Here is a 144,179-nt window from a genome sequence, read left to right as displayed (position 1 = left end):
CTTGCTTTATTGAGCTGTATTCACACATAGAATAATAGAGAAAGAAGGGACCTTGGAGATCTTCTAGACCAACCCACTGATTGAGCAGGAGACCCTATGTGACTTGAGACAGGTGGCTGTCCAGTCTCTACTTAAAAGCCTCCAGTGATAAAACACCCACAGCTTCTGAAGGCCGCTTCTGTTCCACTGATTAATTGTTCTGACCGTCATGAAGTTTCTCCTTAGCGCTAGGTTGCTTCTCTCCTTGGTTAGTTTCCACCCGTGGCTTCTTGTCTTGCTTTCTGGTGTTTTGGAAAGCCCCTCAAATACTGGAATGGGGCTATCATGTCACCCCTAGTCCTTATTTTCATTGAGCAAGGCATCCCCAAGTCCTGCAACTGTTCTAGCCTCCAGCCCTTCATTTTTCTTTGCTTAATACTCTTTGCTTCTTCTGCTCAGCGTTTCAAATAGGCAGAAATGGAGATAATCATCGGGTCCACTTTCAAATTGCTTTTGAGGAATCGTGAGTGGAAAGGCTGTGTGGGCCTGGAACCAACCCACAGCAATACATATTTAGCCTTCCAAAATGGGGAGAAGTGGTAAGAATCATCCAGTAATAATTAGCACTCAGCTGAAGGTTTGGAGTCGCAAGTTCAGGAAGGAAATATTGCAACCAATAACTGTTTTTGTTTAAGGAGCCTTTTCTGCCAACTGCTTTGTTTTTCTGAATGAAAACATATAGTTATGCGGTCTGCAGTCAGCAGGCGGTTTTACCATAATGGCAATGATATAAACAATACCGATACTCAAGCCCAAGACTGAGGAGCAGCACTTCCTTTGTGCTGGGGGTGTCATCTGTTCTGCTTTAGAGGAAAAAGGACCCTCCTTCGGATGAGCTGTCAGTGGATAGTTTGATATTCCTAGGACTCTCTTTCCTCTAGTAAATCCTGGAGGGGAGAATATGAAATAGCCCATCAACAATTAGCCACAGCTGGATTCCAGATGGGGAATCCACAGACACCACCACCTCCACTGCAATGGGATGTAGTGCATTAATGTCAGGGTGGCCATTCATGCAGCTGCCTCCGTAAAGATGCATTTAGCTTAGGCCCAGTTAATGGAAAGTCCAGCCATTCCTTGTGTTGGTTGCCTGTTCTGGACTTAAGCTCACCTGGCATTATGCAAAGAAACCCAGCTAAATGATACAGAGTAACAGAGTAACAGATTTGGAAGGCACCTTGGAGGTCTTCTAGTCTAACCCTCTGCTCAGTTAGGAAACCCTATTTCAGTTCAAACGGTCATCCAATCTCTTCTTGAAAACCTCCAGTGATGGAGCATCCACAACTTCTGGAGGGAAACTGTTCCACTGGTTAATTGTTCTCACCATCTGGAAATTCCTCCTTACTTCTGGGTTGTTTCTCTCCTTGATGAGTTTCCATCCGTTGCTTCTTGTCCTGCCTTCTGGGGCTTTGGAGAATAGCTTGACTCCCTCTCTTCTTTGGGGCAATTCCTGAGATATTGGAAGGCTGCTTATCATGTCACCCCTAGTCCCTTTTTTCATAAGACTAAGCATGCCCAGTTCCTGCAATATATAATTATAATTATCTGGAAACCAAAACCGGATGCAGGATTCCAAGTGTGCAGTGGGCTCTGCTTGATCTTAGAGAAACTGAAGACAGCCTGAACAAGGTGATATTTGGATAGCAAACAACCAGAACTGCTGAAATTGTAGGATAGACGGAGCAATTAAAAGAAGCTAACCCAAGAAAATAACAAGCCATCATTGCCGTAGCCTTGATGGGCATGTCTGGTGAAGTCACCCAAAGTCAAGGATAACTAAGGAGAGAGTTAACATGTTTATGTAAATAAACGCCGCGCAGTCACTTCTCTATAGACATGCTGAGCAAAGGGTAGAATTTTTCCCAGACTGTAGGAGAAAAAGCATCGCCCCTTCAGGGGCCGAAATAGATGATAGTTTATACGGGAGCAGAAATTATCACTGAGCTATGGGTCCACCCTGGCATCTCGGGATCTGGGGGTCAGGAATCCTGTTTACTACACCACTGTTTCTGTAAAAGAGTCAGGTTTAACCCCAATTTGGGAGGAGTAAGAATCATCCCATAGTGATTAGCATGAAGGTTTGGAATGATAAGTTCACAGTCAATACTTTTTGTTTCAATTTTCTCTAAAGTGAAAAGGGAACTTTTATGTTTGAGTGCTAAACTTATCCCCCGTTTCCTTTCTCTTCCTTAAAAAAGGAATCAACATCTATTGGATTGTCTCCTATTTCTTTTCTTCCTCTTCCCAATTCAAAGATTATTGAACCCAAAGGATTTTCAACCTGACATCTGAACACAGTTTCCTTCTCCTCTTGGAAACTCTTGCCAAACTGTAGCCTGAGGAGCCGAGAGCATTATGGAGTTGCGTGATGAACATCCACGTGAGGAAATATGATAAACAGGCAACAATTAATTGTCAGGGCAATGCCCTTTTTAATACTGATGAAGTTCAAATAAAATAAAATAACACAGACAAATTCTTTCTGTCTTTTAAATAAGGAACCAGGAATAAATCAGCCACATTGTGACCAGCTGTTGATATATAAATTGGTCTGGATTCAAAGCGTTGTCTGGATTCCAAACATTGTTTGGGATAGGAGCACCTGATATGGTATTAGTGAACCTAATAGCCAAATATTGCAATGCCAACTCTGGTGTAAGCGCCATAAATTTCACTGGAGCTCCGTCCTATTGTAGAGTTGCAATGGACATAGTGATGTATCGAATCTGGTACTCAGGGCAAATTTAAAATAATGGGACAGGGATGGTTTAACTTGCTAATATTTATTTTATTTTATTTTTATTTATTTAAAAGATTTATGTGGCCACCCATCTTAAGCAACCCTGGGTGGCTTAAAACAAACTCAAATACGGTGTTATAGTTACTAGAAATAGGATTGGACTGCCATTGGGTGCCCTCCTTGCTAGATTATTATTTTACTGCCACCAGCAAAACTTTTCTACTTAAAAATTCTGTCTGTATCTAAGATAATAAGAGAAGGAAGCTGCAGGATGTCCCATAGACTTAGAGAATACAGAAAGCCAAGAATGAATAGCTTTCTATTCACATAATTCACAGGTGTCCAACTCAATTCCATCACGTGACACATCCAGGGGTGGGATTCAAAATCCCAGCAACCAGTTTGCTGCCCAGTTGCTGGGTGGGCGTAGCCATAGTGGGTGGGGCCTACCGGTACTTCCAGAAGGGCCGGCTTTTGCCTTCCCCAGAGTCCGGAGGCTTCCCTCAGGCCTCTGGGAGGGTGAAAACAGTCTTCCCGGGGCTCTGGGGGACCCTCGGGAAGCCAGAAACAGGCCCATTTCATGACTTCCAGTACTTCTGATAGGGCCGCTTCCCCCCTCCCACAGCCTCCGCGCAGATCCTGCACTTACCAGCATCGAAAATGGGCCACGTGGAGACTCTGGGGAGGGGAGGGGAGGGGAGGGGTGGGGCCAGCCAGTTGGTTCAAATACTGTTTTGGTGAACCAGATGCAAATTTAACATCTGGTTCTCCCGAACCGGTCTGAACCAATAGAATCCCAGCCCTGGAGGTACTGTGACATATTGCAACGTTTTTGTCTTTGTGGAGCCGGAATAGGCATGGCCTGTGCATGACGCACCTGGCCTGTGGGCTGCCAGTCTCTAAGTCCTGTAATACAAGCATACACAACGTAAAAAAATATACCTAACAGACTCCCCAGATATGGGAGTGCATTCCCATATCTGTCCTTCCATCTAAAGCTCCCCATTCCTTCTCCTTCTGGAATCAGGGCTGGAGGAGATCCATTTCCAAGCTAGCTTCTGCTAATCCTTCAGCAGATTAACAGAGTTGGAAGGGGCCTTGTAGGTCACTTAGTCCAAACCCCCACCCAAGCAGGAGACCCTACACCATTTCTGACAAATGGCAGTCCAATCTCTTCTTGAAGGCTTCAGGAAGTGAGGAGGCTCCAGTGATGCCTTTGATTGGCAGTTCTATCACCCAATCCTCACAATTGCATCATTCTGCATCTTGCTCACCTCTTCTATAAGCAATTCCCTTGTGACATTGTCCTCTACATATTTGTTGTGTAGGCAACTAAATGGAGAGAGAGGAGAAAGAGAGAGATGGTTGGATAGACAGGCACAGACATCCAGATAGATAAATAGACAGACAGACAGACAGAGACATACAGACAGACAGAGACAGACAGACAGACAGACAGATAGATGTTACAGTACAGATATCTATCTATCCATGTATCTCTTCAACTTTTCTGGGCATCTTTGGCGAATAATGTTTCCTGTGTCTTCGAAAGGAGGAGCCTGGCCAGTTGGCTCCCCACGGAGACCTTCTCTTGACTGCCTCTCAAAAAAAAGAAAGGGTTGAGATGAATATCAGGCAGCCCTGGATGAAGCTCTTGGCCAGAGGTTCCGAAATGCTTCTCAGGTTCCCCCAGGCCCCCTCGTCTGTCATATAATATGGTTGACTTTTTCTCAGCGCTCCAGTTTGGGCAGCCCAGATGGTATGTTTGGAAGGCACCATGAGTTTATGAAAACATGAAGGGGAAAAGGCTGTTGGCTTCACAAGTCTTTGGATATGTTTTTCCAATTGCTCAGGTTAAAGATAAAGAACAGGCATGCAAGCAAGATTCACTTGAGTGACTAATTTGGGGCTATGCAAAATATCCTACTTAACTTTATTCATTTGTGGCAAGAGCAGAAAAGCAGGTTTGAAGCAAGGTCATTTTCATGAACTAAAATGGGGAAGAGAAAGTTAAAAGTCAAATTTTTGATCCTAGCATTCGTTTTAATGCTGCTGATTTTAGTTTTGATTTAATTGCATTAATTTTTACAGTTCTATCTTACATTTGGTGGGTTTTTTAAAAAGTATTGTAAGTGGCTTTAAGTGTTTATACAAAGAGAGAGATGTGATGGCTGCTTAGTAAGAAAAACAAATGTATACACATCATCACTTTTCAACAGAATTCTATGTATTTGTAGGAACAAAAGGAAAGAAAAAAATAAAAAGGAAAGGAAAGGAAAGGAAAGGAAAGGAAAGGAAAGGAAGGAAGGAAGGAAGGAAGGAAGGAAGGAAGGAAGGAAGGAAGGAAGAAAGAAAGAAAGAAAGAAAGAAAGAAAGAAAGAAAGAAAGAAAGAAAGAAAGAAAGAGAAAGGAAAGAAAAGGGAAAGAAAGAGAAAGGAAAGAAAGAAAAAGGAAAGAAAGAAAGACAAAGAAAGGAAAGAAAAAGGAAAGAAAGAAAAAGGAAAGAAAGGTAAGAAAGAGAAAGAAAGAGAGAGAAAGAAAGGAATGAAAGAAAAAGGAAAGAAAGGTAAGAAAGAGAAAGAAAGAGAGAGAAAGAAAGGAATGAAAGAAAAAGGAAAGAAAGAGAAAGAGAGAGAGAGAAACAGACAGGAAAGAAAGAGAAAGGAAAGAAAGAAAGACAAAGAAAGGAAAGAAAAAGAAAAGAAAGAGAAAGGAAAGGAAAGAAAGAAAGAAAGAAAGAGAAAGAGAAAGAAAGGAAAGGAAAGAAAAAGGAAAGAAAGAAAAAGAAAGAAAGAAGAAAGAGAAGAGAAAGAGACAGAAAGGAATGAAAGAAAAGGAAAGAAAGAGAAGAGAAAGAGAAAGGAAAGAAAGAAAAAGGAAAGAAAGAAAAAGGAAAGAAAGAGAAAGGAAAGAAAGAAAAAGGAAAGAAAGGAAGAAAGAGGAGAAAAGAAAGGAAAGAAAGAGAAAGAAAGAAAGAGAGAAGAAAGGAATGGAAAGAAAAAGGAAAGAAACAGAAAGAGAGAGAGAAACAGACAGGAAAGAAAGAGACAGGAAAGAAAGAGAAAGGAAAGAAAGAAAGAGAAAGGAAAGAAAGAAAAAGGAAAGAAAGGAAAGAAAGAGAGAGAGAGAAAGAGACAGGAAAGAAAGAGAAAGGAAAGAAAGAAAGAGAAAGGAAAGAAAGAAAAAGGAAAGAAAAAGGAAAGGAAAGAAAAAGGAAAGAAAGAGAAAGAAAGAGAGAGAAAGAGACAGGAAAGAAAGAGAAAGGAAAGAAAGAGAAAGGAAAGAAAAAGGAAAGAAAGGAAAGAAAGAGAAAGAAAGAGGGTGAAAGAAAGGAATGAAAGAAAAAGGAAAGAAAGAGAAAGAAAGAGAGAGAAAGAGACAGGAAAGAAAGAGAAAGAGACAGGAAAGAAAGAGACAGGAAAGAAAGAAGGAGAAAGGAAAGAAAGAAAGAGAAAGGAAAGAAAGAAAGAGAAAGGAAAGAAAGAAGGAGAAAAGAAAGAAAGCTCCTGAGGTTTGGGCTGTAAGCAAATAAAAACAATCTTCTTCCTTTCCCTTTTATTTTTTCCACCTCTTTAAATCCATTCAAAAACAATGAAAACTTTGAATTTAAAGCAGGGATTTCATTTCTAGGACATTGTCAGAACGGCTGAGATAACCTTAGACGTTTGTCACTAAAGTTGTGGTTTTAATCATGTACTTATGCATTTTATACAATCTGAAGCTCCTAGCCACCTTCTTTGTTGTTTACATTAGATTTGCATACCTTTACGGCACTGAAGGGCTTCTAATCTTAACTTCCATATCATCAAGACACAATAAACTCTATTTTCACTGTATCAGCTAAGAGGAATTCTGGAGATCGGTCCCAAATTGGCTCAGGTTAGTAAGAAACCTGTCAAACGGTGCCTGTAGCATTAAGGCTGAGAAAGCATAGCTCTCTTGTCTGAAAATGCCTTCAGTCAGTCAGGCTTTGAAATAATATTTATTTCTTTGGGTTATCTGAAAAACATTTGGATTTGGTTCTTTTCGTACGTTTTTATTGGTACGGTGGCATTAATGATAGCATTATGGATAGGTCTGGAATTGAAGCTGGGTTGAGAAAAGAGATTACTTTTCAAGGGGAAGAAATGAGCCGCAGAACCTCGTGGTTACTTATCCTGCAATGCAGTCCCTGGGTTAGTGAGGCTTTGCTGGATCACCTAAATGGGATCCTAATTAAGAGCAGGGGGCCCCCTGGGGAGAATCTTTGGGCACAAATCACCCTTAGACTTATATACCGCTTCACAGGGCTTTCCAGCTCTCTCCAAGCAGTTTACAAAGTCAGCCTCTTGCCCCCAACAACCTGAGTCCTCATTTTACCCACCTTGGAAGGATGGAAGGCTGAGTCAACCTTGAGCCTGGTGGGATTTGAAATTGCAGGCAGCCGGCAATCAGCAGAAGGAGCCTGCAGTACTTGCGCTCTAACCACTGAACCACAGTGGCTCAAATGCAAGATTTATATTGCTGAGCACAGTTTGGTGCATTCCCGTCTTCAAGGTGAATGTTTGAGTTGATCTATTTGGACTTTTGAGAAAATGCTCTCTCCAGCATGAAAATGAGCACAACCCCTTAGATCCAGATCTCTTAAACCAGGCGTAAGTCCCTCCCAGGAGGTTATTGGCCATTTCCTGAGGATAACGGAGCAATTGGTAGCTGCTCCCTTGTGGGCGGAGGATCCGGTGTAGGACTTCCCCTGCTGAGCCCCTTGCATGAAAAGAACAGACTCTGGGGTGTGTTTTGCAAGGGGGGGGGGGGTTTCCAACACTGGGAAGAGGAAGAGTTGGCTCAAACGGTTTTAAGGCCCTCTGTCTTAGACGAAGGTCGCACCAGTTATATCAATGGATGCTCTTAATGTCAATCACATCGTATGGACAATAGGAGGAAAATAAACGATATTTGCTAGAGCAAGCAAGTAAGAGTAAAGACTTCCGTAAGCGAAGCCCGGTTCTTGGTGAGGTCATAGATGCCTCCATGAAGGCAGCAACAATGGGTTTTCTTTCATTGTTTACTTTTCAACCAAGCCTACAACTTTTTGGGTGATCAATCAAAGGTGTGGTGAGAGTTAGTAACCTCTCCCAAAACAGTCTGACCAGAGAGTTTCTATTTGCCTTCCTGGCCATCCGAGAAGTTGGCTTTCCCTGGATTGTCCTCCCTTTTCCCGCTTCCAGAAGGGTTGGAGCAGACCTGGGCCTCCTGGATAGTCCCTCTTTAATTTGGGAGGTTCTGTCTGCACCCAGCATGACTTATGGAGGCTCAGAAGTGGCCTGGCTTTGTTTCACAATGTTTGCCTGCCTCGATTAGGGCTCCCTGGTTCTTTTGTGTGTGTTGTGTGGCGTTTCTCATCTGGTTGACAGAAGGACAGTTCCCTCTGCAAGGGACAGGGCATCGCTCCCCATGGGTTTTGCTGTTGCTGCTGTTGCTTGGAGTGGTTTGTTAATTAGGACCATTCTGTATCATCTGAAGAGAAGCAGAGGGCTTCCTTCCCGATTCCACCCCCAAAAGCTTTCCAAGCCAGCAGTCAGGGTGGCACAGCAGAACCACACACTGAGGTTCAGCCTGAAGAAGACCCACAACTTCAGCCAGTCAGCGTCTCTTGCTTCCCAAGGAGCCGAGTGGGAAAGAGGCAATTTGGCCGGCTGCTTCCAGGCTCCTGCGGGAGAAAATAAAACCCTGGAGGCATCTGGCAGTTTGCTGTGACTCCCTTGGAGGTGAAGGCGAGGGTTTGCTCTCCCCCTCTCCCCTGAAAGGCCGAGAGGCGGCTTCCACCCGGCTCCAACGTTCCAAGAACCCAGCCAGGAAAAGCAGGGAGACCCCTCCCCTCCCCTCCCCCCTCCCCCGGGACGGAGCTCCTTCTGCCTGCAAGCCTTGGATCACTGGGTGGGTCCCTCACACCCAAAGCTCCTCTGTGCGACTAGAAGGTCAGGATGCCAGCTAGAAGCGGAGCAAGGAGGACCCCTCTCCCCCTCCGTCAGCCTCTCGGAGGCAGCCAAAGGCTTCACATCCTGCCTGTACAGGTTTTAATTTTGAAAAGGCAAAAGACATTGAGAGAAGAAGGGAAGGGGAGAGGAGGGGAGAGGACAGGAGAAAAGAAACTAAATGGAAGGGAGGGAGGATCCAAAGAAGTATATTTCTCTTTCATGCTCGCCATGTGTGCATCCACATCTAGGCCTTATTGAGTACATAAATGAGAAGGTAAAAAGATCCTGGTTGTGGGATTTGGAAGTCTGGGCCGGCTCTGTGAGACCTTTGACTGCTGTCCAATGGCAGCTGCCCCCTTGGCTCTGGGCCTTCGCCTGCGGCCACCCCGGAACTCCTGCCAACTTCAAATTGCCGACATGGGAGTTTCCTCGTTTTAGAGCAACTGCCCAGAACCTGAGAGAAATTCTGCTCCCAAGATCTGAACTTTCCTCTCGACTGGGGTGCAAAACAAAGAAACAAAGACTATTTTTTTTCAATTATGAAACAGAAACACATAAAAACAGGCTCATGCTGGCTCTGCACATTCTGTATGGAGAAAGAACGAAGTGTGGAGGAAGAACTTTTGGATTGGGAAAAGTTATGGATTTTCTGGGCTTACGCTTGAGGCGCCGCCGGTGGTAGCTGTGAACTCTGCAGGGGTTCAGCTCCACCCGAGGGGGAAATGTAAAAAAAACAACCTTTTTTTAATGGTTATATTTCAAAAGGGGGAGGGGGTGTCACCTCTCCTCCTTGCCTTTGCTCTGTGACAGTTTACAGCAATGACCTCCTCGGGTTCTTGAAAAAAGAAAATACAATGGCTACCAACCTGCCTTCAATCAAGGATCCGTATCCTGCACGAGTTAAAAAGAGGGCTGGGAAAATATCCACAGACTGACCCCTCACTTCCTGGACACAAACTGTTTCAACTCCTTCCCTCAAAACCACATTATAGAGCCCTTCACACCAGAACAACTAGACACAAGGACAGTTTTTCCAACAACGCCACCACTCTGCTAAACAACTCATTCCCTCAACACTGTTCAACTATTTACAAAGTCTGCACTACTATTACTGATAATCTTCTCACCACTCCTTATCACCCATCCCCTCCCACTTGTGATTGTGGGATTGTAACTTTGTCGCTTGTATCCTTACGATTTATATGGACTGTTTCCTAGTATGATTCGATGGCTTATTGTAGCCTATGACTATCATTAAGTGTTGTACCTGATGATTCTTGACTCTTGATGAAGGTCTCTTTTCTTTTATGGACACTGAGAGCATTTGCTCCAAGACAAATTCCGTGGGTGTCCAATCACACTTGGCCAATAGAAGAATTCCCTTCCCTTCCCTTCCCTTCTCTTCTATTTTATATTCTCTTCTATTCTAGACACCACGAAAAGAATAACGCAGGGCTGGAAGTGCTCCAGAGAGGATGTCCTTGGGCTTTCGGGGATCCTGCCACGATTCCTGGCTGGGTTTGATGGGCTTGGAGTTGTGCAGTTTTCAACACAATCAGCTGCAGGCCCCGAGGCAGAGGCTCCACGGAGTTTCTGCAGATCAGCCAGGATGCTTTCAGCCGCCCACATCGACCCAAACCTTTGGGGTGACTTCGTTGCCATGAGTGGAGGAAACAGCCGATACCCTGTCAGAGCCGCTTGCCAGGAAGGAATAATTTAAGAATAATGTAACAGATGGTTTGCTCCAGTAAGTCAAGCAACAACAGAACAAAATGAAGCTTCATGAGTGAATGGATAGATAAGGCCCCCATTCCCTCCAAAATCTTCTTATAAAAAGTCCCCTAATTTAGTTCAGACTCAGAGTTCTAACCGAATGTTCTAAAGACCTGAAAACCAAACTTTTAAAGCTCTTTTTAAGCAATTTTTTTAAAAAAAAGTTTAAAAGTTTGGTTTCAAAGTGGTTTTAAGGGACCATCAAAGTCAGTCTCAACTCTTGATGGCTTTGAGGAGAAATTTGGTTTTCTTGATGATCTGCTATGGAAGCACTAAACACAGCCGCTTAAGTGAATAATTAAAACTCAGAGCAAGAGAGTAGAAGGTATTGAGAGTTTTGCAGTGATAATTCAGCGCCAGAAAAATAAACACAGATGGCTGAGGCTTCATTTAACGTCTTTATAAACATAACAAGATTTTACAAACCAGTTGTAGATTTCTCCAACATGGAGCAAACTAAGACAGAAACATGTTGCAAGTTCAGAGCAGAGGTCCAATTTTCAGCAAATATAAGCTAGTTTCTCTTTTGCCTTAGTTCAGCAGGCAAGCAAGAGAATTGAAGCAGTTTCATCTTCAACAGAGGGACTCCAGTTGCAGAGCCTAACATAGAGCCACACCTAGGCTACTTTTACTTTCAGTTTCCAGCCTAGGCTAATTCTGGTTTCAGTTTCCAAACTGTCCTCATTGGCTGATTTAGTTGCTGTGCCGATTCATTGGCGACCCTGTGGCCGTGCTCTATATTCCAGTTCCTGAATATACTCTGACAGAAGGGTGAATAAAAATTAACGAAAGAAATATAAATACACCCCTCTCTTTGGACAGCTGATAGGGAATGGCTCCTATGAATACCCGCTATCAAGTGTGGGGTTTAAGTACCCTGTGAATTGGAACCACTATGGGTTTCGGTTTTCTCCAACAGTCTTTACAAAACTTGACAACATAAGGTGAACTCAGTTGCCCATGCACGCCACACATGCTCCAAACTTTTACAACGACTCTGTTCATGATTCAGAGTGAATTTCCTAAAACAGGCATACTATAGGAGCACTATATGTAACTTGTAAATGACTATTAAATCTAAATTCTGGGCTTGGCAAAATCAAGGGACAAGACAGGTTTCCCTTTTAGGGAAATAAATTCTGGGAAATGTTTTGTGGAGTATTGGTGCCCCTTGAATTACAATCTCAGAGAGGGGAGAATCCCTACAACTTTGAGTAAATGTTCTTCATGTTAAAAACCATTTTGAGCAGTTGAGTACTGTTCACGAGTATTCAGAAAAATGTAGAGTTGGGGATTTTCCGGGAACAGATGAAAGTGGGATCAGAACTAATATATCAAGAGCAATCCCACTCTTCACATTCAGTCTTTGTCATCATGTAAAGGCAGCACCCTTGGCAGTATTAATGGAGACCTTAATAAAATAACCACTTTAGACTGACAACCAATATTTCTTTGCTGAAATGCTATGTCTTGCCATGAATTAGAAGCAAGCGGCTTCAGCATTTCTCCTGGGCAGTCTTAGTTGCAGGTATCCTTACAGGACTACAGAGATATCATTTCTTTCCTCCGTGTGATCAAAATTCATTTGAACAGGTTGAAATATTAGGTTATCTACAATTCTGGAAGGGAGGGAACAGAACTTTTTAATTCTCTGGAACACGTCACATAAATGCAAACATACAAGATGGATTCAAATAGCCAAAACCTTCCAGCCAGCAAGAGTCTGCCTGTCGATTGGTCCGTCTGTTGCCTCCACTTTCAGACTTCGTTATCCAACTATGACTTGAATGAAGACCCAGTAAATCTCAATTTTCTAATCTGCCTCTCTATTTAATTAACGCCAACCACAGAGCTCTGGCAGAAGCACCCTCGTGTTTTTCAAAAGCTCTTCCCATGTAATATCTGATAGAAAAGTAAGAACAATTGGCCTGTTTGTTAGAAGCCTTCGCTCACTTTGATCCAAGAACTTCTCACTGCCAACTCCTCCTCCCCCCCCGCCCCCCGAAGCCTTTGCCATCCTGGGAGAAACACAGCATTGTGTAAGTTGGAGAAAATGCCAGTTTGGCAAAGGGCAGCTTTTAATCATTAGTCCAGTGCGTGTAAGCTTCTGGAAACATGTCCTTCGTTGCCATTTTGGAAGTCAAGATTCTGATTGGAAAGAAAGCTGCTGGTTTTATCCTAGAAGGAGACTTTTATTAACCTGACATCAAACAGAACACCCATGCAAGGAACATGGTTTAGCCTCACTCACCCCAGGAAAGACAAGAAAATCCAGGCTCTCTTCTCAGCCCTCCCGGCCACCACAAACTCCCCTGGCTGTTCTTCCTCCTGAAAATTGTGGGAAGGGGAGCCACAAAGGGAGAGAAGAATTCAGCAGAATCATGTGTACAAAGTTAGCATACAAAGATGGCTTGGAAATGGAGCCACCTGAGTTATGAGAAGGGGAATCCCCAGGGAGAGGGTCCTCCGGGCAATTGGGCACTTGGCAGTTGCAATAGGCTAAATTCTTGGGCTGTCATTTTCCTCCTTTATTTTTCCAGGTTTTTCTAGCTCCGTAAGGCCCGGATTGCTTCTGCTATCAGAACGGTGGACCAGAAAGGACCAAAGCTATAAACGCAGGACCCATGTGTGTGTGTGTCTGTGTGTGTCTGTGTCTGTGTCTGTGTCTGTGTCTATGTCTATATCTATATCTATACAGTATATCTATCTATCTATCTATCTATCTATCTATCTATCTATCTATCCATCCATATCTATCTCTATCTATCCATCTCTATGTATCATCTATCTCTATCTACCCATATCTATCTATCTATCTATCTATCTATCTATCTATCTATCTATCTATCTATCTATCTATCTATCTACACATACACACACACACACACACTCATACACACAAAATTGTGGTTTGTTGGATCACGATTCATTTCTGTGTCAAAACTATGTTCTTTGTTATCTGGCGGAGCTCAGCATTTCTTCTTCTCTCTGTGACTGCAATTACCATGCACCAGAAGGTTAATTTGACTCCTGTTTGGTCATGAAGAAAACGTAATTCTGTAGCTCCCAAGGCTAAAAAGGAGTCAGTTTGAATGGAATCTCAGAATGTTGTGTTTACTGGTAAATACAAGAGATAAGGAAAGTCTCGGGAAAAAGAAGACGGAGAAATGTGGCGTTTTGTTTCCTTTCTCCGGAAGGCAGCTTAGCTGAACCAGCTGCAAAAGGCAACAAAACATAGAAAATAGGACATTTGGAGGGGATTCCTGCAAAGGTGAATAAATTATGGCTTTTTAACCTGCTACTAGGATTGTATTCTTAAACCAGAAACAGAAAAGAATTATAAAATCATAGAGGATTTTATAAAGCAAAGAACTTAGGGTTCATCATGATAAAGGAGTTTTCTTATTATGCACTGAATCTTAAATTAGAGAAAAAAATGTAGTTTCTTTATGATCCAGAAGAAGACCATGGCTCACATCTTCTGAGACTTTGTTAAAGAGAACAACAACAACAACCAACAACAACAACAACATGAGTTAGAAGTTAGCAGCGATCAGGCGGGAGTCATTCTTAGAATAGGGAAGACCCAAATTGTTTCAAAAAACCCCTCCCTAGCCAAAGGGAGACCAGGTTTTCTCTGGGGCATTCAACTGTTCTTCCTATGAAGACGTTTTCTCTCTCATTCAGATGATATCTGGGTTATGGTAACCTAAACCAGGATAAGAGGGTGCAATTCTTCACTGTCACAGCGGTTCAAGTATTTGAGGAATGCCATCGGTTCAGCCTGTCTTTTATTAGCTAAACATTTCCGTCTCTTTCAACCTGCCTTGATAAGACGTGAATTCTAGTTCCTGGTCATTCTCATTTCCCTTCATTTGACTTGTTGCCAGTTTGTCTAAATTCTTCTTAAAGCATGGAGCTCATGACTGGAACCAGCAGTTGAGTTGTATCCCATATTCTGATTGGAAACTGCATTTAATTTCCTCTCCTCTCCTCTCATTTCCTCTCCTCTCTTTCCTTTCCTTTCCTGTCCTTTCCTTTCCCTCTTTTTCTCCTTTCCTTTTCTCCTTCCCCTTCCCTCATTCTTTCTAATCTTTTACAAAACCAGTTTTAATGGTTCTCACAGCAGCAGCAGCAGCAGCATTTTATAGAATTTGCAGCAATATTTCTATTTTTAACTTAAGGCATGGATTTAATTCGGAATGCATATACTCAAGCCAAGAAATTGTCTCGCTTCCATTATACAGATGCTTAATGAATTTCTCGAGTTTTCAACCCTGATCTTAATGAATGAGGCAGGGATTAGTTGGCCAAGGAAGGAAGTGGACCAGGGTCACCCAAAGGCTACCTAATAATCTGAGAACCCATGAAGTTTTGGAGATGCTAGTTTGCAGGACAATGGAGGGCGGTTTTTGCAATCTGACTCTCAACATAAGAGGAAAATGATCCACCTGCCAGCTCCCCAATACTAGTCAGCTTATTCTGAGTAAACTGGAATAAAAAAATAAAATGTGCTTTGCCAAGTTTATTAGCAGTCAACAGACTGAAAATTTATTCATTTTATATTGCACAGCAGCAGGTGCAGCTCAAGCACGCACACAGCTCCATGCAGAACAAAAACCCAGGCCTCTTACCACCCTCCTCTGAGACTATAAATTAAAGGCTGAGCACATTCTTCGCATGTTGAAAGTCCAATATTTTATGCAGAAGATATTCTGCCTCCCCTTAGAGCATGAAATATGGCTAAGTAAAATGAGCAATGCTTTCATTGCTTGCATTAGCGCACAAAGTTGCAGGTGGTTTGGGAACTCTGATATTTGAAAGGATGCTTCTTTCTGCCTTGTCCTGACCTGATCCAAGGGGTTTTACAAAGGGTTTGTATGCTCTTTTCTTGCTATACTGTAAAGTCTGAGTATGTGTTATGCTTGATCGAGGCCTTGATGAGCAAGACAGAACTGATTTTGATTTCTCTGAAGAAGACCCAAGCCCACTCCACTTCTGACTTGTTTTCTGGAGTTTGGGTGTGTCACTCAGAGCAACAGCTCTGGGGGAAAGTGGATGAAAAGAAAAGAGAAGAGGGATATGATATTCAATCATCAACAAGTCTGCCTTAAAACTAGAATGAATTTTGCCATAGGACCAAAGTTGGCTTTTTAATGCCACTGACCTATTGTGGACCTTCAGCCTTTCTACGTTTGTTTTCTTTTTGTTAGCATTTATTAGTTAGCTTGTCAAGTAATTCATTTACTATTTCAAAAAATACCACCCCACACAATCTTTACACATCAGCCACAACTCAAGGAACAACCTTAGGTGCACCACAGTTGGGAAGAGTTCATGGTGTTATCTCTGAACACATTTCATTTTTGCATATAAAGGCCTTATCTTCTTTGTCTGGAATTCTGCACAACACCTTATTAAAGCATCAAACATCACACTAAGGTTTCAAATCAAATCTTTGGCTACAAAACTGGTTTTAATTTAATGTAACTATTTACCACGTTACATTCGCTGGAATCCATCTTCTCTTCAATATCTAACCTATCACAAAGTTCATTCTTTGTCTTTTTCTTCCTTTGTTACTGGAAAATATTTTGGATGTTGGGGTTTAACCCAGGGATGGGATCCGACCCGTATAACTACCGGTTTTGTCACTCTGTGTTGCGCACAAGTGCAATTTACGACCTGCTGAGCTACCCGGGTTACTTTCACAGGGGAAGGGTGGATGGATGGACCGATTTCCAACATTTCGTATGTTGCACTTCACGATGCATTTTGATGTTGTTGTTGCAAAGCCCAGGACTACCTTGCACAAGATTCAAGGGTTGTGTGAAGTCCGGCCCAGAGCTCTGCTCTAACCAGCACTTCAATCCACCTGTACCTCACTCTTTCCAAATTCACAAGGATCCAACTACCCAAAGAGGTTCAGAGAACTGAGCCAGCTGCGGGATTCTTTCCCATTTTTCTTCTATAGCCGACCAGCTGCCCAATACATCTCTATCAAACACACTCAACTGTGCTTTGATACCCCTCAGATGTTTCGTCTACATGGGGTTTGGTTTTCATTTGCTCTGGAGCTAGGAAGCATGAGGGTTCTTTGGGAAACGTTCGCTCCTCTTAGTGACAGGCTTCTAAATTCTCTGAAATGGCTGCCAAACCTGAGCCAAGCAGTCCACATTCCTCGTAATTGCTGCTTTTAGGCAACCCTGCAACAACCGTAGTGAGGATGTGTGTGCCTGGGGCAACTGGCAATTGCCCCAAATGTGTGTAGGTGTGTGCAGGCTCACACCTGTGGTTTCAGGAAAGCAAGGCTGCCAAAATGCAGCAACAGGAAGACCCATCCTCAAAATTTCACCCCAAGTGCCAGGGCTGAGAGGGGGAGATGGTTGCATCCCAGGCCTAATGAAGATATGGATTTCCTTGGCAATAGCATAGGATATTTTATTTGGCTGGCTTAAAAAAAACAACAACTTTTCCTTGCCTCAGTCTCCCATGACAGTCTCTCTTAGCATCCAGTCCAAAATCCTGACCTAAAGTGAGACAAGGTACATTAGTATCCATTCAAACACTCCAAAACAGATTACTTTTGCATTGTTCTTGTTGGTATTTCTACAAAAAAAGCATGTATTCCAACCTTCAGAGTCCTTCGGGGTAATAATCATGTACAATGTAAAACAGAAAAGGCGCACAAACAAAACCTATATGGGGGAATAGCTTAATAGAAAACAGGGAAGAGGTTTATGCTTAAGGCTCTGCGTTTGGATCACTAGACTAAGTTAGTAAAATATAGCAATAGCTCTTAGACTCATATACTTCACAGGGCTTACAGCCCTGTCTGAGTGCTTTACGGCATCAGCCGCTTGCCCCCAACGACCTGGGTCTTCATTTTACTGACCTCGGAAGGAGGGAAGGCTGAGTCAACCTTGAGAAGGTCAAAATCGGACTGCTGGCAATTGGCAGAATTAGCCCGCAATCCCGCATTCTAACCACTGCCCCACCAGGAAGGAGAAGGAGAAAGGGAATAACAGAGGCATTTCCCTCTGATCCAGTGTGCCTGGGGGGCCACAGATATAAGCTGCAGTGTTGTCCCGCAGAAAGAAAACTACAAACCATCTGGATACTTTCCAAACCCTTTCATTGGTTTTTTTTCTTCTTCTTGATAGGCTGCGTTGTTTGTTTGTTCTGAAAGCTGGACCATAAAAGGTCATCGGGGGAACAGGGAGCTTCTAATGTGCAAGCAGAATATATGGAATAGCCCAATAACAGAATTGGAAGGGACCTTGGAGATCAATTAGTCCAACCCGCAGGAAACCCTACACCACTCCAGACACGTGGCTGTCCAGGCTCTTCTTAAAAGCCTCCAGTGATGGAGCAGCCACAACTTCTGGAGGGAATCCGTTCCACTGGTGAATTGTCCTCACTGTCAGAAAGTTTCTCCTTAGTTCCGGTTGCTTCTCTCCTTGATGAGTTTCCATCCGTTGCTTCTTCTCCTGACTTCCTTTGCTTTGGAAACAAGTGGACTATATAGAACTAGCCTGACAACTATAAAGATATTATTTTCTTATCTGGCTTGAAGTTGGACAACCAAGAGTTTGGGTTATCTAATTTTTGCATCTGCAACACGATTTACTAGATTTTTCAGACCTTCCAAATGTAAGTGCCCAAAGGGACAGAAACTTCAAAATTTGTTGAGTTTCGAAGATTGGTCCAAAAGCGGATGTAACTATGACAAGGAGTTGGTGACGGCCAGATAAAGGAAGGAAGAAGCAAAAACACTGCGTGATATCTGAACAGTTAAGACTCGCGTTCCAAAATGTTTCCAGGTGTTGAATACTGCTGAATGCACGGACAATTGCAAACCACCTCACAGCTCTTCTGAAGACACTTCAGTAGCCTTTTTCAACCTGTCTATTCATCATATTTATTGTTCTCTCATTCTACATTCTTCAGTCTTATCAAGCAGAATAGTTTTTAAAGTCCATCTTCAGCCCATACATACAAGTATATGAACTTTTGTTTGTTGATAATCCCCTCAGCTGAGCTGTCAGCCTTCATAGGGTCCATAACTGATTGACTTGTTCTTCTTGCAGTCCGTAACTGTTTCCACATCCATAATTTAAAGGCATCTATTCTCTTTTGTCTATAATATGAGAGAGAGAGAGAGAAGGAGAATTATGGAGTGAAGGGATACTGATACTATTTGGTTTGCAAAGTCAGCAACCAGATGGTTCCTGTGTGGGACCTCTTCTGATCCATTGTTCAGCTAACCATCTCAACATCTCTCTCTTGGGAGGTAGGGCTGGAATCACGTGTCTTTATTCTTCCTGGCCACTCACCACGCCAAGCCACGAGGTGGATGGGTTTTAGCTTTCATCAGTTGGGCTGCAGGGCTACTTGGCTAAAGCTAAATAACCTTCGGGCCTTAAGACACAATGGCCTTTGTTACCTTTCCAGAAAGTCCTCGTTTGCAAGTAACACTATCCCTCGTGTTTTTCTAAACAGCCAGGCTGTAAATCGACAGGCCTGTCAGCTCTGCTTGGCAAGGAACAGCCATTTTATTGCCTGGAGTTTGCCAAAACACAGAGAAATCAATATAATTTTGCTTAGATAAGTGACATTACACTATATCTAATAAAAGAACCAAAGGCTATCTGACATTCTGTTACAATGAGCAGAGCTGTGTGTTCACTTAAAAAATAAGAGAGAGAGAGAGAGAGAGAGAGAATTCACGATGGGGTGTTCAGATAGTTTTCAGTGGAGAGAATATTCTGCAACCAGATTGCCAGAATGTATGGTCTTAACAAACTTTACATTTATCCAGGATAACTTTCTTTAATCAGTTTGGTGGGAACCCATGTTGGTCACGTGGAAGGAGATATGTGCCAGCTCTTTAATTCTATAGAAGCCAGAATTATTCTTTTTATAAACAGTTATATAGACCGGGATACAGTGTGGAGATAGATGGGAGTGCATGATTCCACTGTTTGCATTTCAAATAAAAGAAAGGAAAAGTGAAGGATAACACAGTCACTGGCCTTTCTGGAAAACTCGGCTATATTGCTCCATGGCAATATAGAATCTAACCATAGCTACCACTATAACCAAAGGAACTCAAGTCCTCTTCCCCAGGCAATGTCATCTCGAACATAAGCAAACACGGCCTTTAAATTTTCCTGAGAAGCTCGCCACAGCTGAAGAGGCACCCAGACAATTCTTCCTTTATGGGAGAACATTTGCAGCTCAGGGTTGACACCAGGGCTCCTGGGTGCTCTCTGAGCTTGGTGGTTTTCTTGCAGACATTTCACGACCCAACTAGGGAATGTCATCAGTGCTAGCTCTCCTTTCCCTTGACTTGGGTCTCCACAAGAACTCACAAAGATGACAAGTCGAGTATTGAGATTTGTCCTTGCCAAAAGCAAACTGGTGTGGAATTCTAAAGTAAACATGGGATAAGACTAATGGCGTCCTATTACCTACATTCTCTATGGGATCAAACAAGCTGCAATTCAATCCTCAGTTTTGTTTCTTTAATAGTGCCAGAAGCATCACAATTAAAATTAGGCATACTGTAGGAATCAGTAATTAGGTCCTGACCTTAGGCAAAGGCCGGGTGATTTCTTTTTATGTTCACAGTGAAAGAAAATATTTGCATTGTTTTTTTTCTTAAGACATGTAAATAGTTGCTCTTGTCAGGACTTTGTGAGCAGTTACAGGATGTAGTCAAAAAAAATCAAGCTGGCAGCTGCAATTTAGAATAGAAGAACAGTTGGAGGGGACCTTGGAGGTCTGCTAGTCCAACCCCCTGCTTAGGCAGGCAACCCTCTACCACTTCAGGCAAAGGGTTAGCCAATCTCTTCTTAAAAAACTTCCACTGTTGGAGCATGGGCCGAGGGGGTGCAGTGGTCAGAGTGCAGGACTGCAGGGCTCCTTCTGCTGGCTGCTGGCTGCCTGAAATTGGGCAGTTTAAATCCCACCAGGCTCAAGGTTGACTCAGCCTTCCGTCCTTCCAAGGTGGGTCAAATGAGGACCCAGATTGTTAGGGTCAAGAGGCTGACTCTGTAAACTGCTTAGAGAGGGCTGTGAACTAAGCCCTGTGAAGTGGTATCTAAGTCTAAGTGCGAAGTGCTATTTACAACTTCTGGAGGCAAGTTGTTCCTGCAATCATGTAGGTGAAGCCCCATGTGGAAATTCGGTCCATCGTGGTGGCCACCATCTTGACTTTTCCCACCTCTCTCTGTGAGAAGCCACAGTCCAGTTGAGGACATCATCTGGTGGGCCTCAGGAGCCTTTCTCCATGACAGCATGGGGGCACCTGAAAGGGCCCTTCCTGAAGAATGGGGGCTGTTCACCCCTTCTGGCGTCCTTCCCTGGGCAAGAGCTTATGGCTGCCTAATCTTTTCAGTGCAGGTGCATCCAAAGTGGGGTGTGGAGGAGCTCATCTCCCTCTCCAGCTGATCAATGGGAAAGAAGTTGAGACCCAGGCCTGGCTATAACAAAAGGTAGCAACAATCAGACTCAAGCTGTGACCGGATATTCCTTGTTCCCTAGAACATGAACGTGGGAAAGGGCGCTCAAATCCTCAGCTTTAGTTTTAGGGATGGAATCTTCTTCCAACTTCTTCTCTCCAGCTTCAGAATTAGAATTGGTTCATGATGGAATATGGTCCTTAGGAAGACCTGACTTCTCTGTGGATCAGGCCTGGGGCTGCCTTGCAGACAAAAGCCCAGGATTTCTTAAAAGGTCGTTCAAATCAAATGAAGGTAAATACAGGAATTCTCCCTGGAATTAATTAACCTCTTTCCCAATTTTGAAACACACAGCCATGCCAGGAAAATAACATCCAGCACGTAGAGACAATACTTGAGTAGTCCAAAGGACTTGGAATAGACCAAGCACCCTTAACAGAGGGATAGGTTGAACAAAGGAGGCTCTGCAACACACAGGTTTTCCAGCAATATCTGCTCTGCCTGTCAAACCGAAACACAGCTGGCTCATCTCGTCCCATGACACACAACGAGCAGCTATACTGAGTTTGAATCAGTATCCAAAGCTTCAGCTTGCCATCAGTGTAGGATGCCAATGGATAGTTTAACAGGAATGTAGATGCTTTCCATGAAGCCGAACCCAATAAATTGTGCGTTTCTAAACTAGATTGCAAAAGACTGAAAGGCAGCCAAACATTCGCTTGGATTCTGGACATGTTGCTCAAGTAAATCTCATTAAAGTGAGCATACAGCTAAAAATTGCCTTGTGCTACAAAAAAGCAATTAAAAAAAAAAATAACAGAGTTGGCAGGGACCTTGGAGGTCTTCTAGTCCAACCCTCTGCTCTGGCAGGAAACCCTGCACCACTTCAGACAAATGGTTGTCCAACCTCTTCTTTAAAATCTTCCAGTGTTGGAGCATTCGCAACTTCTGGAGGCAAATTGTTCCACTAGTTAATTATCCTTGCCACCAAGAAATGTTGTCTTAGTTCTAGGTTGGTTCTCTCCTTGATAAGTTTCCATCTATTGCTTCTTGTTCTGCCTTCAGGGGCTTTGGAGAATAAGTTGGCCCCTTCCTCTTTTTATGGCATCCTCTTATATATCAGGACAGTACCATATTGTCTGCCCCCCAGTCCTTCTCTTCACTAGAGCAGCCAGGCCCAGTTCCTGTAACCATTCTTCCTATGTTTTAGCCCCCAGGCCCCTAATCATCTCCGCCGCTCTTCTCTGCCCTCTTCCTAATGTCTCAGCCTTTTTTGCTTTGCATTAGAAGGTGTCTCTGTGTAAGTGGCACCTACGAAGCTTGTTCCCAAGACACCCTGATTAACCATAGAGGATCTGAGCGACTCAGTGGGCAAAACATTCTGCTGTACAGAATGAGGCATTTGAAGTTACATCGCAGGTCTGTTTGCAAATTGTGACCCTTCCAATGCCTAAAGAGAAAAGGTTGCCCTTCCAATCCAGTAAAAGGTAGCAGCAAAATGTCCCCGGCTCTTCCTGGGGAGAAGCCCCACTGAAGTCAATGCTTCTCTGAAGATGCTCCCCCGCCCCCCAAACACGGTGAATGCAACTCCTTAACTGTGGTTGCCAAAAGGCAAAATCACTTCTGTAGGAGTGAATTACACCCCCCTTTCTCCCAATCTTACCCAACACCTTGGCCTGAGTAACTCTGGAGTGAGAGCTCCCCAAAACTGAATGGGATATTCCCGGGATAGTAGACACACCATTCTATATGCAGTCAGGGTGTCCAGCATGCATTGAATTTAGTAGACAATCTTTTGTGTGGCTCTTTTCTACATCTTTTCACATCTTGTGAGACAGGTTATTTAAACTAGAATGATTGATCTATTTTTTAAAACATGTAGCAATTGAGGGCAGTTTAAAAATTTCCAGTAGATATAAGCTGACTCTGCTATTTTAGGAAAGTTTGTTATTCTCAGCCTCATCCTTAGACCAATAAACCATGCCTGCCACTTTCTGTTTTCAAACCAACCTTTTAAAATGCCTGGCCTGCTCCTTCCTAACTCAATGAGAATTTTTTTTTCCACATAGTGAAGTTGTGGAGCACAAGAAGACAGAACAATTGGTATAAAACCCAATGTGAATGAATATACATAAGTCTGTGGCACAATCTCATATTTCACTTTTTTTTTACTTAGTCTACACTGACTGAAAGGCATCAAAAATTTCTAAATCAATTAATTCTTCAATGCACTTTTAAAAAATCGCAGGTTTTTGCCATTGTTTAATAACCAGATACACAGTAGTGAGAAGGAGGGAAGGAAGGAAGGAAGGAAGGAAGGAAGGAAGGAAGGAAGGAAGGAAGGAAGGAAGGAAGGAAGGAAGATTCAAGGGAGTAGAATAAACATTTAAGAGTTTCTCAACTGCTCTGAGAATCTGAAATTGGAATGCAGATTCTTTTGCTAAGAATATGATACAAACAGCTCTTGACTTGCAATCATGTCTTTAGCAACCATTCAAACTTACGACTGGTCCTCACACTTGCAACTGTGGCAGTATCCCCACAGTCACGGGATCAAAATCCTGGCAGCTGGCAACTGGCCGGGATTCGATCAGTTCCGGTCCAGCATCCCAGGGTCACAGGTGTTCCATGTGCAGCCCAGCTGGCTTCCGATGAGCAAACTGAAGAGCAGAAAGCGGTTTCATTTAAAGACTGCATGATTCACTTAACAACTGCAGTGATCCGTGTAACAAAAAGGTCCATAAAATGAAGCTCGACTCACTTAACAACAGAAATTCTGGTTCTAACTGGGCTGGTAAGTTGCCTGCCTGTGTAACGAGTGCAGCGTTTCAGGTGGATGCGTCCTCATTTCTCGGACATTGAGAAGTGAGCAGGAAATGGATCCCTGGGGGAGACATAAACTGTGAGTCAAGATGGGAGGCTCACCTGTCGATATAAATAGAAAAGGAAACTGCTGAAAAATTAGGAATTACAGAGACGGTTATTACTAATCATAAATAAGGTGACAAAGTGTATTTGGAAGTCACAACAAGCTTTTCACTCTGTTTCCTCCAGTTTCTTAGGTGTTTGTCTGACTTAGCAATGGCTTCATATTTTTAATAACACAGCTGTTCTTTTTTGTTTTTTTAAAAAAGTTCTGCTTTATGACCGAAGAAAAACAATTTGTGTCTCCCTGCAGCCATTTCCTGTGCCCGAAGTTTGTAATCGTTACTTTTCAACACTCTGCGGGAATCGCTCTATATTTATGTTGTGTCGAACATCAACATTTGGATGACGGTAGTGAAGTTTTCTCCCTTCTATTGAAGAGCTCCAGGAGCCAAGCTGTTCCCTTCCTTTTTTCCTTTCTTCCCCTCTTTCTGGTATTGTTTTCCCGATCAAAATGTCTCTCCTTCCATTGGGCTTTTCCTCCACAAGGAAAATAGAAGCAGACGGGAGGCAGGTTGGATGGATGGAAAGAATGGCAGAGGGCACGAAGATGAGATTGTCCGTCTGTTTCTCCTGCAGGTCCCACCCCATTAACCATCTCCTCTCGCGCAGCATCACATGAAATGAGAAACACCACGAACCAGGTAGACCAGCCCTGAATCAAAGGTGCCCATGGGTCATTATCCAACCATCCCTGAGAACATATATCTAGCTGTGTGGGTATGTGTGCCTTTCTCCAAAGCAAATTTGAGCATTGCCTTCTCAAATTCTTCTCTCGCTTAAATTAATATCCAGTGCAAGGAAGCATTTATGCCCTTCTGTGAATCTTTCTTTCTCAAAATCTCTTTCGCTTACCCTTGACCACTCCTTGACTTCGTTGCCTCTTCTCTTCCAAGCCCCCAATGTTGGCTAGGTTAGAAAAACCAAAGCCAACCTGGTTGGTGTGAGTGCAGTGGTTAATGTCAGGCTTTCCTCCAGCAGGAAATTTTGACTCCTATTTCAGGAATTGACTTGGCAGGAGGCTCACAGATACAGCTTGGCTAGATTAGATGTTTTATGGGGTAAATAATAAATATACTGTCTGCTGAAGCACACAGAAGTCAAGGCCCAGGCTCTATATGTTCCATATGTTCCAGACTTTAACTCATCAGCGTCTTCCTCCTACCTTTCTAAGACGATGGACCTCCGCTGCTGGGTTCAAGAACTCGGGAGGTGTGGGAAGGAGCTGCACCTGAGATTTGATGATGATGTGAGGCTTAGTTCAAGAGCAACACAGATGAATCTTGCCAGAATTCAGCTCTTTATTTCTCACACACAATAGACAGAATCTTGCCAGGTTAAACCCTTCCTACTCTTACCTACTCTGATGGGGAATCCCCGGGAGATTCTAGGGAGTGGCTCTCCAAAAACTCGCTTCCTCTGGCCTCCTCTCTAGCTCTGGGCTGGGCTGGCCTCTTGTCTCGTCCACCTTTCTGGAACTTATCCCTTCTTCCTGGGAAACTATGGCTTCCCCGTAGCCAATCACCCTGGCACCCAATCCTCACCGATAGCTCCTTCTAACAATTGCCAGCTTCACTCTTAACAATGCAGAGGTTGAGTAAGCTGGAGAACCCAAAATTGCCTTGTGCCGGCTGGGGAATTCTGGGAATTGAAGTCCTCACATCTTAAAGTTGTCAAGGTTAAGAAACCTGGATTAAATGGTTTCACTTCCTACCTAAAATTGTATAAGCTACTATTCAGTGTTATGGCTCATTGAAAGAAGAAGAAAAGGAAAACAGCCAGCCACCAGAGGGCATTTTTTCCCAAGGATTTATTAGAATTACCTGGATTAATTTTAGCATCCACCATGTTTTGGGGTTTATTTTATTTTACTTGGCAATAATGAAGATAAAACTGGATCGGAAGGTTGAGAAATTCTCCCTTCTAGAGCCTGTCAGATTCTGGCAGCGTGGTTTGGATTTGGGGGAATCTTCCATTCTCTGCCATCTCACCACTTAAGACAGAAATTGTTCTGCAGATATCAAACCTTCCTTCAAAACTTTGGAGATGGTTTCCTAAAGCTCAAAAGAATGGAAACCGGCGCTTGAAGTTGAACAGAGGAACTTAGTTATTTTTCTAAAATGGACTTGCCCATTTCCTTAAAAAAACAAACCAAAATGGAGCAAGCAAACAAACATCCAATACAAATCCAGGGTACTCCAAAATCCCCCTTCCCTCCCCAGCCCACTTACCTGCTTTCCAGGCCAACCAAAGGAGACCCAGACGACCAGCTGGGACTCGATGGGAGGCAGAGATTAGAGGGGGCTGGCGGGGCCAGTCAGAGGCGGGATTGGCCGGTTCTCCAAACTGCTCAACATTTCCGCTTCCGGTTCTCCAGAACCGGCCAGAACCGGCTGAATCCCACCTCTGGAGTCAACCTATTTCACAAAGCCCCTGAGGGCAGGACAAGAAGCAACAGGTGGAAACTAATCAAGGAGAGAAGCAACCTGGAACTAAGGAGGAATTTCCTGACATTTACATCAATTAACCAGTGGAACTGCTTGCCACCCGAAGTCAGCCTCCCCCCCGCCCCCCACAATATTCTGGGTCCTCCTTTTACCCACCTCGGAAGGACAGAAGTCCGAGTCAACCTTGAGCCTGGTGAGAGTTGAACTGCCAGATTGCAGGCAGCCGGCAGTCAGCAGAAGTAGCCTGCAGTACAGCACTCTAACCACTGCACCACCGTGGCTCTTAAGAAGAGATTGGAAATGGCTTGGGGTTTCCTGCCTGAGAGGGGGTTGGACTAGAAGACCTCCAAGGTCCCGTCCAACTCCTCTTCTGTAGGCCATATACTTAAAATGAGGACTAATAGATTGAGAAACAGTTTCTTTTCTAAGGCAGTAATGGTCTTGAATCAAACAGGGCATTTGTGGTTTAGTCCTATTATTATTATTACTATAATTATTTTAATTTTTAAAACTCTGTAGTGTGATGGTGATGTGGTGTTTGGGGCACTCTGCTGGAGTAGCTTTCAAATTTCATTGTATTCCTGGAATGCAATGACAATAAAGGTTTTCTATGCTAGTCTAATCTGGATCTTGATTCAAGAACTCTGATCTAGAAATGAAGGTGGGAAGCGCAGTGCAAAACCCGTGGAAGGCCAGGCAGGAGCCAAGCGGAGCCTAGAACAATGATATGCTAGCAATCAAAGGTGCTTCAGGTCTGTTACACCTGGGCAGATCCTGTGGAGTAGCTGGGTAGTTCAGGGTGTTTCAGAAAGAAGATTTCTGGTTGGATTAACATGTTCAACCATCTTATTCGGAAGACAATGCCCAAAAGGGATCCTGTGTGAATCGGTTGCCGAAATCTGGACTCCCCCGTTGACTTGAAGGCAGCTGCTGCTTGGCCCTTGGCCCAGTCCCCATTGCAGCCAAGGTCGGCTTCATGGCTGTGCAACCCGGCCTAACAGTAAGAACGTTTGATTGATGGCCTCGTGCTTCTTTGCCAGAACCTTGTTGGTAGCTGGAAGGAACTTTTTTGCAGCTGCACAACGTGCCCAGACACACAACTCCCTTCCAGATGTGGCGTTTGTGGGACTCTGAGTGACACAAACCTCATCCACGGGAAGAATGTCATGGTCTCTGTGGCATGAAGTCTTCCACCCAGGCAAAGCTTAGCCAGCAAAGGATAAATCTCGAAGGGTCGACTGAGAAGGGATAATGTGGACCATATTTGCAAGCTTCCTTCCCGCAGCATCTTCCCTCCCGAAATCCAGATTGTCTTCAGCTTGGCCTCCAAAGACAAGAGGCCATTGTGTAGCCCCTGCACGAACGGCTGCTGCTAATCGTTGCGGCCTGATTCGCCACATAATTAGCTGCTCTTGCCAAGCAGTTCTCCCATGTGAGAAATGAGCCCGGTTCCCAACACCTCTTTAATCAGAAATAAAGTGGATTTGCATGTGGGAGAAAGTGTAATTCCGCCTTCTCCATGGATACAGAAGAAACACAGAGGCAAGGAATTGGACCCCCCAAGAAAAAGGAGTCCTCATTTCCCCTTCCACTTGCAAAGATTTTTTTTTCTTTTAAAAGAGAGAGCCTTGGTGGTGTGTGTGTGTGTGTGTGTAATGAGGGGTTGAATGAACGATAGGAAGGAATTCAGAAATTTCCTATTGGTGAGAGAGATCAATCTATGGAAGAGCTGGACTCCAGAAGCTGTGGGTGCTCCAACACTGGAGGCTTTAAGGACAGCCATTTGTCTGTCATGGCCTAGGGTCTCCCACTTGGGCCTAGGGTTGGACTAGAGGACCTCCCAGGTCCCTTCCATCTCTGTCATTGTATCTTCCAAATCTGAAGTTGAGCTCGGTGCAACTGACCCAGGTACTTGGGCCTCCAGCCTGCCTGGCCGTTCTCAACCGGCATCTTCAGGCCAAGAGCAGCCGCAGCCTCCCTGCGAATGAGGGGAACTCCCCAGCAGCCCCTCGGGGCCTTTGGAGTCACAGGGGGCCATGTCCCCTCTTCAGGGGGGCACCAGAAGGAGACTTTGTGGATGGCCCAGAGAGGCGGGTCCGCCTGGGCAGGCAGGAAATGTGGCCCTGGGGCCGAAGGCCCGTTTGCTGGCCTTGGGGAACCAGCCCTAGTGACTCACTGTAGCTGCCTTAACAACAAGGACGGGCTTCTCTCTTTCTCTCTCTCTTTTCCTCCCTCTTTCTTTCTTTCCTTCTTTTTCTCTCTCCTTTCCCTTTCTCTGTCTCTCTCCTCCCTCCCTCCCTTTCATTCTTTCCTTCTTTCTCTCTCTCCTTTCCCTTTCTCCTCTCTCTCCCTCTCCTTTTCTCTCTCCTTTCCCTTTCTCTCTCCTTCTCTCTCTCCCTGTCTTTCCTCTCTCTCTCCTTTCCCTTTCACCTCTCCCTCCCTTCCTCCTTCTCTCTCTTGCCTTTCCCTCTTCTCTCTGTGTCCTTCCTTCCCTCTCTCCTTCTTTCTTTCTTTCTCTCCCCTTCCCTCCCTCCCTCCCTCCCTCTCTCTCTTTGTAGGACCCCTCCCATCCCCCGTCTGAAGGCCTCAGGGGACCTGTGTGAATTGAGAGGATCTTCTCTTGGCACCTGTTCATCTGGAACGGCCCTATGATGGGATGGGGAGAGAAGAAGCGGGAAGGTTTCCTACTGGCCGCCTCCCCTGAGCTCTGCCTCCTGGCCCTTCCCTTCTGCACGGGGACTCGGCTCACCCCTCCTCCTCCTCCTCCTCCCACCGCCGCTCCCAAAGGGCCCGGCGGGATGGTTGCAGGGCTGATTCGCCTCCACCCTGTGATGGATGGGGACCAAGCCAATCCCCTGCCCCAGTTCCCCCCAGCTCCCCAGGGCAGAGGAAGTCTCTTCTCCCTCCACGTTTCATCCTTTCCACTGCAGGCAGTCCTTGACTTTCAACCATTCACACAGTGACCCCTTTCAAGTTACAACGATTCTGAGAAGAGTGACTTATGACCGGTTTTCACACCGTTGCAGCCTCCCCATGGCCACATGAAAAGAAAAATAGGTGCTTTGCAACCGGCTTGATTTTATGACGGTTTCCCTGTCTCAGGTGAGGACCTTCCCAGCTGCTTCCCACGTGCAAAGTCCGTGCGGGAGGCCAGATTGGCTTAACAGCCACAAATCGTGGTTTCCCCGCTGGGGTCGCATTCCTGCAACCTCCAGAGCAGCTACGCCCCTCCCCCCACCGTGTCCTTGGCACAAAGCGCCCCCTGGTGCCCGGCCACCTCTCACTCTCCGTAGGCCCCTTGGCGGCCCCTGCTGCCTCTTTCCCCTGGGCGTAAGGATGGGGCTGCAGGTGAACACCTGCCCTTTGGAAAACTCCCCTTCCCCAGAGCGACGCAGAATTCCCGGCCTCTCCGAGAAACCCTCCCTGCCAATCCCTTCCTTCTTCTTCCAAGTCAAGATTGGCAACCTGGCTTTTCTACAGTTACACCTGCTTGGACATTTTGTGCCTCAGCTTCGCAGTTGCCGGGAGCCTCGCCTGCAACGGACTTAGATCTGGCTGCATTGATAATAAGCAAAAAAGGCGAGGCAGGACCTGTGCTGGGAAGAAGATGAGCTTGGCTGGAGGGACCTCCCATAGCGCCACAAAGATCCTGGCGGGGGGACCACGCGGCCAAGTCGGCACCTTCAGGGCTCCTGGCACCTCTCTCCCAGCTCCCAGTCCTCCCTCCCAGTTGCTGTCGAGGCCGCAGCCGAGGGAGGATGATCCGTTCTGCCTCCAGGCTCTCCTGGATCTTCCTGCAGCCCAGAAAGAGGAGGAGGAGGAGGAAGAGGAAGGCGGAGGCAGATAGGAGGCGCCCCAAGGAACACGCCTGCTCTCCGTTTCCTTTCCAGATCACGAGGGATCCAGGATCAGGGGCAGGGAGAAGCAGCCCCTCCCCCCTCTTCCCCTGGAAAATCCCCCCTGGCATCAAGGTGGACTAAACCGCCTTGTAGTCTGACCCTGTAGCCTCCTTCTGTTCTTGAGTGTGAGGGCCTGGTTCATCATGGCGCCGCTGCTTCCTTGGCAGGTTCTTCACGCGTGGTTGGCCATGGTCTAGGGAGCTAGGACTGAGGGGGGGGGGGCTTCCCAAAGTCACCTGCCAGGACTGGGACTCACCTGTCTCCCGGTTTCTTCCCAGCACCTTTAATCACCATCCCAGCCTGGGTTCTCTCTTAGCCCTTGACTAGCTCTGTACCCGTCCTGTGCTAGGAAACTACGTGGTCGGGCTTAGTTTTGGGGGAGGAAAATAAGGGGGGAAAAATTCTGCCTCCGCCTACCAGCATCCATCGGTATTCACCTGGCTAGCGTCCTGTCAGTGTGTGAGAGAGTCGGCTGTTTGGAAACTGAAAGAGTATTTGCTGTGTGAGCAAGAAGGAGACAGCAAGGAGCCTGGGCATGGCTTAGCTCAACTGTTCTGTACTAAAGCTCTTGGTGCACTGAAACTGCAACTCCTCTGCTTGTGTTTTGCCTTTGGAAGAGATTTCTTATCAGGTGGGGAGGGGGAGTCGAACTCCTGAGCATCAGAGCATGTTAATAATAATAATGGAAATACTCTAAATGCTCTGATGGTCATTAGAAAAACCCTTTCTTAGTGAGCCCCTAGAAGCCAAGAGGCTTCTACGGGACAAATGTCAAGTTTGTAGGCTTTGCGGTTCTGGAGATTTTGTGATGCTGCATGAGGGGTATTTCGCTTTTATAGAGAGAGAAGATTATAAAGCGAGTTAATTTCCTTCCTATTATTTCATTAGACCAAACAAAGGGGCAGAGAATGAGTTCCTCTCTGCCTTTTTCTCTCTATCTTTTTTCCTCTTCCCCCACTCTGCTCTCTCTGTCTCTCTCTCCCTTCATTTCCATCGCTTGTAAATCTTCTTCTGGGTTTCTAAGGTAGGGGGGAAAAACCTAATTCGAAAGGTGCCAAACCAAGTGAATCAGCAGCCCACCGGTGCAAATCAAACATGGAGCATGCCTTCCAGAGCTTGTCATAATTCGTTTTGCCTCCTTCATGCACGGAAAGCCCACAACTCCTGATGTTTAGATAAATTACAAATACAGGAGGGAGTGAAGCCCAGGCAAACCTTTGCCTCCTTCATGAGTGCGACCAATTTCACGTTAGTAATCCTGGGCCGTTCCCAGACCGGGTGACTTAAGATTCCAACTCCTGGATGTACTTATTTACTTAACTGTATTTGTAGCCCTGGATGGCGCACCGCAGAATTGGAAGCTGCAAAGCAAAGTTTATTTTATTCATTCGTTCCATTTCTGTAGCCGCCCAACTCAACCAAGTGACTCTTTTTAATAATAAAAGCGACCAATAGTCTCTTTTGTGCAGAGATGGACAGCATATAAGTGTAATAAATGAGAGAATCCCTGGAAAGGAAAATACTCGTAATAGTCCTGCTCCCACTCTGGTGCACCAGGGCTGAAGGCTCCATTGGAGTCCAAGAGGTTGCAGAATCCTAGGATGGGGTGAGTACTGTGAAGGCTACCACAGGGGAGCTCTGGTCTGGGAGGCCCTGGGGATTCCTGGCCAGGGCAGGGAGTTGGAAGAAAAGTCCTCCAAGGCCTCCAGCCTCCTCCTTCATCCCAACCCAGAGAAAAAGGGGAGGAGGGGGAATCCTCTGTCTGGGGCATTTGCAGGAGAGCCTTCCTAGGGAACACAGGGTCCCTTCCATCTCTATTTATTTATTTATTTATTTATTTTTGTCAGTTGCTTACAAGATAATAGATATAAGTAAAAACATAGTTATGAGTACATGGATACATATAAGAAAAAAATATATATAAAAGAAACAATAGGACAGGGACGGTGGGCACGTTGGTGCGCTTATGCACGCCCCCTACAGACCTCTTAGAAAGGGGTGAGGTCAATAGTAGACAGTCTAAGGTTAAAGTTTGGGGGGTTTGGGGAAGAAGCCACAGAGTCGGGTAGAGTATTCCAGACATTGACCCCTCTGTTGCTGAAGTCGTATTTCCTGCAATCAAGTTTGGTGTGGTTAACCTTGAGTTTGTATCTATTGTTTGCTCTTGTGTTGTTATGGTTGAAGCCGAAGTATTCGTTGACAGGTAGGACATTGCAATGTATGATTTTATAAAGTACTAAACTTAGATCAGACTGAAGATGGCGTAATTCAAGGTTTCCTAGGTCTAGAATTTCAAGTCTGGTGGCATAAGGTATTTTGCAACGAGTAGAGGAGTGGAGAACTCTTCTTGTGAAATCTGTCTGGACTTTCTCAACTGTGTTAATATCAGATACATGGTATCGGTTCCAGACTGATGAGCTGCATTTGAGTATTGGTCTAGCAAATGTTTTGCATGCTCTAGTTAGTAGTGCCATATTACCAGAGACGAGCACCCAGTCTAGGCCTCTTGGTCATATTCTACAGGGGCTTGTCCCCCACCCCAACCATTGCACCAGACTAACTGAGCCCACTGGCACACTGAAGATGCGTTAAGGTCCAATGCCCATTCTTTGCATGATGGGAGTTGTAGTCCAACCTCTTAGGAAGGCTCCCAGTTGACCCCACCCAAGTGCCCGTGGGCTTTCAAGCGGTGCCTTGTGACCGAGCCCCCCCCCCTCCTTCTGGCAGGGCCCGGAACCTGCCTGCTGCTCGGTGCCTGCACCCTCCTTTCCTCCAAGGGGGCAGCAGCAGCGCCTAGGAAGGCTGGGCTGGAGGGAGTAACGGGGGACCGGCAGGTGGGTCACGGGTGGGCCCAGGGGAGACGGCGGGGCCCCGGAGCTCAGCGCCTCCGCCTCCTCGCGAGGAATCCGCCCCCAGCCCCCCAGGAGCGGCGGCGGCGGCGGCGGCGGCTCCCCCGGGGCGGCAGAGCGGAGGCTTCCCGGGAGCAGCGGCGGCGGAGACCCTCCCTCCGGCCCCACCTTTGCCACGCGGGGGGGGGCTCCACTCTCCCTCCGGGGCTTCTCCGCAGAAGCTCCGACCCAGGCAGCCCGCCCGCCCGCCCGGAGACCCCGCCAGGTACCGGCCCCGCTCCCCACCGGACGCCGTCGGTGCTACCGCCGGGCAGGACTTGCCAGCAGCCTCCCGGCCACGCGGGGCTGCGCCGGGGCGGGCCGGGGGCGGCCGCCGCGCGGGGAACTTTCCCCAACTCCCAGACCCGCCCCGGCTCGGCAGACTCGGCGGCGGAGGAGCCGCCCGCCCCGCCCGGACGGCCTCGGTCCGCCCCCGGCCGCCGCCAGGAGCCGCCGCCGCCGCCGCCGCCCAGAGGGAGATGCGCTCGGTTGCCCGAGGACGCGCGCGGCCCGACCCTCGCCCGCTGGAAGGTGCGCCGGGCTGCGCGCCGGTCTCGGGGGCTCCGCTTCCAGCTCCGCTCCCGCCGGCCGAAGGCGAGTCGGGTAAGCGGGCCGTGGGGATGCGCGGACTGGTCTCGCTTGCGGGGAAATGCCCGCCGCTTCGGCCCGAAGCGCGGGGAGGCTTGGGGGGCTCTGGCGCGCCCGGGAGCGCCGCTGTCTTGCCAAGGGGACACAGCCACGCGGGATCGGGGGGGGGGGGCGGCCCTCTCCGGGGAAACTGAGGCAGCGCCAAGACCGTGGGAATAACGGGGGAGAGAAAATCGACCGAGGAGCGGCTGGTCTCCGCTTTGCACGCCTTTTGCCCTTCTGGTTCGGCTCCTGCGCCTGGGTCTGGGGCGACTCTGGCTGGACCGGCAAAGAGGAGGAGGAGGAGGAGGAGGAGGAAGAAGAAGAAGAAGAAGAAGAAGAAGAAGAAGAAGAAGAAGAAGAAGAATCACCTCCTTGGGTGGATCACCTTCCAAACGGGGAGTGGGCGAGTGCAGCCCAGAGCCCACCTTCTGCCCACGGAAACCTGCCTCCCTGGGCTTCTTCCCATCCAGCCAAAGCCTCTCAGCAGCAGGTTCATGTCCTGCTGGGTGAATCCCCTGATCCGTTTCCTTAAGAGCCGGCCCCTCCAAATGGGCCGAGGTTTCCTTCTGGGCTTGCAGCCACTCACTCAGGCCTGCCCTGTGCCAGGGCTGCCCTCTGGGGTGATGCCAGAGGGTCTCCTTACGGGATTGGGCTGATGGGTGAGGGCTGGAGCCCTCCTCCTTTAGTGTTGAGGAGGATACCTGGTCCTCTCCTCCACAGTGACATCACCGTGTAGAGTCCCACTAAATAGGGAGATGGGAACCTTCACATCTGAAGTCAAGCTAAACTTCTCCTTATCTGCATCAGCGTTACTGACCGGAGGGTTTTTCCTGCTCTTTTGGCACCAGCTCCAGGGGACCCACCAGGGCGGGCTCAAATAGCTGGGAAGACCTTCCAATGCCACTGGGGGGGGGAGGTCCTGATTCTCACCCACCAGGGCTAAGTGGGTTGGGCAGGTGCGATCAGCTCAGGTGGAGTGACCGGAGAGCAGTTCCCTCCATCTCACACCTAGCTGGGTGGCAGCCTCAGCCAACTCTACCTGAAGACCAGGAAGGACGAAAGGGGGTTAAGGTTTGGGTGGGCACCGTTGGGAAGAAGGAAAGGGATCTTTGAGGAAGGGGAGGGGCACAAAGCAGCTCCATGCGGAAGATACTAAGAGATGGGGGCAATTTTTTAAAAAAACGTTGTGTAAAGTCATGGGATTTATTTCCGAATGAAGGGAAATTGCTCCAGTCTGGGAAGCTGGATCCCGAAGCCCATTTACTAGTGGGATGAGAAAACTGGGGTGGGACAGAAATACGGAGGGAGCGCTAAGGTTTTTAAAAGCTGTTTTGGTAATATTTCTTTTCAAGTGATGCTCGTTCAAGATTACCGGTGGAATACAAAGGCTGTCGCAAAGATTATGAAGGAAAGGATAACTTGGCTACACCAAAGTTTCCCCCATCTGAGCTCTTATGCCTTTGTGAGATGGACGGACCCCTTTCTCTTCCCGGAAGTCACGTTTCCCCGTCCATTTTATCCTCTGAACAAACTTGTCAGGAAGAGGAAGAGGGAGAAATCCTCCTTGGGCCAAAGCCACCCAGACAGATCCCACCAGAGAGATCTTGGAGTTGGTCTGCTCCATGCTGGTCTTGCCCTCTTACCGCTAGGCCACACTGCCTCTCACTGGAGAGCTGGACAGGAATTGGGCCCGTTGTATCTGGGGAAGGCCCAGGCTGGGAAGACTATTGCAATTCACCACCCACCTTTCCAGCCTTGATTTTCTTCTTCACCTTATAATATTGCAACGTGCGATATGACATTATTGTGCGCCCCTTTCTCAGGAAAGGAAAAGGGGGGCAGCCTCCCTACCTGCCCTTCCAAAGGGGCGTTCAGTGGAGGGCAGAAAGAGAAACGGGGCCCTCAAGCCAGGGAGGCCACTCATGGTGAGGTCGAAGCCCCGTCTTGTGCGGCTTGAACCGGGCAGAGCCTGGATCCCACCATGGCCGCCTCCGCCTGGCTCGCTGGCCCGTCTTCTCTGGAGGCGCCTGGTGTGGCACAGGAGATGCGGCTGAGGAAGCGAAGGCGTCAGAGGTACGTGGAGCCCTTCGCCTTTAAGCGAGACATCCAAAGGGCGCGGCATCTTTGCTTGGACGGTGCCGTCTTGGCTCCACTTGGCAATTCTCAGCGGTTGGCATCTGAAGGGCTCTTGAAGCCACGTGCAGAAGGGAGGATTTAGGCGGATTCATGAAGGCAGGGCTCCCCAAACCGGGCCACTTTAAGACTACGCTGGCTGGAGGATTCTGGGAGTTGAAGTCCACAAGTCTTAATGTGGCCAAGTTTGGGGAGCCCTGCAATTAGGGCGACGAAGGTTGCATCAGGGCCAGGAGCCTCCACTGCAAAAGTCCCCCTTTTCCCCTGCATTTACGCCACCTGCTTAACCTAGAAATTGCAGCTCCTGAATCGGCTACATGTCATTAGCAGCGGCCTTTAGTTATGCTGCCCCTCGCCTGGTTTTCTTTTCCTTTTGAATATGTGTGTCTCACGTGGGTTGCGCAAGCCCGGCCTCCCCAGCTGGCCGGTTTGTGGTTCAGTGTGTGATGTGTAAAACAACATCCTGGAAGCCAGCAGGGCAAAATCCTTCCAAGAGTTGGATGTGGTGCAGAGCAGAGCTTTATATTAGATTACAATTCCAGGGGAGGGGGAGGGGTTCTGGGATCCTCCTGTCAGATAACATCAGATAATCAGAGTTGGAAGGGACCTTGTAGGTCATCTAGTCCACCCCCACCCCCACTGTCATCAGGCTGAGGGGTCTTTGGTGCCTTTAATTGGTCAGTTTTTAGCACATCTTTCTTTCTTCAAGAGGTGGACAGGCAACTGCCTGGTTGAAGCAGCAAATGTTCTCCCGAGTTTGTTTTTCTTGCTGGTCTCAGTAGCTCTTTGATAACAATAATAAGCCAACCTTGAGTTCTGGCTTCATGCAGGGACAGAGATCAGCCCTGATTTGCATGGAGAGAAATTACGACAGTCTGCCCAGCCATCACATATGGCAGCAAAAAAACCCTTTTTAAATACTGTTTGCAGTTCTCTGATTAAAAGAATCTGAATGTAGAGCTAAACTTACTATGCAGCAGGTACAATGTGGGGGAATTTATGTTTGAAAGTGTCTCTGCCAGGAAAATGTAGGCTAATCAACCAGGAATATGCATCACAGACATTTCCCCTACTTAACATAAAATTCAGAATGACACTCCCCCGCTCCCAAAAAAAATATGAAGCATTTCCTGGGAGGCCAATCTGCTCTGTGTTTGCGTTCCAGCTTTTCAGGTATTAATCCAACATTTGAAAGTGATCTTAAACTTGTAAACCTCCGTCCAACCTCATTTTATCCTGATTTTGCCTGTTCTGTTACATTGCCAGAAGATTACCTCTCTTTCATTTAAATTTTCTGGGCACTCTTGATAAATGTTATTTGCATTATTTGTTGAACAATCAAGATGAATTTATTTCCCTAAAAGTGGCAACATTCTTCAACATTATGTGTAAGCTTTGCCTGAAGATGATTGCCAATAGCTCTTGTTGTTAGGAGATAGTTTTATGTAGTTTGTTTAATTGAACGGACTTTTATTTTATCAACAAAGTTTCTGTCTATTTGTCCTATCTGCTTTGCACTGCAACTTTAATCTGCAGCCTACGTCTGAAGTTAATTGTTCCCGATTAAGGATGCTTTAGAAAGAAAGGGTAACTCATTGCTAGCTACTTAAAACTTTTGCACTCTGCATTTATGTTCCTATTTTGTTCTCTCTCACTCTCTCTCCGCCGGCCCTCCATTTAACCATCTCTGCCGATCTATCATCTATCCATCTACTGTAAATTATATGGATTAAACTCTCTGTGTGCACAAAATGTTGTGATTTCTTCCTCCCCTAGTTTTAGCAAAAATCTTGGACAAACTTCTGTCCTTCCATTATTTTTGTTTTGGTTGGAGATGATTGAAGAATTTTGATCCTTACAAATGACCTGCTTGCATCTCTTCGGACTCATATCCAGATTTGAACGCAACCATCTTCTGATTTCTCTGCTTTTCTGTCTGTCACAATCGAGTTTATTTATAATTGAAAGGTTTCTGGGGGCATGTTAAACCTCACTTTTTAAGACAAAGTACCCGTGGATTTGAAGCACAGAATGTAAAACTATAAACTGGTATTGGAGAAACATGCAAAAAGTTACACGGATAAAAGATTTCTACTAATAAAGGAATGTTTAAGGTCAACTAAACTTTAATCTAATTTGGGTTTAGGGAGAAATCCATTAATATATTTTTTTTCCTCATTCTAGTCTCCTGGTTTGTGTGTGTGTGTGTGTGTGTGTGTGTGACTGCACGTACCTTTTACATTCACTCTAAATTTCTGTGCAGGTAACATTTGGCAGCACCTTTTATCGCTATTGTTCAGGCATAAGCAGGGAAACAGAGATCGTACCGTGAAACCAGAGTTTGCTCTCTCATCTAGGTTTACAGCTCTCTACAGTATGAAAGTTGGGAAGTCCCTGTTCCCAGAACCTGGTTTAGCTTGACAGCGCTCATGTTTTGTTCCAGTCTGACCAGTTGGGTGGTTCGGGTAGATTTAGGGGGATTTAGTTGTGAAATCAAGACAGGTGTGGCCTTTCTTTTACTTTGCCTACCTGGATGCCCCTTTTTGCCTGGTCTGGCAAGAGGGTTGAAGAAGAGAAACACGGGGTCGGTGGGAAGGGACGTTGGTGCTCTTGTCCCAACCCTGCATGGATCCTCAGGACCACCTAAGACAAATGGACATCTCACCTTTGCTGGAACACCCACCCACCCTGATGGAGCACCCATGACTTCAAAGGGACAGGCTCTTCCACTGCTCAGTGAGATGTTTCTCAGCCTTGATCACGGTAAGATGAGTGGCCTTCAACTGCTAAAGCAAAGCTGGCTGGGGAATTCTGGGAGATGAAGTCCACATATCTTAAAATAGTCAAGGGTGAGAACCACTGGTGAGTGGCTCTCGGAGAGAGGAAAAGTTGAACTCGGATCTCCCTCTGTAACTGCTTCTTCCCACTGCTTCCTGTCCCGGCCTCTGGACCGTTATGGAGAAGGAACCCACCCCATCTTCCATGTGGCAGCTCTTCCACCTCCAAAGACTTCTACCGGGGCTCCCCTCAGCCCCTTCTTCTTTAGGCAAAGCATGGCTGGTGCCTTTAGTCATTCTTCACAGGACTTGGCCTCCAGAGGTCTGGCCATCCTTGTCATTCAAAGCAGCAACCTTTCTTCACTCTCGGTGCATCTTCTGTTTCCAAAAATGGATCCACCTCCTTTCAATTCCCAATCTTCCCTCCACCCGCCTGCCATTCTGGATGACATTTTGGTATTTCTGGACCCAGAACTGTGCAGTAATTGAGCCACACAATTCTGCTTTTTAGTGCTGCTGCTCTAGAAATTTTTCCTTCATGGATTTGACGCTTTCCACCTGCATGAAGTCTTTCTTTGCATCAATGAGCGTGCTGAGCAAAGCACATTTTGCTACTCTGAAAAACGTTCAGCGCCTCTTCGTCAAAATGCATCTCTTCACATGCACTAAGGGTGCATCCTCAAATAAGCTCCCTGGCTGTGGGTGTTTGGCAGGTAAATCCCCCTTCAAGAAATCTGCGTTTCAGCTGCCGAATTCCACAGCTGAAGAAGCATCGTTTCTGTCCAGATGCAAGCCTGCATTTCTAGGGTTTAAAATCACAAGCAGTGGAACGGTTTCCAAGTCTCTTGGTAAATACAGGCACATGACTTCAGGAAGCAGCTGTTTTGCCAAAACTGACCAGGATTTTAGAAGATTTATTTATCATTTGCTGAGGGTGGAGGCGAATGGAGGGGTTGTGATTTATTCCAAAGAGGGGGAATTGTTGGATTTCCCTGGATATTTTAAGCCCACTTGTCTGTTTTCGTTTTAGACTCTGCAAACTGTGTATTGATTGCATCAAGGGAAGAAAAGGGAAGGGAAGGAAAAAAGGGGGGAGGGGGCTGTAGCTGGAAGGACATAGGCAGTATGGTTTCACTCTGTCCCTGAGTAACATTCCTCAGCTATTACCACAAACTCGTGCTGATAAATGTACATAAATGAATGGAGAAGAGGCCACTCTGTGGAATGGAAAGGTTTCATGCTTTTCCCTCGTTTACCCTCCCACATATCTTGCTTTTCGTTTGGATCCATCGACGGCGGATGGCAAGAGGAGGCAGCGGGGGGAAAAAAGCAACATCGAATTCGGAGGAGCGGATTTCAGGGAATCTCGCTGGGTTTCCTGGTGCTGCAGAGCTGCAGGGAAATTGGTTGGTCGCTGCTCTTCCGTTGCTTTTAGCTTCCAGTCCGCAGCCCTGGCCTTCTCCGTTGGCCTTCCATGCAAGCCAGGAATAAGCTCTTATCCCCCTGAACCTTTTCAGGACCAGCCTGAGCCCACTGGGGGCTGCTGCCACCTGCCGTAAGGAGCCCACAGCAACTCTGGAGGGAGTGAAGCAATAGGGCGTATTCCCTTGAAACGGAGCTCAAATCCCTGGTGAATTCAGGACTTGTGGCTTTCTTCGAAACATTTTCTCCCTGTTCCCCAATGTGGCCTACACCATTGGGATTTCCTCTTGGTCTCCCATCCGAGGGTGTGCCAGCCAAGCCTTCTTTAGCTTGCTGAGGTCATCCCAGCTCAGGTTGGCCACCTTCTGTGGAGTAATCTGCTCCTTTGAAAGGCAGGGGTGGGGTGGAAGCTGAGACTTTATCCGCTTGAAAGCAAGCTGTGTTTTTGCGATGACACATTCGCACGTGGGAAGCGTGGCTGGTCTTGCCAAGAAGAGAACGTTCTTCCTTTTCCTCATGTCACGTGTTCTCTACAATGGGACCGGTCCGAATTCTGGTTGCATCTGATGGGATCGCTCGTGAGCTTGCCAAACTCGTCCGCTTGTTTTAATTCAGGGTCAGGTTTTCTTTAAGCACTCTGATAAGACTTTTAATTTTAGTTTTCCTGGCTTGTCTGGGTTGATTTTCAGTCCTTCTTGGTCGCCCCTTTCCCCAAATGCAAAGAATTTGAATTCAGGACATTTTCTTTGCTAAGCAAACAAGAGAGAACCGAGCTCTAGGTTAGAGGGACGCATTGGGAAGAGGATGATGATGGATGGTGAGGATGTCCTAAGCAGGTGTCTTTCTCATCTGGACTAGGAGACTATACTAAGAGCGAAACTTGTTGGATCTGTTTGGATTCAGTTTGATTTCTCTCCAAAACTACCCCAAGAAAATCAGAACCATTCATGTCTCTGTGAGCGGACTTTCATCTCCCAGATAATAGCACATGGGAGAGAAGGAATGAAGGACCAGGAAAAGGGAGGAAAGCAGAAAAGAAAAGCTGCCAGAATAATCAGCTGCAATGCTGCCTGTGGCTTTGAGAGGGAACAAGGCATGGTCTGTGGGAGTTTTTTGGCATGTGAACAATGAACAATGAAAATAGCTTTGTTAACACTCTTCCTAGGATTAATATGCCTGTTTTATGTTATCCCCCATCCGTTCTGCCAGGAAAGGTTCACAAAACCTTTGCTGAAATCTTTATCTGCCAGGGCCTCCTGTTGCTTAGAGGCTGTCATCATTACTGCTCTTGTGACTATTGTAATAAAGTGAAATAAAGAATAATAAAGGTTCCCCTGGAAACCCAAAGGAGGTTGCTGAAAAGTTAATTCCAAACAGAACAGCGTTATTGTCTGCTCACATTGATAAAATTTAAACAGCCATCCTAAATTTACCTCTTGCAAATTGGAATATATATGTGTGTGTTTGTGTGTGTGTGTGTGTGTGTGTGTACGTTGCCTCACTTTTGAACAATTTTCATGCACGTTTCCCAGAGTTGATTGCAGAACAGTTTGCTCATTTATGGAGGACTTCTAATGTAGAACTTGGTGTTCAGTTTGGGATGAACTGAATTTTCAGCAATTTTACAGCATATTCGTACAAATCCTCACCATGAGTCATAATTAGGCATGTAACACGTACCTTCAAATGAATTTGAGTGTATTGCATTTTTAAAATAATAATAATGTGCTGTGTGAAAAAGATAAACTTCTTAAGTTGAGGTTGTTGTTTTTTTTAACTGATTTAATTTATGTGGTTTTCCATCTTGTATAAGCAACTCTGGGTGGCTCTTGCAATTCAAAACATCAATATGATAGTATATACATACATACATACATACATACATACGTACGTACGTACGTACGTATGTATGTATATATGTATACATTTAAATAGGAGTTTGATTCTTGATGGTTGCATCCATGCAGTTATCCCAGCCATACTCTGCTATTGTCTTCTAATGGGAGTGTTGTTGTTTTTTGGGGTTTTTTGCTCATTTGTTTCCTTTCCTAGTCAGTAGCCTTAAAATCCCCAGGTGGTTCCCTAATGCAATACCAACCTGGACTGGCAGTGCTTAATTTCTAAGGTGTGCAAAACTTTGTGAGGTCTGACAGTGCTGACCTTCCACCCCTCCCCCCCCTTCAAATCCCAGTTCAGTTTCACTGGAAAAGTTCTGTGGTGGGAACTGGCAGTTCTGGCTGGATTGGAAAAGGGCCCCGCTGCACGAGAAGGTCAGGATGTCTCACTTGCAGGTTTGATGTCTCCTGGAAGGACACCAGGCCCTTTGGGCGAAGCTGGAACAGCTTGTTCTCAGGTTGGGATGGTTTGACCACAAAATGTTTGGCACCACTTCAGCATGGCTCGAATCTGACCTCCCCACACGGCCGGCCAGAGAGACACGCCTGAAAGAAGAGCAAAGAATGGAGGCAACCCGGAGGTGACGGTGGCGCTCAGGACAACTCAAGAGCGGCTGTGTGTAGTTTCTGGGCAAGATCTGTGGAATTTGTCCATATTTTGATCTTGCATTTTATATTTTGAATTGTATGCCACATAGTAATGTCTTATTTTAATTGTGATGCTCCTGACACAAATAAACGGCTAATCCCCATCTCCATTATGGCACGTCCTTCATGATAATCCTAGAACGCTTTCTGGAGAACTGTTTTTCTCAAGCCTTTACGGGCAATTAGTGTAGAGACTCTTTGGATGGCATATATATTAAATCAGTAAATAAACTCGGGACTTGCATCAGTTTGACCTTCGGAGGGACTAGACCTGCACCTGTTTTTCTAAATTGTGCCTCGGTCGCTTTTTTTGTAATGATAGGCCAGCTTACAACCCCATCAGGAAGCAACAATTTGCTGACTGTGGAAGCCCACTCGCTCTGCTTCACAAGCTTAACCTAGTTAACGGAGCTTGGGGAGTTGCTTTTCAGGTGGCTTTGTTAAGATGGCTAGACTAGATGGGAAGTTTCATTATATGGAAGGAAGGAAGGAAGGAAGGAAGGAAGGAAGGAAGGAAGGAAGGAAGGAAGGAAAGGAAAGGAAAGGAAAGGAAAGGAAAGGAAAGGAAAGGAAAGGAAAGGAAAGGAAAGGAGTTGTGAATACATAATATTTACAATTATAAATATTAAAAAGGATGAGGATTTAACATGATAAATCATGATGAAGGCTGGGATGAATAAGCAACAGATGTGGGAAAAGATCAGAGAGGAAGGAAAGATTAATAACCCATTTCAAAATATGCTCAATCTTGGAACTCAGGTTTTGCTGCTGGAGAACAGGAATCCTGGATCGGTACAGAAGAGATTGAGGGTTGATCATTTGGCAAAACCTTTCTGAATTCCATTAGATTGTCAGGATGAAGAAGCCTTAGGGATAAAATCTTTAAACTTCGATCCATATTTTCTGAGATTTGGGGGTTTTTTTTCCCCTCTTGGTGGGGGATTGTACATTTGTGTGCTTTTGTGTTTTCGAAGTATTTTGACCAAGATCTTGGCTCAGGAGACAAAAAAATAATGAAAAAAAAATGGTTTTAAACTGCGTATTCCTATGCGATGGATTCATACACAATGGCCCCTCTCTCTGCTCCCTCTGCGCTTAAGAATGCAGATTATGAAGATCTGGGTGGAATTGTGGGTGGAGACATCTGAAAGCAATCTGGAAATAGGCAGATTCTTTAAAACCAGGATTTGGGGGGCCAAGAGGGATTCAGAAAGGCAGGCTGGCCAGCCCTCAATCGGTTCCCCTGCATGCATTGGAAAGATTTAAATCTTTTCCACGCTTCTGTTACCCTTCACTTTATTTAGCGCTACCGTTTCTGTGCTGCGTAAAATCCTGTTTGCTCTTTTATTTGTTCCCGTGTATTTTGCAGCCCTCGTGCCCCGGCCTCGCTCCTTCCCCTTCCCACCTGAAGGCCAGGCCAGATGACAGGTTGCCTGCATTCAGGAGAATCCAGTGTAGCATTTTTCCCTGTAGGATCTAAGGAAGGAGGGGAATTGGCTGGTTTTCTGCTATGCACATAGATCATAGGGTGATTGGATCGGATCTTGGAAAATCTGAGTTTCCATGTCCCTGCAGAGACTTGGAAGAAAAAGCAGAAGACCATAAAGCAGATTATTTATTGCAAAAACCCAGTTTTTACCAACCTCTTTGATAATTTTGTAAGTTCTTTAATGCTTTGTTTCTTTTGTACAACAAGCAAAGCATATCAGGATGTAAAAACTGGGCATTTACTATCTACTCATGGGGTACAGTACGTACCTGCTACTGGGATAGTTACTGTGCAGTTCTAGATGTTCTGAAGGAATAGGAATAGAAGGAGGGACATGAGTTGGGGAAAAAAATTTTTCTTAATGATGGATTGCTCCATTGTTCTGACAGGATCCCTCTCTCAAAGGGTGGGAGAGCAGTTCCGCTCTCTGATGCCTCCATCTTTGCAACTTTCCTTTTGTACTTTGACCTTGACTCCTTCCCTTGCTTGGTTTCTGCTCCTTAGTAACGTTAGCAAGACAGCAAAGCCAATGGATTCCATGAAGGACACCAGGATTTTTTAAAAATGTTGCTGTTGACAAGATTAAAAAGGGCGGAAATTTATGTGCATGGCCCAGTTTTCTCCATATCTGGGAGGTCCATGAGCACAGCAGCTGCACGGACTGGATCCTTTTGAAAATAGGGGTAGAGTGAAGAAGGCTTCATCCTAAGAAGGCAGAAGACCAAGGATGACCTGTGAGAAAATCCCCTCTTGAAGTTCTCCCTAGGGGTCATTTGGTTCTTCCAAAGGAATGGAAGGTAATTGGCCCAACCTGCTAACAGTCTGTGATGGATCTCTTTCTCGAATAAATTGTTGGATAATGGAAATAATGTTTCTTTGTTATTTTTAGTATTTTTGCCCTGCAAACTATTTTTATGGGGAACATGCTGTCTTGGTTATGGTGGTAATCCCCAAACCGTCTTCTAAAACCTCTAATTTCCCCAATATGTTTTTATACTCACTCTTCTGCTTATCCTACCATATAGAATTGACATATGTTTGAGCAAAGTTTCTATCTTGTTCCTTCCCGCCTTCCTTTCCTTCCTTCCTTCCTTCCTCCCTTCCTCCCTCCCTCCCTCCCTCCCTCCTTCCTTCCTTCCTTCCTTCCTTCCTTCCTTCCTTCCTTCTCTCCCTCCCTCCTTGTAGCACCTATATAAATCATTCTTCTTTCAAATAATGAATATTTTTTATCATAACTAAGTTTTTGGAGAACACAAGTGAATCAACTTTATAGCATGAAAATGTTTTTAGGCTACTTAGAAGGGTGCATCAAGTAACTGCAAACTTATCATTTAACTATCTGAAACAGCATGTTGTCCATTTCTTACAAGCCAGGGATAAAGGTCTAATGATTGTGAGAGCCTGAATTTGCTAAAGATTTTCTCTTTGTGATGCTAAAGAAGGCATTTCCAGTAAAAATTGTGAAATCCAATCGTTGCTAAATTGGGGCTGGCATTGAATGTTACAAATTTGCTAAAGACATAGCATTGGGTAGTTTTGTGCTGTTGAGTTTGTGTTTGTTATTGGTTTGTTGAGAAGTATGCACATTTTAAAACAGCTTTTATCATAATATTTCAGAACTAAATGTACCATGAAATCAATGATCCCCTTTAAGATTATCGAAACAAAGCCTAACCAACCCAAAAAGTCCTACAAAGAGATGAAATGTCATCCTTTCCTTCTTCTGCATGAGGTAGTAATAATTGGTGGAAAGTTGACTTATTGGCCTTTCACACTTCTGGAGTCTTGTAAGAGCCCAAGTGTAGATTTGGCCATTCAGATCAATTTCACTTAGTAGCAGATTGGAGGCCAGCGCAGCTTCTGCAGACCATGGACAATGTGTTTCTAATAAGTTGCCACAAAGAAGAGGAAAGCAAACATTAGAGTCCTAATTGCAAAGCCTTCAAGATTTGGTTCTCCCCCCAAGGCTTTGGGGCCAGGAGGTTAATCAAGCTCTGACGGATGGCCTTGTTTACTGTAAGCTGGAATTACTGTTGGAAACCTCGGACATTTATTGTTTGGCTTGTTTTAATTATTTAAAAGTTGTATCCTATCCAGGAACACTGCTGTGAAATGAGAGGCAATGTATAGACATGGATATGGACATAACTGTTATGGAAGTTGGAGCTTATTAGCAATTGAATCGTTGTGCCTGGGCTATCTCTGTTCAGGAATGACTTTAACTCAAGGAACCAGTCAGAGCATGAACAACACAACGCTTGCCATGGGAACTGTTTGGGTCTCCACTGAGGTTCCTAGAGGTTAAGAAGACCTCTAGGCCATGCACCTTCCCCTTCAGAGGGACTACCTCTAACTGATATGGATACCTCTTCTTTATATTAACCTGGTATAAAAATATTACTCTGTATAAATTGCATGGAGTTTACAAAGTTAGTGGAAATCTCTTGAATATTATTAGTGCTGATTTGAACAATCAACTTTGAACTATTGTGGATAGCTCTTATTTATAATAATCTGGAATAAATGGATTATTCTAGTTGCTTGGTGTTTAAAAAATTAGTGTGAATCTCCTGCATGTGAACTCAGCATCACCAATACAACGGGGATCATTTGGGGGGCTTCTTGCTGTCTGTTTGTATTCATGCCAGATTCAGTTTGTTCAAAGTGTAGATTGAGCAAAAATACTTGTGTCATTGATTCGCTCCAGCTGGGCTCAAGACCAGCACTGTATTATTAAGAAGTGCCAAGATTGTGTAGACTTATTACCTGTGTTGGCCATGCTTATAAACAACTTTGCCATTTGTCTTACGCTTCACTAATCTATTTAAGCCGTGCTCTCAAAATTCCAAGTTTGGAGATATATATATAAAGAGTTTGAAATGGCTATTGTTTACATGGCAATAAACCCAAATTTGCCATTAAGTGTTTGTTTGAAAGGAAGGAAAGCGACACCTGTTTTTCTCGTGGTTTTTCCGTATGTCACCAGACTTGAAACTCTAGACCTAGAAAACCTAGAACTGTGCCACCTTCGGTCCAATCTAAATATAGTATATAAAATCATACCTTGCAATGTCCTACCTGCCAATGAATACTTCAGCTTCAACCATAACAATACAAGAGCAAACAATAGATATAAACTCAAGGTTAATCGCACCAAACTCGATTGCAGGAAATATGACTTCAGCAACAGAGGGGTCAATGTCTGGAATACTCTACCTGACTCTGTGGTTTCTTCCCCAAACCCCCAAAACGTTAACCTTAGACTGTCTACTATTGACCTCACCCCTTTCCTAAGAGGCCTGTAGGGGGCGTGCATAAGCGCACCAATCGTGCCTACCGTCCCTGTCCTATTGTTTCTTTTACTTTTTCTTATATGTATTCACGTATTCATAACTATGTTTTTACTTACACCTATCATCTTGTAAGCAATTGACAAACCAAATAAAAGAAAATAAAAAGTTCTGGAAAGTTACAATATAGACAAAACAGTTCCACCATTCCATTGTATGCATTCAAGAGGCGTCCCCTCTTTTCAAAGCGTCCAGTGAAAATCATTCTGTACATATGCTGAACATAACTTTTGTTGCATGGATTGAGTGTTCCAGTTTACCCAGACGGGGTCTTCAGTACCTAATGTAGAAATCTCACCCGCGGAACCAAATAGCACCATGGGGTTCCCGGGTGACATCTTTGTTGTCGAGGTGAAGTCTGCAGCTGTGGAAACACACAGGTTTCGTTAACACCATTTTCAGATACCGTCACTGAATTGCAAGGGGTTGTTCTTCTCAGCCATGAAAGATAAACTGGGTGCCAAGATATTCTAGGCTGCCCTGGAAGCAAATGTGAGGATGTCATTTTAAAATGGAGTTGGTAAAAGGACCATCAGGATAAGCATCAAATTGTGACAGCCGAGGAATTCTTAGCAATTGTTCACTTTGGGGTAGAATTTGAGAATTCTGCAGCCCTTGTTGAAAAGGCTTCCTAGGGAGGTTTCACAAACTTGAGTTTGGTTGAAGGATGGATAAAGGAGAATATTTGTAGCTCAAGGTTGACATGAGGGGTCCTTGGTGCTCTCTGAGCTCGGACGTTTTCTTGCAGACATTTCATGACCCAAAGTAGGTAACATCATCAGTGCTAGTAAGGAGTATGGACTTTGCCATCAGTTTGTATTCTGGTGATTTGCCCCTGTCAGTTTTGGTGGAGATTGTCTCAGAGATTATTTGTGTGGGCTGTTTACCGATGGCTCTTTGACAGCTCCTTGATTGGCGTATTGCTTACTTGATTGTTGGTCTGAAGTGGACCTTGGAGTTACTCTATGCTGATTGGTGATGGGAGAGAGGCTGGAGTCTTTTTGTTCTCTTTTGGGCTGGTCTCTTTTCCATAGTCTATGGATGTTGTTTATGTTTATGTTGTCTCAAAAGTAGCCCAAATCTTGCAGGATTTTTACATTGTGAATCTGATGATGTTTGGCCTTTATTGTATGAAGAGCTGATCAAAAGGTTTTAAGAAAAATCTTTCTAGAGTGGGAGCCATCATGCAGCCATGTCTGCCATTGAAAAGCTGGCCAACTCATGCCCTGAATGAAGCTTCTGTTTCCCACAAACATAATCCTTCTGGTCTACAGCCCAGATGTGTTGGGTTTTATACCTTGTGACTGAGCTCTCTGTTTTGCTCAGTTTGCTCGTTTCTGGAAAGACAGAGATGAACACCGAAGATGGCCCAAATATTTTGAAAATGATAGTTGTTTATGGTCAGTTGGGTTGGCTGGTGGTTGAGACAACTGATTGACTGAAGCACAAGTGAGATTTTCACCCACCCCAGAAGCCCCATTTGCAAAGATGCTTCAGCTACTTCTGTGATCTTTGGGAAACTTCCTGAAGTGGATTGTGACAAGCTCCACCTGGAGCACATGTGGTCCATGCCAAAGACTCTTTCCAGGCAGGTGGATCGATCCCGCTTTAAGTTAAACACACATTTTCCATTTGACATGACCAGAGGAATTCTGAAGGGAGACATGATTTTATTGGCAAACATTCATGCCATTTAATGCGCTACGAGGGGAGATTTGTTTTATATTAAGGCTATCAGCCAAATTGCACGCATTTTTACTGTGAACTCTGCCTAATAGAAGAAATCTTAATTCCTCTTTGCATTGTCCAGATGTTCAAACGTTACCTAGATAGTTTCCTTGGGAGTAGCTAGGCCAAGTTAGTAAGGCTCGAGCTAGCTGGAATTGGGGTGGAAATCCCTTTCTGAGAAGTCTGCTTAAATAGATCCACATTTTTGACTGAAATAGGAAGAAGATGCAAAGAGACTCGGTATATTAGTGCATCTTAAATGTATGTATGGGAATAATTAAAGTACGGAGAGTTGTTCAAGTTGAACACTTGAACAAAGATATTTCCTGTTAAGCAAGAAGTATCTGTACATTGAAGTCCACTTGGATCATTTGCAGAGAAGTTAATATTCTAATACCCTCAGAGGTAAATGCTATTAAGTTCAGTTTGACTTATTCCCGGGTGCCTAGAATTGCAGGTGCTTATGAGAAGAAGACAGCGTGCCCGATACGTGGAAAATATTCTAAGAATACATTTGGTGAAATATAATACAGTGAATAATTACTCTGTTATAGGAGGAGCAGTTTTTAGAAAAAGGCAGAAAGCAGTCATAGTGTTGTTAAGTAATGTTGATACTATTGGTTTTTTTTCTTTTTTTAAAATTTTAAGTACAATTTATTGTTGAGTGCAATTTTCTGCTTGGCATTTTTAAAATTATCCCAAGCCTCCTTGAGTGTTTATACAAACAGAAGATTGAGGTATAATGAGAGCCAGTCAGAATATAATATGTACGTACTGCTACTCTAGTCACCTCTGATCCTTAAACTGGTGCCTGCTGGATATGCTGGACTCCAAATCCATGGTTCCCAGATGCTGGTTACAAATTATGGGGTTCACAGTCCAACACCTCTGGAGAGTATCAAGTGAAGAATGGTTGTGTCAGCTCCTTATCATTTGGGGAGAGATAAGCCAGATAATAATAAATACACTTTTCAACGAATGCTTATTGTTTTCATTGTTCATTGTTGTCAGTGCTCCTTTATTTATATTTGCCTTTTCCAAAATGCATGCAGGATAATGATTAAGGGCACAGTTTAATTCAGTCTTGACTTCCCACTTAAATTGGAAACCAAGAAATCTTGACCACCTGCTTCTGTGTTTGTTAAAAGAGAAAGTGCAGCCAGTCAGGAAGCGAGGGGGGGTTTCCTTCTCTTGGACTCTCCATCCCAGGATATCAACAAATGATCAGAAAAGTCCCTTTGGGCCTTGAGCTCCGGTGGGCAACAGATGGAAGAGGACAGCTGGGCAGAAGGTGCTGGTTTTAAGCAATGCTTCTCACTGTTGTTTGAGATTTTGTGCCCTCACCAGTTCTTGAAGCTGTGAAGTTGCAGCCGATGTCATTCTTTGCATATTTTGGAGCAAGAGTGAGGAAGCAGGGAAAGGAATCTGTATGCAGAAGAGGAGGAAGCATTCCGGCGATGGGTTGAAATTTGAGAGAGAAAGCTTCTGTTTTGATATGATGACTAGGGTTTTATCAGAGTTTGTTTTGGAAGAGGTCCAAGATGGACGCTTAACAACAGCAAAGGGTTTTCCCATGCAGCCAAATCGGAGGTAGCAATTTTTATGGCTGTTGTTGTTGTTGATGTTGTTGGTTTTTTTTTTTACAGATTTTCCAGGCAGGTGGAATCTGCGAAAGCCATTAGAGCTGCACTCCTGTATTCAGAGCTTTGGAAGTCAGCCCCACGCAACTCAGCCTTTACAAGCAGGCCTGCCAGATGTTAAGTAGCTTTGCAGTGGGATTATTCTCATCTGCACTGCAATACACAGCCCTAATGGTTGTTTATACCGGTGACAATAGCAATAGTAGCATTCTGTACTATCTTGTTAGCTTGTGATTTATATCCAGTCTTCCTCTTTTACTTTTAAAGAATTCACTGTTTTGTCCTGTAGTTCTGTTTGTTCAGGATTTGACTGAAATAAACTTGGAGCTGAACTGAAGAGCATTAATCACCAATATTGTTCAATATAACTTTTCACTGACTGGGGCAAATTGTGTAATTGTTTGCTCCCTTTTCCCAGTATGAATAATATAGTTGGTCTGGTTTGGATAAATAACTCAGATTTTCTTTATGTCGAATTATATCTTACTTTCTAGAGAAGAAAAGTTATTATTTCTGACTTTCTGATGGGAAGTCTCTTAGTAGAAGTGGTCAGTTTATTTCCTTTGCCTTTTTCATATTTGGTGGTCTTCGCAGTGCTGATAATTTTTCCATTCCATTTTGTTGGACATTATTTCCCCTAAATCCGAGAAAGCCTTTCTTTAGCAGGCTATGTTTTCAGAGTTGAACATTACAGAATCCCCCTCCAAACAAGTAATATTATCAAGTACACTTATTTTGGTTTTTTGCCAGAATGAGTCAGGGAGGATTAACCATGATTAGGTCAGTTATTTGGATTACTGGCAAAAGTATTTGTATCTTCAAGCATGCTGTGTGATAGTGATATTTGATGGTAGAAGAGGGAAGGGAGGAGAAAGGAGAGGAGTGAAGAAAGGAAAGGACAGGAAAGGAAAGGGGAAAGGAAGAAGGGAAGGAAAGGGAAAGGAAAGGAAAGGAAAGGAAGAAAGGAAGGGAGAGGAAAGGAAGAGTGAAGAGGAGGAAAGGAAAGGGAAGGAAAGGAAAGGAAAGGAAGAAAGGGAGAGGAAAGGAAGAGTGAAGAGGAGGAAAGGAAAGGAAAGGAAAGGAAAGGAAAGGAAAGGAGAAAGAAATAAGCTTTTTAAATTAGATATCTGAAGTATGTTTCTATTTCTTCTGGCTACTTTTATCAGAATTTATTGGGTTTGACACTGGAACAATTCTAAAGAATTGTGAGCATTATTCCCTTTTTAATCAAATCGTTTTACAAAATAGGGAGGGACAGTTGTCTATCTGTGATTGATCAATTGTTGGAAGGAAAGTCACCAACAAAAAATGAGTTCAACAGAGATCCAACATTATTGTTGAATAATCTCTGCTGGCTTCTTGATAAAAACCACAGTAATATGAAACCTATTCCATGGACATGGCGTTGCCAGTCTGTCTTTGGAATCGTGCGCTTTTTCTGTATAAATTCCAAACTGAACAAAGTTATGACAGCTGTTCTGCTGAAGGTTGTCAGATTCTTGTATCTATCATACTGGTAGTGTTACCCCAAACACCCCCAAATGTTTCTGATAAGGAAGACACTTCAGAAGGATACAAAAAACCTCCTTTCTTCTTCAGATGAGTTCAGTCTGTAACTGAACCATCCAAACATGGGTTTTTTTTATTTTACACTCTGCATTAAACAAACTCACAGGGAACATTAATTTGTTTTCTAGAAAATTTGAAGAGAAAGCCAGGCTAGTAGGAAGCTTTGTATCTATGAGATTCTTTATGTATATTATTCTAAGTACTTCATCCTGCATATAAGGGGCACTGGGACACTGATGAAGTTACCTAGTTGGGCCGTGAAACATCTGCAGGAAGCAACCACTCTCAGAGAGAACCAAGGAACTGACAGTCCTCCTCCTCCTCTTCCTCCTGCCCCCCCACAAAAACACTCTGCAACCCCCCCTCCCTTCTAGCACTGATGATGATGAAACTTCTTCAAGAAAACCACCAAGCTCAGAGAGCACCAAGGACCCCTCATTTCTACAAATATTCTCCTTTATCTCTAAAAGATACTGCCACATTCCCCAGCTATGATGCCTCCCCAGAAGTTGAGCTTCTTGGAAACCTACAAAAAGTGTGCAGAGGGTTTATAGATTGCATTGAATTTAATGGGATATGAAGGTTTAACACTGCAAGTGATAAGGAATATGAGAAGAATAAAAGAACAGCTCTGGAACAGAATAAAGTTGGTTTGAAATCAGTTTGTAGGCAGCAGGGTCTATGAAAATGGCTACCATTGGGATAGAAAAAAAATGGGATTTTTTTTAAATCACAAGACTTCAAAGGAAATTTGGGGGATGTTCCTCAAGACTGAATATTTCCTACATTGATCATTAGTCAATAAGTGATGGTTCCAGGTTTGATTCCAGTTAGAATTCATGCACTTTTGAGAGTATGACGTTTGTAGCAGAGGGAAGGCTATACGTGCGAGTATTTTGAGATATGACAGGGAAGGAAAGAAGAAGAAGAAAACCGGTGTGTGTTTCTGACCTTCTGTGCAGAGGGATTTCCTGGACAGGCCATGGGAAGAGAGGATGAAGATTTTTCCAGAGTGCAAGAGAGCGAGAGGCGTAACTCCGTCCTCCTGATGCCATCATAAATAAAAGCTGGACAGTAACAGTGCTTCCCTGCACCAGCCTAAATTCCTGGAGGCCCTCTTTTAAAAACTTTTAAAGTTTAAAGGCATGATAAATGGGAGCCTAGAAGTGAAAGGTTAAAAAAATAATCAGTTTATCACATCTCAAACCACAGAAAGATTGGCCTGCGCCAGTTTCCTTCTTGATTCGCTTTGGACCCGGTGGCTTTGTCCAAATCGCCTCAAATGATGGGCTCCATCTTGAGCAGTTGTCACCTGGGTTGATGAAACGTGGAGATGAAAGGTCAGCCGAAGGGCCTTCGTTGGCAGGGGGCCACCTGCCAGTTGAGCTGTGTTTGAAGACCTGTCACCACATCCTGAGGTTGCGAGGACTCATTAGGTGGAATGATAGTCCTCAACAGGGTTTTAGCCTTGGGGTGACCTTTCCGCACAATGAAACAAAACTGGAGACGTGGGGAAATCTTTGGAGGCTTTCTGAAGGGGTGCTTGTGGCTGTCAGTTATATTCCTCCCCCTTTCCCTAATTGGTATCTCTTCTGCCAATATTACAATTATCATTATTTCTCCTTTTTTGGATACCTAATCCAATTTTATTGATCATTAAAAGGTAAGGAGATTGGACCAGGCTAGTACCTGGATGGTAGGCTATAGGCAAGAATAGGAACTAAACAAGAACAACAAAACAAAACAGAATAGCAGAGTTGGAAGGGACCTTGGAGGTCTTCTACTCCACCCCCCTGTCCAAGCAGGAAACCCTCGGCCATTCCAGACAAATGGATGTCCAGTCTCTTCTTAAAAGCCTCCAGGGATGGAGCAGCCACAACCTCTGGAGGCAACTTCTGTTCCACTGATTAATTTTTATCACTGTCAGGAAATTTCTCCTTGGTTCTAGGTTGCTCCTCTCCTCAATTTGTTTCCAGAAGGTATCGGCACACAATTTATCTGTTCTTAAAATGTGGAAGCATCCGCAGAAAATTAAAATGGCCGCTGGCTTAATTGGCCTTAAAAGACAACTAAATTCTTCAAAATTGGTCTATCGGTGGTGGCATCTCTTCTGGCTACATCGTTTTGGCTTGGGAAGCAGCATGCCACCAGTTACATTTCCAACAGAGAGAAGAGGTTTCGTGAGGATTATTCCTACCTTGCTACTCGGAGTAGAGTACATAGGCCCTTGGCTTGTTATAGTCCTGTTTTTCTTGAATTTCAGTAACGTATGCTCTACTGCCATAAGTGGCTTCCCAGTTCTACTGGGATTTATGCCTGCTATGCTTCCTTGCCTATGTAAGTTGAGTTTTAATTGATCTAGCAGAGCAGAGCGGTTCCCCTCCATATTGGGGTGATCGATGGGAGACAGATAAAGCAATAGGGATGTCTTACATTTCAGGTCTTTCCTGTTTCTCTTTTTCTCCTGTTGTCAGCTCAGACAAATATTTTCTTACGTTTCTATGAGGCTTCAGAGAAAAGAAAGACCAAAGAAAGCTACATATATTCCGTTGGAGCTGATTCGCTTCTGATTCAGTGTATTTGCGTGTGCAGGTGAAGGGTTGCATTTCTCAAATTTCCCATCTGTAAAAAGCACCGACAGAAAGGAAACAAGACTGTCCCAGAGGATAGAAAGCCAACTTTATTTTCCATTTCACTTTTTATTCTGCTTGGGACCCTTTGATTTTGTTTCATATCTAACAATGCCACAATCGCTCCAGCTGCATGAAACTATTTCGGGATTCTGGGGTGTTGCTTGGCGAGATGGAATTCAGAGTGCGAACGTGTGATCGAAAAAGCCAGAGAGTGCGAAGGCAATCCGTTTAAATATCCTTTGATCAGCGTAGCTTTTGGATCCCAGTTATGGAAAGTGGGAAGTGAAATGCCACATACTTATTTATTCCTGGAAGGAGATCTTCGGAGTTCTTTGGTGCTTGGAGAGGCTTAAATCTTCAAGGCTGGGCTGTCGATAATTTGATTGTTTCCCCTCCCAAAAAGTCCAATTGTGCCACAATATTCTCTTCAGTCAAGGGTTTTTATTTTTGAAAAACACACACAAAATCCACACGAATCATTTCTTTTACTGCCAACATTTTTAACCCTCTATTTGTCCTGCACCGTTATTGAGGAATGCCAGGACTGTGGACACTGAAGGATTACGTCGTTTAAGTTCAAGCAGTTGGAAAAGTATGAACCCAGGTTTTTTGCAGTAAAGTGTGAACAAAAGAATCGGATAACAGAGTAACGGAACTGGAAGGGACCCCGGAGGTCTTCTAGTCTCACCCCCTGCTCAAGCAGGAGGCCGTATGCCCTTTCAGACAAATGGCTGCCCAGCCTCTCCTTGAAAACCTCCAGTGACGGAGCACCCAGAGTTTTTTCTTCCTTTCAAGCCCTAAGAAAAAAGAGAGGAGAAGGAGGGAAAAGAGCCGGGCATTTGCCTGAAGCAAAGAGGGCCGGTATGGGAACTAGAACCCCCTCCTCTCGGGGCAAAGAGGGTCCTTGAAAGAGGGGCCGGGACGAGGAAGGCTTAAAAGCCAAGTTGGTCCCGTCTTTTTAAAAAGGACAGGCATGCAAAGGCCTCAATGATGACTTCAAAGCCCGAAGGCCTGGTGGCTCTCTCGCTCTCTTCCACGTGGCTGGCCCTTGTCTTTGTGAGACTTGGCCGTGCGGTTGTGTGTCTTCCCCGGGGAGTTTCCTCGTGCGAAGGACATTTAGCATCTCCGCAGCCTTAGCCAGGAACAAGTTTCCCCCAAGAACGTGTCAGATAACAGCCCCTTCCACCCAAGGAGAGTCTGAAGATAAGGGGAAATGTTTGCTCGCAGAAGAGGAGCATTCTGCCTCGCTCCCTGCAGGAGCCTGGAAGGCAGGGACCCATTTCCCTATGGCCCCTCGCCAAGTCAGGACAAAAACAAAGTTATCACGGGAGGAATTTGGCCCAGGTTCCAGAAAAACACAGATGGGCCTAAGAGGTTCTTCCCAATACTTGCAGAGATATTGAGGCTTATTTGCTGGGTGTTTATTAATAACCTGAACAAAAACTCTGTGGAAGAAAACTGGTTTAATATTGCGTTTCTCTTCCAACGTTGTTGTTGTTTTCTCTTCACAGAGGTTTTTTTTTGGGGGGGTACTTTCTGTAATATCGCAACCTAACGTGCATGCAGTTTCTCCAAGCTGACCTTGACAAAAGAGGGATTACGGGTTCTTCTCGCTTGGTGACTACAATTGGGACAGGCAACTTGGTCTTTAAGCGAAGCAGTCACCAAGTGAAGCTACGACTGTGCTCGTGATCTCACTTCAGCTTTCTTTTGCTCTGCAGTTCCGCAAAGGTTGTATATGCGAGGATGAAATTACTCTTTCATCACCATTGTAACTGCACATGGCCACTAAATAAGGCATTCACTAAATGAGGAAACCTATACTGTGATCTTCCACGAAGAGGCCATCAGTCAAGATGCACAGTATGTGGATATTTGTCAATCGCCTTCCCTGGTTAAAATCCCAGGCAAAAACATGGAAAGGATTTACTGATAGGCTTCCATACTTGGCCGAGAGAGAATGGCTCTGTTTGATTTCTGTTTGTTCCAAGGAACAAATCTTGGCTCATGCACCTCATGCATGATATTAAGAAACAGAGCCTACTGGTACATTCCAGATTTGAATAGGTCTGCGGCCGCATGAGGTATGAAACGCTTGCCAAATGTACGGAGTCTACCCTCCAAATTCAAAGAGTAATTTCCCCATTTCCTTGAAATAGGAGCATTTATTTCCGGAGATTCACATGCATATCTACAGGTAATGAAGCAATCAACCTTGCTACAAAGTGGCTGTGGATTAGGCTGTTTATTTTTGAGATGTTGCTAGAGGAAATGTGCTTTGCCACCCAGTGGATCCTGTTGATGAGAAACAAAATGGTGGGTCCTTGGTGCTCTCTGAGCTTGGTTGTCGTCTTGCAGACATTTCATTGCACTCTTTTTAACTCTACTCCCTCCTGTCACTGAAGATGTTACCTAGTTGGGTCAAGAAACGTCTGCAAGGAAGCAACCAAGCTCAGAGAGTACCAAGGACCCCTCATATCAACCCTGAGCTACAAAGATTCTCTTCTATTGGAACAATTTGCCAAAATAAAAATAAGGACCCACATTTATTAGATTATTCAATAATATTTATTCATTATTCATTACCTCTCCTTGTGTCATTTCTGCTAGCTATATTAGCTTTCCCAAGTCGCCTCTACCAGAATGGATGCATTGCTAACTGGGAATTCTTGAAATGGAATCCAAACTGGGAGGACACCAGTTTAAGAAGACAGCATTAATTCTATTAATTCCATCATTAATTCGAGTGGAGTCTATCATTTAAAAAGCCTCTATATACCTCTGTAATGAGCATGTTTTATCTTTTTCCTCCTGCACTAAAACAACCAGATTATTGAAACTATAATCAGAAACTTTCCCCAACCGTTCTAATTGCTTTTGCTGTCTCATTTCCAGAATTGCAGTCTTCTGTTTGGAAGATGGTAGCCAAGCCAAAATTAATAAGAAAAAATGGCCAAATAACACCTGAACTTTCTATCCATTGTGAAATGATTATGTTGCACTGCTATTGAATCAATTACCACAAATAATAACAGCCACAAGGGAGCTGAATGCGACCATCAGTGATTACCACAGAACATAATATATGGAACCTGAGAATCCTGCAGAAAAATAAATAGAGCATCTTTGAAGATAAGTTTGATTAATGGAAAGGGCAAGTCTAACATGGAAATAAGATGTCATTTTATATCTAGATCTCTTAAAACCAGTTTAGGCTTAGAGTATGAGCTAGTTTCTTCAAAATGAAGCCATAGAGAGGGTCCAAATCTAATGGAATCTCAGCATCCTCTTTCCCACTCCAACAGTAATTCTCCCAATTGAGTTTGGAAATGTTCTCCATGAGCACAGAGGCATTCTATAGTGCTCTTAATTCGTGTAAAAACGTGGCTGAACAAACCAATTATGGAAGATTGGAGAACGTCCCCAATTCCTGATTTTTGGGACCAGATGCCAAGAAGGAGGAATAAAAAGGGGGCATTAGCTTTTGTAATCAATCAGTTTGTGTGAGCATTGTATGTCAAGACACCATGGAACAAAGTCAACTTCTGGGTTTTTCATAGCCTCGCTTCCTGTAGCTTCCAATCTAGGTGATTTTGAGAAAATACAGGATTTCAACGCTGAAAAATTGCCTGTTTTGTGTTGTGAGCAACGTTGAAGTCTAGCTGGCTTCGGCATGTAAGATAAGGGACCAATTTCCCTGCAGTCCCTCCTATAATGGAACGGTTCGTTGTTGGCTTATCAGTGACTAAAATCTACTGGATTTGGGGGAATTGTACAGAACTTTTAATACATTAAAAAAATGCCAGCCAGGCTGGCGGGCATTTTCTCATCAACATTGTCTAGTAGAAGGAATTTCTTGAAGGGGGAAAGTTTGAAAATCTCTGTTTGGGTAGTTTCTCTATTTTCCAAACTTTTCATGTTTGGATTTTGCAACTGTGGTGAATGTTGATTCATATAACATGTCACAGTTCGAAAACTTTGAAATAAACAATTTTCCATTTGACATAATGTAACTTATTCGTGAATAAAGTATACCAGCTTCCAATATTGGTTTCTTTCCACCGTTTTATATGAATATTTGGAAATCAAAGCGCATTAAAACTGACTTATATAGAAGGCACTAACCTACAAATGAAATGCACTCTGTAGATTTACCTGCTTCTACACGTTGCTTGGCTTGCATTACTTTGAAGTTGTCAAAGTATTTAATTTTCTGTCAACTTTATTTAAAAGTTTTGCTTGGATAGAAGTTCTGTGGTGATATTTTACGGTGATTTAGTTGTACATTATTTACACTAACAAAACATTCGGTTCATTTGCTTGGAAGGTAGCTGCATTTTGAAAACGACATTCTTTGAATTCTGTGTGCTACTTTGACATGATTCCTTCCTTTCGGTCACCCTTTTTCCAGATCTAGATTTAGAAGTTATTATAACCGGCTGTAATTGCAAATTGCATTAGAAAAAAAGATCTATTCGATTCAGATAAACAAAAGACCCAGGAAACGTGGAGTGCCAGTTTACTGTAAATCTGCGATCTGAAACAGGCATATTAAGGTGGAGGGTTTATATCTGAGTCATGCAGGATGTCTGGCTACTGTTAAATAAGCCCAGGGCTTCCTTTTCAGAAAGTTGTCAAGACATATGCTCAAATTCCAGATATTTGCAAATCGAAAGGGGGGGGGGGGCAGGAGAAGGGCCGACATTCCAAACCCTGAGAATTTGGGTCGCAGAGTTTACCTTCAGGAGAGTTCTAGGGGTACATCAAATATTTGGATTTGAGGTCTCAGGTTAAAAGGCACCAGGTTTTCTCAGCAGAGGCTCAAGAGCCACGCCTGGAAAATCATAAATTCCATCCGCATGAGGCAGCAGGCCCTCCGGGGAAGGGCAGCCGGCCGGGCCCTTGTGGAGTCAGAGTCCTGGCTGAACTCTCCGAAGTCAGTCTGACTGCAAGTATTATAGGGGAAAATAGAAAGCCCTTTGGGGAAGGCAGGGAAATTACCTGACTGGTAAGGATACAGTAACAGGGAGGCATTCTGCTCACGGTGCTTCTCTCTGTGGGAACTAGATCCCCCGACTTAATATCAGGGGAAGAAGTTGTCAGAAGAACACCTATACCACCTTCATCGTATGTGTTTATTTCTTAGATTATTATCCCACCTTTCTTCCCTTATTCAATCAGTGCAGTGAACCTCTCTCTTTCCTTTACGTATCTTAAAGTGGATTTGGAAAAAGTAGCAATGTCAGGGAGGGGAAAATGTTTTTTCCTCTCTCTGGGCCAATAAGTGTCACTGTCAGCTATTTTCATGGACGAGACATCATGAACTGTCACGTGAGGTGGCTGAAATCTTCGGGAACTTGGGTCTGGACCCCTAAATTCTCACAAGGTCTCAGAGGAGAACACGGAAGTCTCATGCCATCGGGTGTGTCACTAGGAATCAAGTCTGACTGGAAGCTCTCTTTACCCACCCACCCCCAAAAAAGTCCTACTCGGAGGGTTTGTCTGAGCTTGTGAGTCATTGACAGTGGGTTGAAGATGGAGTGGGGTGCTAATCCTGGCCTACTGTCTCTAACTTCCATGGACTTATCCAAGAAGGTCTGAAATGGTACTTAAATGGATCTGAAAGTGAATGCGCTTTTGAAGAGCTGAGGTCTTATTTTATGAGAATCCCGTCCTCCTGGGAGGCCTAGGTGCCAACTTATGGAAATCAGAGGGAGAAAGAGAGAATGAGAGAGGGAGAGGGAGAGAAGGGACGGGGCCACAGACTCTTCAACCGTTTTGGCTTCCTGGCGAAAGAACATCTCGAGAAAAGGGCTGTTCCGGGGTTCAAAGCTCTTTTTGAGTTCTCCTTCCAAGAAGCCTGAATCTGAAAAAAGAATTTCTGGTGAAGCCTGCAGGATGTCACAGCTTGCTTGGGAAATACCAGATGTTCGGGGTCCTTCAACCCTCCTTGTGCTTTATATCCATCACCAGTCCCTATCATATCTCACTTTCTCTGACTTCCATGCTAATTGAGCAGAAAATAATCAAAACTCCTTAAGCTGTTTTCCATTTATCTCAATTCCCTGGCCTCTCTATCTGTTTCTCCTGAAATGGGGCACGTTTCTTGCTCAGATACATCTCAACTGACATGGCTTTTTCACAGGAATTACCCCAGAAATAACTTGAGCAGCACAAGGAGGCAAAAATATTTTCCAAAATTCAAAGATTTGATTCCTAATTTAATATTTGCCAAATTTGATATGCTCTGAAGAAGAAGATATGTTTCTTCAAGGATGCACACAAATGCACACACTTCCTTTAAAAGCATTTCAGACATCCGCAGTACCTCTTCCTTTGGGAAAAATTAGCAGTCTTTTAGACTTCTACTAATTTACATTAAGTTTTGACAAACAGAACACCCCTGTCGTTTACCAGCGACAACTAATTGTAATCATAAAACATAAGACCCCAATTTCTTCCGTATAGTTGAACTGTGTAGGTCCAGATCAGTCAACTGGAAACGGATATATTTGATGAAGTGTCCAATTTGGAATTGAACTTCATTTTGGGAGTTAGTGCATCCTGAGAAGATGACTATTCCAGCCGTCTGAACTTTGGAGCCAGGGTTGTAAGTTGCTTTTTCAGGGTCTCTGAAAATGTGATTACACCTGGTGCAAATAGGATCAATTTATCTCAGACCACTGTATTTATTTATCCCTGATGAGGGGTGGGGGTATCACTGATTTGTGGTCGTCTTAAGTATTTTGAGCTTTTAAAATATAATGCGTAGCCCTCAAACAATTTATTCTTCTGCCAAAGCGTTTTCCAAGCTCTGTTTGCTAAAAGATGATCTTTTATTTCTCTTTACAGACCTCTGTTGGGTTAACTAAGAGAAGACAAGTTTTCTGCAATATGAACAGAAGGCAAAATTGTGAAGGCATGAACAGGGCGGGCATTTCCAAGCCACAACTTCTATGTCTACTTCTACTGGGGGGGATTCTGCTCTTCTCGGCTGAGGGGACCTCAAAGCACCATGTGCCAAGACTTAAACTGTCTTACAAAGGTAGGAGTTCTTTTTTAACGCCCTCTGTTTACTCTTCTTAGGCTCTTCAATGTAATGCATGTTTATTTAACAGAACAGAAATAACAAGAATTGGGAGGGACCTTGGAGGTCATCTAGTCCAATCTCCTGCACAGTCAGGAGGCCCTTTACAATTTCAGGCAAACGGTTGTCCATTTTCTCTTCTTAAAAGCCTCCAGTGATGGAGCAGCCACAACATCTGGTGGCAACCTCTGTCCCACTGGTCGGTTGTCCTCCCTGTCCAGAAGTTTCTCCTTCGTTCTAGGTTGCTTCTCTGCTTAACCAGTTTCCATCCGTTGCTTCTTGTCCTGAATCTGGATAAGGCTGGTTATTTTAAATTAGGTTACTTCAATCAATCTGTATTAATTTACCAATTTTACACTTACAGATTTATTTGATGGTGAAGTTATCCATTCAGTTGTGTCCAGCTCTTGGCAATTCTATGGCCAGGTGTCCCCACATTTTCTAATAAATTTATTTAAAGCTGTATAAATGGTCTTTTTATATATTTTGTGCTGGTCAACCACCAAAGTTTCATTGAGTAAAATGTTGCATAGAACAAGGGCTGTTAGATCCAGCATGGTTGGGAATTGTGGTGTTTGTCCTGGCAGTGACTTTCTTATTATATTTTTCAGGATATGTACAAGGTAATTTATCTTATTAAATAAAAGTGTGCAACACAATTGTCACCAGACCTTCTGAAAATGGAATTTACTTGACCAAACAACACTTTTCAACACAAATCTTTATTTGGTTTTGTTTTGTTTAGGTTGAGTAGAAATGTCTGGCAATAGAGTTAAAGGTTTGTGAAACTGGTTTTAGGAGTCCTTCCCTGATAATGTCACAATAAAATGCCATTAAAAATCAACACTGCTAAGATGGTAGCTTAGAAAGGTGCATAAAATGGTTTAACATAAAAGCCGCAAACATACGAAACGATAGGAGATCCTCCCTTGTGGATGGCAAATTCTTTAAGTCCCTTTCTGCTTTTGGCACTGAACAAAGAGACTTTAAAATAGTGGCTTTCTTTTGAGAATGGGATGCAGGCCTGATGCACTCCTGAATTCTCTGGTGAAGTCCGTGGCTGAATTAAGAAAGCATTTTCCAGTTTTCAGCCAACATGTTTGCCCCTAGCTGGGTTTTTTGGTGGGGTGAATCTGCAGCCTTCCTAGTCAAAGAACAATTGGCATTTTCCCCCTGGTTGAGACATTGCAATTGTTCTGAAGGAAGTCAAAAGCTTTGATGAAACATCTCCCCACCAACACGGAAACTCCCAGAGGCTGGAAGGAAACTCCCAGCTGCAAGCTTGGAGAACCGATGCCAGAGGGACTCAGCCTAAGTGGATAATAAGTACTTTTTTCTGATGCTTTTTCTCCCAATTTTAGATGCTAAATATGGATGGCCGTGTTTCTGTCTTCTGCGTTTCCTCTCTGTTAATTATCCCTTCCACCGTCCTGCAGCCCAGCCTTCCCTCAGTGACATCAGTGGCCTATGCAGCAGCTGAACTAAGAATAACCTTGGAGAACTGACCCCTCTCGGTTTCGTGACAGTGTAAACAGTTATGAACTTGCCCGAGTTTCATTTTTTTGGAATTGCGAGAGGGTCTCCGTTGGAAGCGGGAGGGAGGGAAGGGGAAACAAATATTTCTCCACGAGATACGCCCCGTCGTTCTCCAGTGGACTTGGCTGGGTCCCAGGAGATGAGATAGGACATGGCTTGGAAGGAGAAAGAAAGGGAGGTGGTGGAGACAGCAGGACAGCTAGCTTAAACCTAGAAGGACGGCTGCTCTCCTTCTCCTCTCCAAGGCTTTGCTTCCTTTCACCAGGAATGTCTGGCTACACTTGACCCACAGCTTTCCTGCACATCATGGCAAGGATGGCCAGGCAGCGACTTGTATGATATGATAGGATGCATAGAGTTTCCCATCCTACTGAAAGGGAGAACCGAGAAATAGCAAACACGATGGCAAGTTGGATTCTGTGACAAGATGGCAGCAGCCAGTAGCAACTTTCAATCCAGCTGATTAGTCAAAAGTCCAATTACAGCAAAATATACCCTGGTCTGGGCTACTAGCTAGCTGTACTTTAGACCAACCTACGTATTTGCCCTGTTTCCCTGAGCAGATTGGCTCTTTCTAAATGCCACCTTGGAGCCCCATTGGAGGTAGAGGTTGAATAAATCCAGGAGGGCTATATATGTTGGAAGGCAAAAAGGATGCCTCAAAGCCCAGGTCAATCTATGGGAATTAGTTGCTAAGCAGAGCGATGGCCTGGGGAGAAAATGTGCTTGTGTGCAGTGCTCCATGGCGTTGTTTTGAGGGTAGAATGTGAGGGGTCTGTAGATACTTTCACAGCCCTCTTTCTGGCTTGTGCAGTAAACAGGTCTTCAGTGGAAGGCAGGTTGGGAGCAGTTGTTTTTTTCTGCAGTTCTAATTATGTGCGTCTGTCTTGTTTGGTTGCAGAACCAAACCAGACCGTTACAGAGGTGCAAAAGAAAGACTCAATTATTCCTCTGTAGAACTGGATCAGCAGCTCCTTGGGTGGTCTGAGCTTTCTGAGTTGATGCAGGAAGAACATTCTTAGTCATGCTTTTTTGATGACATTTTTGATATTAGGTGTCCATTTTAAGTCTTGAGATATTATAGAACCTAGAAATTTGAAGGTCTCTACCAGTGGTGGGATTCAATTTTTTTTTTACTTCTGGTTTTATGGGCATGGCTTGATGGGCACGGCAGGGGAAGGAGGCTGTAAAATCTCCAGTCAGAGGGGTTATTTGCCGGTTCTCCAACGTATTCAAAATTTCTGCTATTGGTTCTCCAGAACTGGTCAGAACCTGCTGAAAACCACCTCTGGTCTCTACTGTTGATGCTGTGTTGTCTAGCATTGTAAGAGATGGTAGAATAGGAGGGTTTCTTCTAAAATTTACCACCATGTCTACGGTTTTGAGTATGTTTTGTTCAAGATTACATTAAATCAAGCTTAATTTTTAATTTTGTTTCTGGAATGTGACTCTTGGACGCCATCCAGACTTAAGCGCACCCTTCAGACTGAGAGATAAATGTGCAGTCACATTCGAATGTTAAGCTTCACTCCATCATGATCTGTTTCTACTATTTCCCTCCAGATTGGCTTTTCCTTAATATGATGAAGTCTCCTTCCTTTCTGGATTGATTCATAGAAGCTTTGCATTTAATTATCCTGACTCACAGTACCTTTTAAGCATCTCTGCCATTTTTTTTTTTCTGGCAGCTGATGAATTGTAAGGTCATCCGTTTTCAGATAATCCAGGCTTGTCCTTTTTTAAAAAAAGCCGACGAGAGAAAGAGAAAGAGAATATGAATTATGCAGGCATACGGGGCAAATCATCCATTACAGTAATTCCCAAGATTGCACTGTAAGGAACTCAAAAGATCTCTAGGGTCTCCTCAGCAGGCAGCTTTCAATGAAATTTGCCAGGGGCATAAAAGGTTTCATTTCTTCTTTTATAGTGCAGCCCCAGAGCTTCCATTCAAATGAACTTTTGCATATTTTTCCCCAGGGCTGAATGGCAAGGAAGCTAGAAAGCTAACGGAGTTGTAAAAGATGGGAGCAGAGATTGAAGTGACTGTTATGAATTAAAACCTGCTTGTTTGTCACATTTCCAGTTAAGATAGATAAGAAAGACGGAATCAGATCCGCAAAAGGCTTCCCACTTAAGGCCAGCGGCTGGATTTGACTATGTGCACCGTATGGGGTGGCATTTAACCATTTTCCGCTTTATTTGTTCTTTTGCCCAGTGGGAAGCCAAGCGGCGGCGCTTGGGCCTTGCGTTGCTCATTCTCTTCGGTCCTTGGGACGCTCGGAGTGTATGAGGAGGCACAACTGGCAGGGCCCAAGTGACCTCTCTGGGTCTTGGCACACGCCTCTGAGAATGGCTGTGTTGTGTGTTGGAATGAGCTCGTCTTTCAATAAGCTCTTCTGTCCTCTCTGTACAGTAGACCCACACAAAGCAATGCTTTCTTCCAAGCACTGATGGCCACACAGCCAGCCTTGGCACCGTGCGCTGAGGGTCGGATGTGATGTGCTATGCCAGGGGTACGGAAACTTGCCTATTTGTATATTATAAATGTATATTGATATACATTTGTATATTAAACAGTCCCATTCAAGTCAAACATTGATTTCCCCCACAACCGAAAAACCGGGAGGCCAGGGATGGGGAACCTTTTATGGCTCACTCGGGAATTCTGGGAGTTGACGTCCATCAGGGATGAAAGAGCCAAGTTTCCCTACCCCTGGGCTATATTCCATGCAAGGAGTCAGGCCAGGGTTCGTTGCAGGCAGGTGCTGCAGAGGGACAGAAGACTCTGAAGGACCAGAGAAACAATCGCAGCCGGAGAACAGAGTTGGAAGGGACCTTGGAGGTCTTCTAGTCCGACCTCCTGTTCAGACAGGAGACCCTCTACCTTCTTCTTAAGAGTCTCTTCTTAAAAGCTTCCAGGGATGGAGCAGCCACACCTTCTGGAGGCAAGATGTTCCACTGGTTAATTGTTCTCATTGCCAGGAAATTTCTCCATAGTTCCGGGAAGCAAAGCCACCAGTTGGCCTGATCTGGGAAGGAAGAGCTTTTTCTTCATCCTACGCAGCTGCTTTGCTTGGGTGGTTGGAGCGGATCTCTACCCAATCGCCACAGGAAGCTTTGTGGAAGAATGGCATGAACATCCACGTGCTTCTGTCTTTCATTTGTTCGGTCTCTCTCCTGCCTTCCTGCCTTCCAGAAGCTCAAGGCAGATTAGATGCAGTCTCCCTTCATCTTATCCCAACAACAATTCTGCAGAGGCAGGTCAAGAAGCAACGGATGGAAACTCATCAAGGAGAGAAGCAACCTAGAAACCTAGAAACTAAGGAGGAATTGCGATTGTTCTCACAAACAATTAACCAGTGGAACTCCTTGCCTCCAGAAGTTGTGGGTGCTCCAACACTGGAGCAGCCCTTTGTCTGACATGCAATTGGGTTTCTTGCCTGAGCAAGGGGGGGTTGGACTGGAAGACCTCCAAGTTCCCTCCCAACCTGTTACTCGTTTATTCTGAGAGGTAGGTTGGCCTGAGAAATTGGGACTAGCTTAGAGTCCCCCAGTGAACTCCCTGTGGCTGAGAGCAGAGTTGAACATGGTCCTTATCAGATGCTTTACCCATTAGGCCATTCCAGTTGTTTGCAGCTGCAATCCTGCTACCCCCAATATCCTCAGTGCTACTTTCTGGGTGCTCAGTGCTGTGATTACTAGGTGAAAGCAGACCATCCTCAAACCTCTTGCTTCCCCAGTCGCCTTTCCCTCCCAATAAAGGAGGATCCACTTTCCATTGGGAGGGAAGTCAACTTTCCTTCATTGATAGGCCTTCCTCTTCAGTAACCCCGAGCTTCACGAGACGATATACTACATGCAAGGATCACATCCTGTGATTAGGATGAGGAACACTTCTGCAAAACCTGGCGCTAGAGATGTGGTGGCCTTGCGGCTTCATATTGCAACGGGGAGGGATCCTCAATAAAAGCAGGTTTGGGGGACAATGCCCACTTCTCCGTCACTGCTGCAGTGAGTTTGCAGGTGGCTGAAAGGGAAGAGAAGGGGGTGGGCCCAGTGGAGTAATCGGCAAAGCTCTGCTTGCTGTAGAATTAACCCCCAGCCGGGGGCTCTGGCTCTGGACTGGGCCACAATCCTGCACGGAACTGGAGCTGGAACTGCACGGCGCTTTCCGCTGTTGTAAGGATGGAGAGCAAGGAAGACTCCCCAATCCATGTTGCTTGGCCACGTGCAGCCTCTTCGCTTGAAACGTTCCACGTGCACCCCATTGAAAGGGAAGTTCTTGTAATAGTTAACCCGCCTTTGCGAATCTCGATCAGGGTTTCTCAATCTCAGTGGTTTTAAGGCGGGTGGGGCTTCATCTCGGCTCCTGCGGGGTCATTTGCTACAAGATGGATGGCAAATAAACTCAATAAATAAATTCATAAGTGAATGAATAAAAACATTCTCCCAGAATTCCCCAGCCACCAGGCTTAACACACTTAATACTAATAGTATATTTAATGCATACTATGGTCTAAACTATCTTCCTTCCCTCAATGCTTAGTGTTGATGTCATTAATAAATTGGTGTGACGAGAGAAATACCCACAGTTACTTCCATTCTTCACTTTTATTTTAAGATCAGGGGAAACGGAGGGTCTTTTCCAGGCCTCAGATCAACAGCTAAGCATGTAGACAATTTCCATCTTCTTTTTTTCTTTTCTTTCTTTTTCTTTTAAAACTAGTCCATTTTTAACTGCTTGAGTAACCAGGTGATTTGGCTTGGCAGCAGCAGAAGTAAGATAAGCCGGGTTGTGAGAAGGGAACCTGCGCAAAGCCACAGCCCAAGGTCAGCTTTGCAATGGCCACTGTTTCAGCTTGGACACAGTTTCATTCCCAATGTTTACAAGCTCATTATTTGGACCGGCTACGTTCTGGGAACCGGGCTTATTGTTCTGTCACCAACCATTTGGAGGCCCAAACGAGCATTTCATCATCTGGGAAATAACCATTATAGGAGCCACAATGTTTTTAAAAGCCTGTTTGAGCAGCTGTGCCTCCCGTCAGTAATATTTTTATTTGAAAATATGGCGTTCCATGATGTCTCCAGAGTCCGAATAGGAGCTGTGTGGTGCCTTTCCTGATTTCCTTGAGGGCTGCGCTGGTCCTAGGACAGAGAAGGAGGCATTTCAAGGGGATGCATTTATTTATCCAGTGCACGGGGCTTCCCACATGTCAGGCAATGCCTTACGCAGCAGCGCCTGGTTTTTTCTTTTGGGAGAAGTCTGAAGTCCTCAGAATCGGTCCCGTTTGGCTTCAGTCCAAAGGGCTCATGACTGCAAATTCAGCGGAAACAGGGAGGCCGAATAAACAGGGCCACACCGCTGCTCTCAGCCTCCCAGAGGGCTCTGAGGTTGGAGGGCTTCCGATGTGATTCTGGAATGGACCATCCCTTCCACCTCGGGTGTCTTCCTGGGGTCACAACAAACCCATGGATGATGCTTGGAAGCCACTCCCTGGAATCAAATATGAAGCTCTGTATTCCAAGATGGAATGCAGGATCTCCAAAGCACTTTGGGAAAATCTGAAGGGCTCCAGTGAAGGAAAGCACCCCGCTTCCCAAGGCATCCTCCCCTTAGTTGACCTCTCTTACCGGCAGGGATTTCTTCCTGCTATCTAATGCCTGATTCTGCTTCCCGTTGTTTCTGGTCCTGCTTGCTGGGCCAACCGAGAGCAAGTCCCTCCTCCCTCCTTTTGATCTCCTCTGTTCTCTTCGGCAGGCCAAGCCTTGCCCCTTCCTTGAGCCATTTCTTCTTGGATTTGTTTTTCAGGTCTTCTTCTGAACTTCCTACAGTTTATCAGGGATCATTTTAGGTTGCAGTGCCCAGAATTGGGCATAATAATATGAACAGGGCAGAGGGACAATTTGTTCCAAATATGTAAATATTATGCTTCTATGTACTGAAAAATTGCTTTTGCCCTTTTCACAGCTTCCCTACACAACTCAGCCTTTTAAACTCTGTTCATATGTCAAGCTCCTTTCGATACTTGGACCTTTTACACACACCCCCAAATACAAGTTATTTCCTGTACAGGATCTATACAAGGGTGAAACAGGGTCACTTACACAGGTTGTGGGTTTTCCACCTCTGGAGACTGAGAAGTAGAACTGGACAGCCACCTCGGAGGACGGCTTCCTTAGTCCTGCACGGTGTAAGGAATGGGGCTAAATTAGTGCTTCTCAACCATGGGGACTTTAATGGCTGGGGAATTCTGGGAGTTGAAGTCCACTCGTCTTCAAGTTGCCAAGGTTGAGATGGTTCTTGTAGTCTCAAGTCCACAGTTTGGTACTTTTTTGGTTCAAAGTGGAGGCATTTCTATCATAATAGTCAAAATGACTATCTAGCCCAAGGGTCTTCAAACTTGGCAAGTTTAGGACTTGTGGACTCCAACACCCAGAATTCCTGAGCTAACATGACTGGAGGAGGAATTCTGGGAGTTGAAGTCCACAAGTCTTAAAGCTGTCAAGTTTGAAGACCCCTGGTCTAGCCAAAGACTGCAGCAGCCTGGAGGTGGAAAGTTGGATATCTTGTGAACATTTTTTCCCCAAACTAGAGAGTCCCAAATGCTTACAGAGATGACCTAACCTCAGTTTTGATAAACGTGGAGCTTATGAAAAACCCTGCTGTGCTAACCTTCCTCTGCCTGTGTTCTCTAGGAAGAGATCTTTGCTAACTCAGCTGAGTTATCTTAACCAAGATCCTGCTGGGTGCCTGTATTTATCGATGACACCAGTGATCCATGTTTATGCCTTCTCAGTTCCAAGGATTTTCTTCGTTCTCTCGCAGACTTGCTGCTTTCGAACAGCTGCGTCCCCTTCCTGGGCTCGGCGGAAGGGCTGGATTTTCGGACCCTGCTGCTTGATGAAGAAAGAGGTCACCTCCTGCTCGGTGCTAAGGACCACATATTTCTGCTCAGCTTAGTCGACTTAAACAAAAATGGAAAGAAGGTCAGTTGATAATTGTGTGTCCGTATTGACAGAACCACTCTTAATCAGTCTGCTTCCTCTCCCCAATTGCGGGAAAAGCTTGGATCGCCTTGTCCTGTGCCATCACGTGGGTTTAATAATCTAACCACCTGGGGTTACATAGCTTGCTTTTAAGAAACCGAATTTGTCAGCCTGCGGAGCCCTTGGAGCAGGAAAGCAATATAATAGCATAAATATCAGCTAGACTTTTGCCCTCGATGGAGCTAGAATGTAAACAGTTGTAACATCTTTCTCTGTCTTTCCCCGTGTATTATGGCAGCTCCATCCAAACAGGGCCAGTCTTCCTGCAGAACCGCTCATATTTCACACATATTTCACAAGAAAGGATGGATAGATTCTTAGTGTTAAAAGTCATCAAAAGACACACTGGGGCTCTTAGGGTTAATAGGGGAGGGAATGGATCACATTTGATTTAGCTCAGTTCTTCTTTTGTTCCAGAACTGATTCTAGTTCCTTTCTAGAACTAGTTCTTCACTTGGATGTTTTTTTTAAAAAAAAAAATAGCACAAAAATTGTGGTATGTGCAGTGATGTTGAAGTCCTAACTGAAGGTTTATTGCTACAGTCTTTATTTGTTCTGGTAAAAATGGCTTTGGTTTTGTTGTCAGGATTTCCAAGCATGTTAGATGGGAAGTCGATGCGCTGAACGATAGATAGACCCTTTCCTATAAATCGTCAACATGCATTCGGAATAATTCGAAGTGACTTTACCCTAATCAAATACTTCTTTGGGATTTCAGGGAAGAATAGGTGAAGAAGAAAAACACGAGACCTTTTTTGTGGGGCTGGCTATTCGAAGTAGGGTGCCTCAAGGAGGGAAGAGGAAGGTGTGCGCTCAAATCACCCTCGGATGATAGACTTTCAAAGAAACTCATTTAAGATGCAATCGTCCATTTTGGAGCACAATCCTTTTTTTCTTGGTCTGCTTCTGATGGGTTCTTCTGGTTTATGAGTGTGCAGTTCTCAGAGAACATGCCGTTTATCCTATTTAGCTCACCCTCTCCCTATTGCATCAGAGAGAGCTGCAATGTCCCCAAAAGGATCCAACAAGGCCTTGGGCTGTGGAGTCCTTGGTGCTCTCTGAGCCCAGTTCTTTGCTTGGAGACCTTTCATTACCCAAGTAGGTAACAACATCAGTAACTCTTCTCTTGAGACATTAGACCCAGCCATGCTGGCTGAGGTGTTCTGGGAGTGTATAAGTCCACTTATCTGAAAGGTTGGGAAACATGGCATTAGACTGTAATGAAATGAGGTAGATCCACTTCGAGGAAGCAGTTCATCCCATGAAGATAACGGGGCTCTTTTCTGAAGCCAGGAAGCCAGGTGTTCCACCTCAGGAAATCTGTCTGGGTGGACTGGAACTGCTTCCAACAGGTGTTCCAAGACCCGTCAGCCTTCTTCTCCTAGAGCTCCCAGGCCGGACATCAAGATGTGATGGAAATGCAACTCTCAGCCATCCTGGATGGCTAGGAAGTCCAAGAATGATAGTCCCCAATACATCTGAAGAGCCCTAGGTAGAGAACCTTGGTTTGTACTATGTAGCATCTCTACTCCAGCTGAAACACTGAAGGTCAAACCTAGCTACCTGCTTCACAGTTTGACTCTGGTTCCCAGTGCAAGTTGAGGAGCACACCCATTCATCCTTCCTGAGGATTTTCAGACTGCCAAAAGCTTTGTGGGCTTCTCTTCCTTGGATGTGGTTAGCCAGGCTGCCTCAGGACTCCTGTTTACAGTTTTGCAGCTGGGCCGGTCTGTTTCTGATAAGTTTCTCCCTGACCTTTATCATGCGCCACTAACACAGCAGCAGCATATTTTGGAGGTGAGCTCCTGTTCTAAATTATTTTCCCTCAGTAGCGGTCTCAGAGAGGCCTGTAGGTGCTCCGGTCTTTTGGCAACCAGCCTACCTTTTAAAATATCTCTACGTACGGTAGATTTATGCTTCTGGTTTCCAGGACAAGACTCTCCCTCCCTCCTCCATTCTTTCTGTTTTGTCCCTCCAACCATAATTTTTATGTCCGTCAAAACCACGTGAAAGGCGCCAGGCTTGAAAGATGCTTCCTGGTAGCAGAGGAGTGTCGGAATGTAATGTGTGTGTTGTGCTGTGTTCACACAGTCAGGTTTGTGTTGGCTAGATGCCACCTGGTTGCTTCAGAGCTTCCGGTAGGTGAGGAAACTGCATCCTTTGGGAGAAGGTGGCCCATCACGTGCCTTGAAATGGCGTCATCATTGGACAAAATCCCCTCCGTGGGGGGAAACCCCATAAATTAGAAGGCTGTATGAAGAGCTTTTCCTGCAGTGAGAGGAGGAAGGATGAGTGCAAAGTAGGAACACAGAAAAATCCTGGCCTTTAACACAATTCGAGAAGTGGGAGATTTGGGATCGTTGAATAAAATACAGCCATTTTTTTTTGATTGGCTAGGAATGCATCTGCGTGCATCCCCCCCATAAATAAATGATGCTGTACTTTATAAATCTCCAGAAAACAGATGCTCACTTCAAAAGGAACCAGTCAGCCTGAGCAATTCCCTGGGGAAGCCCAGCTAAATGATGCAATGCTGAGATTTGGGGCTTTTATGCCTCTTCCGAACATGAGGGCAGAGATCTGGTTACACCAATGTGTCCCTGATAGTCTTCCTAGTTTCTACTTTGTCCGTAAAATGACTCTCCAACTCAGTGATTTCACCAGTATGACAGAGGATAATTTGGCAAGAGTCCTCCCTAAATACAGTGTGGAAGATTCATTTAAAGTATTTATTTATCTTGACGTGTTTGTTGCATGTTTTCTAAGATGTTTTGTTTACTCAGGAATGTAAATAGGGCTTCAGCACACCAGACACAGTGGAGTTGACATTCACATTCATCCTGGTTCTTCTGGGATGTGTTGCTATCGAAGACCAACAAAATGTTGACAAGCTACCAACACTAAAGGCCTGTGAAGGCCAGGTGTGATTGACGTACATCTGGGCAAAGAGATAAATAGATGGAGCTCCCTTATTTTGAGCCAGCTGACCCAGAGAAGGCTAAATGCTGTGGGTGCCACCTCTGCTTGACAAATTCAAGGCATTGGACTTTCTCTGCCTTATGGGACATTGGCTCCACTTCCCTGAAGTGAGGTTAGTTCCATCCTTGTCAATGTCCAGGAAGCCTCTCAAGAGTTGGCTTTGTCATCCGGGTCTGGGGCTCCAGGGCACCGGTGGCAATCTAAAATGGCTCCATGGACAATTTAGAGCCCTGGTGGCACCATGGTTAATGTGCGGTATTTCAGGCAAACTCTGCCCGTAGTCTGGAGTTTGACCTTGACCAGCTCAAGGTTGACTCATCCTTCCATCCTTCTGAGGTCAGTAAAATGAGGACCCAGATTGTTGGGGGCAGCAAGCTGACTCTGTAAACCATTTAGAGAGGGCTTTAAAGCACTACAAAGTGGTATATAAGTCTAAGTACTACTACTGCTATTGCTATTCACTCTCTGCTGCTCTTTGTGGCTTGTCTATTTCAATGTAAATAATGACCTTTGATACTTTTATATTGATCATTTTTATATATTTGTTTTACTAGATTGTTGTATGCTATCCAGAGTCAGATTTGAAATACGGGTGGCCATAAAAACCTAATAAGTAAATTCAGTGCAATACTTTCCATCGTCCATGAACCGTGAAGACCACTTATGAAAATTCAGGAGGAATCTGAGTAACTAGCAATTTTACTGACTAACCTTCTCTAACTAGCAATTTTTCTAAAAGGGTTTAGTAAACCCTTTGGTGAGCTGAACTCGTGAACCCCTTAATGCCTCTTAATAAAATTCATCAGTCAGTAAGAGTCCTGGCCAGAGGCCTTCTCATTTCTGGCTGTCGTGGCTTAGAATTGGTACTGAATTCTTATTATTCCCCTAGAAATTCCCTGCCAAAAGGAATAAAGACGAGTGAGCCATACAAGCCACACAGTAACTTAATTCTTCAAACACATTTCAGCCCCTGTACAGATAGCTGGAGAATCTCAGCCCTAAGGGGAGAGAGAGACAGAGAGAGAGAGAGAGAGAGAGAGAGAGAGAGAGAGAATCTGCTCTCTGAGTCATGGCTTGCTCTTTGAAGCCAACACCCCCCCTTTCCCCCCCACCCCCAAAAAAACCCCAGCCACATCTGATTTCCATTCTGCTCTTCCTTAGCCATCTGACATTTTCATTCCACCCGTGTGGACAGTGGTAAATCCATCACTAGGTGAGCTACCCGTTTTCCGTGTGGAAAACATGTCACTCTACATAGTGTGAGTTGCGGTCTCCCTTCTAAGTTGAGTTGCAATCTCAGTATTAAAGCAGTGACGATGATTGTTTTTTTTATAAAAAAAAAGTGCAACAGGAACCTTCTGAGCCATCCTTTACTTTCTCCGCTTTGCTTTTGAAAAGGTCTCGTAAATCAACCCGCAAATGACAATATTCCCTGCTCCCATCAAGTGTGGCTCATTAGCTCCAGATTTATGGGACGCCTGGTGTTTTCCCTTCCATCTGGAGGATTCTGCTCCTCCTCCTCCTCCTCCTCCTGCAGAGGAGCCCCGCAGAGGGAAAGCTTATCGATGGCCACGGGTCACGAGGAGGGCTGAAGCTGCCTACCGTTCCTGGTGTCAGAGGCCACGTGTGGCAAACAGCGAGTGGAAGGAGCCACGGCTTCGTCTCCTAGAGTCACAGAATGCACAGACTGTCGGAAGGAATGGTTGAGCCCAGCCTTAATTTGTCCTGGGAGATGACCACCTCATTCCCGCCTGTGGAAGGCAGCCTTCTTGACTGGTCATGGAATTAGAAAGTCTCCCTCAGTCAGAATCTGCCTCCCGAAATGTTATTATTCCCCGTCCTGAAATCTAGAGCAAAAGAGAGCCAGCCGTACCTGCTTCTGTCTGATGCGCTTCCAACTATTTTTTTAAAAAGTGATGACTTACGTTGAATTTAGTTTCTAAAGGCTAAACCAGGATCCAATCTGAGTCGGTCTCCAGGACTAAATGGCCTCATGCTGGAGCGCATCCTCGGGGAAATTCTCTCTCTCTCTCTCTCCAGAATATGTGTGCTGAGCTCAATTATACCCAGCCTTTTTGTTTATAGCAGCTTTGAACAGAGGTGGGATTCAGCCGGTTCTGACCGGTTCTCGAGAACCGGAAGCGGAAATTCTAAGTCATTCGGGGAACCAGCCACTCCCGCCTCTGACTGGCCCCGCCAGCCCCATCTCTTCTCTGCTTCCCATCGAGTCACAGCTGATCGGCTGGGTCTCCTTGGGTTGCCCTGCCCAAGAGAAGGGAGCAGGAAAGCAGGTTAGTGGGGATTTTGCAGTAACCTTCCCCCTGCCACGCCCACTAAGCTAATGCCCACAGAACTAATAGTAAAAAAAATTGAATCCCATCACTTTGAAGGTAGTTTGCAACAAACTAAGAAGACAGAACATAAACAATAACCACTAAAGCATGCAGTTGAAATCAAAGCCAACATTTAAAATCCATGTCATTGAAAGGCAGTTATAAACTTGGCACAATTTTTCTAGGGATAGCAAAATGTACATCCTTAGGGTGCAGTCCCCATTCATACTCTGAGTAGGCCTGAATATGGATTTTGCCATGAAGTTGTATATATTTACAAAAAAGTATTGTTATAAGTGAATGTCAATCTCAAAGTTTATTCTAAGTGTTTTTTTAATCCTTGAAATCATTAATTATCAAAGCATGCACTTACGCAGGCATCAAATGTAAATGCAAATGTAATGTGTGAACAGTATGCTTAGCCCTAGTCTTCCTCAGAAATAAAGCCTTATGTTAAACTATCCAATAAATGAAATAACTACCACCACCCCCAAAAAGGGAAAATAATAATAATCTGAGGCTGTTGGGTGGGGAATGGGAGGAGGACACTGAAGAAATGGAAGACAAAATGTAATTTTTTAAAGGTATTCATGCATTTTATTTACCCACAATTATATATGTTTTAAGATATAGATAGTACATCCAGATAATGGATGCTTCTTGAGGAGGCAAAAACATTTTTAATGTTATTGGGACTTTTAATATATCTGAATTTTAATTTTAAATATAGCTGCTGATTGCACATTTTATTTTATTGAATGTGATTAATGCTTGTTAAATACTTTACCTTCTTTCACATCGGATTTTAGTACAGTGAGAGGCAGGAAAAATCTTGTTCTTTGAAAGGATGATGATCAGTGTTTTAAAAAAACTAACATTGTCTCGTGCAGATCTTGCCCATGCCTGAAATTGATGCAAAATGGTTATTTATTCCTGGGATTGCTGTGGGGGCAAACAACACCTTTCAGCTGGGGGGGGGGGCTGAGGTGGAGGGAAAACGGGGCTCCTGTCCATGTTTGATGGCAGCCCCTCCCTCAGTGTAGGTCTGGGGCTGCGCAGAGGATGGTGGAGGTTTAGTAATGGATGGTCTCATGCCTGCATTGAGGTTCTCGGATGCTGATGTAACAGAGAAGTGAATGTATAAATATAATTTAAGTCAAGAATAACAAAATCATCTGATCCTAAGACCCATTTCTAAATGAATTGCAGATATTTTGGCCCGCAGCAAAGGAAAAAGTGGATTTATGTAAACTAGCCGGGAAAGATGCCCATGTAAGTATATTGTTTTTTCTTTCCCGCTCGGTCTTACGATTGCAATCTGTACATTGGGGGAATCGGGGGACTTGAAATGAATGTGGTTGTTAACGCCTCTTTTATTTGATCTCTAGCAAAGCCTCAACTGTTGAGCTCACGGTGGTGTTGGCATAGCACTGTCTCTGAGGGTTATGTCTGTCTGACTCATGGTTTACTCAGCCCGGTTTGCACCAACCCTGAGACAGAGAAGGGGCTCGTTGGCTGCACTTAAAGGGCTGCTGTCCTTCACCACGAAAAGAGACTCATTAATTTCTGCTGCAGCAATAAATAAAACGATTAGTCAAAAAACGTTGCCACCGTCAAAGCAGGAGCCATTTTTGTTGGGATTAATGCTCCGCTGAAGATTTCCTCTGCATTTCTCAATGTTTTTGAATCTCTTTGCTGCTGATGCCCACGTGGCCTAAAAGAGGATGCTGCATTCAGATGTTGGTTTGGCCAAGAATCTCATGGCAGCTCCATCACGCAAATGAAAATCAGATCGAAGAAGAAGAAGAAAAAGAAAAGCATTATTGCCATTTTTCATGGAAAGCCCACTTGAATGTGTTCTTTGATCTCTCCAACATTTATTATTTCACAGAATTAAGAGTGGATAACTTGAAAAGGGTCTTAGAGATCATCTAGTCCAGGGGATATAAAAATAACTATTCAACCTCTTCTTAGGCTCCCATTAGAAGCTACCACCTGTTGAAGGAATCTATTATTGAACAGCTTTTATCATAGGACCTTTTTCTTGATGCCTAACCAGAAATTCACAGTTGAAATCAGGGAGGGCCAACTGTGGCCATTTTAAGACTTGAGAACTTCAACTCCCAGAATTCCCAGACAGCAAGAATGGCTGGGGAATTCTGGGAGTTGAAGTCCACAGGTAATGTTGTAATGTTGTTGTTGTTTTGTCTTCTGTAAAAGAAATCGGAATAATTCTGTCCTACCTTCTTTTTGCAAGACGTTAGACAAAGTTATCATGGCTTTTGTGGGTTTCTCTTCTTTGCAGCCCAACTGCCTTCAACCCTTCTGTTCTTTGAAATGAAATCTCTGATTAAGCTGCAGTTCATTGGTGGCCTTCCTAAAATGTGATGGCCACGATTAGACACAAGGTTTTGGGTGCAGCGTGACCAATGCATAATGAAGAGGAACCTGATTACTTTCTTTTTTTAACTTCTATTCTTTAATTTCACTCTCCTTTTCTCTTTTATGTTTCCATCTGGTATTCTGAGTATTTGTTACTTTTTGCTAGAGAAAAAAGACCCTTTCATCATGAATCCCCTAGTGACATTACAATACGTGGAATGTTGTAACGGAGATGTTATGAAGACGTAATTTGCTGCCAGAGGCCATTTTAGGATGGTCAGGAAGATAGGAAGGAAGGGAAAGGAAGGTGGAATTGGATATACGGCAACCTGCTTCTTCTCATACATCACCTGTTTTTTTCCCCTTCTTTTGTTTTCAGCTTACGTTGTCCCTCTTCAAAGCCAATGTTGAAACCTCTTCAGTAACATCAACCACCAGCTCTTTTCCCAGACTCCCACACAATAAGTGACTTAAATTGGTTTTCCAGCTGGTTGTCCCTCCTTTGAGGGCAATCTAGCTGTCGAAAATACATTATAGGCAAATATTCATTATGATGCATTTGTTTGATGCAGTTGCCGAAGGCGGCTCTCTCCCTGTCCTGTCTAAACTCCATCCACCTCTTCTCTCTTGCTTTCTTCTCTCTCTTTCCCTCTTTTTCTCCATCCCTTCTCATGGCAGATGGTCCAGATGAACTTCCCCTGACATCTGCAGGTGCCATTTGATTCCCAGGCTGCAGCAAACTTCAAGATCATCTCAAGGCCCAGGAACCGTGGTGGAGCCAGCCTCCCCTCTCCTGCATGGATGTTGTTTTAGTTCACCCTTGTAGACCTAGCCAGATAAGGGTTGCAGCAACATTTTTTTCCTTGGGCCTCGGCATCCCTTCTAGACCAGGGGTCTCCAACCTTAGCAACTTTAAGACTTGTGGACTTCAACTCCCAGAGTTCCTCAGCCAAGTGGCTGAGGAACTCTGGGAGTTGAAGTCCACAAGTCTTAAAGTGGCTGAGGAACTCTGGGAGTTGAAGTCCACAAGTCTTAAAGTTGCCAAGGTTGGAGACCCCTGGTCTAGACCTCATCCTTTGGAACGAGTGGGTGACTGGCCAAAGAGCTGCCTGTGTTTCACAGAGACTCCCTCGAGTACAAAGCCATGCCAATATGACCCATCCTGCTCAGCTAAGCATGGGGATTTTGTCCGGTTGGAAAAACATGACCCAGCCAGTTCTGGCCACTCTACCCACCACCTCCTGCATGGACCCATTGACTTGGACTTTTTCTTCCAAGTCTCCATGGGCCCAGCTTTTACAATGTGCCTTTTGCAGCTCCGGCTCACTGAAAGTCATGCTTTTGGTTTGTACTGAGACCAGTGACATGTAAATGTGGAGTTCACGTAGATGTTTCCCATTGTGGGCCACTCCAGAAGGGATGTGGATAAAATGGATTTGTAAAGTGAATTTGGGGCCAGCTTGCTGGTACTTTTGCTCTGCGGCTCTCCCATTTCTGTCCAACTGGGATGTTTTTGAGAAAAGAGAAAGAAAATTGCCTGAGGATAGTCAAGCCAAAGAGTTCTGGCCATGAGGAAGAAGTTTGCTTTAAAAAAAAAAAAGAATACCTCTAGTATCTCTATCCATATTTCTTGGAGAATAAGGGATTTGCTGCACAGCAGGCTGCGAAATACATCCAACCTTGAAATGAAAGTTATTAAAAGGAAAGCCAAAGGATGGAAGGGTTGTATAGGCTGCTCCGCATGGCAAATGCTCCCCCCCCCCCCCGTGTGATTAATGTATAGGATGAAACCTCCGATGAGGCAGGCTTCCCTTGCGCTCCCCTTGGAACAAATAATCAGGGCTCTGACCCACCAGACGTTGGGGAGGCCACGGGACGACGGCAACAACCAGGCAGAAATGCTCAGGTGCCCGAGTGTGACAAACCCTTGGCTTAGAGGGGAAGGGGCAGCCTTGGTTGCAGGGAGCAGGTTCCCAGCTTCCTCCACCCGTCCTCTGAAGTCAACAGGAGTCGGGACTCCCCCAGGCACCGTCTGTGCCTCAACTCTTTTTTTGATTTCTGCTGGAAATCGAGCCAGCCTTGAGCAGAGGACACTGAGAAGAGAAGGCTTCCACATGGATGCGAGAGCAAAGAGCCAATTTTTGCAGCCCTCCCCTCTGAAGGGGGACGAAAGGAGTGGCCAGATCCCACAGGGCAAGTGGAAACCTATCCTAGATCCCCTTTTAATTCAAGAAGGTGGGGAATGAAAGGAACCCAAACATTGAAGCCAATCTGGGGAGCGATATTTTTGTAACACTTCTGAGAAAAAGCTGCTTAACATCCCCCCTCTTTCCTGCTATTGCCTGTTCCTACCACCTTGTGCTACACCTGGCCTTCTTCCTTCTTCCTCAGTGGCTGACTCCAGACATTCTGCCCATTTGCTTTGACCTTGTTCTAATTCACAAGCAAGCCCTGTTGGTTGAGCTTTCAGGGGTGCAATAAGCACGTGGATGTTCAAAGAGACGAGTCAGGTTTTGTTATCCTTTCCGTCCCCTTGTAAGCCTCCTTTCTTGGGAGGACACCAAGGCTTTATTGATTCAGGCCACACAAAAACTCCCAAGCAGGGTGTGAAAGCCAGGGGTTATTTTTAGATATATAATGAACCCTGTTCACCAACTGGCAATCTTGTAAGAGAAACGCAATTGCTCAGGTTCTCGGTGTCTTCCCTGAGTGTTGCGTAGCCTATTGAACTGCCCTCCGGATGTTAATAGCAGTTGATGTTGCCTGTCCTTCTTTTCACAATAGACAGAATGTGCCAACTTTATCAGGGTCCTTCAGCCTTACAACAAGACTCACGTTTACGCCTGCGGTACAGGAGCGTTTCACCCAGTCTGTGGCTACATCGACCTTGGAACACACAAAGAGGTAATTTAATCCTTCCCCAAACGGACAATGATTTTTCCTAGCATCCATCATTTCCATGGAATTTTCTTTAAAGAGAGAGAGAGAGAGAGAGAGAGAGAGTCAGTCAGTCGGTCAATCTGCAGCCTTATAAAAATGAGGGTTTTTACCAAATCGTGTAAGAATTTATATTCTCAGGTTTTTGAATATTGGTCTGTTGGCGAACCTCAGATGAGGTGATTAATGTGGTTTGGTACAGACGTGCTTTTATTCGGTGATTAATGGTCTCAAGAGCACAGTTTAGCCCCTAAGATGCCTTACAGGACCTTTGGGTAGCAGGGGGTGGCAGTAGATGAAAGGAATCCTTTTGAATAGGGCTGTGGGGGCAGAGCCTCCCCTCTGAAGCTCCACCATTCTGCTTCTGGTGCCTGCTGAGCCACGATTCCCCTTGGAGCCTCTCTGGGTATTTTGCCCGTCTCTCAGCGTTATGGATGAGAGGTGAAATTAGAATTACAGAGTTCATATTCAGTGGGGGGGGAGGGGGAGGAGGAAGAAGAAGAAGATTGTGTGGCCAAACATCTGCTCTGAAATCGAAAGGCGGTCATCATCCCACTAAACAAAAAGAGAAAGCGAAGTAGAAATACTGTATCTCTGTTGTCTTAAAACATTTTTGTTTCTGCATAAAGAAATCTACAGTAGCACCACTTTTTTTCTGTTTTGTTCTGTATCTCGGAAAGGCCAGATAACTGCTCTATTAATTTTGTTAATTATCAAGAAATATGACCGCAGTTCCTTGGTGGTGTCTAGACTCTAATCTCAGGGCTGTGGGTCCTTCCCTCTGTAGCTGGCGGTCAGCCTTGGGGATACCTGCCGATAACGTTCCCTAGGAAAAATAAATGTCTGGCTGGAGAGCAGATTCCTTTCGACCTGATTTTAAGCCTTCTAGATCCTTTTCCAAGAAGTTTGCATATTTTTGCACAACGAGATTACGAGTCTAGGCTGGCTGCCACTAAAGTTCATGCCAAATTTAATCTAAATTCCATAGAAGTCTCTTGGCCGTACCTACACTGAACACATCGAGGTTAGTGCAGAAGGGTTGGAAGCTGTCACCGTCCTGTTCAGTTTGCTAAGTTTCCTAGAGGAATCTGGCCTGCTGAAAGTTCTCTAAGGTAAAGGTAACGGTTCCCCTCCTTGCACATACGTGCCAGTCATTTCTGGCTCTAGCGGGTGGTGCTCATCTCCTTTGCAAAACCAAAGAAGAGCCAGCGCTGTCCGAAGATGTCTCTATGGTCATGTGGCCAGCATGAATAAACGCCTTCAAAAGCGCACTGAGGAACGCTCTTCCCTTCCCACCAAAGGGGTCCCTATTTTTATACTTGCATTTTTTTATGTGCCTTCGAACTGCTAGGTGGGCAGAAGCTGCCAGGACAAGGAACGGGAGCTCACTCTGTTATGCGGCACTAGGGATTCGAACCGCCGAACTGCCGACCTTTCTGATCGACACACTCAGTGCCTTAGCCCCTGAGCCACCGTGTCCCACACACCGATAACTCTCTACGAGGGCATAATTCTGTGAGAGTCATAGCCATCCAAGTCTGAAGGTCCTTCCCTGGTCTTCCTTCTGGGCAGCATTCAAGAGATGCCGTCTTGGAGATTCCAGGCGGCCAACACCATTTGTAGCCCTGGATTCTTTTCCCTCTGCAACCCTTTTTATGCTCTGACCTGGGAAGGGCACCGTTTAAAATGATGGATTTGAATCGAATGCATTATAAATGAGTTGGGCCAATTGGAAACTGGAAGGATCACAGCTCCAACATTGCTGGAGGTGGTTAGGTTGTGTAACTTGGCTCCGTTCTGCATGAAGCCTAGCTGAATTGCTCTGGCACCCTCCGTCCTTTCTGAAAACTGAAAAAATACTTTTTCTGGGAAGTGTTTAAAAGCCTGTTTTCTTTTGCAGTATTTCTTTTATTCTGTCACTGCTGGACAGGTAGGTTGTATTTGAGGCTGTCTTGATGTCGCCAGAAAACGAGCAGGGAAAGTGCTAACCAGCCTAGCGTTGGTCTAAAATACAAGTAATTATGTGTGTGGTTATAATGATATCAGTGTAGTCGATGGATGTGTCCGCACACCAAATTAATCATGTCTCCACTTGCACCCAATTGGCATTTTTCCCCCAGGCCCCTTGCTAGACTGTTGCGTTCAACTCTTTCCTGGCCCATCCTCACCTGTACCCGTCTTAAAAGAGAATATTCTTTTCGCAGACAAGGGTTGCATCTGTAGAGCTTTGTGTCAAATCAAGGAAGGGTGGAATTGAGCTTCTTGAAATAGAGACCTACATGCAAGACATTCATTAGTTGCAGACATCTGTGGAGCAGGTTGAAGCTCATAATCCACTCTATTTCTTCTTCACTTCTCTATTGTTATCTATTAACATTATCTATTCTCTATTCTCTATTCTTGCTTTAACTGCACAAGGAAGTACATAACACTCTTTCCTCCAATATTCTCTCCCAACAGAGGAAAAAACATAGGGTTGGGATTGAGTGTCTGGCCCAAATCAGCAAACCAATCTTATTTCATTCATCAACACAGTGGCTAAATTAGTAGACCAGCAAAATTCTGTGCACATAATATATTTAGATTTCAGCAAGGCATTCAATAAAGTAGACCACAATCTACTTCTTAGTAAGCTAGAAAAAAGTGGAATAGATAGCACCACCACTAGATGGACTCGCAACTGGCTGGCAAACCGTACTCAACGAGTAGTCCTTAATGGGTCTAAGTCTACATGGAGGGAAGTAAGCAGTGGGGTGCCACAAGGTTCCGTCTTAGTCCCAGTACTCTTTGATATCTTCATTAATGACTTAGATGAGGGAATAGAAGGGAAACTTACCAAATTTGCAGATGTTACTAAGTTGGCAGGAATAGCTAACACCCAAGAAGCTCAAGATCCAGATGGATCTTGACAGACTAGAACACTGGGCCATATCTGACAAAATGAAATTCAATGTAGAGAAAAGTAAAGTCCTACACTTAGGCTAGAAAAACCAAAAGGACACATATAGACTGGGTGAAACCAGGCTCAATAGCAGGAACTGTGAGAGGGATCTTGGAGTCTTAGTGGACAACCAGCTAGATATGAGCCAGCCGTGTGCAGCAGCAGCCAAAAAAGCTAATGCAATCCTAAGTTGTATTAACAGAGGCATACAATCAAGATCAAGGGAAGTACTAATGCCACTCTATAAAGCCTTAGTAAGACCACACCTAGAGTACTGCATCCAGTTTTGCTCACCACATTATAAAAAAGATGTTGAGAGTCTAGAAAAAGTGCAGAGAAGAGCAACCAGGATGATTAGGGGACTGGAGACTAAAACATACAACGAACAGTTGCAGGAATTGGGCCTGGCTAGTCTAGTAAAGAGAAGGACCAGGGGAGACATGATAGCGGTCTTCCAGTATTTGAGGGGCTGCCACAGGGAGGAGGAAGGAGGTCAAGCTATTTTCTAAAGCGCCTGTAGGTCAGACAAGGAATAATGGATGGAAACTGAACAAGGAGAGATTCAACTTGGAAATAAGGAAAAAATTTCTGACAGTGAAAGCAATCAACCAAAGGAACAGAAGTTGCTGTCAGAAGTTGTGGGAGCTTCATCACTTGAGACTTTCAAGAAGAGATTGGACTGCCATTTGTCAGAAATGGTGTAGGGTCTCCCACTTGGGCAGGGGGTTGGACTAGATGACTTACAAAGTCCCTTCCAACTGATTATCTGTTATCTGTTAGCTCCAGGGCCTCCATGGCTGGGTCTCCTCAGTCCTAGATCAACAGTGTAATGACTGACTCTCTTTGAAATCCAGACTTCCTCCCACCTGAAGCTTTGAACTAACGGATGCATCTTCTCCTTCCTGTGCAGGATGTCCTGTTTCGATTTAATACTCACAACTTGGAATCCGGCAGGCTGAAATGTCCCTTTGACCCCCAGCAGCCTTTTGCATCGGTCATGGCAGGTAAGGACTCCTCTTCCAGGAGGTGGTTTTTCAGTCCCTTGGCTAAGACAGATACATTTTTGAGTTTTTCTTTTCTTTTAAAATGTGATACTTTTTTTATTCTTTTCTGCTGGACCTGTTAATAACTAGACTGGATGCCCATGAGATTCTCACTCACCCAGGTCCTAGTTTTTCAAGAGGGAACTGGACTTTCTTGTTTTTTCCCTTGAAGACTTTTCTCTTCTCATCCAAGAAGCGTCTTCAGTTCTGGAGCTCCTTGGATGGGAAGCAAAATGTCTTCAAGGAAAAAAACAAGAAAGTCCAATTCCCTCTTGAAAAAGCACCTTTGGGACAACTGGCCTGGCCTGGTCACCCTTAGTCTTGGCTATACTGATCAACATCCCGGCTCCCCGGGGAAAAGGAAGGCAAGTCCTGGAGCCCAAGTCTACTCCCTGTGGGGGTTCATCCTTTAGACCAAGATTCTTATCTGCTCAGATTAAGGATGGGACCTTATGGAGCGGGTGCAGGGTGTCTTCCTTGGAAATATATCAGGGGGCAGAGGGGCAAGGAAGGCTCCGGCATTGCAAGGCTGGAACTAAGACAACCTTCCTTGTGGTGGGTCTACGCATTATAATCAATAAAACATCAATATCATTTAACTGCAGTAATATCATGTTGTTTAGTTATGATTAAGCGAAAACTTTGGAGTAGGGCCAGGGTTTCCTGGTAGAGCCCCAAGATGTGTTTAGTAATTCATATTCCTGAGAAGCTTCGTGAGTGAGCAGCAGACGCCTTTCATTGCACTGCATGTAAAAATAATCAGAAGAACAGATGCTTTTCGGAGCTAGAAAACATTTGCAAGCTCAGTAGATTTTTCTGGTTTCTAGGGCAGCTTGCAAAAACACCTGCTTGGCTGATCTCTTAGATTCTCTTGAAAGATACTTCTTGCTATGCTCTGCCTGCCAACTTCTATCGCTGAAGCCACCTTGAGCCCCTAAAAAAATCAGGGTATAAACCTCACCAATTAACAAATAAATAACCAGGCATAGACGAGAAAACAGGAAGCAGTTTGTGCTTATCTATAAGGGCTTGGAGGAGAGAGAGGTGCTCCTGCTGCAAATGTGAAGATTTTTAAAATGTATTGCCACCTGATGATCTAGATTTCATATAAACAAATATTGTTTTAAAATAAACTCTGTTTTAAGGAGATTATTACAAATGGCTGATTAAGATTATTCATGTGCACATACCTTCTGCAAGCATAGGAATAGTGCACCATTCAAGTTCAGAGATTGAAGTGTCATAAATCTGTTGCCTAAACATAGCAATGGGAGTGAAATTGATGTGTTATGTTCTACAAGAATTTACTATTAAGAATTGGATTGGGAGGCCATAAATACTAAAACTGGCCTTCAGTGTAGCCTTAAAGTCACTTTTTGAAGAACAGCATCATTGATCAATGATGGAACAAAGCTTTTTCAACCACAATGTTGTAGTTTAGCTTCTGAGCAACTCCAGGAAAAGGGATCTTCGACTATGAGATCTGGAATGACTCAACATTCAGAGATCTGCTTGCAGAATCATTGGCCTTAAATAATACGAGATGAATTTACCCAACCCTTCAATTAAGAATGGCTGAATCTTTCCATTTCCCACAGAGTGTTAGTTTTGCCTCATTTTGTGTGTGTCTGTTTTAACTTCTTAAAAGCCTTGTCTGGGGCTCGGGTTTCACCACCAATTTGTCTACATTTTCGAATCTATACATTTTTGTCTGGCTTGTCCCCCCTGTATGAATGTCAGTGTGTTTGTTTGTTTTTTTAATCCGAGAACTACACCGCAAAATTCAGAGAAGTGCAGGTATCCCCACGCAAATCAGAGAAGTTTGCAGGGGGGGGAAAACGCAAGTCTGGGGACTCTCTGGCCAAATCCTAGCTTTGATGTAGGCTCTATTTGTGTGTGGCTTCCATAGTGACCCCTGATGTCTCCCTGCTAAGTGCATTTCACGTGGAAGAAAATCCTGCCCTTATTGTATTGCTAAAATCCTAGCCTAGAGCAGCCTGTCAAAGTACAATATCACTCTGTCTTCTTCCTGTCCTAGAATCATATTTGGTGGAGTCAGGTATCTGCCATCCTGGAATGCCAGACTAATCTCTTCACTTCAACATGACCAAGAATTTCCTTTGAGACACCACCTCTTTTCTACTTCTTTTTCTTTTTTCTTTTGGCCCGGTTTCATTTAACTTGTCCATCAAGCTATAATGTCTTGTTGTAAGATAAGAAGAATGTACCTGACCTTTTTTTTTCCTGTTTAATTTATGGCAGAAGAGATGTTATGTTCTGTTTCTTTGAAGGATTGGTCACAGTTCAAAAAGAGAATATGATAAATATTCGTCCTTTATTCTCAGATAATGAGGTGGATAATTCCGAATCCTGACCTTGCTAAGGTCTAAGTCATCCATTATTTAAACAAAATAAAAATAAAGAACCCAAAGCTGTAAGGATTGTCTGTCTTGAAGTGCTTTACATTTTCAAAGTGGTAGTAAAAGATTTTTTAAAGATTATTGGGAGAATCTCTAGTTTTCTTTTCTTGAAGACAGAGATTCCATGGATAGTAAATTTCTCAACATATCTTGTCCTCTTTGGAAATGTCACAGGGCAAATGGCATTTTTAAGAGCTGAATTAGTAGGTGCTTAAGATAACCAAAGCTGAATCTATAAAGTTGAATTCTGATTCACTTACTTCCTAAAGTACGCTTCTAATACTAGAGATTTTGAAATCTGAACTGAAAATCCCCTTATCTGAGAACGAGTCTCAGCCAATTAAGTATAATCCCTTTTCTCTGGTCTCAAAACTGTTAGAAATCCACTAATAAAGCTTCAGAACTAAATCATGCCTGGGGAAGGCAGAGGAAATTGATGGTTCACGGGATGGAATTGACTTCTTATCATATCTTGCAAGCTGCACCTTGGATGGGCCTATAGCAATATACCTCCACTCAACAGAACAGAGTATTTCAGCATTTGGTAAATAAAAATCACATAAAAAGCTTGTCAGAAGCAACCAGATATATCTATATATTGCAATTTAATTTGTATTGTGGAGGCCTAGCTATATATACCATTAAACCAATACTAGCCATCCAGATACTTAGATAGCCATTTAAGGATTTTATGAGCACTCTAAAGGCTGATTATTTTGTAGTTAGGACACAGTGTCTGTTAGAGATACACCATTTGCCCAATAGGTTACTAGCCGTTGGGCCCTAGCTTCTCGTTGACACTGGGCACAATACTTTGTAGAGGAAGAACCAGAAAACTGGAGGAGGAGGAACTTACAAAGAGTTTGATGTCTTCCCACTATGCGTCTCCAATTCAGGGCTCATTTCTAACTCAGTTGAAATCTCCAGTTTTAATTCAAGAAGCCGTGGAGATCTGGACTGGAACATACCCATTCTACATTGTAATATAGATATAGGTTGTTTGTGACTTTAACTTGACCCTGACACTCCTTATCCGGGACCAACTCAAATTAAAGGCCTCCACCCTCTGTCCTGTAATGAGCTGTTTTTGAGATGGTAGAGTGCTCCTATTGTGGCCTGCAAAGCTTTCAGTACATCACCGCAAACATCTGGATTGGGCACCTCTCATGCTTTCCACCAAAGCTGTGGAGGAACTTCCCACCACAGACAGCGCTGGTGCAGCTCAAAGTAGACGCCATGCAACCCTGGTAAAATATAAACCAAGCCCTTAATCTTCAGGCTTTTTATATGTGGACTGACAGACCACAGAAGTGTCAGGGAAAAAACAAACAAATCCCTCTTTCAGAAGCTTTTCACTTTCGCAATTTCTTCCCTTGTGGAAGTTTACTGTGAGAGCTACTCTTGAAAAGGGACCAACAATCCTGGAATAGTGCGAAATTAAATCGTATCCTATGAATCCTTCCTTGAGCTGATTCTCTCATTTAAAACCTGGCTCCTTTATGTCAGATGCAGAGCTCTCTGGGTGCTTTTTCCCTGGTTGAAGTTTACTTTTTAATCACAAGCTTTTCCCAAGGGGTCTGCATCAAAATAACAGGCCTGCAGGAGAACAAAGAAGGCAGCTGGTGTGGAAAGGACCTTGTCATCAAAGGCTAAAACAGGGGTGGGTTGCTTCTTTTAGCCCTTTGACTTATCCATCATTTAGTCTGTCTGTCAATAGGCAGACTTTCATTATACCGTTCATTCTTCATTATGGGTTTTTACCTGCCAGAGTGTCTTTTTAGTTATAGAGAGGGAGAGAGAGGGAGAGAGGGGGGGGGAGAGGGAGGGAAGGAAGGAAGGAAGGAAGGAAGGAAGGAAGGAAGGAAGGAAAGAAAGAAAGAAAGAAAGAAAGAAAGAAAGAAAGAAAGAAAGAAAGAAAGAAAGAAAGAAAGAAAGAAGAAAATTGGACTTGTTCAAGCACCTTGAATAGGAAGAAAATCATGGTTGAATACCTCTCCTCTCCCCTTCCTCCCCTTCCATGTGTGTGAAATATAATTTATTGAAATAAATCCTTTGGAAATCACTAAGTTTGACAACAGTTCCTTGTTTTATCTTGCTGAAGTAGCTTCTTCTGGATCCTGGTGTTCTACTTTCCTTCTTCCTTCCTATCATCCACAGCCACTGACAGAAAAAAGTTAAAGCATGTTAAGGAAGTCTAGGAAACTAAAACTCCTTCTCGATGCTTCAAAATATAATCTGCACAAATGCCCCTGAACACCCAGCCTGATCTGATGCCCTCCAGATATTTTGGTTGATCTCCAAATGGTCATCCAAAAATCTGCAGGAGATCAATTGGGAGAAGGTTGATATAGTAGAATCAACAATGCACGTCAAGACGTTCACACCCATCGTAGTGTTTCTTTAGGGAAGCAACAATATGCAAGAAGCAGAGGGGTGTGTGTGGAGGGGGGGGGGAAGAGCTGGAAGTAATAAGTGGGGAAAAACTAAAAACAGGAGAGAAGGAAAATAAACCCAGGTCTAGTTTATTTCCACGCTGAGGACTCCACCTCTCTATCATTTCTGTTGTTGCAAACATTCCTTCCTTCTCTCATTTCTGGGCATGCTTTTGTACATTTTTCTCCTATAAACTTTTCACCTCTCTCTTATTGAGGTGCTTGATTACTCTCTCCAAGTGCAGTTTCTCTTCCTCTCAACTCATTTACTCAGATTGAATCATTATGGCATTAATTTTGGAAATTTAGCCTGGATAAAAATGATTTGTTTTACCATTAGACAACTGCAGAAGAGCAAATTATCCACAAAGAGAAGCCAAGAAATGTTTCGATAAATTGAGATCAAGTGTGTGTAAAAATCAGCAGAGACAAAAATTGCTTACATGGATAATTTTCCTCCTAAAATTGCTGCATGTGTATAATATTTCAGTAGGTATAGAATTGAGGGAGGGATACCTGAGGGAGTGCCTTCTGGACTGGAAGATCAGAAAGAAGCCTCTTTCAACGGGGCTTCCAAGCACCCAAAGTCACCTTTTACGCTATTGGATAGATATATTTCTGCCATTTTGCTGTTTTTAATGTGTGTTTATGCGCTCCCACAATTGACTCCTGGTGACAAGTCCCTGCAGGTTTTTTTGGCAAGGTTTTTTTTTCCAGAAGTGGTTTGCCTTTGCCTCCTTCTTAGGGCTGAAAGAAAGTGGCTGGCCCAGGTTACCTATCTAGCTTCGTGCCTAAGGCAGGACTAGAACTCAGAATCTCCTGGTTTCTAGTCTGATGCCTTAACCAAGATGTGGTTGTGTGATCATAGGCCCAATCTTAACCCTGTTTTATCTATACCTCTGGATGTCCCCGGGGTGCTTTTTCCAAAGGCCACTGGAGTTTCTTTTTCCTTGAAGGCGTTTTGCTTCTCCTCCAAGAAGCTTCTTCAGTTCTGAAGGAAGAAGAACCGAATACTTCTGAACATTCAGAACTGAAGAAGCTTCTTTGAGGAGAAGCAAAACGCCTTCAAGGAAAAAGAAACTCCAGTGGCCTTTGGAAAAAGCACCCCGGGGACAGCCACGACCTGGATGACTGAGAAGCTCCACACTCATATACCTCTCGACATCCCTTCCCTTCAGATGGACTGAAAGGAGCTGATAAAAATTCCAAATATGGAGCTGTTCTGCTTCTTAAGAGGCCGGCTGTGATCTTTCCGGAGACTGTTGGCCGGCCTGCGTTTTCTGAATCCCAAATGCTGGAACACTTTTTCCAGCGTTCATGAATCAAATATATCTTTTGAGCCGCATTGATCATTATTCACGAACAAAGAATGTTAGGTTGCCATGTATAAAACACTGTAAAAAGGCTGCACTACCCCTGCGACGAAGTTACGAAGTGACCAGCGCAGAGACTATTTATTCAGCAAAATACTCACTTGCGGTAAATGATTAATTGCTTAGGGGGAAAAAAACCCAGCACGATGTGATTTTTCTCCGAAAAGAAAGCCAAGCGCTGTCTCCTTGGGGAAAGGACGAGAAGGCCGTCTGTTTGGGGAATGCACAATTTCCGCCATTTGACAATTCAGGACCAAGATGGGCTACTCTGGGTAAACAGGTTTCAAGGCCGGCATCTCTGCTGCATGATCTGAAATAAAAAAATATTTTTTCTCTCTGTCTGTCGCCTATTTGCAGATGGATATCTTTACTCCGGAACAGCCTCTGACTTCCTTGGCAAGGACACGGCGCTCACCCGATCTCTAGGCGCATCGCAAGACCAGCATTGCATCCGGACGGATGTGTCTGAGCACTACTGGCTAAACGGTAGGAGGCTTCCCAGGCTGCTGGGGACGGTGCTGCTTCCGGATAGGGGTGGGATTCCCAAAACATTTACTACCGGTTCTGTGGGCGTGGCTTGGTGGGCGTGGCAGGGGAGGGAGATACTGCAAAATCCCCTTCCCCTCCCCACCCCACCCCACAAACCTGCTTTCTGTTCTCCTGGGCAGGGCGACCAAAGGAGACCCAGCCGATCAGCTGGGACTCAATGGGAGGCAAGAAGAGATGGGGTTGGCGGGGCCAATCAGAGGCGGGACTGGCCGGTTCTCTGAACTACGCAAACTTTACAGTACCGGTTCGTCAGAACCGGCTGAATCCCGCCTCTGTTTCGAGATATGCTTTACTTGATGCCATCACGAACTGATCTGCAGACAGGGGTCTCCTCGGGCAACATTCAAAGTGGTTTCTGCAAGTAGCTTGACAGATCCCAACATCGCCCCCTCGGTTCCACCTTAAGGACACATACAGCTGCTTGTTACGACATATATGTGTAGAAGCACCGGTAGAATATCAGGTTTAGGTTTATTTTAGCTTGTGTATTCATTTAGGGGAAGCAGAGGGAATGAGCAAAGCTATAACGAAAGGGTCGTAGGGCAAATAATTATATCCTATGTCCCATCCTGGAACCCCTGCCATTGTGTTAGGCTGGTGGTACAGAGAACCTGATTTTCAACATTAAAATAATATTTTAGAACTGTGGTGGCCCAGTGGTGAGAATGCAGCATTGCAGGCTGACTCTGCCAGCTGCCAAGGTTGACCGGCTCAAGGTTGACTTCACCTTCCGTCCTTCCGAGGTCAGTAAAATGAGGACCCAGGTTGTTGGGGGCAATAGGCTGACTCTGTAAACCGCTCAGAGGAAGCACTGTGAAGCAGTAGATAAGTCTAAGTGCTGTGGCTATTGCTCATATGTAATATTAAAGTAAGACATTAAAGTAAGGTTGCTCAGATTTTAAACACATAACTGTAAGTTAGGCAATGGTCATAAGTGTGGGAACTGGTCATAGGTCACTTTTTTCATTGCCATTGTAACTTCAAATATTTGTTAAACAAATGATTGTAAGTAGACTAACTTACAAGGACAATACTAAATTCTAGAGAAAAATTCAGTTAGGAGGAACAGGAAGTGAAGAAATGCATCAACTTAAAACTATTTTGCCACTGTCTCGCTGGGTTTAAAGCATGAGACAATACAATGAAATGGTGTGACTCTTGTTCCTATTATTTTTTAAATTTCTTTCAGGAGCAAAGTTTATCGGAATCTTTCCTATCCCAGACACTTATAATCCAGACGATGACAAAATCTATTTCTTTTTCCGAGAAGTTTCTCAAGAGACCAGCACCTCCGACCGAGCCATTCTTTCCTACGTCGGCCGCGTCTGTCAGGTGAGCAATACGGATTTTGTAAAATAAGCCCATCGTGTCGTTTCCTCAGCAAGTATAAATGGCCCCAGGGAGAGGATAATTTCCCCTTAAGTGGTGTCTAGCCTACATATCACAATACGGGTTAATAATAAAGTCTAGAATCGCTCCAGCTGGCCATGCACTCTTGGTCAGATAAGCCCAGCACAAAGAATACAAACCTATCTGTTTGCAATTTCTTACCTAGGATTCACAGAACCACGGCTAAGATTTTGTAGCTGATAATGAAATTAAATAGCAACCAGTTTAATTACCAGCCACAGAATCTTCTTTGACTGGTTTCCATCCGTTGCTCCTTGTCCTGGATTCAAAGGATGCTGCCTTTTCAATTAAAACTTTTGCCAATATATTTATCCTCTCCAACCAGTCTGAGGTTCCAGATTTCAGCTTGTGTGTCTTTGCTTTTTCTTCCTTTCAGGTTTCTAGGTTTTCTGCTTTTCCCTATTTCCGTATTAATGTGTGTTTCAGACACGCACCAACCCGGTGCGCTCACACACAAACCCTAATTTGGCTTTACGTCATTTTTCATTTGGCCTATCACTGGGGGATAGGGTTATAAATTGGGAGGAAATGCTTTCAGTGTTCATGACCAGGCTGAAATGCATAATTTGTCGTGACAAATGGCATTTTTGATAATTTCCTTTTAAAAAAGGAGTAGTAGTTATCAGTAGTTTATCTGCAGTTGCTGACATTTCTTGTTTTGCTTGGGAAAAACTGGAAGGTTCCCACTAATGTCAAGTGAAATGCAATATAAACCTTTGTTTTTGCATTTTATTTAAATATATCGTGGAGGAATAAGCTTACAAAATACAAAACCAGTGGCATTTTCTGTGCAAAAGGCTTGAATATACATGGCAAACATGCATTCACTGTATCATAAGGTACCCTAGAATTGTGAATGTCTAAAGTAATTAAATATTAGATTATTAGCTCATAACACATTTTCATTTCATTATGGGGTTGGACTAGAAGACCTCCAAGGTCCCTTCCAACTCTGTTATTCCATTCTGTTCTGATGGCCCATCTTGCCCAGGGTCTACGTAAATTTGAGATTAAAAAAAAAACAACCCAACCAATCCACTTAAATATTCTCATTTTAAATTCTACTTTTTTCCACAAAGAAAAGTAACCCGAATGGGAGCTGAGATTCTTGTTTCCTTTCAATCTAACCCTGGGACGTTCTTTTTGCCGGCCTTCTAAGGATAATGACCTTGATAATGAAGTCGCAAACAACTGTGAGAACCTTTTGTTTTGTCTCACACATTGCACTGATAAATTCCTTCTCGGTCTGCAGTTTCTCTACTGAGATTTACACCGACCAACTTCGGTCCTTTTATGTCCTCCAAAAGGGCTGGGATCATTTCTGCCAGAATTCCCAGGGAGAAAGCCCTCAAGAGTGCTTTGGGGGTGAGGCCTCCTCTGGTACCCCCAGTTTCCACAAGGGCTTGGGGTTAGAGTTCCGAAATAAGGAGGGGTCCGTGCTCCTCTCTGAGTTGTTTCCTGACCTAAAGTGCTGAATATGGAGTATTGATGATGTCTTCCAGTTTGGGTCAGGAAACGCCTGCAAGAAAACCACCAAGCTCAGAGAGCACCAAGGAGCCCTCCTGCCAACCCTGAGCTACTCCTGCGTTGATTTCTGAGACAGCCTTGACTTTTGAAGGAAAAATAATGAAATAAATAATGAATTATTCCTTCCCAAAGGTTTGGCTGCCGATTTGGAGGGGGAGGTTGGTCGAACCAGGTATGTTCAGCAGGCAGAAAGAAAGGCAATTTTCATAGATTTAAAGAATCATCATTTAGAGAAGGGGGATAGACTGGATCTGGGCTGGAACCAAAGGTGATATTCAGCCAGTTCAGACCAGTTCTGGAGAACCGATAGCAGAAATTTTGAGCAGTTCAGAGAACTGGCCAATCCCACCTCTGACTGGCCCCGCCAACCCCATCTCTTCTCTGCCTCCCATTGAGTCCCAGCTGATCGGCTGGGTCTCCTTTGGTTGTCCTGCCCAGGAGAACGGAGCTGGAAAGCAGGTTAGTGGGGTGGGGAGGGAAGGGGGATTTTGCAGTGTCCTTCCCCTGTCACACTCACCAAGCCATCCCCACAGAACCAATAGCAAAAATATTTGAATCCCACCACTGGCTAGAACCAAGGTTGATATTAAAAGGAAGTAGATTCAGGCTACATAGTAGAAGGCTAGAAGGAAGACGAAGCCAGAAGGAAATAAATAGATTCAGGTTAGACAGTAGAATCCAGATGCTAAGAGTGATAGATCCAAGGTAGCAGGTGTTGGATAAAGCGCTTGTGTCACCCTTCACTGAGGGTCTTCAAAGATGGGTAGCCATCTGCTCCAAGCAGGGTAGCAGTTCCTCTAACTCTCAGGGGTGAGGACCTGTGGACTTCAACTCCCAGAATTCCAGAGCCAGGATGGCGACTCAGACATTCTGGGAGTTGAAGTCCACAAGTCCTCAAGGGGCCACAGATCCCCACTCTGCTCTACCTGAACGTGGGATTGGGTCAGTTGTCCTCTGAGGCAGCAATTCCCAAAGGTTTTGTGCCCCAGGGACCGGTTTCACAGAAGATCATTTTTCCACGGACCGGAGGTGGGGTGAGACTCCCGCTCTGAGGTACATCCCAACGGGTCAACAAGTACCGGTGATTTCCGCCTGTCCTTATCCTAGCAGCCATCAACCTGAATACATTTTTTTAAATCCAACTTTTGAAGAGTTTCTCCTCTTTCTTATGATACCCCCAAACCTTAATTATTCAAAATTTTGAAGTGCACTTTTTCCTTAATTGTCCCAAAGGTGCTTTTTTCAAGACACAACTGGACTTTCTTTGACGATGTTTCACTTCTCATCCAAGGAGCTTCCTTCCACTCTGAAAAAAGCACCTTCGGGAGAACCATGACCTGGATGACTGCGAATTTCCACAGACATTTTTCCCTAATCCTAATTTCCCTCTCATGGATGCATAAACTGTTTGAATCTAAAACTATTTTCTTCCTAGCTCTCTTTCTCTTCTCTCTCTCTCTGTCTGTCTCTCTCTCTCACACACACTCACTCTCTGATTTTCATTTACCTCCTACTATAAAGTTTTAGTATTTTCATGTCGTGAACATTTAAGACTTTTTTTTGTAAAAAAAATAATATACTCCCGATGGATACAGACACGTTTCCGTTGGTCCCTCTGGCTCTTACGCTGTTTATCAAACTGATAGATCCTTGCCTGATTGGGTTCACTTGGTGAGGGAATTAAGTATGATTAACTACAGTGACTCATGGAAGAGTTATGCCATTTACGCTGCAGCCCTTAAACTCATCTCGAGGGCACTCGGGGAAAACATTTGCTCTTTTGGCTAGAAATTGTGCGGATGAATTATAACCAGTAGTATGTAGCTGTCATACCTTTGGTCCATGATTATTCATGATCTAAGATGTTATTTACCTAGATGAAATGTAGGCTTCCTTTCACAACAGGTTTAATCTCTCCTTTCATTTATACATGTCTGCTTTCCTTGCTCACTCATCAACGGAGCATCCATCACATTTGGTCTCACAAAGCTTCTTTTAAGCCAGGCTGAAGTCCTGAGGAGTTCACAGACATGTCCGTGCAGTGTTCTTGGCAACAGTGGATGCCACTGTCTTCTTCTGGGGTGTGTTTGGATGGCCAGGGCTGACATTCAACTCTAGATTTAGAGAGGAGCTTCTGAGAACGAACAGTATCCCCTCAGCGCTGTTACCTGCTAAGGTCTGAGGAGCCATCTGGCTTCTCTTGAAGGAAAGAGGAAGAAGGAGGAAATGGGTGTGGATGATCTTCTCGTGGAAAGCGTGGCAGACCTGAGAAGAACAGATAGCTTCGTATTTGAAAGTTTCGGCTTAGAAGATGCACAGATATTTGATTTCCTGCAGAATGCTTCACCTGATTGAACATGTCCCACATTTCCTTGGTATTTGTGGTAGAGAAATTTTAGCAGGAACTAAGCAAGTTTCTAAAAGATACAGATGCCCGGGTAGAAGTGTCCAGAGCATGAAATGCATTGTCTCCGTTTGCACACAACCAGAAGGAGAAAAATGCTTCTAATCTGGCTACTTTTGCAGGGTGGCATAAAAAAACAACAACAAAGCAACTCTGCTTGCTAGATTTATCAAAATATGCAGAATATAGAATGTACGCTATCTAAATCATAAACAAAAAATACAAAGAAAGATGTCAAAATAAAATTTAAGAGCACATCGCAGCTTGCAGCAGACTAAATCTTACTATAAATAAAGAGGATGCATAGCCAGAAAAAGAGCAGCCTGAAGGAGAACTTTTGGACAGTGTTTAAGGTGGAGGACGTGGGGCAAAATGAAAATATACTACACTTTAAAAGCAGTCATTACACTGAGCAGCTGTGTAAGCCTGTCCAGATTACAAGCTGAGCTTGGGGAAGTTTCTCATTAATTAATGCCTGTGGCCAGGCATGTGAGGAACGTCAGTCACAGTGAGATCCTGGCAGAAGAAGCAGGATGTAAATGGAAATCAGAAGAAAAAGAACAGAAATTGCAACATAAATATCCCTCAATTGTGCTCTGCATGCCCAACTTAATCGGGGATACCAATAAAAATAAATAAGTAAAAGGATAGGTCAGAGTGTATGGAATATACTGAGCGGATGGGTAAATCCATGATTAAAGAATACAAAAAGAGGCTTAAATTTTATCAGCCCCATAAAACAGTTGACTTTAAATGCACCATTGCTTTTATAGGTCCACAGCAACATTTTTGGCTTTGATGAATTAATCATTGAATGCAATGTGTTCAAGCAAGAATGTGAAATTCCTATCCAAAGATGATCAGAGGTGAACTGAGTTTTGTTCAGAGGTTACCTGTTTGTCATGGATACTCTTATAAATGGTTGGGGCACTCTTCGTTTTCAATAAAGGAGAATATTTGTAGCTCAGGGTTGAACTGAGGGGTTCACTATTAATATCAAAGTACAAGACCGCAAAGGGGCTCCCAAGTTTGGAAAATTAGTTACATAAGTCTCTTTGGCTAGGAGCGATCTCTTTAGCTAGATGATCTGTCTGACATTATCATTACTATTGGTTCCTGCCCCAGTCAAGTTTTCTGTTTCTGTGGGATCCAGTTTCCATCTTGGAGGAGCCTAAGCATGCACAGATCCCTTTGCCATCCTGTGGATCATGGTCAGCAAGGGGTAGAACTTGAATCTGAATCCTTCTGCAATTTAAACATTCTGCTATACTATAGCCAAGAAATCACACATCACACGATCTGTGATTTCTTTGATATAATGTAGTCAAGTGTTTAAATTCTAGACGGATTGTGATTCAACCCTTCATTGACCATGGGTTTCGTGCCAGTTAACCCAACAACCTCACCTGGTTGAATAAAATAAGGAGAATTTCCTATGGATGCCGCCTTTCACTTACATGGGGGAAAAGAATAACAAAGGGTCAATGAAAAAGAATAAAATAATAATGAGTAATACTGTTGATGGGGTACAAAGAGCTGAAGGCGTTTGTGTTGCTATCACATCATCCTGCAGCAGGAAAATGGTAAAGCGTGCAATCCCAAGCAGTGGCACATCTTTGAATATCTCCTTTCTTTGTGCACAAGGATGTTTGTTATTCAGACTTTCCCAAAGGAGAAAATAATTGATTGGGTTTGTTTTGTTTTTTTAAAAAAACATACAACACAGTGCTGTCAATATAGCATAGGAAATGTTGCGTTGCAGACTTGAGCTGCTCTTTTTACAGGAATCTGTTTTGAGATGTCATTGAGGTTTTTGGTGAATATAAAGCATATGAAACATTAAATAAAGCTATATAAAAGACCCTTGAAACATATTTTCTGTAGGAAGTTAGCAAGATTTCCTGCAGCTGTTTTCTACTAATTTATAACACAAGCAAAGAGATTGTGTAGTTGATACTTGGTGGTCCACAATGTAATGACACGTCTTTCTAGAACAGTACTTTTAAGAGGTCTCCTATTGAAACAGATTCTAGAAGAATAACCATTTTACTTGTTGTAGCAAAAACCTAGAGCCTGGTTCATCATATTTTGTTTAGAAAGTTCCTCAGGGGCCTTTGTTATGTATCACTAGGAGAGCACACTGAGAGGTATAATTACCCTGGGTTGCTTCTTATTTTTGTCTTTGTTTGAGAGAAGGCTCCAGTTTTCTCTATGATTATCGACTGTAATTGACTGTAAACAATCTCTCAAGGTAAATGATCCACCTCCCATTTGACAACCTTCATGTAGGCTTCTAAGATCCAAGTGCAAAGATAAACAGAGATTTTATAGCTATTTCCTTGTGCTGACAAGCAAGGCACTTCAAGGTGAAGTATTCTGTTACAGGGTAAGAGTTTAATAAGCGGTGGGTGCTAAGAAAATGGTTATTTGTAGTGAACAGAAGGTTCCAGAAATGCAGCAAAGCAGATGGCAAGCCTTTGAATCCATTGTGGCCATAATAGATCCAGTTGCAGAAGGAGAGTAAACAGAGAGCCAAGATCCTGGGCTCCTCTGTCTCGGCGAAAGGAACAACTTCCTACGCTTTATGAAAGGTGCACAAAGGGAGTTTTATTGTTTCGTCAGCCAAATGATACCCATGCATTCCAAGAGGGTTCAGCCAGGACTTTTGGATTTTCGTTAACTGCCCGTGGCATGAATGCAGTTTTAAAAAGGGGGAGGAAGAAGTTGAAAAAGTGAACAGGGGAATGTAATAGCCCAGTCGGGTCTTCATTACCAATATGCCATTCTTAAGAATAGGTCAAGAGATAAGAGCTGCTGGGTTGCCAAGAATAGCTGTGCCCATGGATTATAGCATCACTGGAGGAGAGCTTTCCAGACCTTCCCAAGTCCCACCTTCAAGTCAACATAACCAGATGTTCCTGAGCAGTCCAGTAACATTTTAAAAAATCACAGTTTCTGAACTGAATAAAATAGAATAGTGAATAGAATAGAATAGAATAGAATACAATACAATACAATACAGAATTGAATAGAATAAAACAGAACAGAATAGAATAGAATAGAAGAGCAGAATTGGAAGGGACCTTGGAAGTCTTCGAGTCCAACCTCCTGCTTAGGCAGGAAACCCTAGATCATTTGAGACAAATGCTTGTCCAATCTCTTCTTAAAAGCCTCCACAACTTCTGGAGGCAAGCTGTTTCATTGATTAATTGTTCTCACTGTCAGGAAATTTCCTCTTAGTTCGAGATTCTAGGCCCTCATGGGCACTGGCCTTTCAATAACAACTCCAAATCATTTTGGGGTAATTCCTCCTAAAAATCATATCACTGAATTTTGAGGCCCAAATGCCAAGCAATAAAGTCACAGCCTCTGGTTGATTTTTTTTTTTCTGGAACTGGCAAATTGCTAAGCTTGTGTGACGCCTCCACAGGTAGAAGACGGGACAGAATAGAACAAGAAATGATAACTTTAAATTCCAAGGAAGATTTTGGTTGGACATCAACCATGGAACAGACTGCAACATTTCTCAACTTTAGCAACTTTAAGATGTATGGACCTCAACTCCCAGAATTCCCCAGCCAGCATAGCTGCCTAGGGAATTCTGGGAATTGAAATCTACGGGTCTAAAAATTACTGAGGATGAAAACCCTACTGTGGAGGCTGGAATTCTCCTTCACTATAAATTTTAGATGGGGTGGATAACCATTTCCAAATTTGCTCCTCTCTTCACATGACTGAAGCCTTCCTTTTAACCAGCCCTACTATTCTCCTTTCTTAGAATGACATTGGAGGTCAACGCAGTCTGATCAACAAGTGGACAACATTCCTGAAAGCCAGGCTGGTTTGCTCCATTCCAGGTCCAGAAGGAGCTGATACACATTTTGATGAACTCCGTAAGTGAATTTCAGTCGTACCTGAATGGAATTCAGTCATGGAGCTGTAGGGTGCACCGTTCAATGAAGGCAGCAGTGTGAATTGAGAAAAACCCAATGCCTTGGAAGAGGATTTATATACTTGCCTGCTTTGGGGGGCGGGGGAAAGAAGGCGTTCATAGAATAATCTTCTTGAATAGAACTTACCTGAAAGATTCTTCTAGTTGAGTAGCAGACTGCTGATCTGGACCAAAAAAATGAATAACATTTCTTTATTAATAGGAAAAGTTGCAATAATTGTGATTTTTATTACTGTGATAGCTTCCAAAATAATATTGCTTATAAAGAGTACAAATTTTTAAAACAGAATACCAATCAAAAATTCTTGAATTCCTTTATACATTCTTTGATCTTGACAAATGAAACATATGGTTGACTTCATCCTGCAAAGTAATAATGGAAAATATACTATAGATTGCTTCTTATGAATGTCTGTAGTGTTTTATTTCACTTGAGTAGATAATCAGATAAGACTTTTGGAGGAAAAAAAGAATATGAAGAAAAATGATATATATAACTTCAGTTTTTCTATGATAAAGGTTAGAAATGGCTAGACGGTTTGAGACAGAGCTAAGTTAATGAATCCAGATTCATGAGTTAATCAGATACAGGAAAAAAAAGAAAAAAAATAGGTTGTGATATGTTACATCATTGTGTTTAATTGCTAAATTACATCTTTTTCAGTGCTGAAAAAAAAGGAGGGGGAGATTTCAAGATTTAAGTAACGATGAATCACAAAATATCATTTCAGAACACAACAGCTGAAAGTTTAAATTATCTTAACTCTTTGAAATTTTATACTTTTGTCTGTAGTGTCTTTAAACATAAAAAACAGCACTTTTTAGAGTTTGGGCAAACATTTTTTTACCATGTGCAAAGCATTGATAATCATCAGTGTGTGGAGTAGTTACCACTGAAGTGATCTAGTAATTTCAATCAGAGATGTAGTTCACTCTGTGAATAAACAACATCATGTAAACTAAAATATGGATGTTGTATATGTGTGTCTGGGTGTGTACATCTCTTGCTTTTTTTTCCAAAATATTAACATCACGTGGCATGATATGTAATAAAGTGTGTATAATCTGAACTCTGAAATAACCTTTTCTGTTGCAGAAGACATATTCTTGCTTTCCACAAGAGACGAGAGGAACCCCATGGTGTATGGTGTTTTCACAACTACCAGGTACACTCCATCAACATCTCTATAAGAAATATAAAAAAAACCTTGATGGATTATGCTCAATATTAGGCTGTTAATTGAATTACAACAATATATACATACTTACATACATACATACTTACATACATATATATATATATATATATATATTTGTTTTCTGAGGTTCTCGGGTATTTATATGTGGATCTTTGGTTGTTCGGGTTTTCTCCGCGTAAGATTCGAAGTATCTAGGCAACGTTTCGATGAAGTCTCATTCATCATCTTCAGGCTTCTGTCTCCGGCTCTGTGCTTTTCAGAGTAATGTGAGATTGCAGCTGCTTCCTCCTTTTAACTGCCAGTGGGGTGGGACTTGATTGGGTGGGGGCTTGGCTGTGTTCTGATTGGGTGGGGTGTGTTCTCATTGGTAGGGGTTTGGTTGTGTTCTGATTGGTTGGGGGTTAGCGTGTTCTGATTGGTTGGGCGTGTTCTGTTCAGGTGGGGGCTTGGCTGTGCTCCGGTTAGTCTTAGTTGCTGGGGGATTTGAGCTGGTGAGTTGTGATCTTGCTGTTTGGCTTCTAGTTCGTGGTCCTGTTGCCCACTACCCACTTCAAACCCCTCCGAGCCATACATGAAGCAAACCGACACCCACTATGAAGATGCAACAGGACCACGAACTAGAAGATGCCACCACCACACTTCCATGTAGAAAACAGACTCCCACCCATTCAGAAAATGAGAAACGACCATGGACCAGAAGCTGCACTGCAGCTGCATCACTACCCACTTCAAACCCCTCTGAGCCATACATGAAGCAAACCAACACCCACTATGAAGATGCAGCAGGACCACGAACTAGAAGCCAAACAGCAAGATCACAACTCTCCAGCTCAAATCCCCAGCAACTAAAACTAACCTGAGCACAACCAAGCCCCCTCCTGAACAGAACACGCCTCCAACCAATCAGAACACGGCTAACCCCCAACCAATCAGAACACAGCCAAACCCCTACCAATGAGAACACACCCCCACCCAATCAGAACACAGCCAAGCCCCCACCCAATCAAGTTCCACCCCCACTGGCAGTTAAAAGGAGGAAGCAGCTGCAATCTCCATTACTCTGAGAAGCACAGAGCTGAAGACAGAAGCCTGAAGATGATGAATGAGACTTCATCAAAGCGTTGCCTAGATACTTCAAATCTTACGCGGAGAAAACCCGAACAACCAAAGATCTACATATAAATACCCGAGAACCTCAGAAAACAAATATATATATATATATATATATATATATATATATATATATATATATATATATATATATATATATATATATATATATATATATATTATGGTATTCAGCTTTGTTCGGTATTTTCCACGTCATTATAGTTGTGCTTTTAAAGTTGTAGCAACGTTTCAGCAGAATCTCATCTGCCATTATCAGGCTTCTGTATTGTGTTCGTCTGCTGTTCGGCATTCGCCAGACAAACAGTATACAGAAGCCTGATGATGGCAGAAGAGATTCTGCCAAAACGTTGCTACAACTTTAAAAGCACAACTATAATGACGTGGGAAAATACCCGAACAAAGATGAATACCATTCATGTAAGTACCCGCAAAAACTTAAGAAAACAAATTATATATATGTATGTATGTATGTATGTATATGTATGTATGTATGTATGTATGTATGTATGTATGTATGGCATTCAGCTTTGTTCGGGTATTTTCCCACGTCATTATAGTTGTGCTTTTAAAGTTGTAGCAACGTTTCAGCAGAATCTCATCTGCCATCATCAGGGTTCTGTGGCATAAAATATATAAAATTTTACCTTTTACAAGATTTCTAGAAAGAAGGGCGGGATAGAAAGTTGGTGATTTAAAGGAGAATATTGGTAGCTCAGGGTTGACGTGAGTGTTATATGAGCTAGGTTGTTTTCTTGCAGACGTTTCATGACCCAACCTAGTTAACACCACCAGTCTAAAATGGAGTGGATTTGCAAGGAGGAGGCGGATATCTTTTTAGCAAATTGGGGGGGGGGGGCTAATATGTCATCTGTGTTTGAGGTCTGTGGTGCTTTCAGGCCTCCGTTGAACTTGATTAATGACGCGATTGTGTCCTTCCCAGTTCTGTGTTCAAGGGCTCAGCGGTTTGTGTCTACAGCATGGCCGACATCCGAGCAGTATTCAGCGGCTATTATGCCCACAAAGAAAGCGTGGACCACCGCTGGGTTCAGTACGAGGGGCGAATTCCCTATCCTAGGCCTGGCACAGTAAGTATCTCCCCCCGAATTGACCCCCCCCCCCTGCTGAAAACTCTTCCCTTATTGGGTTCACTTGAATGGATGCTAACTTCCTTCCAGGATATTTTAAGACTCTGCTTCCATTCCTTCCTCAACTTGACAACTTGGTTCTGTTCTGTTTTCTACAAGTCCTTCCGGTCTTTGAGAGTGCATGGATCAGAGTGCCTGTTTCCTGACTCTCTCTCTCTCTGCTTTTTGTCTGATTTCCTGGGGGAAGTAAGTGGAGATCACCTCCAGGAGCACCAGCCTCTCATCCATGGACCTTTCTGCTTTGTCAAATATTAAAACACAAGCATGCATGTCTTACGTCTTGCAGTTCCCTTGTGTCCTTCTTACTGCTTCTTCACAATGTGTTTTTTAAAATAAAACCACTAAATGTGACCACTTCGTGGCATGCATTTCTGCAGAACCAGAGTAAATAATGGGTGGCATTTTTAAAAAAGATATAGTAATACAGGAATGTGTAAAAAACTTTCTATGCCCACCTGATCAATAGCACTTTTGAGGTAGTGGTCACCTGAGGTAGTCCTGTCAATTCTTATCTCAGATATATGAAGATTCTCTTTCAGGGGAAGATTCTATTTATTTGTTTCAAAATATATTCTATTAAAAGTTGTAAGAACAAGACTAAGGACTACAGTGAACTAAATTAGAACAGGAAAAAAATGAAAAAAGTGAAAAAGAAAGAAGTATAGCATTTGACATCAGGCAATTTCCCATGTTTCCAATTAAAAGGATTTAAATATTTTATATTAAAAGGATTTTAATAGGAAACCTTGGAAATCACCTGGTATGTAGAAATCAAATGCCACTCTTCTTTTTTTTTACCTTTTCATTTTTTTTCCTGTTCTAACTCAGTTCGTTGTAGTTGATTTCCAATGAATGTCTGTAGAAAAAGCAGGGAAACAAATGAACTGCTTGGATCTGGGGAAGTAAGAAACGGTCATTTCAATTTTGATTATACTCTGAGTGCGTCAGAGAAACGCACCGTGAACTAGATTCGTTCAGGACTAATTGCAAATGAAGCACTTATTTAGGGCAAGTTTTTTTGCGTCTTCGAAGCATGAGGTGTTTTCTGTCTGAAGAGCACCGGGTCACTCCGTCTGCAGGCTGTGAGAGGCGGTCAGACTGGGAGCAAAATGCTTCCCCTGCTGCTCCTGTTTCTGACGGTGGCCTGGACGGATGGGAAAAGATGTTCCTTGCCTCAGTTATCCCGGAAGCTCCTCGGCTGCCCTCTGCTGTTAACTCCAGCGGGTGCCGTGGAGGACGAGGCAGGGAATGGATATCGGCTCCAAAAGGACCGTTAAAAGTTACATTTCTCACTTGATGCATCACGAGATCAAATCTGTGTCACTTTATTTCCCGGTTTGGTGAACTAGAAAAACAAGCACAGTCATGTGTGTTGCACTTTTGCACAAGCTTTTCCCAAGTTTTTACTCAGGAGAGTTTCAAAATGTTGCATCTTTGGTTGCTTGTATTTTTCCTGATTTTATCCATCTTACTTTCTCTTCTGGGATACAGAAGAAAAACTGCTGTGCAAAGAGACTGAATTGAATCTGATTCACACCCAGATGTGAGGAACATCTGGGCAGCTTTTCTGATGTACCTACTTCAGAACAATGAGGGGAGGGCAGTCCTAGGAGAATAGTTTAGCCTGGTTCTTTGCCTCTACCAAGGAGTTCTCTTGGCTCCTCTTAAGCCGAAAGAGGTAATAAAAAATGACAATGAAAAGCACCGGCCACTTTCCTCTTTTGTTTCATCCCACACTTGTTTTAGAATGTTAAAATATAAATATATGTTCAGAGAGTGACACACATTCAGTATTGCTTTGATGCTTGGATAAGTTGTGGATTGTTTGCATCTCCAAGTTAGACTTTAGGCTGTTTTGTTTTTTTTTAAAGAGAAAGTTCACTTGTTTTTGTTCTGCAAATTTTTTTTTTTTTCATCCACCCTTAATATGTTCTGGATCCCCCCCCAAAAAAAATGAATCATTGCTGATTAAATAATAGGTCACCTCCCTGAATCTTGTAAGTCTTGTTGTGTTTCATGGCAGCTCGTTCTTTAGGAGACAAAGCCAACTCAAGGCGGCTTTGTTCCTTTTGGAGGGGGAGGGGGGGAATTTTTGCATTTATCACAAGAAAAACAAAATACCCAAACCTTCTTTCCAAATTTTCCCTCATCTTAACAGCTTAAATGATGTTTTGGAGAGAAACACGATACTAAATGTTGAAGGAGAAATCCTAGGCTGAGCGAGCAGAGCCAACGTTAAGCAGGGTATGAGCTGATTCCAGATGCCACCTGAACTAACAGTTTGATTCGATGCAGAATCAAGCATTAGTGGGAGCGCCCAGCCTTCCTTTGCAAAAATATTTTTCTTTGGAAAAAAGAAAAGAAAAACATAGATTTTTACCTTGGCTTGCTTGCTTCCTGGACCATTTTCCTTGCATGTAAGGCCTTTCATAACTGAACATCAGGTGAGTTAGCGGAAGTTCAACTTTCTTACATTACCTTAAAATGGTGTTTTTTCCAACTTGGCTACTTTAAGATTTCTGGAAGTTCAGACTTCAACTCCCAGACTTCTCCAGCCAGCAGCAGTATTTAATACTTGTTTATCTGCTTGCATTTTAAAAACTTTCAGAGAAAATCCCACCAGCTTTTTCCATAGGAGGTATTGGTCCTCTTGGACAAACACTGGTTACTTAAAATCAACAGAATAAATCAGGAATTCCCAGAGTCTGCCTGCTATTTTATGCCCTCTGAAATATGAGGGTCCCTCTGAAATCCAAACCCAGAAGGATTCCCAAGGGCCTTGAAGGCCTGCCCTTTGGTCAGGCTTTGGCCCTTTTCTTCCTTTCTTTTCTCCTCTGGTGTCAGACTCTCTTGTCTCACTTTAGCGTTTTCTGTAGTGTTCTGGTTTTGTTTAATGTTTAATGATCCAGAGTCACTGGGAATTGAATGGCAAATACTATACTTCAATGTGTCCTACCAAAACTTCAGCCTTACCTACCAGCTGTTTCAGTCTGTGGAGGTGCCCAGAATTCATTGACTGTTGTTGGAATTCATTGTTGGAATTTATTTCTATGCAACAGCTATGATAGTATTCAGCCAATAGATGGCATTATTTACAAGTTTGGATCTATGGTATATACTCTGTGCTCTTGTTCTGAGTAAAGTTTCCTGTTTCTTGTTACAGCACAATAGTTGAGCAGTAAAGCACATGGTGAGAGTACTGTTTGTTTGCTGTGTGTGGTGCTTTATATAAACAGAATTTCTAACAACTACAATAGACCGAAATTGCGAGGCTGCTTCATAAAGAAACAAGTGGTTTACTTATTGAGTTACTTCTGATGAGTTCACTGCTGATGTCCAGAAGAGCATCTCTCTCAAACTAGACCCAAGTCCCATTTCATGAAAGTCATTGCCCATAGAGATGTACAACACAATTTGTAATTTAGTTATGGAATTTACTGTGTCAAAATGTGATGATAGGGAATGTCTGCAGTGGCTATTAATAATATATCAATAGAAATTCCTACATTAGAACTGAAATTCCTCCGAGAACCAAATAGTAAAGGAGGGGTCTTTTCCACACCTACTTGTGGTTGTCTGGCTAGCCACTGGAGGCATAAAGCGTTACTCAGAAGTATGTGCGGCAGATAAGATATGAGTCGGAACCCACCTCAGAGAAAATGCTTTGCAGACTGAACTGGCATCTTGCTTGAGAAAAATCCACCGTTTCATATTTCTCGGTTGAGTGCCAAAAAGAAATCAACAAATGTCCATTAGCAAATTGAAGGAATTAAATGTAATTTGTAGGCATGAAGTCTGTAAAAATTCAAACAAACCCTGCCTGGGTTTCTTTGGAGGGGAAAATGGCTTTTAAATATTGAAGAGTGGTGGGTTTGTTTTTAAGGAAACAGTGTAATATATTTTATTTCATGGCAAAATTGGATGACATTTTGGGGTCATTCCGTACCTTGAGGTTTTCTGCATGAGATTTTTGGTAAAGGCCTTTGCTGTTTTAGGTATTAAAATTACTTTTTCATTGTTTATCTGAATGCACCATGCAGAATAAACGAAAGCCTTCCAATAATCCCGAACAATAGGTGTACTCCCCGGCTAGGATTTGGAAGCTTCTTTTGTTTTGGGCTCCAACATGGAACTCAGATTACAGCCAAGATGCCAGAGGATTCAGCAACTATTTCTGTGGAAGACTGAGGAAAACATTTGGGAGGATTTTTAGACGCTCTCCCTCTTCCTGTTGTGCTTTGCTAGATCCTCTGTTGTGTGTTGTTGCATGACAGGACAGTGCTGGAGTAGGGTGCCTTGTTCAGGTACGAGTCTCTTCCTGCTTGTAAAGCTTCTACCCAGGAGCTTATGCACAGGGGTTGCGTATCACAACGACATGATGAAAGCTTTGCCTGGGTGCCAAAAGGGAATCAGGCTGCCATCTCGCCAAGGAAGGCCCCCTCCTTGATTTGGGGTGATGATTGACATGCATGGAATCCTAAAGGAAGTTTTATCAATCACATTTTTTTTTCAACAAGCCATATTGATCTGTTTTGCACTTTATTAATTTATAGGTTAAGTTCTATTTTGCCTTTATTATTTACAAATAATTCAAGGTGGCCAACCTATCCGATGCACCTTCCTGCTCCTCTTTTCCCCACAACAACAACCCTGTGAGGTGAGTTGGGCTGAGAGAGAGGGACTGGCCCAGTGGTGTATCAGCCATTAAGTGGACGAAGCTCATGCATAGGGCGCCAAGCCCAAGGGGGGCACCCGGCCCAAGGGGGGGGGGCACCACAAAGTTGGGAATGAGGCTTCGTTTGTACAATGTGTGCACGGGAGGGAGGGACACCAAGATGTGTCACTTCTGAGGGCACCAGGGAGCCTTAATCTGCCACTGGAGTGGCCCAAAGTCACCCAGCTGGCTTTCATGGCGAAGGCAGGACTAGAACTCACGGTCTCCCTCTTTCTAGCCATGTGCTTTCACCTCTAGACCCAGGGCTGGGCTGCTGGGGGTTCGCAGAGGTTCGGGAGAGCCCCTAGCTAAGATTCTGTGCAATTCAGAGAACCCCCAAATCCCACTCCTATCTGGCGCTGCCCTCGCCTCCCAGGAGTCCCCGTGTGGCCCGTTTGGGATGCAGGTAGTTGCAGGGCACGCACGGAGCCTCAGGGAGGGCGAAAAACGGGCCTCCCGGAAGTTCAGGAAGGCCAGAAATGGGCCTGTTCCCAGCTTCCAGAGAGCCCCTGGAGCCTGCGGAGGCCACTTTCACCCTCCCGGAGGCTCAGGGAAAGCCTCTGGAGCCCGGGGAGGGCAAAATCACCCCCACCCACCATCATGCAGGAGGCTGACTAAGCCACGCCCACCCAGCTATTGGGCAGAGAACCCGTTGCTAAAATTTTTGAAGGCCACCCCTGGCCAGACCAAACTGGTTCTCTCTGGTGCCTAAGAGGCCATATTATGGGTGAGTTCTTCTAATTTAAATGCTTTTGCACAACTGGGCATTTAAAACAAATCATGGTTTAAAACCCTCCGATCATCCTCTGACCATCAGCCTCCTCTTGCAACTAGCTGGGTTACAAACAGGGCCTGGGAACCTCTTCTCCTGCCTCAGTTCTTCTGGCGCTGCCAGCATCCTGTCCCCCGTGTGCTGATAAGGGCTTAAGCCACCTGTAGCTGATATTTAAGTGAGCCTCCCCCCCCCCACATATTCTGGCTCTGTCTAAGGCAGCCCAAAGGCTCTGAAACTTGTCACTCGGTACACTGGTTACCCTGACGGAAACTGGGTTCAATGACCTTGGCATGAAAGTTTCATGCTTTGCCAGCTCAGGAGTGTCCTGCTGACTTGTTTTGGGCTCCAGATGTATTCCAGACCTTCCCCCTCTGGTGCAGGATTTGGGATTTGGGGACTCCATACTCTGGCGGGAATGAAATTCCAGAGTCGATGTAGCTCTCTCTAACCATTGGGACTTTCGTTAGGCCTCTTAAGGTTATTGGTATTGACAAGATGAGGGGAATCACGATGGCAGCAACCTCTCCCCCTTCTTCCCTGAATTATTAGCAGTCAGTGGGTGATGTGCATAAAAACCCATCAGAGGTTTGGCAAATTCACATTCCTGTATTGTGGTCTGCCAGGGGCCTACAGAGCTGGCAGTAGAGTCGGACAGTGGGGAGGAACATGGGCCAGTCCGGGAATCTGGGGAGGACTCGGATCAGGGTCCTGCACCTGATACAGAGATGGGGCCCGGGCCACCTGGGAGTGGTGTGCTCACTCCGGAACCTCCAGAATATGACAGCGCTGAGGCAGAGGAGCAGGGGGAGCCTGTTCCCAGTGCACGCTTGCACAGAGCTGCCAAAAGGCAAGAACAGTTAAGACAAAAGGGACGACTCAGGAATCAGGCTTGGAAATGATCTGCCCCTCCCATAAGACATAAAGGAGGAGCAAAGGGACATGAGCCTTTGCAGGAAGCAACTTCATTCTGAAGCTCTGTGTTGACTTTGTGCTCTGTTTGGCCTTGTATAACTAACTGGACATTTAGTCGTTGGCAGCATTTCAAGGAAGATAAAGGTGTGTGCTTATCAGACTTATCCCAAAGGACTTGGGCAGACTTCTGTGGGATTATTTACAAACTGTTTGAGACTCATTATGGGCTGTGAATGACTATAAGTCACAGCCATTGAAGTCAAATAAAAGGTTTATGGGACTAACATGGGTTTGTTAGTGTCTCGGGAAGCCTTGGCCAGAACATCCTGCTGGATTTTAACAGGGTTCAGAGTACGTCAGGATGGGCTATTTTCACTGGTGCTGCTTAACCTCCCACAATCCCTGGATATACAGTCAGTAATTCAGAGAGATGTTTGAACTGGCCGAACTACCTGTTCCCTGTGGGTGGAGGGGAATTATTGAACAGCTGCTTCTTGGAGAACAGAGAGCTGAGAGATTTCATGAGCAAAGATAAAGAACATCCATATTCCATGGACGGTTTTGAGTGAGCCTTTGAAACATTTGGCAAAAAAGATTGTTTCCATCTGCAATTATATCCTGGTCTAAAGACGGTTGAGGCTGGGCATTCCATGCAGAGACGGTGCCGATTATCTTTTGATTGGTCGCTGAAGGATAGGTCAACATGTAAGAATTCAGGAAATCATTCTCTGCATTATCCTTGTAGAATTGGGAAGGGAAATTTCCAACTACCACTGATTATTAGGAAAAGCAAGAATGCGGGTTTTCTTCTCCTGGTTTTAAAGCTTTAGTTCTTCCTCCAGGCAGGACAGGAGAAGAAGGGAACCTCTCAGAAATTTTTCCCTGCCTCTAGTGAGTATATATACACGCCTCCTTGGGTGTGAAAAGTCCAGAGCCTTCTAAAATGTAGCTTCCCTTCCAAACCCCCAAGTGCTTACCTTAATTAAGGTTCTTGAGCTGTTTATTTTATTTCACAGCTCTTCTGCAATTGGCTCAGCTGTGTCCACTCTGAGGTTAAACATTCTGCTCTACCGAATTCTTAACTTTTGTTCTGCTTTGTTAAAGAAACCAAATTGCTTTCGGCAATGCATTTCTTTTTATTTATTTATCCAATTCAGTTGGTGCCCATCTTACCACAAGGTAATGCATAATGACAAGGAGCAGCGCTTGCGCAGAGGTCCTTGTTTCAAGGACCGTTAAATGTCTATAAAATGCACACAGTTCTCCTTACTGTCTTCTATGATTTCTGGGTATTTGTTATCCCAAGTAGAGCTTCCTGGTTTCTGAGCATGGAAGGGAGACGTAAAGGCTTGTTTGCAGAGGTTTCAATTTCAAACTAATAGCACTGGACGTTGCTGGGTATTTCTAGGTCAGGACCTAAATGGAAGCTCAAGCAAAATCAAAATGGGAAGATTAACCAAAAATTCTCTGGCTTTCCAACCTGGAGCCACATGTCGAGATGACTGACCTACTGAACATGTTAGAGAAGTGTGAAGGAGATGTGGCTCCCCTTACAAACGGTGTTCAGAAGGCACCTGAACGCTCATGGGAAAGACCATTAATCCTACCAGGATATGGACAGGACCAGGTTCACTTCATGTGAGGATTGCTTGATGTACTTTCAGCAGCTAACCTGTGAATTCTGGATCTGGAAAACATAATGGCCTCTTTGCACAGAATTGTCTCTCTCTCTCTCTCCATAAACAGAGAAAACTAATAAGAAAGGGAGGGCTGCTTAGTTTTTCCTTGGGTTTTAAAGTTGGGTGTATATATAGTTCGAATCTCACCAGGCTCCAGGTTGTTCTGACCCAAATCCTTTTCCAATAAAACAAACAATAATCAAAGGGAACAGAAACCTTTTAATGAGTCTTACGAATCCCTGGTTAAAAGGCTGCTGCAAACTAATGAACTTTGATAAGCACAAACCTCACCAAAACTGTACAAGACTGCTAAGAATCACAGATAAGAAATATTTCACAACACAAGAGCCTTTAAATACCAACTTGAGATACTGTAATGTCCATGAGGCTGAGTTTCAAAATGTTTTTGCCTTCTGCAAAGTACGTTCATTTCACAGCTGGCTTTTATCCTCCTGAGGGAGGGGCCATTACCTTGCAGCCTTACTCCCGCGTCACCCGTGCTGCTGCAGCTGCTCTTTCCTGTGAGCAACCCTGCACACACATGCACTTGGCACAGGCTCCTCGGGAACCTCCTCATTACTGCTGCCAGCCCCCACAATCTCTGAAGGCAGCAGTCCACTCCCTGATGGTCCTGGGCCCTCACCTGAGTTCTCACTCTCCTCAGCCATCCACACCTGCTGCCGGCTAACCACAACACAGGTTGACTCAGCCTTCCATCCTTCCGAGGTGGAGAAAAATGAGGGCCCAAATTGTTGGGGGCAAAAGGCTGACTCTGTAAACCTCTTAGAGAGGGCTGTAAAACACTATAAAGCAGTATATGTCTAAGTGCTATTGATATACCCAACTATATCTATATAGCACTATCATATCTCTATCTATCTATCTATCTATCTATCTATCTATCTATCTATCTATCTTGGGCCAAACTGTTCTCTCAACCTCTGCAACTTTAAGACATCTGGACTTCAACTCCCAGAATTCTCCAGCCCACTAAAGTCCAGACCAATGAGGTTGAGAAACTGTATTAAGACAGTTGTTGCATCTGTTAATCTGATTTTCCAATCCCTATCGAAAAAAATGTTCCTGACTTCCCAAAGTTCCCATCAGTTGCCTGTACTTAAGCAAGTGGCACTCTGCCATAAAATTACCTAAGTACCATTAGGCAACAATTGGGGGTGTTTGTTAAAAAATGGACACAAACAACTCAGAAGATTCAGTCCAGGTTTTTTGGATAGTTTCAACATGCATCATGTTCTCTAAGCGATGCCAAATCGCTCAAGCACGTCCTGAAACCACCAATTCTGCCTGTATTACATCATAATGGACCTGCCACATGGTGTATTTGGCCCCGAGGATGGCAGCTTGGACTTGCTTGAAAGATCTGTGTCAAAACTGAATCCATCAACTCCAACTTTGTACAAATTGTCCATCTGCTTCATGTAAGAGGTTTCTTGTATGTAATCCTGTGAGCCTTGGGCATTATCCATTTAAGAGAAGATAATGGAGGATCCATTAGGGTCACAGATAAATAAGCAAGTCTACCAGCTGATGTTTCAGGCTGCTTGAAAGATGGGTGGACTTGGCTGGGGAATTCTGGGAGTTGAAGTCCACCCATCTTAAAGCTGCCAAGAAATGCTGCCTTAAAGTCATGGTCCTCCTCATCTCACTGGTGTAGAGTTTCTGGCTGGAGTGTTGTAGTAGGATTCTGAAAACCAGGGCAATGTTAACATTTTCATCCCTCCCACTTGGCACACCTGCACACTCTCCAAATAGCACAACAAAACTATTGGGTTAATTCAGAGCTGTGATGGTGCAGTGGTTAGAATGCAGCATTGCAGGCTAACTCACTGCCCACAGCCAGCAGTTCAATCCTGACTGGCTCAAGGTTGACTCAGCCTTCCCTCCTCCCAAGGTTAGGAAAATGGGGACCCAGATAGCACCTGGTATATGGAGAACTTGATCCGGAATAGGAATAAGGCCCAGGGAGACCAATATTTCGTCAATCCATTTTGAAAGGTTAATATTGCTTATTTCTGGAGCATGGATAGTTATTATAGTATTATTATTATAAGTTTGATCACACCTTCTCTGCAAGGCCTCTGTTACAGGCTAATGTTAGAAATGTAAATATCAGGACTTAAGACAATCTGTCTATAGATGTTCAGGTACCGTATTATTTTCCAAGGCAGCAGCCAGATTGGAGGCTACTGTAACGAAAGCATCTGCAAGGCCTTTGAGACATGAACGGACTGATTACGCATATAAATCTTTTTGAATACAGTTCCTCAGGATTCAGCCAGGTGCTTTTTAGCCAGAAGAGGGCGATATTGACTAACTGATGAAAAATAGTTAAGGGAGACATCAGAGGAAATTCAGATTGGCTGGACCCTCGGCTTAGATTTCAGCGACATGAAACGAGAGGTTTGCTGCTGGCAGTGCCAGAGCAGCTCCTTGAATGAGTCCCTGGCTAAGGCGGAGACCTCGCAGGAAACGGAGTCTGGGTGAATCCGCCTGGTTGTTTATCCCTCTGGTGCTGAGGGATTCAAGAACAGGAGCTTCTTTCCCTGACAGTATCAGACAGTAAAATGCGGTGTCTTTTCAAAAGACAAAGGCAAGAATATCCTCCAGCACCGCCAAGAGCCGGGCATTTTCACATGTGAGGGACGGTTGTAATATGTTGCATAAACCAGCAGCAAGGAAAGTCATTTAACTTTTCAGATTTAGATGATAAAAAAATTTTTCTCACCGCCGGGACAGATTCCCAGTTGACACCAGTTAAACTTTTCTGTTCTGTGTGCGTCCTCGAAGCCTTTGGGAGATGGGCACGCCAGATGCAGGTTGTGTGAACAGACAGGGTGTGTTCAGAAGCAAGGCAAACGCACCCTGAAATGACTGGGGAACAGGACCGAATACAATCGGCCATGGAGGTGTTGAACTGCAGATCCGCTCCAGTGATCCAGCTCCCCTGGTAGCCTGTTCTGCTCTCTAGGCCTCCTCCTCCTCCTTTCCTCTCTCTTCTCTCTCTCTCTCTCCACCCCTGGAATTGGGACTTTGGAAGGAAAGGGGGGCCCTGAGAATGTGGGGGGCACAAGGATAGGGCGGCCATAATACAAGTAATCCTCCACTTACAACCCCAACTCAGCCCCAGATTTCTGTTGTTAAGCAAAACACTTGTTAAGTGATTTCCCCCCTTCCATTTTACGACATTTCTTGCCACTGTTGTTAAGTGAATCACTGTGGTTGTTAAGTCAGTAACATGGTTGTTAAGTGAATCCACCTCCCTGTTGAATTTTCTCGTCAGAAGGTCGCAAAATCAGAGGAAAACTGTGACCGTCATAAATACAAATCAGTTGCCTAGTGTCTGAATTTTGATCACGGGAGGAGGCTGCAGTAAGTGTGGAAAAGGATCACAGGTCACTTTTGGTGTGTTGGGGTAATGTTGAATGGTTGCTAAATGAACTGCTGTAAGTTGGAGGACTACTTGTCACCCTGGAGTGGACCAGCATGGATGGCCGTATATCCAGAGCTCTTCTCTTTGCTCCTTGCGGCCGACCTCCCTGCGCTAAACGCAGCTGCCTCTTCTCTCCCGCCTCCGCCAGTGTCCGAGCCGGACCTACGACCCCACGGTCAAGACCACCCGGGACTTCCCTGATGACGTCATCAGCTTCATCAAGCGCCACCCCCTGATGCACAGGGCGGTCCAGCCGGTGGGCCGGGCTCCGGTCTTCACCCAGGTCAACGTGGACCACCGGCTGACCCAGGTCGTGGTGGACCGAGTCGCGGCTGAAGATGGACAGTACGACGTCCTGTTTCTCGGGACAGGTGAGCCTCTGACCGAGAGACCCACCCGAGGGGCCTCCAAACCACCAAAAGGCAGGGTCTCTCTCCCGCCTCCCCCCAAGGGTTGCTTGGGATGGACAGGGCCCTGGAACACAAGGAGGGAGGGAGGGGGGAGGGGGGGAGGGGTGAGCCCCTGGGCCATACCAAAGTGCAGGGTTCCAGGAACAAACTACGACCGAAAATTGATAAAAGCAATTTAAAATGAAATTGGAATAAAATACAATAATTTAAGATATAGATAAAATGTGATAAAATTATATTTCGGTGTCACCGCTTCAACCTACCCTAACGATAGATCTCTTAATGACAAATGATACGATAACTAGAGCAGGGCAGTTGCCGCATTCAATTTCTAAAGGTAGCTGCTCTTTGCTTATTTATTTATTTTAGCTTCTCAGCTTCCGAAAGGCTCTTGGAAACACTGCAAAAGGTTGCATTTCCATACTGCGCAAAGATTTAAGAGTCCTCTGGTTTTTAACTTGCAAAGTGACACGCTGGTCTAGCTAGTTTCATCCCCCCCCGCAATATAATGGAAGACTCCCATAAAGCAGCTCCTAGTTTACCAACGTTGTATTTTCTATACTACTATTCACCTGGAATGCAAAGTATCTTACAGGATTTCGGCAAACTTGCATACAATTTTTAATAGGGACATTCAGACCAATAACATTCATCAGAGATAGAAAAAAATATTTGGGGTATGGAGAAAAATTGTGAAAACTAAAATTGATATCCTGGTTTTTCCAGTGGAAGAGAATTGCTCAATGAGAAATACCAAGACTTTCTCATATCTGATCTGAAACTAAAGTTAAAGATATTTATGGCTGAGCATTATTTTTGCACCCGGCCTATTTAAATTGGCTCCAGTTATTCAGCTTTGCTCTTCATTCTAGTAGATGCCTGCAGGTTTTAAGTAGTCAGTAGGTGGCAGTCCAGAATTTTAGCAGGGAAGACTCATCTAGACTATGAAAAAACAAGATTCTTTTGACATGTTAAGAAAGTAGAAAGTTGCTCCCTACTAAATCAACCTAATGGCAGTTGTTTTTTTTTTTTTCTCAGCAATTAAACATAATAGCATGAAAGGCTGAACGGCCTGTTTTTTGTGGCTGGTTTTGAAAGAAAGCTGAAACAAGCTCTCAATTAATAAGCTTGCAAAGCGAATACCCAGACCCTATTTTTAGCCTAATCTCACCCACCAAATTGTCATGAAAATTTGACTCTGAATTCTTTGTCAGATGAATAAAAGCCTCCAAACAGAAGAACTTAATAAATAAACAAAAACATTAGAAACAAGCACAGAAGTCAGAGAGGTTCTGAAGATTGATTGTAAGTTATCTAGCGATTCAAACCGTATAATATTTAGAAAAGCTTATTTTCCCAAAAGCTAATCAGTACCTGGAACTGGATACTTATTTCTCACCCATTTCAAGATTCTCAATGGGAACAAAAAAAATATGTTTTTTCCAAGAAGTAGTAGATACCCTTGAATGTTTATCCCCCAATTGCAAATGACAGGGGAGCGCTTATGAATATCTCTTCCAATCTGGGAACATTTTGTAAATGTTGTCAGACAATCAGAGCTGAGCTATTGGAAGGGAAGAAGTGGGAGGCGGGAGATGAGAGACTCATATGACTGGAGACACGTCCGGCCACCCCCTGGTCTGGGCAGGAGTCCAAGTGGTGGTATCTCTGACCAATGGCCGATGGGTGGGAGCCCCTCCTGGCTCCAGCGTCCAACTCTGTGGGCTCTTAGAAGTTTTCCCTGGCATTCATCAAGCGCAGGAGAAATGCTCACGTCCCTCGGCTGCCTGGTGAGAAAGGAAACCTCCTTCGGGGGACCCAAAAGTAGAAAATCGGAGGTCAGTCTGGGTGGCCGGACTCATTTGAGAACTTGGAAAATCCAGGTAGATTTTGTAATTTGGGAACCAGGCAGTTCAGTGGAGTCGTAGCTGTGCTCCAATCCGGAATGTCAAGGGCTTTGTTTTTTCTCTCTCTCTCCAGCTTTTAGGAAGGCTGATTGCATTCGCTCTAATGACAGCGTGCAGCTAATCAGGGTTAATTTCAGAGAAAGCTATCCAGGTGGAGAGGTGGTTAGCACTTGGGATGCTTTTCCTTAAGGAAATTCCAGGACTGGAAAGTCTGAAAGGCATCTCAGAAGAAGGCAATGGCAGAGCTCTTCCATATTAACATATTACTTGTTAATAACACATTATTAATTTTAGCAGACAGATTTAAACAGAAGCACAAAAGCACGATGTGAGGTGATCAGGTGTCTTAATCCAGGAAGGCCCAGTGGAATAACAGTGGAGAGACCCCCAAAAGGCCAAATCACAGGTCTCGGTCGAAGCTCTCAGCTCAAAGGGCAACGCCAGGGTCTTAGCAAATCTTGGAAGCAAAACCTTATGCCTTGTTTCCATGGTCCCAAGACCTGATGGTGGCTAGAAGGTGCGTCTATTTCTCATGCAAATTCACAGGATCCTGAGATGTAAACGAGACCCTGGGAAACATACAGATAAGAGGGTGTCAATCTAAATGATCTTAAGGGCCTCCTACAACTGCGTGAAGATTCCCCTCCCCCTTTTCTTCATGTGTCAAACAAGAGTGAAAAACAAGCAAGTTAAACATCTGTGGCGATTCTCTGTCCTCCAGGTCCTGGTTGTCCCAAAGGTGCTTTTTTTTCAAGAGGCAACTGGGGTTTCTTTGTTTTTCTTTGAAGATGTTTCACTTCTCATCTGAGAAGCTTCTTCAGCTCTGAAGAAGCTCAGTTCAAGAGCTGAAGAAGCTTCTTGGATGAGGAGTGAAAGGTCTTCAAAGAAAAACCAGAAAGTCCAGTTGCCTCTTGAAAAAGAACCTCTGGGACAAGCAAGTCAAACCTTATCCTAACTCAGAATGAACTCTGCACTTCTGGAAGTCAAGAGATGTCGCTACGCCCCTCAAAATACAGTGGTCTTTTGCAATGGCCCTACACCATGTAGCGTCAGGAATTGAGCTTGATTTCAGAGCGACATGTGCAATGTACATTTGGGACCTGAGATAGCCAGTCTTTCCACATTTCTCCCAGAATGCCATGTTTTAAGAGCTGCTATTCAGTCCTCCTCAGACTGTAAGTAACCAAACACCCCCTTCCCCTCAAAAATGTGGTGAATAGATCAGACTCAGCTTATTTTTTCAACCTTCATGATTTGGGGTATTCATACAAGAGTCATCTTCCCTTCCTTCAGATTGAGTGATACTGCACGAAATGTTACACATTGGAAGGAATTTGACCAAAGTAGGAAATTGAATGCGGTCAGTTTACTGGAAACTATTTATCTCTCAATCATCCTTCTCTTAACGAAGATTAATACTAACGGTATAATTGCCTTCATCATGAGGTTTAAATTTAGTGAAATTAGCATACGGGGCAGTCAGTTCAATCAAAGGAGAAGCTTGAAGCAACGTCTGCAGTGCCGCTCCGTTCAAAGTTGCTTCTTTCCTTCCACTTTGGTCTCCAGTTATTTAATTTCAGGATCTTTTGTTTCTTCAATCACTGCCATATGAAAAGCTCCACGCGCGCACAATGCTGGCCAGGGGAAAACATAGGAAATAATTCACAATTGATTGCAGGGGAATTGGCATTGTTGCTGGTTGCTCATTTGCATAATCCACTGACGACGTACCTGGAGGGCGTGTGAGGCGCAGGGGAACCAGACTGAAATATGTGTTTTTTTAATGATCGGGAAAAGTTTCTAATGCTTCGTCCATGCTCAAAGGCATCGTCTGGGATGGAAAACTGCATGAGCTCTGAAGGCGGCACATGAAACGTTTGCTTGCAATCATCTTTGTACACAACTTTGTATATAATATTTTAGGGGAGAATATGTGATCATTTATTAATTTCTTCCATATGTAGGAGAATAGGATGGTAATAAAATGCCAGCTCTCGCAGTGAAACCAGACAGGGAACATCACCAGATGATCTAATTCTACTTTCTTCTCAGGCTACATTAGCAGAATCTTGCCAGTCTGAGAATACAAGTCTCCCACTGTCCCTTTTAATAGTCTGATATGTTAGGCCGGGTCCTTCCTAATTTTCTTTCTTTGCCTGTTAAGCAGCTGTGGGCTCCTCAGCCTTTTCTCTGATCATTCCCTAGGCAGCATCTCTTCGCCTCCCTCCTTAAGAGCCTTTCCACACACCGTTACATCAGATGAATAGAATAGAATAGAATAGAATAGAATAGAATAGAATAGAATAGAACAGAACAGAACAGAACAGAACAGAACAGAACAGAACAGAACAGAACAGAATAGAATAGAATAGAATAGAATAGAATAGAATAGAATAGAATAGAATAGAATTCTTTATTGGCCAAGTGTGATTGGACACATAAGGAATTTGACTTTGGTGCAAATGCTCTCAGTGTACATAAGAAAAAATAAAATACATTCATCAAGAATCATAACGTACAACACTTAATGATAATCATAGGGTACAATCAACAATCAAATCGTATTAGGAAACAGTCCATATAAATCGTAAGGATACAAGCGACAAAGTCCGACATCCACAAGTGGGAGGGGATGGGAGGGATGAGAAGATTATCAGTAATAGTAGTGCAGACTTATTAAATAGTTGGACAGCGTTGAGGGATTTATTTGTTTAGCAGAGTGATGGCTTTCGGGGAAAAAACTGTCCTTGTGTCTAGTTGCTCTGGTGCGCAGGGCTCTATAGCGTCATTTTGAGGGAAGGAGTTGAACCAGTTTATGTCCGGGATGTGAGGGGTCTGTAGATATTTTCACAGCCCTCTTTTTGACTCGTGCAGGATACAGGTCCTCAATTGAAGGCAGGTGGGTAGTAATTGTTTTTTCTGCAGTCCTAATTTGCTGAGAGCTAATTCAACTGATAACCAATAGTAGATAGATGATAGATAGATAGATAGATAGATAGATAGATAGATAGATAGATAGATAGATAGATAGATAGATAGATAGATGATAGATGAAATTCAAATTCTATATCTATCTATCATTTATCTAGCAAACAATTTTTATATTGTCCATGAGGTCACCTGGAGACTGGCTCAGAGATGTGACTTATTCAGAGTTCAGCCATGACTAAAATCTTTTATATTTTATTTATTTAAATAACTGATATGGTCACCTATCTCACCTGGCCTTACGAGGTAGCTCACAAAGCAAATCCAAACAATCCTGCCTCTCAATCCAAGACCAACCATCTCTCACTCGCATGAAGCTCTTCCTCTCTTCCCTTGACGGATCCATCCCTCTAGGCTGGGCCGTATGGAGCAACAGGTTCGATTTAACCCCTGGCCTCGTAAGATCTCCCCTCCTTGGTATTAAACAGCGGCAGCCAGTGATCAGAGGAGGAGTAAAAAAGGATATTTATATGATACGGGTTTAGTTAAACAGTACCGGGAGAAGAATGGAAATAAAAGGGCTTCTGTTTACAGGAAAGTGTTGACAAAAGAAGAGTTCCCCAAGTGAGGAAACAGCATGATGGCTTTTTTTCAGCTGAATCATTTCCATTTCAGATGCTGGAACTGTGCTGAAAGTTTTGAGCATCACCAAAGAAAAATGGGACATGGAAGAGGTGATCCTAGAAGAACTACAAGTATTCAAGGTAAATCTCCAAAAGCAAACCAGCTTTTACACTAGGGGGAAAAATTAACAGGTTGTTTTTATTTTATTGTGAAATGTATTTGCCATCCAATGACTCTGGGCAGCTAAGTTATATTCTGGGCCAGAGGAAAGACTTCGGTAACAGCAACATAAATATAGTCTTGCCTTTTTTGTGTACCAAGAGGGAGAAAAATCATGAAAAGTGAAATTTGAGATCAATCCTGATGGAGTCAAAGTCTGCAGTCATTTCAAGGGTAGGAAAACCATTCGGATCATCTTAGCAAACTTACTCGCTGGGGTACTGCGTCCCTGTTCCAAATCACCTCATTTTCTCCAGGCTGCTAATTAAGCAGCTGCCCTGCCAATGGCAATGATGTAATGAGATTTTTCACATATTGTCACATGCATTCGTGGCACCACCCCTCAGAATTAAGTCTTCTTCCAGGCAAGATCACTTGTTGCCTTCCTTAAAGACCTTCAGGGTGTTCAGATACAATGAGCTATTATTGCAAAATAATCATTTCATAGGAAAAAGACATAAAAGAAACAAAATTAATCCCCCTGTATGCTTTTTTATGATACTAAGTAGATGTGATGATTCTTGCTTTAAGCCTCCTTCCTATATCATCTTTTGGCTGCCGCAGACACCAATTATAACTACATCACGTTGAAAAAAATCAGGAATTGCCAATCAGCTGCCAAGTAATCTGGAATGATTAAGCATGTACCAATTTGTTGCATATTTGTAGTATCAGATTTAATACCAAAAAGAGCTATTAGCTCAGCAGATGTTCTTCTACTTTATGTACTTCATTTCTTCTTTTTTCTTACAGAAAAAAATAAAAGGGAAAGAAATCAATGTAGGTTCTGTGTATTTTTATTAACCCGTCTGAGGTTACTTAATTTGATGTAGGTATTTTCAAGAACACATGATGGACAGAGGAGATGAATTTCCTCACTCAAGGAATATTGTAGCCCACATTGCTTGCTTCAAGAAAAAATATATATATTTGACCACCCAGAGATTGTTCAATTCGAATGGAAGCAATTAATAAGCTCTTCCTGAAATCGCTCAGGAAGAATTCTTGGTTATGGAAAACTCAAATCCATATCTGACAAAATGAAGTTCAACGTAGAGAAAAGTAAAGTCCTACACTTAGGCAAGAAAAAAACAAAAGTGCACATATAGACTGGGTGAAACCAGGCTCAGTAGCAATAACTATGAAAGGGATCTTGGAGTCCTAGTGGACAACCAGCTAAATATGAGCCAGCCCTGTGCAGCAGCCGCCAAAAAAGCCAATGCAATCCTAAGTTGTATTAACAGAGGGATACAATCAAGATCAAGGGAAGTACTAATACCACTCTATAAAGCCTTAGTAAGACCACACCTAGAGTACTGCATCCAGTTTTGCTCACCACATTATAAAAAATATGTTGAGAGTCTAGAAAAAGTGCAGAGAAGAGCAACTAGGATGATTAGGGGACCAGAGACTAAAATGTATGAAGAACAGTTACAGGAACTGGGCCTGGCTAGTCTAGTAAAGAGAAGGACCAGGGGAGACATGATAGAGGGCTTCCAATATTTGAGGGGCTGCCACAGGGAGGAGGAAGGGGTCAAGCTATTTTTTAAAGCACCTGTAGGTCAGACAAGGAATAATGGATGGAAACTAAACAAGGAGAGATTTAACCTGGAAATAAGGAGAAACTTTCTGACAGTGAGAACAATCAACCCACGTAACAGAAGTTGCCCTCGGAAGTTGTGGGAGCTTCATCACTTGAGACTTTCAAGAAGAGATTGGATTGCCATTTGTCAGAAATGGGGTAGGGTCTCCCGCTTGGGCAGGGGGTTGGACTAGATAACCTACAAGGTCCCTTCCAACTCTGATTATCTGTTATTCGTTATCTGTTAAGCAACTTCAAAAACTCAAAGCTGCACCTGGTGTTTTTCCCATCAAATCACCTTTGTTTACATGATTACATAAGCCCGGAATTCCATCCTGATATTCTAAGTTAGACTCTGAAGATTATTGATTTCTCAAAAAGGCTTAGAATCAACTTGGTGTTCTTGAGTGATGTGAGAAATATATCATTCCCTGATAACATCTTTCCCTCCAGATAAATACAAGCAATGTTGATCCTGTCTTCACTGTCATTTGTTCATTTGCTTTGCAGCATCCGTCACCTATCCTGACCATGGAAATGTCTCCAAAGCAGGTAATTTGCAAGTAGTAATTTTAGCCCTTGATAAGTGGCTTTTTTAAAGCCCATGTCTTAATATTTTATGATTTAATATTTGCTCGGGTTTTTCCCCCTAATCTTACCCTTTACGGTCCCTCCTGTCAAAATTACTCCTTTTTGGTTTGAAATCCATTTCCACATTCCACATGAACACTCTACGTTCATTGCATATTAATAGAAAAACAGTAAAAGAGGGAAGCAATAAAGAAGATGTTGCATAGATGTTACTTTGATTCTTCCTTGATGACAGCTTTTACTCAGAACCTATTTGTCACACTGATACATCATTATCAGTAATTGTGTTATGCAAATCCAACCATGTGCATTCAGAAGTTAATCGGAGTGGCCTCAGCAGGATTTCTGCTTCATAAGCAAATTTAGGGTTCCACCTTCAACTGGAACAATTGTCTGTATCTCTCTAGACTTGGTCATTTGTCAAGGTTAAAGGGAACTGCTGTCAATATCTAAAGCAGGCTTTGTTAATTTTAGCCACTTTAAGATGGATGGACTTCAAATCCCAGAATTCCCCAGCCAGCATGCTGGGAGTAGAAGTCCACACACCTTCAATTTCAAAACTTAAAGAGCCGTGAAAAGTTTGGATAATCTAAACCACGGTTTAGCGAAGTGGGGAAAAGTCATGATATGTTACGTGACAACAACATGACACCGCCAGTTTGACACCCCTAGTTTTTGGAAACTCGGATTCATTAACTAGAATATAAAATGATCTGGAGTTTGCTATTTAATCAGTTTGTGCCTCTTGTGTAGAGTTCCTTTAGATTTCTGCCAGTGCTGTATTTTTTACTATGTTATTGCCCCTGGATTTTCAAAGCAGACTTGAGGCCAAATCTAAATAATTGGAAGTGATACTATGATGTTAAACAGGTGAACTGCAGCCAAAGAAAGACTTGAAATGTCTTTGAAAAAGAAATACCAGGGTTTTCTGCTTATCTTAATAACAAAATGGTTGCAGAAAATCTTGTGTATTGTGAGCCAATGAACCTAGTTAAAGCAAATTGACTTAACTATGTGGAAAGAGACCATTTCATGGATTCTGTTCCCTGCTCTATAAACCGTAATATCGGTGGACATATTTCGACAATAGCAGATTTTTTAAGGAGTACTTTAATGCTATAAATCAACGTGAAGTTTTTTCTCATTTGTTTGCCTTGTCTGATTTGTAGCAACAATTGTACATTGGTTCCAGAGATGGGCTGGCTCAGCTTTCCTTACACAGATGTCACACATATGGGAAGGCCTGTGCTGATTGCTGCCTTGCCAGAGACCCCTATTGTGCTTGGGATGGAAATTCCTGCTCCAGATACACCCCGACTTCCAAAAGGTAAGGCATCTGTCCTTCTGAGCTGTCAATGGTAGCTTGTTCCTTGAACCAGGGTCATGATGAGCCACATTTCCTGAGGATCCTAAGGGAAACTCCTTCCCTCTTTCTCCATTGGTGTCTACCATCATTTTCCCTACTGGGTTCTCTACAGGATCCATAGTTTCCTATTCGCCTTGGAATAAAATATGTCTGAAATCTTAGCAGTTATATAGAAAGGATAGTTTTTGATCACTTATTTGATGTAATCTCAGGTTTCATAAGAAGATCTCTTGGCAGCTCTTTCTTCGCTTGAAAGTAGTCCTGGGATTGAAGAGGCAAGAAAGTTGGAACGGGGACAAGTTGAAAGATCTTCTTAAAGTACCAAGCACTTTATAATCTTTTTCAGGGTCATTATTCTCACCTTATTCCTGTCCCCAACATACACGGTCAATGAATCTCTCTGCTTTGGTTCAGTCCATGAAATATAATGTACACGCCAGCCTTGGCAACCACGAGAATTCCATCTAAAATTGCCATTTGAGCAACGGCTCGTTCATAAGCGACTTATTTGTTCATTTTCTAGGCGTGCAAGGAGGCAAGACGTGAAATACGGAGACCCAATTACCCAGTGCTGGGATGTTGAGGACAGTAAGTATTGGGTTCTTCTTATTTCAGTAAAGAAGCTGGCAACCTTAATCCAGCCAAAAGTGATGGCCATTTTTTTGGCTGTTTTGTTTGAAAAATTCAAGGTGTTCCTTGCTGTCTCAGAGGGAAGCCTTGGTCTGTTCTAGATCTTGAGAATTGTATTCTTTGCTCTTGTTATTCTGTGATGAGCTAATGAGGTTGTCCATTCCATCGAATAGAGTAGAAGAAAGGAGAATATTTGTAGCTCAGGATAAAGTAGGGTAGGGTAGGGTAGGGTAGGGTAGAGTAGAGTAGAGTAGAGTAGAGTAGAGTAGAGAACAGAACAGAACAGAACAGAACAGAACAGAAGTTCTTTATTGGCCAAGAGAGATCGGACACACAAGGAATTTGTCTCCGATGCATAAGCTTAAGTGTACAAATTGGCGCCAATATTCCATAACCAAAGGTGGCTGATGCATCGTTATTCTTTCTGAATATTGGAACTTACTCTTTAGCTATCAGCAACAGCCATCAAGAGATGAAAAAAAAGTCCTTCTGGAACCCACATGGAAAAATATTGTGTCTCCAAGAATGTGGGAAGACTTGCAATGAGGGAGCCAAACGAGGAGTTTCCTGAGGCAAAATCCTCAAATATACTTCTTACATTTTCTTACTTATTTTTGCACAGCAACTCTTGGACCGAAATCTGAAATTTTAGTTCCAATTAGCCAGCAATCCGGGATTCCTTCTAATTCTTCCCTGCTAATTAAGCCATCTCCTTTTCAACAAGAGCTCCCTGTCTCCCACAAACGTCCCTGTTGATGCTCCTGCCAGACTAACTGGCTCCCTGGCAACAGGTCTGGCAATAGGCATTATCTAGAGTCAGCCTTGTGGTTAGGCTGAGATTTCTGTAACAACATAACATAAAATTTAAAATGTTCAGTTCAGAATATTTATTTTCCTTTCTTAGAGGAGGGGTGGGGGTGAAACCACTGAAGCAAAACAGTATTTTTTCCCTTAAAAGAAATGAGTATCTAATGCAGGGTTTCAATTGCCACACAGTTGTTTTCATATTAATCCTGTTGTGTATGCGAATGAAAAGCCATGTGCAGGACTTGAGTGCGGTCAGCATGAATGAAACACGAGTTTCTCTGCTTTTGTTCTGTGGGGAGAAGAGCTGTCCCAGTGAAGACGTCAGAATAAAATTTCCGGAAGGAACAGGTTTCATTTGTCTAGTAACAAGGCAAGGATGTAGGCTGATGGACACGACACAAAATAAATCTGGGAAAGAACTGAATTTCCAGCATGTGAGCCTGTCTCCAGGAGCTAGGGGAAAATACAGGATGATTTTTTTTAAAAGTTTCCTGTTGCACCCAACTTCGGTTTATTTTTCCCCCACCACAAAAGTGTCAGTTCATTGTGTCCATTGTTTCAAATTGTTCCCAAAATAATGTAAATAGCAGAATTATCCCAGTACTTTTGAGTGCTCTGAAGATCCAAGCGATTAAAGGTTATTCTATAACCCAAAAGGTCTTTCCACAAATTCACGTGTTTTCTCTCTCTCTAATGTTCTTTTTTCTCAGAACATTTAATTTTCTCATAGTTTTGGGTTAATGTATTCATTTTTGTATGGGGGTCATCGTGGTGAATTGCATTCCATGAACTGGAAACTATAATAATGGAATAATAATTGGGTTCTGGTTCATAGGTTACTACTCCAGGGAGAAAGACTTGGGCATGAGTGACTTTGACGTCCTTGTCTTAAGCCTCATTAAAAGCAATTTCTGAACAAAAGAATATCGATTGAATTCTTCTTTGAAGGAGACGACAGGAAGTGACCGTCATAGATGAAGGACATTGTTAGAAATGGCTTCCCTTAATTTGAATGTTTGCGTGCCATTCCACACCGTTTGCTTTACTTAACAGCTTATGTCCCTGTTCTGCTGTCTGCTCCACATCAGTCGCGTTCCCCCATTCTTAAAGAAATCAGCACAGGGTTAATCCTCCCTCCCATGTTTTCTTTTCAGGCCTTAGTCTTGAAACTAGTGACGAAAAGCTGATTTTCGGCATTGAATTTAACTCAACGTTTCTGGAATGTGTCCCAAAATCACAGCAAGCTTCCATCAGGTGGTTTATTCAGCGTTCTGGAGAGGAGCACCGAGAAGAGGTGAGGCTGGCTTTCCCCCAAGAGAAAACTGTTCACTGGTCCAAAAATTGGTGCTGATAGAATTTGTCAGTATTAGATTCAGCATAGCTGATTTACCTCACAAAATAGAGATGGATGGATGGATGGATGGATGGGTGAGTGGGTGGATGGGTGGATAGATAGTTGATAGATAGATAGATAGATAGATAGATAGATAGATAGATAGATAGATAGATAGATAGATAGATAGATAGATAGATAGATAGATAGATCTATGAATATATTGTATTATAGAAATAGATAGATGTTGCTTGTTTGGTCAGAAATACGTTGGCCACAGCCAAACACCTTTCATTGTATTAAACTTTTCTCTATGTCTCTTTTGAACTTTTCCCTATCCTTCCTAAGAGTAGGGAGTGTAGCTTTTCCGTTTGCCCCCTATTCCCAGAATCCTCGATCCCAGAACTTTTGGGTAACTCTGGGTGAATCCCATGAGAAGCAAGGGACGTGTTGTTCCTGGAATTCCAGGGCGGAGCCCTTTTCCCAGGCCTTCCGTGCCTCCCTCCAGCAATCGAGGGCTCAGTGCATCTCATCAGGGGGCAAAATCTGCTTTCCTCCGAGGAAGGAGAGGGTGGCTTCCACATCGCCCTTTGGCCCTGCAGGCTCTTTCCTCCCCTTCACCCGTAAGGTCGGGCTTTGGAGGGTCATTTCCAGGTAGAGCTGGGCGGGGAAGTGAACAGGATCTCCGGTGAGTCAGTTGCTTCCACCATGTCATTTGGTTCGTCAGTGTGTGTGTATGTGTGTGTGTGTGTGTAGGGCATCTCCCTGCAGTGAGAATTCACTTTGATTTCAGTGATGCTCAAGCCAAGGAAAAATTTTGTCTCTTGGTTTTAAGGATGTTATCCTGCTTGTACTCGAGTCACGGAGGAGGGGAGGGAAAAGGAATTAGGGTATCTTCCTTATGTCATTCACTCATGAAGCCGGAATCAGGCTGAGCTATCTGGGACCCTCACCCAATTATTTAGTCATCCTAAGGTCCCTTTCTGCAGTGAAATACAAAGGCACGTAAGCATGAGAACCAAGTTCGACTCAGTCCTTGGAAAAGGCCGTTTGCCACTTTTAAGAAATATTAGATGTGGTTTAAGTTACATTCATTGACTTACTTTAATTTAATTACATTAAGCTACAGCTCCAAGTCCAATTTGCCCCCAAGATTCAGCTGTACCGAACTGCCATGTGCGCTATAAATGTAAAACCATTGTTTTATATTTATTGTTTTATTGGATTGTTGTATCCTGCCCAGAGTCACTTGCCGTGAGATGGGCGGCCATATAAAATTTGTTAATAAAATAAAATGTGTACTTTCACAGAAATCGAACAGGCCCTGCACCTAAAATGGCAACTTGTCTTTTCTTGTTTTTTCTTACTTTGATGACTTTTTCCCCCTCCGGGTGGTTGCCTCAGTAATCAGTTAAGTCTTCTTACACCCCTCCATCCAACCAATATCAAGTTTCCTGAGAGTCAGACGGTGTTTCCATTGTGTGCAATTTGATATCTGTCAGTTGTTGTTCTGTTGAACTTCAAAGCTGCCTTTCGGAGGTGATGAAAAAAACTTATGGAAACAGTTCAGAAATAGACAAAATTCAAGAAAAGGAACTCGCAAGAATAAGAAGGAGTGAAATGCCACAGGGAAATGGTAAAAGTGATAAAATTCTCTTAGCCCAGAGTTACAATATCATTTAGGATCCCATGATGTTTGGGGGTCACCGAATATTTTAGAATACGGAGAGCGTGTAATTTGCACTCCCATGAATTGGTTCCCTGCCACAAAGAGAGGCAGGCTAGACGCTTGCAGAGGTAACGTTGCTCGTGTCAGAATTGCACATGGCTTAGGCTTCTGTAGCAGTAATAAGTTGTCCTCCTCCTCATCACCATCATGAGCGGAACAAGCCCTGTGGTTGAAGACATAATGACAATTGGTCAACAGATGAGTTTTGGTGGAAATGAAGGACACTTCTACAGAGTTTGAACAAAATAACTCAATTAAAAGCACTTATGAGAGACCCCAACCAATATGTCCCACGGGTGCTTTTTGTTCCAAAAGGCAACAGTACTTTCTTGGTTTTTCCTTGAAGACATTTTGCTTCTCATCCAAGAAGCTTCTTCATTTCTGACTGAATAGTGGCAGATGGAAAGATTTATATTCCTTGCAGTCATCTGGTTGTTAGCACTCCTTCTGAGAGTCACTGAGACTCAGTCGGAACTGAAGAAGCTTCTTGGATGAGAAGCAAAATGTCGTCAAGGAAAGAATAAAGTCCAGCTGCCTTTTGAAAAGCACCTTTGGGACCACCTGGTGGCTGAGAATCTCCATAGTCAAGTCAAGATGATCATCAGTATGTACTCAGAGCATAGAAATAGCTGGACTCACAGGTAAAAGGTGTGTAGGAAGACTAGCAATCAGATTGTACAAATAATGAATAGAAAAAGGATTCCTTAAAAAACAAATATCAATATTTTCCTCCCTTTAGTTCTTTGTTTGGATAAATGTGCAGAATGTGGAAAAGATACCTTGACTTAATAACCTGGACACCAACCACATTTAAGTCGTGGTTTCCTAGACAGTTTTATGAATTAATGGTGATAAGAAGATATAATGTAAAAATAAGGAAGTCTCTTAATGGTTTGGAAGCTCAGGCTACGGACTAAGAACTCCCTTATTCAGGTGTCATTTCTGTCAACAACTCTCCATTTCAAAATCTTTCTATATTTCATTTAAAATGTGGGAATGATGATACTAAGCTACATTCTTTTTTTATTACTTACTGAGATTCTCTTTTCTCTTTTCCTCCAAGGAACACAAAGTGCGCATAAGTATTATTTCTGCTTTTCCCCCACCCTCTATGGCTAAAATAGGCTGAGGTTATCAGTAGTTCCCCCATGAGATTTGAGGTTGGGCGTGGAAAGTTTGCTTTCTTGAGTCCTAAACCAACAATGTTTTAGTTACATAAGTTGCTGTATAAATGTTACCTATTTATATTAGCATTAGGAAAGGAAATATTTATCTGTTGTTTGGGTTATTTTGACTTAGGACAAATATTTATATATAATTTCATTCTGGCTCATTTTTTCATCAGTTTGTGAAATTCAGAAAATAAAATAAAAGGGAAACATGTATATCCTGTTTTGACATTTCCACACAATATAACCTTTTTAGCATTATACCCCAAAATAGATACGAGAAGGGAGTTAATACTCTGATTTCTTTCTGTATAACGTTCAACAGAGAAGAACGAAAAAAGTAAGAGATAATAACTGTTGCATTCTAATTCTCAGATTTGTCCAAAAAGTGAAAACATAAATGGTTAGACAATAAATGAAATCCTGAAGTTCTTCCAATCATGGTGGATCAAAGAGGTTCCATGTTCTGGCAGTAGAACGACAGAAGCCATTTCCAAATAAACCATTCACAAAGGCAAGCAACGTTGCCACAGCCTTTAGTTCACTTTTAATGTGTTGCTTTCTGTCTTTTTGTTAATACTCTCTTAACACTTCCTTCCTAACATGCAATCCCCTTGAATAGTTTTTTGATTTGCAGCGAGAGAAGGAATGGCTCTCATTGCCAGTCATTAATATGAGTCCAAGCTTAGAAAAGGACAAGGTTCCCCATGCCATTGCTATGAAGATGAAGAAAAAGAAGATGATTGATTGACGTCAGTGGAATTTAAAGTCAAGAGATTATCAACTTCTGTCAGCACCAGTTTAGACCACAGGACATTTGTCAAGGGCAAAAATACACAATGTCATCCTCCATCAATGAAGGGCCACACACAGATGGAACATCAGAATATCATGGTGCCCATAACAGAGGATTGGGGTGGGGTCAGGAAATGGATTTTTTAGAGCTGATTTATTGATGGAAGTCCATCGCCAGAATGGAAGGCGCCAGATCCTGGCCGACTTTTTCCCATTGGTTTCAGTGGGACCAAGTTTTAGTTAGGATTCAGTCCTCTGTGCAAGAATGAGTGAGAGAGATCTGCAGCTTGTTTCACCCACAGTTAGCTATAATTAAGTCTCACTGAAAATGTATGGCATTTTTCAGTTTAAAAGTCTGTTTCAGCAGAAATGGTGGGAGTTATTTAATGCATTGTCTTGTCTCCGTGGAGACAAGGATTCCCCAAGGATTCTATAATTTGTAGGAAGCGGGTACATCACAGTTCCAACTGACACTTCTCCATGGTGATTCTCCTGAAGGCATGGTGACCCCCACCCCAAAGGCTTGCATCCTCAGATCTTCTGTTTTGTACAAGATAATGTCTCTTGCAGCTACATGGGGAGGATTCTAATTTTAAGCATGGGCATCTTCACCTCCATAATTTCCGTAATGATTGCCTTCAGTCATACGTCTGGTAACTTAAGGTGTTTGGGTTGAGTTTCCCCAGTGGTTTTCCATAGATAAGGGTGGCCTTGACCTAGGTTGGCCCGATCTTCATCCAACACTAACCATGCTACCACATTGGCTCATGTCTAGGACTGAACTTAGGCCTAAACATTCTTTACATTTTCACTTTGTAGAGCCAAGATCAACAAAACCACTGCGTTCGTTAGGCATAGATTATGTAGACTTCAAAATAGTCGACAACTCTATGAAATATAGATACTCTTAAGTGATTGTCCTCCTGCAGCGCTCTCTCTCTCTCTCTCTTTATTTTTGGCCAACGCAAGGTGGTTTGGCTTTGTTTAGGAGCAACATTGTATGCCACAGAAGTGATGCAATTCTCTCCTAAAGACGGAAGCAGCAGCACAGTTTGACTGAAGATTAGATTGCTCGAGGCCTTTCCCAGGAATTTCTGCCCCTGGAAGAGGCTTTGAACATCTGCTTCTTTTGGCCAGCCAGAAGACTGGCAGAGATTTCCTGGCATAGGCAAAGCCTCTTGCTATGGTTGGAACCGTGGGAGGTGCTCATCCTACCTCTGTTTTACTTCACTAATGGTTTTGGGTGAGAGCAGTGGATTTTGTTAAGGCTGCATCTCCTCAAAAGTTTGCACAGCCCTAGATATTCCTGAATCTGATCTACCAGCCACAATGTTTGTTTAATTTACAACTTTGTAGAGTTTGTCTGTGTGCCTTGTTTTTTTTCCCCTGTTTGGAATTTAATCAAAGTTTTTTTTAGTATATCTAGTTCCACCAAACCTGTTACAAATTAAGCATCTGAATGAAAGATTGAAGAGCTGGTAGCAAGAATGAAAAGCCTGCTGTTTATGAAACTCCAGAGGCCTGAGGACAGCAAAGAAAGGAAGAAAAATTCTAAACTTATGGGCAAACAAAAATACCAAAGGAAATCAGGAGTATTGAACTTCTGTTCAAAGTGTGATGGGGTAGAGGGGTCATTTTTTCTCCATTTTATTGAAAATGATAGATGATAGACAGACACAAAATCTGGGTTCCCTTCTATTCTTGCTATGTATTTTTGAAAACCTCAAATTTGAATACAACCATTTCCTTATAAGGAACACAGATACAATACAGATACAATCTGTATCAATACAGTATTTACTTTATCGATTAGAAATATTTCTCATCACGGTGACTTGGGGTAAATAAATTCTGGAGTTAAAAAAAATCACTTCAATGATAAACGGACCATCTTGGCATCTTGTTATCTCAGAATGAATCTCAGTGCTCACAATTCCCAGCTAATGTTGGAAAAGAAAATTAATGGTAAGGAGCTCAGTCCATCTGGAAAGTTTTAGAACCAGAGAGAAAGAATCGGAAGTCAAAGTTTGAGATAATCACAGTTTTTACTACCTTAATCTGGCCTGTTTTTCTTTCATGTAAAGTTTGCAAGGATCCCATTGGGAAATTCAGTTCCAAGATGATTTGATGAAAAGTCAAAATTGAACGTTTCAATTGGTGCGGTTATTTGCAGAGGATTTTTTACTGATTCGAGAAGGATCGGGTCTCAGTGATGGCCAGTGGCAGAAGATCACTTGAGACTTTCAAGAAGAGATTGGACTGCCATTTGTCAGAAATGGTCTAGGGTCTCCTGCTTGGGCAGGGGGTTGGACTCGATGACCTATAAGATCCCTTCCAACTCTGATTATCTGTTAGATCAACCAGTTAGAACGTGAGCCATTTAGAAGAATCTGTTTGGAGCAACCTGTAGGACCTAATGATGAAGTGAACCTAATTGATGCAGAAAAAAGAACGCAAGGTTCAGTGGGTGGCAGTCCAGGTTCTTGTGTCAGCTCTTTCTCACTTTCCACCCTACAGACCCTTGGCAAATGCCTTCCACTCCAGATTCCCTTACACCCCCCCTCCAGATGCTTCTTTAAAACCTCTCCTTCCACACCATATCCCTGCAATCTGTTTTTCTTAGCTAAGTACTTGCAAATATTGGCTGAGATAACACTGTAGTTCCACTTAATCTTGACATTCATGGCATTTTCTTTGCAGTTGTCACTCAAAATATGTTTTGGTCAAATAATTGTAGGGCTGTTAATCAATGAAAACACAGCATGTTTTCTTTCTTTGAATGGAATGATTAGGCTGAAAGGGGAGAATGTTCTCTGGAAGATAATGCATGCCTGTGTCACAATGAGCACTTTGGAAATAAAACCATCCTTATTGTGGGAGGAAAAAGATATAACTTCTTTAGCAACAAATAGGTGTAACTCCTTAATTTAAAACAAGTCACAATTCTAAATAAGCTGGTTATTTTAAAGTCGTTTATCTAATTGATAATACAGAAGTTTATTCTAAAATAACTTGTCATTATGGCCCAAGGCCAGCTGTCATTCATTTTTTCCCAGAAGGAACACATGGACGTTGCAAATTTGCTAAATGACTGGATGATATTGATGGCTATTTGTTGGTAGTTTTACAGATCTGGACTTCACGGTACAAAAGTATATTACAAACGAGAAGGAGGAGAAATCAAAATCCTGAAGTCTTCCCTGCTACTTATGTCTAGCTTGGTATTTGGTTATAATCTCCCTTTCTTAAAACATCTGTATTAAAATCTATGATGCAATCAGCGGTTCAGATGCATGCATCTGCCTTGCTATTCAGTTTTCAAGGAATGTGTGTGTGTGAGAGAGAGAATGAATGATGAGGGAAAGAGGGAATTTTGTAAACATATTTTTCATGTAAAGGAACAGCCTATGATCTGTCCACTGGGAATACATTCAATTCAGTCATTCTCCTTGCTTTGTAAATCTGTTCCTTCAGAGGTTTGCTAGAAAGGCAGACAAATCAAGTGGACAGCGTTCCATTTTCACTTCTGCTTTGCTCATTGGATCCCTCTTCGTACCCTGCTGCAAGACAGCACCAGAATTTTTTGAAAACTAATATTTTAACAAAATTTATTTTGTATCATTAGCATATTGCTGAGATTTCCCATTATTCATGCTACATGCTGTTGGGTCAAGCTGTCTTCCACCATTTCTGCTTTTCAGTCTGCAGGCCTCAGTGTGGCAGTAGAAGAACAAGATGTGACTTGGTCAGGCCAGGGAATGCATTTCAGATTTATCTCCACTTCAGTGAAAACGTGTTTTAGAAAGCCTGCCTGGGATATAAATGGCTGAATGCATGAACTGTGAGCCAGGAAATCCCAAGTTGAGATCCCAACGATCAGGAGGTCCTGCCTGAGAGGTCTATGCCTCACACTTAGCTCTTTGTCTGCAGTCAGCAGTGGCCAGAACAACTTTTGAATCTTCTGAGGCAGGTTGCATGTAGCAACCTGTTGGAGCATTTCAGGAAAACACAAGCATGTCCCAAAGATGAGATTATCAGATATTAAGATATGTTCTGCTCTGCTGAGGGGAAATTCAGGGTCAGCCATTTTGAATTTCATTGTAGCTATATTTTTGGCTGGCCACCACATCTCTGCTGATCCAGTCCCAACGTTACTTTCATAAGTGTAAGAACTCCTGGATGGGGCTTCCTCCAACTGTTGCTCTGGAATAACAGAATCTCCAGGAATATTTCCATAGGATATTTCTGACCCCATTATCAGTCTCTCACATCCGGAGATGAAGGCAGAAAAAGGAACACGCCCTTCCCATCTGCCCTCATTGGAGGAGGAGGAGGAGGAGGATAAAATTTATACTTATTTGGGGAGAAATGGTTGGACCAACTGTTAGGTTCAAATGCATTTGAAATTCTTAAGCTTTCTGGGGGGCGGGGTAAGTAAAGTAATTAAAGTCCTTTTTCAGTGCCCTGAAATAATTTTTCTGAGCAAAGAGAAAAACATTTTGGGAGATAATCTCATTCAATCCAGAATGAGGAAAGATATTTTTTTTATGGGAGTAAGGAATAAAATGGCATGAAGTCAGAAGCAGGGAAAAGTTCACCACCACCCCATAAAAAAGGGGGCAGAGAAATAAACAGGGAAACCATTTTCTTTCTCACTTATAAAACTGGAATCGGACTCACTCAGGGAAGCTGAAAGGTAAAATGGTTGAGAATAACCCAAAATGCAAAAGTCAGCGATGAAATTCATATTGCACAATAAAGGGATGAGCCACAATGCAGCGGCCTTGCCTTAAAAGGAAGTAGGCTTCTCGTGGGTTTGTATTTAGCCACTGTGGAATGAATTGCTAGGGATGATTGATGCCATCCATTATGTTTCTCTTGGGTCAGAGCCAAAGACTGGAATTGGGTTCTGCAAATGAACCAGTCCAATAATATTAGACCACAGGGCTCCATTGTTCCTTTCATCAGCAGCGAAGGACTAATGCAAACAGTTGTTATTTGTAATAGATCCTATAATTATTAATTGCATGTAAAAATGCGTGAAAACCAATACTGGCTTCAGCATCAGGAAATGTTTATTGTACTACATTGATTGCAAGATCTGTAAAAGATGGCTGCGGTTTATCCTTCAATGCCACATAGACTCTGTTACCAACAGGCCGGAGGATACAACCCACTCGATGGCATACACCCAAGCACACGCCCAGAGTAGCTCAGAAAACTCAGCCCATTTTTCTTCAGGGGAAAAAAAAGAAAAGAAAAAAAATTGCATTCTGACCTGTGCAATGTTGGAATATACGTCCAAAGCAGGCTTTTAAAATGTTGCATTGAACAAAAGAATGACTACAAAAAGCCTAGAATGCCACTCGGGAAGTTGGAAGTAAATGCCTGTCTTCCTAGACTGCTCCTTCAAAGAATCCGTATTGTTAGAAAGCATTTCTGCTGTCTCAGCTCCACGGCACCGACAGGGTCTTCCTTGGAAATCAATGATCCAGCCCCTTGGTAGCCCTGAACAAAAGCACTCTTGGTGCGGCCTAGGCGTTTCATCCATACGTCGAATCAAATTGAGGTTTTTGTCAGTTCTACCACTGCAGGCGTTAAGAGTTATCTATTTAATTTTTCTGCCCTCTGAATTTGCTACCAACTATTTTTTTCAAGCTTCCAAGATCAAAACCGTACTCCATCTGTTTTGGAATTACTGCTTCCAAGCACTATGCCCTGCACTGACTGGCACTTTTGACTACTTTTAACCCATCCGTTTTAGTTCTAGGCATGCTAACCATCTGGTTACATTCCTGTTCTTAGGAAATGTACAAGTGTAAAAACTGTCCTCCTCCAGATGTTGCTTGCCTACAACTCTGAGCAGCCATCATCCACATGGCCAGTTATGAGGGATGGTGGGTTCAAAAACATCTGGAATACCACAATGGCCGATGGCATTCCTGCGTGAAATGAGATGTCTAGAAATAAAGAATCTAAAAAAGATTATATTGCATTTACATGGAACATGTAAGATGTTCCAGAATAACTTTTTATTATAGTCCAAGAATATACCATGAACTTTATATGTCCACCGTTTATAGATATCTAGCAATTACATGTGAATAAATGCAGACTTTATATCCCAGGAGTCATACTGGAACATCCAGATGTGTTTTTTTAGGATCATGTCATGTTTATATCTATCTTACTTGAACTTGAAACTGGACAGATGAGAGAAAGCTTTAAGGGATGCAGAATCATAATAATAACAAACTTCGTTTGTGAAATAATCACAAATAACACATGGAAGCTACAAAACAATATGGACTAAGTCTAGTAGAAAAGAGCTTCACAAAGAGGTCTTGTGTTAGATTTTGTTGAACAATCTTTTCCTTTTTCTGGGTTCAATTTTCATATAACATATACTCTTCTTTATAAAATAAAAAGTTATAGTGTTTTTTCTTCTTCTGCCCAACAGCTGAAACCAGACGAAAGGGTCTTCAAGACAGAATACGGGCTGCTAATCCGTAGCTTGCAGAAGAAGGACACTGGGACATATTACTGCAAGGCCCAGGAACACACGTTTGTCCACACCATCGTGAAGTTGAACTTGAACGTCATCGAGAATGGACAGATGGAGAACAGTCACCGAGTGGAAGAAGATCCAAGCCGGACACGAGATCTGCAGGCCGAGTCCCGGCTGAGATACAAAGATTATCTCCAGCTGCTTAGCAGTCCCAGCTTCAGCTTGGACGAGTACTGTGAGCAGATGTGGCACCGGGAAAAGAAACGGCAGCGTAACAAAGGCGGCCCAAAATGGAAGCACGCTCAAGAGATTAAGAAGAAACGGAACCGAAGGCACCACCAGCCCTCATCCACATAGCTCCTAGGTCTTATTTAAGAGACCGTTGTGCCATGCTTTTGTTGTTGTTGTTGTTGTTGTGGGCTTTTTTCCAGCAATGTTGCTTCTCAAAGAGCACATCGTCATCACTATGGTATTTAAGATCTTTGGACAAATAGGCCATTAATGGAGGAAAGCCTTCGGGATTTGTATGTTCTTCAGTTCTGAACTGAGATAAAACAATGTTCTGTAAAGTTCCTTGAAGAAGGAGATCCAGTGGCTTGCTTGCTTCCACATGGTTGAACGAAAGGCCTGAGGATCGAACTATTAGGCTCAAGGAAACTAAAAGTATATGTGTGGCTGTCAGGCTGTGGCTAGATTTCTTCTAGCCATCCACGTAGCCTTATCCAGACCACACTTCGGGGCCACTCAGCTGCACCCACAAATGTCCTGGCTGGAATGGACAGGCGAGAAATGCCGTGAATTGGGGAAGAAGATCAAGGCTTCCTAGGTAAAACCAGTGTAATCTTCGCTTCATAGAAAGAAGGTGGACATGAGTGGCAACCAGTTTGACAGCTGTCCGTTGAAAAGACACGCCGATGCAGATTGGAACTGCCAACAGGGAAGACAATTGAGCAAAAGGTTGGACTAGAAGACCTCCAAGGTCCCTTCCAACCTAGTACTCTTATGTTCTCATAACCAGGAGGCAAGTGGGTGGCCAACGCGGGATTCCTTTCAGTAAGGACAGGATTTCTGGCGACACCTGTTTTCTTTGGAAGATATTTTTTTCTCCCTCTTCTCTGCGTCTCTCTCGCCTTGCCGTGTTGGCTGCTTTTCAAATGTCTCTTTGACATGAAATCTAGCCTGGTTAAACCTACTGGCAAGAGGAGGGAAGCGGCATTGCTGAGAAGATGTGGGGAAAACAGCTTTCCCCCCAGTATGTTAGAAGCGGTAGCACATTGGCGGAAATTGTGTTTTATGTTTTTATTAAAATAAAATGACAACAAAGTCCATGTGCAAATAATGCGCACAAAAGAGACGGGCAGCTTCAACAATTTTGTAAAATATTCTCTTTTTTAAAAAAAAAAACTTTGTAACTTTTCGCTGCTTAAATGATTGGCATGTTTTTGCAAAAGGACGCCTTATTTTCAGTGGGCCGTTACTCTCAAGCAGACAAATGGAACCGGCCAGCCAAAGTTACAAACCTGGTTTCACGGAAACTGGTTTGCAGCATCAGGAGTGAGACCAAGGAGAACCTGGTTTGCTGATTTTTCAGGCTGTTTTTGCACAAGCGTTGTCTTCTTGACGCCAATTCTCCATCTGTTGCCCTTACCTCACCTAACGTCCTGCTTTTCATGCCTTTTGTTAGTGTGAAATGACAAATTAGCCATTTTCCTTACACGGAGGAAGGTTTTGATTGATACCAAAAATGACAGGTTTTTCTTATTTCTCATGTGTTCTCTTTCATCTTGGGAGTAAATTTTGTGGGAAATCCATGTAATTGGCGTGGCAATGAAACAGAGACTGGTATTGGCTCCCAGCTTTGGGGGGAAAATAGATGCTTCCTTATATACTTCCTATATTTGTGTGTGTAATGTTTTTTTTATTAATAATTGTGTGATCATATTCTGCCTTGGAAGTTGGGTAAAGGGCTGCCTCTTTTGGAGGGAGGGGAATATATGCGTTCGTGAGCCATTTGGCCTTGCATTCAAGTATCTAATATTTAAGCATTGCTGGAGCCCAAATCCAAATTGACTAAAAAATGTTACTGGAATAAAATACTGCTAAACATCCCTATCATGAAGGTCAACTGTCCAACCCAATGCAATTTGGAACGGGGGGGGTGGGGGGTGATTTTTTTATTTTTGTAAAACGAGATTTTTTTAAAATAGAATAGAAGAAGCATGGAGGTCAGATGAGGATTTAATTAAAATATGTTGCGGGTGGATAGGATGAAATCAGGGCATCCAAATAGCTCAGTGGCTCCTGCATAACACAGTGAAAGTCCCATGCAATTCCTGTTTTAAAAACTAAGTGGAAGTTAACTATTTCAGCTATGTTTGTATGTTGTGGTCCAGGTGACTGGGTAAAAAAACATCCATGAATAAAATAAAACCGCAAGTAACTCTGGGGGTCATTATGGGCTCTCTTCATGCCTTTAGCTTGGTAGTATAAATTTTTTTTAAAAAATAGCATGATTTTATTTCAGTGGGATGAAACTGAGATTAATAGTATATGCAGCAGAGCTGGGATTTCTTTGACGCAAATTGTATGTGTCATTTTACAAAGAGTGGATTTTGAAAGACAATGAAAATGTGCGTGAAATTGATATATCACAGAGATGACTTAATTTCTCTGTTTTTTAGACTAGATCATCCTAGCCTTCTTCCTAAAACTGGACTGGCCTACAAACAACCCTTCCTATTTTTCTGCACAGAAAACCCACTCTTCTGTGAGTCCCACTTGTGCTTGGATACTGGTAGTCCACAGGCATCCCTCCCCAAGCACAAAATCACAAAGTACGTTTATGACATCACAGGTGATACTTTCCTGTCCCTTTCATGGCTTCGGTTACAAGGACAACACCTGCTTAACTCCTTGAGGTGAGCCAAAGCGAGCCAGGGCCTCCCAGCTAGACGGGCATGAAAAGAAGTAAAAATACAACAAAGGGCATTTTGTTGCCTGAAATGACGCAGGATTTTTTTTAAAAAAAAAAAAAACTTTAAAGCAAGTTGAAGTTATAAAATAGTGGTAGTGTTGAGATGATGTGTTGTCAGATTGAACACAGCCCAGGGTGGAAAATAATCTGTTAGGAGACAAAGGCTCAGAGGAAACGAGAGAGTACAAAAAGCCTTTGGACCATTTGGAAACCCACGAATGAATGGATGACTGGTGTGTTTCGGTTCACAAGTCATTAGTTTTGCTCCAAGTGCATGCTTTGAGCGTCTTCATATGCACACCAGGGCAAGGAATGAAGCTAGAAGCGTGTTTGATATGACCGTTTTTGACAACGCCTGCAAGGATTAGCGAAGGAGGCTCCGAATATGGGAAGAGTCTGTATCAAAAGTGAGGTTAAGAAAATGAATGGATGAAGAGGAAAAAGAAAGGAAGGAAGAAAAGAAAACATGAGACCTGTTTGTAAGTTTATCCTTCAATGGAATAACTGGAACTCAAACAAAAGCAAAAAAGGTTGCTTTGAAACAAAGTGAAAAGCGTTTATCATTCTGGGAAAAAGGAAAAGGGTGATTTCTGGAATGCTGACCTGTAGATAAAGAAAAATACAAGAATGATTGTAGCAAAAATGAATATGTAACATAGCTGTCATTGAAACGAGAGCAAGCAAAGCGGATTCTCCCACTTTTAAGAACAGGTTAAAAGTGGGAGAAAAAAATAATGCAATGCTATTTATAGAAAAGTTCTCAAAAAAAAAAAACCAGTTAAACTTGGGCCAGATGTTCCATGGAGATGAAGATTTTCAAAAAGCTCAGGCACAGCCAGTTGCTTCTCATCCTTTATAGATGGACAAGAGAGATAATTGGCCCATGAATGCCAAAAACGTGTCCTTCACCAAGTTGTGACTTTGGGAGTGGAGGTCAAGAAGCAATGGATGGAAACTAATCAAGGAGAGAAGCAACCTAGAATGAAAGAGAAATTTCCTAACTGTGTGAACAATTGCCCAACTGAGCAGTTTTCCTCCAGAGGTTGTGGAAATCTCCAACACTGGAGGCTTTCATGAAGAGACTGGACAGCCATTTGTCTGGAGTGGTATAGGACAGGGGCCCTCAAACTTAGCAACTTTAAGACTTGTGGACTTCAACTCCCAGAATTCCTCAGCCAGTTTAGAGGCAGCTGGTATAGGGACTCCTGACTGAGCAGCGGGTTGGACTAGAAGACCTCCAAGGATCCTTCCAACTCTGGCATTCTGGTATTCTGTTAAGGACAAAGAGTAATAAAAGTTTTATTGAGAAACTGAAGAATGCAAGATTCAGCCTTGAAGCTGCAGGTGGATACCACACCAGAAGGGCCAAAAACTATTGAATTCAAACAAGAATAATTTTGGAATTAATCAAAGACTTCACGAATGAAAAGGAGCCACGATCCCATCTTAAAAACAACTAATTTTGCAACCAATCATCTGGAAAAGCATGCCTATTGCTTCATCAGTTTCCCCAAGTTTCACCAGCTGAGTGTGGAAGGAATGAAGTTTGAAAAGTGAAAAACTCCGAGAGAAAGGGAAAAAAACATCTAAGAGAAATAAACAGAGAGATTTCAAATTGCTTTCTGGCACCGGTTCTGCGATATTTTTCACAAACCTACACTGAGGGGAGAGCCAATTAAGCTGAAGTTTTTCATTCTGTCTCGAAAGGTTTAAAGGGGTCAAACATTATAGACAATTAGTGAAATATCCGATGCTCTGGGTTGTTTCTAATTATCAGCCTTTCTGCAGAACTAAATAAATTCTCCTATATTAAGAAAATCCTATAAAGTTGACTGTATTCTTGGCGTAGATGGAACACAAGAAACTTGAACAGCAGCACCCAAAAAAAAAGGGGGGGGGAACCAAAAGAAAAGAAAAAATGCAGGGATTTTTTTAAAATAAAAAACAAACCCAGTGGTTTCCAGAAAAAGGCAAGACGAGAATTTCATCCCCTGGACTAACCACTATGTCCCTGGTCAGCTGGGGATGAATTGGCCTCCAGATTTCATGAGGCCTCACAGCTGTTGTTAACTCAGGGGGTATACCACATTAATATATAATAAACCTTTTGTCTTCTGACTGCAATTGGTTTACAAGTAGTCCTTAATTTAAAGGGACACAGTGTCTCAATGGCAAAGACACTGAGCTTGTCGATCAGA

The 144,179-nt window shown here is 43.5% G+C and overlaps 1 protein-coding gene across 1 annotated transcript; it reads left to right on the top strand.

Moving 5' to 3' along the window:
- The first annotated feature begins 33,519 nt into the window (after positions 1-33,519).
- SEMA3D (semaphorin 3D) lies at positions 33,520-140,910 on the top strand. The gene is made up of 18 exons (XM_026713118.2): positions 33,520-33,737; positions 61,901-62,093; positions 70,501-70,661; positions 77,243-77,305; positions 81,200-81,319; positions 85,204-85,297; positions 91,919-92,047; positions 93,300-93,442; positions 101,230-101,344; positions 102,500-102,569; positions 104,674-104,818; positions 116,558-116,780; positions 122,330-122,418; positions 124,590-124,631; positions 125,840-125,997; positions 126,560-126,624; positions 128,628-128,767; positions 138,960-140,910. The coding sequence occupies exons 2-18, from the start codon at positions 61,943-61,945 to the stop codon at positions 139,362-139,364; spliced, it is 2,313 nt and encodes a 770-aa protein (XP_026568903.1). The 5' UTR covers positions 33,520-33,737; positions 61,901-61,942; the 3' UTR covers positions 139,365-140,910.
- Positions 140,911-144,179: the final 3,269 nt, after the last annotated feature.

The sequence above is a fragment of the Pseudonaja textilis genome, chromosome 5 (genome assembly GCF_049901715.1).
Source record: "Pseudonaja textilis isolate UNSWEBS1 chromosome 5, rPseTex1.2, whole genome shotgun sequence".
In the NCBI taxonomy this organism is placed as follows: domain Eukaryota; kingdom Metazoa; phylum Chordata; class Lepidosauria; order Squamata; family Elapidae; genus Pseudonaja; species Pseudonaja textilis.
Note: the sequence above shows the minus strand (reverse complement) of the source record. Positions and strands in the feature narration are given on the sequence as shown.

Coding starts and splice junctions, on each gene's coding strand:
- SEMA3D (XM_026713118.2), top strand. CDS start 61,943: ATGAACAGAAGGCAAAATTGTGAAGGCATGAACAGGGCGGGCATTTCC. Junction 102,570..104,673: donor GGTGTTTTCACAACTACCAG/GTACACTCCATC, acceptor TGTCCTTCCCAG/TTCTGTGTTCAAGGGCTCAG. Junction 124,632..125,839: donor TGGAAATGTCTCCAAAGCAG/GTAATTTGCAAG, acceptor TCTGATTTGTAG/CAACAATTGTACATTGGTTC.